At 41.9% G+C, this 116,983-nt stretch overlaps 1 long non-coding RNA gene across 9 annotated transcripts; it reads left to right on the forward strand.

The window, feature by feature from the left end:
* Window positions 1-31,854: 31,854 nt before the first annotated feature.
* Window positions 31,855-114,273, forward strand: LOC109255929 (uncharacterized). Of its 9 annotated transcripts, none has more exons than XR_008424595.1 (7): window positions 31,856-32,970; window positions 33,118-33,175; window positions 47,282-47,441; window positions 49,760-49,900; window positions 51,958-52,019; window positions 85,914-86,005; window positions 109,968-114,273. It is a non-coding gene; the product is annotated as an uncharacterized LOC109255929 (long non-coding RNA). The 9 variants fall into 9 exon arrangements; XR_008424592.1 differs by having other exon boundaries at window positions 31,857-32,970; window positions 49,760-49,925; XR_008424598.1 differs by lacking the exon at window positions 49,760-49,900 and having other exon boundaries at window positions 31,855-32,970.
* Window positions 114,274-116,983: the final 2,710 nt, after the last annotated feature.

A 116,983-nucleotide genomic window follows, 5' to 3' on the forward strand; every position in this document is an offset into this window, starting at 1 on the left:
CCATTGTTGCACTATATGCTAACTAACTCGGGTGTAAATTAAAAAATAAATTATTTAAGTCCAAAAAAAAAAAAAGAAAAATGTTTTATAAAATGTTAGTGTACAGTTTAGGTGTGATAGTGTGTTTTAATTAAGCTTGGAGGGGAAGAGTGGCCACATCTTTTACTTCTTAGAATAGACTAGTGTCATTAATAATTAGACTTCATTATTACAAGGTAATGCATACTCTAGAAAATGTATAAATGTATTATAAAAAGAAGACAGTAAGAACTACTGATAATCCTCCCACCCAGGGATGACCACTATTAACATTTTCGTGAAAATTCTTTCACCTTTTTCCTGGAAACATACCACAAATGATCATATTTTTTTTGTATGGACTGCTTTTCTTATCGAATATATTGCGATCATATTTTCAAGTTGTTAACTAATCTTCTACGGTATTTCAAGCAATTCAGTAGTATCTGTTGTACCTACTTTAAATTGCATTATTTCACTAATATCCCATTCTTGGTGCCGGGGATTCGCAGATGAGTAAGACACAGATATTGTCCATTAGGAGTTTTTGGTCTAGTAGAGGGGACACATATGTAAAAAAGTATAACACGACTTAACTTAGGAATTACTGGAAAGAATGCCTTGTTTTGTTATCTTGGCAAATCCAGATCTGCAGAATGTCCCTTGACTTGGCTTTGTTTCCTCGTGAGTAGATTCAGATCATGCATTTCTGTTGAAAATCTACGCAGGTGAGTTTCCATCCTCTCAGTGCATTTCTTCAGATGAGGTCAGTGCAAGGCCTGATCGCTTGGTTCAGAAGCGTTCCACCAGGTTTCTTTACTGCAAAGGTAGCTGTCCCCTTGGCAATTAACAAGTAATCTGTTGGAGGACACAGAGTTTGTGTGAGTATCCTTTCTTCCAGTGGCCTTTCACCCCCTTGTTTTAGCCGGAATCCATTGTTTCAGTGATGGCTGCAAACTGGTGGTTTTCCAGTAGATCATTATGTCTACATTTACTTGTTAGCAGGCTGTGATTTCATATAGCCAAGTAAAGTTAATTCGGGAATCTTCTGAGCCTGCCAAATATTACCTTACTTGGAAAAAAGATCTTTGCTGATGCAGGTAAGGATCTTGAGATGAGGAGTTTACTCAGGTGGGCCCTAAATTTAATGACAAGTGTCTTTGGCAGAGGGAGACTTAAGACAGGAGAAGACACAGAGAAGGAGGCAATGTGTCCACCGAGGCAGAGACGGGACTGAAGCAGTCATTAGGCGAGAAATGCCAAGAAATGCTGACAGCTGCCAGAGCTGCAAGAGGCAAAAGTTGGATTCTCCCCGAAGCTTCTGTAGAAAGTACTGCCTGCTGACACCTTGATTTTGGACTTCCGGCCTCCAGAGCTACAGTTCTGTTGTTCAAGCCACTTGATTTGTGACATTGTGTTATGGCAGCTACAGGAAACTAATACAAAGATAAAAAGGGTTGTCTTTGCCTCTCTGAAATGGTCTAATTTCATTATCCTGTTCATTTCCTGTATATCAAGTACCCAGCCTGAAATGATCTTGTTTATTACTTGGATCTCCTGCTTAGAACATGTGCTTCCTAAGGGCAGGGATTTGCTTTTTCCCTTCCCTGTTGTATCCTCAGCAGCACTTAGCACAGTCTCTGGCAGACAGTAGATAGTCAAGAAATATTTTGTTGTCTCCCTACTTCCTCATCTACTTGTCTCTTACATTTCCGAAAGTCGGGGTTGTCAAAGTAGCTCAAGGGTCAAATCCGGCTGTCACCTGTCTTTATAGGATTTATGAACGAAGAATGATGTTTATATTTTTAAATGGTTGAAAAGTATGGGGCACCTAGGTGGCTCAGTCAACTCTTGATTTCGGCTCAGGTCATGATCTCGTCGTGGTCTGTGAGTTCGAGCCCTGCATCAGGCCCTGCTTGGGATTCTGTCTGTCTCTCTCTCTCTGCCCCTCTCCTGCTTGCTCTCTCTCTCTCTCTCTCTCTCTCTCAAAATAAATAAAAATAAAAACTCTAACTGGCTGAACAATTAAAAGGGGGCAATTTGTGACATGCAAATTATACATACTTCAGATTTCTGTGTATGAATATTAAGCTTATTGGAACACGGCCACGTCCATTCCTTTACATCTTATCTACGGCTGCTTTCAAACTATACTATGGAGTTGAGTAGTTGCAATAGAGTTTATGTAGATTGAAAAGCCTAACATATTTACTATCTGGCTCTTCACAGGAAGGGTTTGCCCAACCCTGTCCTAAAGGATGAACAGAAATTGTTTGAATACTGATAGCCTCTCTGCCTCTTTACCTTCAATTATTTAAAAAAATTTTTTTTAGTGTTTATTTATTGTTGAGACAGAGAGAGAGAGACAGAACATGAGTTGGGGAGGAGCAGGAAGAGGAGGAGACACAGAATCTGAAGCAGGGTTGAGGCTCTGAGCTGTCAGCACAGAGCCCATCGCGGGACTCAAATTCACAAACCATGAGATCATGACCCGAGCCGAAGTCAGATGCTTAACCGACTGAGCCACCCAGGCGCCCCTCTTTACCCTCAATTATTAATGTGCGTGTTTAACTCTCTTTCACTCAAACCTTTCACTCAAGGCCCCAGTGGTGGTGACTGAATTTGTGTTAATCCATCGGCTCTGTACCTCTCTATCAAGGTGCATATGGTGACTGTCAAACAGGAGGAAACCCCATGCATCTCATGGAGCTTGAACCCAAGCCTCTGACATAATCTGTATGGAAGGCAGTAGGTGTTGAAGTGTAAGCAGGCTCTCATAAATGGATATCTGTTCCTTAGGTCAGTATTTTCTAATCCTTTTCTTGGGACTTGCCTATTACTTTGCTAGGCTCAGAGGCTCTGGTCTCCGCATTTGTATCTCCGTCCTCTCCACCTCATAGTGTAAGTACATCGAAAATATTCACAGGTGCCCTTTTTCCTTTTCTACCATTTCCGCTCCTCTGTCCTAGCTATTACAACTACATAGCTAAGGAGGAGGGTCAGAGGAAGGAGAAATAATAACAGTCAACGTTTATTAAGTGCACAGAACAAGGATTCTTCGTGTTTTTGTATGCATTGTCATTTTTAATCTTTTCGTTAACATCTTTTCTTTAAAAGGTTGGTACTTTTGTTGTTCTTCCATTTTACAGATGAACAACTGAGGCTTGGAGAGGCAAAGCAATTTGCCCAAGGTAGCACTGTTGTAAAACAGTGGAGGCTGAAATTTGAACCCAGGCAGTTTGATCCTCGGTCAAGCTCTTCTCTATTATGGTAATAGCACATGCACACTGGCGTCTAGCAAGAAAGCAGGGCGGGTAGGAAATGTGGGTGCCTTCCTGTTTTGGTAGTGGCATTTTGGTAACTCCCTCAGGTCAAAAACCAGGTCCCCGGCATCGCAGATGGACCCTTTTCTATCAAAGGGACTCGAGAGCCCTAAGGGACCAGAAATGGGATAAAGGACAAAAAGACTGATGAATGTGTTTTGTGCGGGTGTGGGGATAGCATTACTTTGCAAAATTCAAACATCTTGATAAGCCAGGACGTTTCTTGACTCAAACCATGATTGTCCAGAATATCAGGGGCCATAAATTCAGCAGAACTGACCAGACCAGCAGGGCCTGAGGCGTCTGTGGAATGTTAATCATGTTACTGGGAAAACAGGAGTGGTCAAATAAGTAGGGGGAATGTTGAGTTAAACAAAGTGGAGCAGGATTCTTGATAGTAGATTTCTGTGACTCTCCAAGCAGGGGATATCGTACAAAGCAGTGACTGGACTTAGGTTACAGGCAGATGCCCACCTCATGGGACAGGTGTTCTGGAGAACTTGTTCGGGTAATCATGCTTTAGGCCTTGCCTTTTCCCCTGTCCGGTTTAGAAAGCAATCCCGACACTTTGAGAGGCTACAGGAAACTCTGTGTCGTGTGTCCGTTTACTGCTACTTCTCAACTAGGAAAGAGAAAGGAAAACACCATGTTTCCAGCTACTGGAAAAACTTTGTTTGAAGGGATGTTGGAACTAATAATACAAAATTAGATTAAATGGTTTTTGAGAGCCTTTCAGTTATTCAACCGCGATGTCTCTCAGTTACAATTAAAGTAAATCAGAACCTTCCTCAAGGGTTAATGTTTTACATATTTCAGTTTGCCCAAACCTTTATATATTTCTTAACCACTGAGCGAGACTTCAGAATATAAAGCACGCTTAGTTTCAAATGATAAATGCAATTCACATTTATGTGACTAAGATGTAGGAATGGTACCTTTGTGCTCTGGTAAGGTCACCATGGAAATATGTGGAGTTTTCTTGTAGTTTTCAGGAAATAAGGTGTCATTGTTAGGATAGTTTCCTGTCATAAAATATTCTCTAATTTGGTTTAAAAATAGCAGCCTTAGATGTTGTTTTTGACTCAGAAATCCATAGGAAATCTAAAATTGAATGTTGTTTGCGTGTATGTGTGTGTGTGTGTGTGTGTGTGTGTGTGTAAAAGAATTTTCCATAATTTCCACAGACAAGAAATGAGACGTTTCTATTCCTGGTCGTGCACAATTGTAATGACATAAGTATTTACAACATGCACATGTGAGGGTGAACGGACACTGAAAGTAGGGAAACTCTGTGTTGACTTTGGCGATGGGCTACGTGTGCAGAGAACCATTCTTCATTTGCCGCCATTTCCACAATGCCCGGTTCTGAGAGTTGGTCACCCCAGCCAGCTTAAGGCTGTCATCTGTGGCTGTCAAACGTTTGTTTGTTTACTTGAAGCTTCTTTGGCTCCAACCTTGTTACGAGCTTCCACTTAAAAACAGCTAAAACATTTCTGGTTGGATGGAACAAGGACTTGTTTTTATATGCAAAACTAGTTTGTCCCTAGTTCCTTCATGTAACGTATCAGGAAAAGTCTTTCCGGTGTGATTAAAGAAGTTAAATATTGAGGACTAAAAACCTAATTAGAGAGTTCTTGGGGGGAAAAAAGCACAAACACCCAGAGTGCCAGCTGGGGAACCCGTGTCCTCAGGATCTCACAGCCCAGTTGTCTTTTCCTCTCTCTTCCCCCTTCCTTCCTTCCTTCCTTCCTTCCTTCCTTCCTTCCTTCCTTATTTATTTTAAAAATTATTTTTAAGTTTATTTATTTTGGGGGGAGAGGGGCAGAGACACAGGGAGAGAGAGAATCCTAAGCAGGCTCCGGGCTGTCAGCACAGAGCTCAACGTGGGGCTCGATCCCATGAACCAAGATCACGACCAGACTTGAAATCAAAAGTCAGATGCTTAACTGACTGAGCCACCCAAGCACCCACCTCTCTTCTTTTTTTATTTTATTAAAAAAAATTTTTTTTAACGTTTATTTATTTTTGAGAGACAGAGCACCAGCGGGGAGGGAGTAGAGACAGAGGGAGACACGGAATCCAAAACAGACTCCAGGCTCGGAGCTGTCAGCTCAGAGCCTGATGTCTCTCTTCTTTTGTAAATTGTGGTACAGTATCTATGACAAAATTCATCAATTTAACCATTTTAAAGTGTACAATTCGGTGATATTTAGTATATTTGCAATGCTGCGCAATCGCCGCCATTATCTCATCCCAGGTCCTTTTTATCACCCCAGAGGCACCCTGTCTCCCCATTCTCTCCTTCCCACAGCCCCTGCTTCCTGTCTCTACAGATGTGCCTGTTCTGGACACTTCATAAAAATGGAATCATGCAATACGTGGTTTTTGTGTCTGGCTTCTTTCACTCAGCATAATGTTTTGTTTGTCCACATCGTAGCAGAGGTCAACACTTCGTTCCTTTTTATGGATGGATAATATTCTATTGTATGAATGTGCCACATCTTAGCCGTTCATCCACTGATGGGCATTTAAATTGTTTCTGCCCATTGGCTATCGTGTTGCTGCTCCTGCTATCACAGCATGCTGCTGTGAACATTTATGTACAAGTTACTAATTGAAAACTCGTTTTCGATTCTTTTAGGTATATACCTATGAGTAAAGTTGCCGGATCGCATGGCAATTCTATGTTTAACTTATTGAGAAACTGTCAAACTGTTTTTTTCTTGTCTTCTAAATGCTTCTCTAAAAAAACAAAAATTCACCACAAAATTGATATGCCAAACTCAATTCTTGCACCGTTTAAAGAATGACTATGTTTCTAGACTGAATATTAAAAGCCTGAGAATTTTCTTTGAGGATAAAATCGCTTCAGAATAGTTTGCTAAATGAGCAAGCAAGCACAAGCCACTTCGATTTATTTACTTCCTGCCATAGTTGGCGATTTCCTCAAACATTCGGCCTTTTACAAAATTCAGTATCTCTTAAGAGGATGGTTATAAATAGATTATACTGTCATTGTCCACTTTGGTTTTATACTTTTTTTTCTGGGTCAAATGGAAGCTCTCTAATCTCTTTTGTGATTTGGTTAAATGTAGGGTAATCCAAGGGCAAATCCGAGTTAGCTACTCATCTTTTTTTAAATGTTTACTTTCGCTTAAATTTCATGGTTGCCTAGAGCAGGATAAAAAAGAGATAAAATGATTACAGATAATGCTGATAATTTCTCAACATCAAATTGGCTGGTGACTATCCTTGTCCCAGCATCAAGCGAACCTAATGAAGAATGGGGTGTTAGACTGCCACGGACAAAGTGAACTCTAGCCCTTTGCAGAAATCTCCTTGGCCCTCAGCTGCTCCCTAGTGGCCCAGCCTTCCCCAAATATTTAACAATCAGTATGGCACCGGTATCAACCAGTCTGCACAGAGGACATGGACCATAATGTGATGCAGGAGGTTCTGGAAGCCCCCTATGGGTCAAATGCGATGCTGTGGTTGCCGGAACTTGAGATGGTCTCTGGATACAGGTGCTGGGGTTTAGAGGCAGTGGGCCTGGAAAGGAGTTAGGATAGTGACTATTTACTGACTGATATAGAAGCGTTTTACTATTTTAATAACCAGTCTGGGTATACTGCTAATTGAAGATTCTGTTACCAGAAACTGATTATATTCCTTCTTCCCTACCATCGTTTACCAGAAATCTCTGTCTTACCCTACTGTCTGCACAAGAAATGGTTACCACTTTTCCTACTAGAGAAATGGTTACCTAAGCGCTGTTGTGCTTACTTACCTCAGCTACTGATGACGAGGAGACAACCATTCTACCCCAATCAGTCTAGGAAGGTTACTGTCTTGACCAGCAATCCCTTATACTTCAAGGCATTTCTTGTTGGATCTGTTTTACTTAGCATGGCCAATCTTTTTTCCTAAACTTTCAGTTGCCCTCGGCCTTTGTTTTGTTCAATGACGAACCTTTTTTAGGCATTTTTCAATGCCTAAAAATAATCACACACACCCCCGCCCCCACCAAGGGAAAAAACCACACACACACACACACACACACACGCACGCACGCACACAGTCTTAGAGTGGCATTCTAGGCCCCGGTCTCATTTCTAACTTCTTTTTCAATTACAATTTCTTTTACGTAGCCTTCTTGCATCTACAGAAACATGTCTTCTCCCCTCAATGTACCTTTTCCTTCACTGTCTCCAGTGATGCTGTGGAAGGGGTATGTGACCTAAGCTGAGCAGTCAGCGTTTTCTCAGGATCGATATAGGTGCCTTAAGGCTGCCTGAGCCTGGAGCTGTCATGGCCACGGAAAGACCTATCTGAGAAAAACTCAACATGGCAGCAGGGCTGAGAGAGCAAGGCGATGGGAGATTGTGGCCTGACAGGCATTGGTTGAGCCTAGGGCTCACTGCTTGGACTTCCTTGGTGCTGGGACAATACATTCCCTTTTTTGCCTAATCTGTCACTTATGAGAGTGAGACAGCATGTCTTTCAAGGCACAGGTCATACGCCAACTCTTTTATGCTCCTCCTCAGTTCAAATAATCACCTGATTCCCCTGCCTCCTCTCTCCCCTGGCCCTTTATTTGTGCTGTTTGACACTGCCTGGGGGTGTGCTGTTTTTCATTCTTCATCCTGCTAGAAAGTTAGGGCCCTCAGGAGGCCCGGGAGGATCAAGACCAGGCTACGTGGCCTTAATTAGGGGGAGTGGGTGGTGAGGCACTGAGTACTGGTTGCTCTTTTGTGAGACTCGGCAGGGAGAGAGAGGAAAGGCTGGTAGGAAAAGGGGTAGGGTACTAGGCTCTAAAGGTCTTAAGAAAGCTCAGGAAAGCTCAAGAAGAAAAAAACACAGGCCTGGGTATGAGCATTCATGTTTATAAATGACAGGAGCCAGGGAAGAGGGAGGAAGAGCATATCAAAGCAAGAGGGCCAATTGCACAGGACCCGCAGGAGGGCCAGAATGAAGAATGAGAAGGAAGGTATTTATTCAGAGGCACAAGCGGGAGAAAATCGAATGTATTAAGATATGGTGACATTTTAACACAGAGAGTTGAAGGAACACATACTTGATGATTTTAATCTCAGCAAGGCAGCAAATCATCAATTTACTGGACAAATTGCTTACTTACATTTTTTAATTTTAGATTATTTTTCCTTAAAGCTGCCTTGAGGATTAAAGAGCCGTGTCTTTATTTTTCTTCTAAGGGAGGGTCACCTCTCCCTAACTTCCAAAAGGGCCTCCTTGTCATACTTTCTTTCTACACCCATCTGTGCTTTCTCCAGAGTCCAGCACGCAAAGTGCCAATGGTATCTCGTCCCTTCATTTCTTGAAACAGTGCAAATGCTTCCCAGAAACTCTAGAATGAACTTTCTAGTCCTTAGCTTAGCACCAAAGCCCTAATATTCTGTCATAGCCCAGCCCCTGGGGATGTATGTGACACATAGGCTCTGCCTACCTATTCAGACCATCTTCAAACACTTCTTGCCCTCCCAACCCCCTTGTCCCTGACTCCCCCTGCACACTTCCACGTGGCTGAAGGTACTTGGCATTTTCTGCCAAAACTCTTTCAGCCCTCGAGATCTTTCTACATAGTGCTTCAGTGTAACTCAGTTAACATTGATTGAGCACGAAAGAGATGCCTGATGCTGTGGTAAGACTGCAATAAGCTTACTCCAACTGGTTGACCAGGCAAACTCCTCTTCTGAACATCCTCTCAAACCCCTCTTCTCTGGGAGGTTTTTCTGGAACGCTTTAGAGAGGAACTAAGGAGCATTGATTATACAGTACGATCACATCATATGTGAATGTAACTTAATTTACTTATGTAATTCAGCTCTGCACTTTTCTTACAACAAGGACTCAAAATGTGAGCTAATTACCTCATCTGGGAGTCAACTATAAAATATGTTACATACTCTTGTTTGTTTTCCCTTTTTTTTGAAAGTAAACTCCACCTCCAACTTGAGGCTCAAACTCACGACCCTGAGATCAAGAGCCACATGCTCTACCAATTGAGCCAGCCAGGTGCCTGCCAAAGCATACTGTTTTTTGATACTTTGGACATTACTCTATACACTCATATTGTTGTATACGGTTGTATGTATCAACATTGTATGTTATGGGCAATTCAAGGGATTTCCCAGGGAATAATTTTGAGTATACCTGATTTTAGGCCTTCCACCTTCCTAAGACTGAGTTATGGTATGAGGTGAAAATTGCATAAATTATACTTGAAAAGGTTTTAAGAAGGCATTGGGTTAAGGAGTGACTTTCAAATCCAAGAATGATAGCTTTTTCTCCAGTGCTTTAGTTGAACACGAGATGAAGTTCTTGGCTTGTGTTCGGGGCCCAGAGTGTCTTGAAACACTAGACTCTGGCTGGTGTTCACCATTGCAGAGGCATTTATGGAATGAGATGCCCAAGAAAACCACAGAGTAATGTTCACTACAGTCTAGGCCCTCATCTTCTGGAATGGCGTGGGCTATTTATAATGTTTTATTTCTCTCTTAAATATTTTTTAATGTTTTATTTATTTTTGAGAGAGAGAGAGAGAGAGAGAGCACGAGTGAGGAAGGGGCAGAGAGAGACACACACACAGAATAGGAAGCAGGCTCTCCAGACTCTGAGCTGTCAGCACAGACCCTAACGCAGCGCACAAACCCACGAACCATGAGATCATGACCTGAGCTGAAGTCAGATGCTTCACGACTGAACCACCCGGGTGGCCCTATTTCTCTCTTTAAAAAAACTTACTGAATGAGTATACCTGAATTCACTTAAGTCAAATACTGATATGATGTGACCCCACTGTACTGGTCTGAGTTCATGAGAGAATTCTAGTCTGGGAATGTGTTGGGGGAATAATCAGTGTGGTTGAAGCTATGAGTCTGGAACTGTTGACCAAGGGGAGTTTATGTCAGAAGTAAGAGTGGGGTGCCTGGTTGGCTCAGTTGGTTAAGCATCCAACTCTTGATCTCAGCTCAGGTCATGATCCCAGGGTTGTAGGACTGAGACCTGTGTAGGGCTCTGCAATGACAGCCGGGAGCCTATTTGGGATCCTCCTTCCCTCTCTCTCTGCCCCTCCCCAACTCACACTCTCAATCTCTCTCTCTAAGTAAAAAGAAGAAGAAGAAGAAGAAGAAGAAGAAGAAGAAGAAGAAGAAGAAGAAGAAAGAGTGGACAGCCAAGGGTCTAGCCTAGGTGAATGCTGATACTTATGGGGCAGGAGGAGGGGTGTCCAAAAAGGAATCTAGAAAGGTATGAGCCTGAACAATGACTTGGAGGCCAAGGAAAAGAGCTTTAAGAAAAAGATCGTAGTGAGAAATGTCTGATGCTATAGAAGGGGGCATTCCCCTATCTTAATTAAGTCAGATAAGGCTACAGGGTGTAAGTCCTTTGGATGTAACAACTTCTCCAAAGTACTCTTTGCTATTACACAGTTGAGAGGCTCAGTGAGGGTAGACATCAGATGGCAGGGCAGGGAGGTAGGAATGGGACACTCACTTTTTCAGTCATGTTGACTTGAAGGGTTGAGGGCAAGTGTGGAAGGTTACTGGAGAGGAGTGAGGGCTAAGAGAATGCTTTAAAATTAAACAGAATGGACATCCTTGAGCCTGTTTTTATGCTGCAGAGGAGAGGCAGTTGAAAAGGAGATTAGAGATACAAGGGCATGGCAGGGGGATGATTAACAGAACAAGGCCCTGGAGGATTTGGGAGGGGATGCTCTGAAGGCCAGATCCAATATTTGACCTTGGACAAGAGAAGGGGGAGGGAAAAAGAAAGCAAGCTTTCTGCCAGCCAGGAATGGGCCTAATTTGTGTCCATGTCCCGTGCACACGGTGCCTGGCACACAGCAAGGTGCAGGGTGGGGGAGGTAGGAGGATGCAGATAACGCTGGGCTGCAGGGTGGTGGGTTGGAGGGGTGGGACTGAGAGTTGAGAATCCTGGCCCTTACCTGGTTCCCAGGAGAAGAAGACGGCAGGACCATCTGTTGAAGGTGTCAGAAAAAGTGGTGGTATTTGAAAAGAAGCTATGGGTTGGGAGGACCCACTGGAGCAGCTGGAAAAGGAGAAGGAAGAAGCCGCCGTGGTGCAGGAGAGGCTCACGGAGGTCAGGGACCATGAAATTAGAGGCCAAATCTGTGGGATCGTGGAGTCTTCTCCAGCAACGTGCAGCTGCACATAAGTAGGAGCCAAGAAGGCTGGGCTGATCGCAGTAAGTAATCCAGGTGGCAAGAGGGTAAGGGATTCCTCTCCGTTTCTCCTTGCACTGGCTTTCCATTTCTCCACCTAAAACCTCGGCCCCTACCCAGTCCTCGGACACAGAAGGGCAGTCAGTAACCGGGTCGAATCACAGCGAACCCCTGAACAAGCCTCAGGGATCCAAGTTCCTGACCCCTGGGCTTCTGGGCATCTGTAGTGCCTAGCTGAACTTCATCCCTACTCTGCCTGGGCCTTATCTTGGGGGCCCTGAGCCCCTTACAGCTGCACAGGTGGACCTTTGCTCTGATCTTATTTCTAAGTTTCTGTTCCAGCAACCTCAGCCCTTCTGAGATCTGGGGCCCTGCCTTTTATGTATATGTGTGTGATAACATTTACCTTTTCTCTTCTTTCTTTTTCCAGATGATAAAAGTAATACATGCTCATTGTAGAAAACTTGGAAAATGCAGGAGGAACTAAAAAATCACCCATAACCCTGCCTCCCAGGGGTAACAACTATTAACATAGAGAATTGTTCCAGTCTGTGTATTTTTTGTATAAAATAAGATAATATTCTTTAAGTAACTCTGCCTTTAATATTAAATTGTGAATATTTTTACATGCCATTAACCATCTGTTGAAAGCACAGATACGGCATCATTGCATTTTATGGCTGTAGAGTGACGTCTTTAATCATATTTTCTTCTCTGCTTTGCTCTAGTTTGTCCCCTCCCCTTGGGTTCACACCACTCCCTGAAGTGTAGTTTGGGCTTTGGGACCCTCCACGCATGGGCTTCCTGGTGTCAGTCTGGATTCCTTCCTTCTCTAGATTGAGGGGGGACTAGATTTGTCTGGAACACCCTTCCTTCCCCTTCCCCTTCCCCTTCCTGTTCAGGCTCACACCAAGATGTTCCTGAACCTGGGATGGCAACCTTCTCCCCTGTTTACTTCCACAGTTTGTCTTGCCCCCTCCCCATTCGTCCTGCTGAATGTGATAGACAGCACTGTCTGATGTCCTGGGGCAGGACCTCTGAGTACGTAACAGTAGCTTAAATTAGGAGGAGAATAAAGAAACAGCAATCCTACTCCCAAAAGATAATCGATGTTACAACTTTGGTGTATTTCTTTCTTGTTTTTAATACATGTGTATGGGCTTGCATATATGTGTACACATATGAGCTGATATAGTTGGGAGATGAATATATATTTTACGTATATTAATAAATATTATATATAAATAGTAATAAATTAACAAAAGCAATAAATCCTATATGTATTCCAGTTATTTTCTCTTTTATTTTCACCTTCCCGTCCTTCTTGAAAAATTACCTTTGAGATGATATATGTAATAATTCATGTCCATGTAATATCTAGGGTTGCCAGAGAGGAAAGAAGGCTCTCTACTTCAAACGTCTATATTAATAGGCTTTTGTTCACTTCTGGGTATTTATGTAGATTGTATCTGATTGGCCACAATGAGGCTGGTGGTTACACGCTTATTTTTACCTTTAAAAGTTCATCAAACTTAAAAATTCATCAAGTGGATTTATGATTTGTGATATATATATATATATTTATATTTATGTATAGGTATATATAAATATATATAGGTATATATAAATATATATATAGGTATATAGATATACCTATATATAAATTGGAACTCTTATTCCTTAAAATATTGTGTTTTACTGGAACAAGTCAACATGTACTCTAATAATACAGATTACTTTTAATAACATATGAATTGTTATTTAATTAGCTTAAAATTTTATTATGGTATGTCCTTTTCCATTTTCTTTCTTTTCAATTAATCTTATTGAACCATAAAATACTGATTGCAGTCAGTTTTTAAACAATTTTTTTTTAATTTATTTTTGAGAGAGAGAGAGAGAGAGAGAGACAGCATGAGCTGGGGAGGGGCAGAGAGAGAGGGAGACACAGGATTCAAAGCAGGCTCCAGGCTCTAGCTGTCAGCACAGAGCTTGACGTGGGGCTCAAACTCATAAACCATGAGCTCATGACCTGAGCCAAAGTCAGATGTTCAACTGACTGAGCCACCTGGGTGCCCCTGATTGCAATCAGTTTTAACTGCAGACAGTTATTAGATGGCCACTATAATTTTGCTGGGATGAGTGGTTGGAAATCAAAGATTACATTTTTTCCCAGATTTATTGAGATACAGTTGACAATTGAAGATTGTATGTATTTAAGGTAAACATTTGGGTTATTTCCTAACAAGTGTTTTTGGTGATAAAATATAATGGTTAAGTAAATTTATTTTCTAATAACCTACGACACAAATAATTTGCTATTTATGCTCTGTTGAGGGAAACAGCAGACAGAAATATCAAATATTTAGTCATTATTTGTAATCGTGCTGGACATTGTTGTTTTTGTCATCCAACATCCCTTCCCCATTTCTGTGACACAGTGCTCTATTTTTACTTTTGTGGATACATTAGTTATCTATTGCTGCATGACAATATTACCACAAACTTAGTATCTCAGAAAACATGTCTCACAGTTTCTGTGGGTTAAGAGTCCAGGCCCAGCTTAGCTGGATTCTGCAAAAGGCTGCAAAGTGTGGGCTGGGGCTGTGTTCTCATCTGAGACTTGACTGGGAAAGTATCTGCTTTCAAATTAGCATGGTTGTTGGCAGAATGTAGTTCCTTGCAGGTTGTTGATTGTTGTCTGAGGCCAGCCCCAGTTCCTAGGGGCCAAAGTTCTTGCCAGTTGCTGGACCGAGGGTCTGGTTTTCTTGCCAATTATTGTTTGGAAACCAGTCTCAGTTTCTAACAGTTTGTGGGACTGTGATTTATAATAACAAATAAATATTTGGTTTTAATCCCTGTTCTTGGCATAGAGTTCCTACAAACATTGAAATTTCCTAAGTGATGAAAGCCATAAAGATGTCTATTGTTGTGAAGTGACTATTATTATTATTATTTAGAGAGAACACAAGCAGGGGAGAGGCAAAGGGAGAGGGAGAGAGAGAATCTTAAGCAGACTCTGCACCCAGCATGGAGCCCAATGTGGGTCTCAATCTCATGACAGTGAAATCATGACCTGAGCCAAAATCAAGAGTCAGACACTTAACCAACTGTGCCCCTGAGGTGATTTTTAGACTACACCTAAGGATGGGGCTGATTTCCAAGGGACCCAGATGTATGATTAGAGTTTTGAAACCTTTAGTCCCACCCTCTGACCTCCTAGTAAAGGAGAGGGGCTGGAGTTTGAATCCATCAATTGCCAATGGCCAATGATTTAATTAGTCATGACTCTTTAATGAAACCTCCATAAAAACTCAAAAGGATGGGGTTCAGAGAGCTTTCAAGTTGGTGAATATGTGGAGATTCAAGAGAGTAGCATGCTGGGAGAGAGGATGGAGGCTCCACCCCTTTTCCCATAGTCTCTTCCATCTGGCCATTCCTAAATTATATCCTTTTATAATAAATATAGTAAGTAAAATATTCTCTGAGTTCTGTGAGCCACTCTAGCAAATTAATTAAATGCAAAGAGAAGGTTATCAAAACCTCCCATCTATAGCTTGTTAATGACAAGTGACAAGTGACAACCTAGACTTCCAATTGGTATCTCAAGTGGGGGGTAGGGAGCAATTTTGTAGGACGGAGCCCTTAACCTATGGGATCTGACACTATCTCCAGATATGCAGTGTCAGAATTGAGCTGAATTGTAGGACACCCAGCTGGTTGGAGAATTGCTTAGTGTGGGGGAAAAAAACCTACACATTGTAATTGGAGTCAGAATCCTAAGGTCACTATCAATTCCTTGCCAGACAGGCCCTCATCCTGGCTGCTAGCTCTATCAAGCCATCAAGGGAGAGAAAAGACTTCAGCAAGACAGGTGCTTCTATCTTATCAGCCATAATTATGGATGCCCTGTCACCTTTACCATGTTCTGTTGGTTAGAAGCAAGTCACAAGTTGTGCTTTTCTCAAAGGGAAGGTATTATGCATGACACCAGAAGATGGACTCATGGTGACCACCTTCAGAGTCTATCTGATATAGTGGGAATGGTCAGCTACCCTTCCCATGTTGAAGAGACTCTACTCTGAACTTGGCTAAGCCAGTCTTTCACATGCCATTTCCTGGCCACAGTGATTAGATCAAGGTTGAGCACTCAAACTAGGTCAAGCCAGTTGGGGAATATGTGATGCAGGTGTGTGGTAAATGGAATGTTTAACCATCACTGAAGCTGACCCACCCTTCCACTGAACAGGGAGAGGAGGGTTCCTGGAAAGGAGCCAATTCAGAAACAGTAGAGCAGGGCAATAACTGTGCATTCTGGTTTGCCCAGGACAGCCCCAGTTTAGACTGTATAATTATTACTAGCACTCCACTTTTGCTCTCTATAGTGGCAGGTTTGGAGAGTAAATTATGGGATTACCTTAGCTTTGAAGCATCTTTCAGATTCACTTGGAAAGCCTTGGGGAAGACTATCTCTAAGAAATAACCTGTCATCCCCTGAAACTGAAGCTCAGAGGGACAGCTGACTGGGAGAGATGTGTACCATGCATAATTATTAAGATCCTGTGTGTAGAAAAAGCAGGGATTCTGACTTAATATGCACCCAATTTCGTAATAAAAGAATGATAGGCATTGACTTGCAGTTTGGCTCTTCTCACATGGGCACTATACCTTGCGTTCTTGGAACAGAAACAGTAGGGATTCAAGTACTGATGAACTCACTGGTTTAGTTGAGAACTCTAGCTCTGCTAGGTGGTGAGAAAAGGGTTGGGGCAATTCGAATGTAGAGAACCTGTTCAGAAACAACAGACAGAAGAAAGCTATGAATGGCAAGCGGAGAGCAAGCATTAGGTGCAAGCGCCTGGACATGGGATCTGGAGGGAGGTGTGTAAACATCTTGGGTGTCCTTCAGACTCTTCCTTCCTCACCTTTAGAACTTGGACTGAAAATTGCATGAGAAGGGAGGAGAGACGAAGAGTGGTATAGTTTTGGGTCTTGTCAGCACCAGCTCTGGAGACAAATTACCTGGATTTGAATATTGGCTCTGGCCATTGATAGTTGTATGTGCTTGGACAAGTTTCTGTGCCTCAGTTTCACCATCCAAAAGTGCTCAGATTGTACTGAGAATTAAATGACCTATGCATGTGATGTGACTAGCATACTCCCTGAACATTAATACGCTCTTTGTCACTAGCTTCCATTAATAACATTTGTTGGGCTCCTGTCTATCATTACCCCATTCAGGACACTGAGGCTCAGAGGTTATATCATTTGTTTTGTTGGCTAGTGAGAGGTAAAGCACGATTTATGTTCACATAGGCCTGGTGGTAGTTGATGCTGTATTTGATGTATTTTGTCCACTGCACCAGGCTGCTTGGTCTGTACCATTGCTGTATCCCCAGAGCCTAGAACACTGCCTGGCACACAAGTGCCCAGGAAATGTGTGCTGGCTGACTGTGTGAATGCCTTATGTCTCCTCACTGTGACGGTCCCTTTGTTTGGCTTGTTGGGCAGTGGAGTATTTGGCTCGCCTTGTACTACACATCACTCATTAGTATGCTGCTTCTTGTCTTTAAGCCTTTGTTTGTATGTTGCCAATCCCCTGGCCAGACAGGGAATTTTCAGAAGGTCAGGGTTGCCTTGTATTCGCTAATGCAGGAACTAAGCTTCAGCGTGTTAGAGCCCACTAGCACTTCGCAGAAAGATTGTTTTGAACATCCAAGGATGGAGTCTCCTGACTTTTTTTTCCTTTTAAAGATTCATGTATCAAATGCATACTTGGCTAGCTGGTCCGTCTTAAATAAGATCAACTGTATGAAACTCTTCTCACATTGGCGGCTCAGCCAAAAATGAATATTTGGCACGCTTGAACCACTGTTGCTACTTTTGTTTTTGGAGGCCGTGTGGTTCAAAGGAAAGAGCACTGGACTTGGGTTTGTGTCACCTAACTTTTTGGGCCTCTGCTTTCTCACGTATAAAACTGGAATGATAATGCATGCCCCCACCTACCGCAGGGCTTGCTAAATTCGGAAGAGACAACATGTCTTAGAGGCATTATTACTGTAGAGAACCGGTAAAAGAAAAAGGACCATCTATAGAGTTTATTAGTGAAAAACAGGAATTGGTACAGAGCCAGAGTTGCCAATTTTAATATGCAGAGTTTCATAGTTTTATTTTCTTTTTTTTTAAATGTTTATTTATTTTTGAGAGAGAGAGAGAGAGAGAGAGAGAATGCGAGTAGGGAAGGGGTAGAGAGAGGTGGGGACAGAGGATCCAAAGTGGGCTCTGTACTGACAGCAAAGAACCCGATGCGGGGCTTGAACTCATGCACTATGAGATCATGACCTGAGCCAAAGTCGGACGCTTAACTGACTGAGCCACCAAGGTGCCCTAATATACAGAGTTTCAAAAGAACACGTACAATAAAATTATAGTTTTGTTAACTCTGGGTGATGAGACTCTGGATAATTTTGTTTTCTCAGTTTTCCCTATCTGCATTTCCCAGTTTTGCTATTATGAACTTTTTCTATTTTGGGCTTGGATGAGTTCTTTAAAACAAAATCATTAAAGATATCCAATAAAAAGGTTGGAACTTACACTTTGACATTTAGTTGATACTTGAGGATCATAATTGAAAATATCTGATATTGTACAATTGATGTATCTAAGTGACAGTGTAGTTAATAGAAGATAACGTGATTATTATCATTGATTTTTTTAAGGGCTATAGTTTTCCTGTCACAGTCCAATAGGTGGTTTGGTCACTCCTACAGCCTGGCTTCTAAAATGGTTCATGATGCAACATCAAGCCGGCAGGAAACTGAGGTCCCATGAGCTCTACCCTTTCTCCAGACTCCTAAGTTTGTATCAAGAGAGATGATTATAATAAAATAAATTTGTGAGTTCACTTTAAACACATATAAATATGTTACACAGAACGATGACAGATTAAAAAAAACAATGTGATCTGTGACCTCTTGGTCTTAATATCTTCTGAATTTGGCCTTCTCTATTTATGCTTATTATTTAGAAGATGTCACTTCAAAATTACTGAAGAAAAACACACATTCATTCTTATTTCTGCTTCTTTTAAACCAGTGGCTTACAGTCACCACGCTCAAATGTGATATTGACGCTGCCTTTGTGACAGTCCGGTTCCAGGTCTTCAGATTCCGTGGGTCCCAGTCATCCCAGCAGACAAGGTGGAGAGACGAGCCCCAGCTGAGGTTTTATCTGCTTGCACCGCAATTGCCATGAATGCTTTTATTTCTATTTAACTCAATGGCCTTGAAATGTGTTTGCCCATATATACTTCTAAAACCAATTTTGCATGATTTTTAGTGGACACCTAACATTTTCCATCATAAGTTTAAATATTAAATTTTGAAAATGTAGGATAAGTCTCTTATATCCCTTGGGTAAGTGTTCTCCACCAGGAGCAATTTTGCACCCCCAGGAGACACTCGGGCAATGGGCACAACTGTGTGTGTGTGTGTGTGTGTGTGTGTGTGTGTGTGTAGGCTAGGGATACTGCTCAACATCATAACAAAGAATGTGTGTGTGTGTGTGTGTGTGTGTGTGTGTGTGTGTGTGTAGGCTAGGGATACTGCTTAACATCATAACAAAGAATTATCTCGCCCAAAATGTCAACAGTGCTAAGGTTGAGAAACTTTGGTTTAAATGTATCCAAATGAATATGAATATCATACGATGATTTTATACTCACTAGCATCCATTTATTCTTTTCAAATGTTTATTTATTTTTGAGAGAGAGAGAGCACAAACAGGGGAGAGGCAGAGAGAGAGGGAGACATAGAATCCAAAGCAGGCTCCAAGCTCTGAGCTGTCAGCACAGAGCCCAATGCAGGGCTCAAACTCACGCACAGCGAGATCATGACCTGGGCCGAAGTCGGACGCTTGACCAGGTGTCCCAAACTAGCATACATTTAAAATATACATAAACCCCTCTATAAAATTGTTTTTTCCTTCTCGAAAGTGTATTTCTGTCTCTTTCTCCCAAAGAATTTTATCCTGATGGAATACCTTTATGTTTGAAAGCCTTAAAATTGCCATACAATTTTCTGCTATAAAACTGAGCATATGAGGGTGCCTGGATAGCTCAGCTGGGTTAAGCATCCAACTCTTGATTTCAGCTAAGGTCATGATCTCCTGCTTTGTGGGTTTGAGCCCCACATCGGGCTCTGTGCTGACAATGTGGAGCCTGCTTGAGATTCTCTCTCTCTCTCTCTCTCTCTCTCTCTCTTTCTCTCCCTCTCTCTCTCCCTTCCCCCTGCTCACTTTCTCTCTCTCTCTCTCTCAAAATAAATAAAGTTAAAAAGAAAGACTATATATATGAATTGAATTTTTTTTTCAAACATCCTGTGACTATAGGTTTCTAAAGGTTAACATTTTCCTCCCTGAATATGGAGGTAGCATTAGAAATTGATCAGACACCATAAATATGTTATCTTTGGTAGCTGAGTTTTAGACACAGAAACCTTTTGGTAGAAATGCATTTCTTCACCGGGTGATTTGGGGAGAAAACTTCAGGGCCCTGACAGTTTTTGGTTGCTTGGGGATTTCTCCCTGAGGGGGAGGGGGACAGAGTGAGAGTCTAAGGTGGGAGAGAGGTGACCTTTAAGTGAGGTTGGAGAGATGCAGTTGTGAATGGTGGTAGAAACTGAGATTTGACATGATCTGTTCTTGGGCGGATCAATTTTAGGAAGGAAAACATATGCACACTGAGGATTTTGAAATAGATTTCCTTCAAATTATCTATGCTCACATACCCTCTAGAAGGTCTTTATACAAACACAGAGGTATTTGTATATCAGTTGGATTTAACTCACTCTGGCTCTCCAAGTGACTTAGCAACTCTTTTAATGATTCAGGCTGTTTTCACATACAGCTAATGCATGTTAAGGAAAGCCAAGCCGGTGTATATTATAAATACTTTATAAGTGAAGCGAGTACAATTTCTCACAGGAGGCATAATTATAGTGGAGGTAGCTGAGAGTGCCAGTTCTAGAATCAGACCCAACGTTTGTTCCTATTCTCCATCATCACCAGCTGTGTAACCTGGGGGCAAATTGTTACTAGCTGTGGTCCACAGCTTTCTCACCTGTGAAGTGAGGCTAAAATAGATTTCTCATTGGGTTGTTGTGAGATATAAATGAGATCATGCGTGCAAAGGGCTTAGCACAGTGCCCTGGAGATTCGGAGCCCTGGGTAACCACCAGTGTTTGTTATCTTTAGATATTACAGCGTTTGCCTCAAGGAATGAGCTCTACAAAGGCAATGAGGTCATCATTTCGGTCTTACTTCTTAGGTCAGGGTGCTTTTGTGCACAAGTTATTGTACCCAACCATCGTGATTCCGTGGACAGCATCGGATCTCCAAGATCCCAGTGGGCCTTGAGTCCTGGAAGCCCAAGGCTCTGAGGCTGCAGCCAGTCTGCCCACACCCGCAGTGCCCTTGTGTTCTGGTCGGCCTCCCGAAGACAAACACCTACTGGCAGGGTGGCCCTTTGAATGCCTGAAGTTATTTTTAATATTCTCAGAACACTGTCTAGGAGCTGCACGATGTAGATGGATGACATTCAGAGTCCCCTACAGGGTCACTTACCAAAAAAACATATGTAAAGCTACGACTCCAGGTGACAATACCAAAGTACCTTAATCCTGGTATCGACAACTGTTCTATTGGGTTACACAGTTTTAATCCCAGAGGAGTTGTCTCTTGACATTAAACTGTCCAAACAGTATTTATATCTGCGGCTGACCTGCAAGATCACTTAACCCTGTGCAGCCGTTTAAAAGTAGTTAATGACAGAACCGGCATGACGTGCCCCTTATGAATGATCACGTAAGTTCGACCTGGGCTGCCATGGTTTATGGAGGAAGGCAGTTTGTCCATAGCCTGCTTCAACCACAGCAGGTAATTTGAAATGAAATGAGACAGTTTCTACAAGCAGATTGATTTGGGAATCTTGCCTGTTCTTCCCTTTGACCCTTGACAAGTTGACACTACAAAGATTGTGACTTTAAAAAATGATTGGGTGCAAATACATTTAGGTAGATGATTTACCGTGTGCTGCAGCAAGGACAGTGCATTTCGGGTGATGCTGTGAGGAAAGGTAATTGTCAACTTTAACAACTCACGGTTTATGTTTCTGTAGCTTATTAATTATCCTACCAGAAAACCTACTAATAACCCTTAATCAAGTACTTTAGATTCCTGGCGACAGCCTAGGTACCCAATCTCAAGATGAAGAGATACAGTATGCACGATAAACTTATTAAAAGTACTGATTCAGTTTGTTATTTTGGTGGAAAACCACAGCTTGCACGTAAGAGTAAGAAATCGCGTTCTCTTTCGTGTATTTCACTTCTTTCTTTCTTTTTGTAAATACGGTTAATCATATACAGGAGGAAACACTGTGATTAAAGGGCTGATAGGTTTCGTAGCTGATAATGGAAGAGTTATCAGAAACATCGGAAAAGAAAACCCCAGCTAGGCATTAACGAATGCCTTTTCCCCCTAAACCCTTTGTAGCCATATAAGATTTTCACACCAAATATTACGTGATATTTAAACACATATTCTCCTTATTGTTTTGACTCTCTTCTTCTGAAGCGGTTTTTCCTCTCAGATGTGAGGTAGTTAGACACGGAACTGAAAAATCAACTGTGTTTCAAAACAACAGTAAGAGCGACCGTCGGAAAGATTCCTTCTGAAAATAATTTCACATGAGTTCACAATTATGTGCCATTTATGCCTAGATTATTTTAAGTGAACTTGCAATAGAACTGTGGATTTATTAACGTTTGGATTTGCATTGAAGTATCCACGCTTCGTAGCAATTTGCCATAGAACTTGGGCTTTTCTCTGCAGCTTTTGTGTTTTTCTCTATTGTAACCACTTTGTTTGAAATATAATTTTGAAGATGCTAGTAAAAAGTATAACAAATTCCCTACTGGTCTCTGTTTAAATTATTTACTGCCCTTTTGAGCCATATCTTCATTGAACTATGTTAAAAGTATCTTGCTGGAATGTTTCTTTATGTTGTCCATCGGGTTTAATAGACGTGCCATTTAATAAGCTCTCCACCTGTAAGGATAGACTATTTGACCTCTGTGCCCTGCCACTGGTACACATAGTATAAGATTGCTTTGTGAAATAAAGCTGTCGGTAACATCAACAAAATAAAAAATGATCGTATTCCAATACTCTCTGCTGAGTACTATGACAGCGCTGAAATATGGAATAAAATTGAAAGTAGATTAGTTTTGGGTCTTAAGTCATGTTTTGACAAGAAATAAGAGAGGAGAACATATCTTTGAACTTTTAGTTTTAAAGTTTTTTAATGAAAATATTTATCATTTTGTAAGGTTCCTTCTTTCTTGATCACATCCAGGCTGCATAGCCTTAAAACAATCCGTTCTCTTATTGCGAGGGATATAAATACGGTTCTGTCTTTATATTAAATACCATAAAGGGGACTCGCACGGCATGAGATGGTTTGACACTTGTCAGGTAGGGAATGTCATGCTAATAAAAAAGCTTATTGAGGAGGTTGGAAAATCAGTCATTAATAAGCTACATATTTTCAAGGTATGTAAAGCATGTAAATACTGCAGACAAGCCGGCTGCTTTTGCTGTATTTTTTGTTCACCTTTTGGAATGGCTCGAATCTGAAGAGGAAGAATAAATATGTCAGAGTGCCGAAAGCCTGGCTGGTGATTGCTTTTGACCTACAGGAATTTGAAAATTGAGGCGACATGCAGATTGTGAAATTATTTCTTTCACCTCTGTGGTTATGCATGAATTACATGAAATCACAACTAATAAATGGTGTGGATCGGCAGCAGAGGGTGTGGGTTGAGTACAGTAACCCTCCCCTCCCGGAATTTGCAAACATCCTGTGTCGCCAGATGGGAGATTGTGAAGCTCTTAAAAGCGCCGTGCCTACTTGCCCTTCGTTCCAAATCCAGAAGAATTGCAAAGAGGGCAGGTTAACTAGAGCTTCCTGCTCATCTCAGAATGAACTTTTCACTTTTCACGTTCTTGCCCTTTAAAAACACAGGATGCAAACGCGTGACAAGGGGCTGGGGCTGTCTTGCCTCCTCCTCCGGGCAGGCGTGCACAGCAGGACCAAGTCAGGGTGAGGCTCACGTCAGCGAACCTTCTAACCACCGCTTCTTTTAAAAAAGGTCTAAGTGAACTCTTTTCCCCCGACAAATGTGAATTACGTGATAGCATAGGGCTACAACGGGTAGACTCTTGTGGGATTCTGTTTTTAGTCATGAGAAAGGTTGTGTTCCCAGTCTTAGTTTCTACGGTCAGAAATGTCAAAAGCAAATAGAAAAAGTAAAGATTGTATGGGCTAAAAGTTCTGAAGAAGTTTTCACAAGGTTTCAAGCAGTCGCTCCTGAGATATTTTAAAGCTGCAACAAAGAAAAACCTTTTTTTTTAGATGAATATGACATAGAGAGATGTCTGTTAGTAGTTGTGGTATATATACACCAAGTCTTATGGAGGTGCTGTAATATCACCCCTTCATTTGTTCCATTACCTGGTTTTAACCTTGACTTGGCTAAATAATATCTTTAAACAGGACAGTGAATTACCGTGGTCATTACGTTGGTGTCATTTATCATCATCGCTGTGAGCTCAGCTCTGGAGTATGAAGGTTGTTAAGTAATCACTATACAGGTACCAGCAATCCAAACCCAAGTTCTACGTGTGTTTTATCCATGGTTTTTATGTTAAATGTCAAGATCCAAGAGGGGCCCTGAACATCCTGGGAAGGGTCAGAGAGCGTGCCACGGATTTCCAGAGGGCTGGGGTAGCCCCAGCCTGGAAAACGTGTCCTTGGCTGGTGGAGGTCACCAGAAAGAGAACGAGGCTAGGAAAGAAGGTGACTGCGTCAGGTAACAAAAATTAGAAGTGAGATCAATTTAGCATTCTAGAAGATAAGAGAGAAGGGAAGTATGGATAGAAAATGAACAGTAATTACAGCATATGGTAGGTAAGGGATTTGGAAGTCATTCCATTGTGAAGAACTACCTTTTGGAGCAGAGGTGGGGACAGAGTCTCCACAGGGTCATTCTCTATTATGAAGAAATATGCATTTGAATGTCAGCCTGGGGTTCAGATATTAATTCTGCCAGAGAATAGCTGTACCTTTAGTACCTTTAGTAAAAGATGTGGACCTTCTTGGGGCACCTGGGTGGCTCATTCGGTTGAGTGTCCGACTCTTGATTTCGGCTCAGGTCATGATCTTACACTGTGAGACTGATCCCCGCCCCCCTCCCCCCCATGGGGTTCTGTGCTGACAGTGCGGAGCCTGCTTGGGATTCCCTCTCTCCCTCTGTCTCTCTCTCTGTGTCCCGCCCCCACTTCCTCACTCTCTCTTTCAAAATAAATAAAAATAAATTTAAAAAAATATGTGAACCTTCTTAACATCATTTTTAATCTGTCACATGAAGGTAAGACTGAGGTGGCTGAGCTAGTGTGTGAATTAGATGAAATAACCTGCTCGCAAATGTCTAGCATGGCGGCTGGCTGACACCCAGCCGCTGCCCAATAAATACCGGTGGCCTCCTTTTCTGTCTTCCTGATTCTGAAATCAGGATGTCCACCTGTTTTTCCCTTCAGATTTCATGAGCCTGATGAGGTCCATTCCATTTCTGTAAGTGGAAATGTTCTAGAAGTTTATTCACCTTCAGTAAACCAAAATTTTTTTATTGCAATTTCAATTACTCCCATAATTTAGTTTAAAAAGTCTGGACTGGAACCTTAATGTTGTTGACTTTCAGAGACGATCTGTACTGGGGATTTGTAACATTATTAACCATTTCATGACCTAGAAGGGCAGAAACAGCCAGCAAGTTTAAAGTTCTAGTAAGGAAAGGCAGATGATTCTGGAGAAATACATTTTTTAAATGGTGGACAAGGATTTTGTTGGAAAGGAGTTTCCAATCAAAGAATTTAAGTGTTTCCAGTGTGGAGAGGGAGGCATGATTTGAGTTTCACATAATCTTCTTGCTGAGACATGGAAGATGGGTTTGAGATCTTGATGTGGATGTGGGGATCATGGCAGAGCCCCGGGTAAGACGTGACACAGCTCAAACCAGGGTGTGACAGTGGTGTGGGAAGAAGTGAACAGACTCAACGGATACTTAGGAAGCAACATCGGCAAAGCTTGGCATCGGATTAGAAAGGATACAATGAATGACCCCTGGGTCTTGGTTTTTGGAGCTAGATGATGGTGGGGCCATCCCCTGTGATAGGAACATTCACAGAACACCATGGTGGTTTCATTCTGGACAAGTTGAGTTTGGAGTTTTTGTTACTGCCATTTTCAGTGATGCGAAGAATAAAGCCAAAATGTAAATGTCTTTGGATGAAATTTTACAAGAACTGATGCCATGTCCAACGTGACAACTGTTCTCTTATGAAACTGAGTTTTTTATGAATGCGTTCATTTTATTCCTTGTATAGTACCACTTTATGAACAAATGCATTTAAAATCATCTTTTGGAACAAAGCCTATTACTAAAGAGAGGACTACTCTGCTATGAGTATAATTGCTTCTAAAATGTCTACTTGTAGACAGACTTGTATAAGCCATCATTAATTCTTTGTGTAATTAATGTATAAAATACAGAGTTTCTATTAATGGAAAAGAAACTCAAGCATCACACTGATAATACCAATAACATGCATTTGTAATTACATACTGTAGATAACTGTAAAAGCTACATTTTATTACATTAATAAAACGTAAAAACTCCTGAAGCAACCCAGAACTGGGTAGCAGTAACACTATTAGGCTCACTGCTTCATCAGTTAGGAGTCTGTCAAATTGCTGTTAGCTGGTTACTAACACTTGCAGTGCACTGGGGAAACTTTTCCCCCCATAAAATAATGAGCATTTATTCTTCAAGATAAAAAATTGCGTGTTGGTGGAATAATATACTATACGAGAGTAACAATGCAAAGATAAAAATCAAACTCAATGAGAACAAAAAGCTGAATGGGAGAACTTCTTGTTCCTCTAGGTGGACTGAGAGATCAGGTTCTGTCACTAGAGATGTGAAAAATTGCTTACCCCCTAAGTGTGCTGCAGAGGCAAGCGGAACTCATAAAGGGAGTGTTGATTTCATGGAGGGAAAGTGTATAGGGTTCCAAGCGCTCCTGGGTTAATACCTTGGCCACACTGACGGGTAAAAAAGCCAGTGTATTGGACTGACTGACCCAATCAATATCTCTTTAGGTGTCTGCCAATCACCCCATTAGGGAGCAAGACCGAGTGGATTAGTTCAAGCAGCTTCTCAGATGCTCGGCCAGTCTCTCTTCCTTAGGTAGGCAATGGGAGGAATGGCTTCATTTGGAGAAGGACCGGGGAGGCCTCCAGATCTGGAGAGTACTGAGATATGTTCAGAACAACTCAGAGGCAGCTGACTACTCTATGCAACTCGTGCTGCAGAAATATTCGTAGAAACACAGAACACATTTCTAGAAACTAAACAAATAGACAGACTATGCGTACCTGACCACCTATCTGACCCCAAACTCAGCTGGGGGAAGATTTAAGATATCAACTAGGGAGGTGTCCGGATGCTTGGGTGGCTCAGTTGGTTGGTTAAGGGTCGGACTCTTGGTTTCAGCTCAGGTCATGATCTCTAGGTGAGATTGAACCCTGTGTCTGCTCTGCCTGCTTGGGTTTCTCTCTCTCACCCTCTCTCTGCCCTTCCCTCATTCATGCTCTCTCTCTCTCTCTGAAAAGAAATAAAACACACATATACACACACAATGGAGGAGTCAAAAGCATAAGGTTTCTTTTGGATTCCCACCCTCCCCTCCCAGAATTCCCAGAGAGTACTTCCCATTGATTAACTTTTTTTTTTAATGTTTTTATTTATTTATTTATTTATTTATTTATTTATTTATTTATTTTGAAGGAGAGAGAGAGAGAGAGAGAAACAGAGCATGAGTGGGGGAAGAGCAGAGAGAGAGGGAGACACAGAATCTGAAGCAGGCTCCAGACTCTGAGCTGTCAGCACAGAGCCTGACACGGAGCTCGAACTCATGAACTGTGAGATCATGACCTGAGCTGAAGTCGGAGGGTCAACAGACTGAGCCATCCAGGTGCCCCACTACTTACCAATTTTGAACTAAAAATAATTTGATGTCAAAATTTTTCCTCTGAATCTTGCATTCGAATCATCCTCTCAGTGTGCTCACTTTCTCAGAATTTTTGTCATGGCTCAAGAAAATGAGGTTGCTCTCCTGAATCTGTAGTCTAGAAAGGGATACATGGATGGGCCTCACGTTGTCCAGATTTGTCTGCAGAAGTTTTTTGTGTATGGACTTTTTCCAGAGAAAGGGTACAGGGATTCTGTAATATTCTCCGAAGGGTCTGTGAGTTCTTCTCCCCACATTTAAGAAGGATTTACTGACCCTAATGTAAATGCAACATGAAGGCAACAAAGCAACAGTCCTTCCTTCCTCTCCTTGTGATGTATTTCCTCATAAAGCCAAGAGGTGGCAGCATAAACACCACCCTGTAGCTGTCCCATTTTCCTGACCAAAGAACTTTCAAAGGTAAAACGTGAAAGCCCATCAGTAACCTTGCTTTGGTTTGGATAGAGTGTGGGTATGTGTCCCATCAAACCACCTTAAAATACTCCTGGAGGAGTAGACCAAGATGGAATGAGCAGTCCTGGATTCTCAGGTCACATAACACTGAAAGACAACGTTTGGGGGGGGGTGCCTGGTTGGCTCAGTTGGTTAACCCTGCAACTTCAGCTGAAGTCATGATCTCATGGCTGGTGGTTCGTGCCCCGCATCAGGTTCTCCACTCTCAGTGCAGAGCCTGCTTGGGATCCTCTGTCTCCCTCTCTCTATGCCCCTCCTCCTCTTGTTCTCTCTCTCTCTCTGTCTGTCTCTCTGTCTCTCTGTCTCTCTCTCAAATAAATAAACGTTTAAAAAAAAGACCATAGTAAAAAAGAAAGACAACCTTTGGTACACTTTTGTTAGAGAGTACCATGCCAGAAAGGCACACAGCTTGATTATTGATTGAATCAAAAGCACATACTTTAAATCGAATCTAATCTCCCAAACTGTGATTAGTATTTTATTTTATACGTTGTGTCATTGTTTATATACTGTATAAACTACCTTAAGAAATTACTTATTCTGAACAGAAAAATACTTTAGTTTCTTTGAACCAACACCAAAAAGGTCTCTTTCAGTTCTACTCCTTGGGGGATTGAAAATAACAAAAAAAAGGGGAAGTTATTTGACACATGTAGATTCAGAAGATTTTATTTTGATAATTAAGTATCACTTTCATTTTCTGTGTAAGTATGAGAAGCAGGGATCTTTGCTACAAATTCTTAACCAGATGCACACTGGATAGTTTTTCTACTTTAAACATATCTAGTCAACTCAGATATAAGCATTTTAAGTAGCAGATTCTGGGTGTTAATAATTTCTCAGGATAGACCCATGGGTTTAATGGTATATGTTATGCGATCCTCATAATTTTTAGTGATGAGATTAAGCATGGGCTTTTATCTTAAACAAGTCAAGCATCAGACCTGAAAAAGCAATCTTTTGGTGGGCTTAGATGAAATGTGTTTTGCCTATCATTCCTATTCCCTTGAAAAGTCTCCATAAAATTCATAATTATTGGGTAGCAGAGAGCAGATACACCTAGTTTCAGACTGTTCTGTGGGAGAGAGGATGATAGAAAGGGCCTGGTGGCATTTGACAAATATCAACAGACATAATGCAAATTTTGTGGGTGGAATAGAATGTAAGAAATACTTGCCAGTCTGTTTTGGTTCATTTTTCATAGGCCAGTTTAAACTGTGAGGCTCCTTTGAAATAGAAAATAATCTCCTGGGGCAAAACAGGAACAAAGTGTTCAGAGTATAAGTCCAGCTTCTCTTGGATAATAAGAACTTTGCAAGAGTGATTAATTGATCAATTAATTAATCAATTGATTAGTATTTATGGAGCATCTTTTTTTTTTTTCTTTTTTTTTTTTTTTTTTGCCTAGCTTTCTGCTCAGTGTTGTGAGGGCTAAGAGACAAATGTGATGCATATTTTCTTAGTTACATTCCCATTACCTCTTGTGCCTTAATATGTGAATGTGGGGTATTCAGAGTTTACAGGTGGGAGGGGTACATAAGAGCACTCTGTTAAGTTCTTTAATGTAAACGATTCTCTTTCACTTTCTGAAAGACTATCTAATTGGGAAGGACTCCGTGCAACTCATTTCATTTGTTTGCTCCCCACTTCCTATTAGCCCAGGTGCTTGACACACCTGGAGTCCCTTTTATAAAATGTTTTCATTGAATACAAACTGGTCCAGATGGGCCACAGTTTGAGCGGCCTTTAGGCTGCTAGTTTGACTGTCTCGTTCTCCAGGGTGATGTTTGCGCTTGTGTTTTTGTCTGATGGCTCTGCCACAAGGGAAAGAAAGTGCACAAAAGTCTTGTCGACCATGCAGATCTTCTGGTAGCATAGAGCCTATGGGGGTGCGTGGTTACCTTTTGGGGGTAAAGGTGGGGCTCAAGCAGCAGAACAGGTTTGGGCTGGATGACCCTTTCTTCTGGATTCATTCCTAAGAACACTGTAGGAATCTATAACTAGGGGACTATTTTTAAATACTCCCAGTGTGTTGGGACTGATGGAGAGGCTGACTCAACAAATATGGAATCTACCACACGTTGGATTATAGTTCCCATGGGATAAAAGGGATATTTCTGGAACCTTTTTATTCTGTGTAGTTTCAGGGTTCTCACACAGCCTCTAATTACCTATGTATTTAAGGCGTTATTGCTTTTTGTTTTTTTAACGCTGTGGATTTATGAAATTCACAAATAGCAATTAAGGCCAGATTCCTCTTAAAAAAAAAAAATTTCTTATGCCGCAGCTTGACTTATCTCAGTTTTATCTGACCTATAATTATCCCATATATCAGATGGTCTTAATCACTAATTCCCAATGTGTGATCCTCGAAATGAAAGTTCCGCAGCATATTAATAAGTCTTGTTTGGAAAAGGGTTCCACATGCAAATGAATTTGAGACATGCTGGTCTAAACCAAGGTCAGCAGGTTTCTCGACCATCAGACTTTATGTGATTTGTCAACCTTGGAGGCTGGGAATGTGCAGCCCTTCGCAAATGCTCTGGTCAACAACTTCCTTTCCAGAGAGGGTCTTGCAGGACCCACGTTCTAAGAACTGCACTTTGGGAAGTACCTGTTTGTAGATTTGTTCGTGTTTGAAAAGACTTTATCAGAGGAAAAGTGGGCAAGTTTTATGAAAGAAAAGTAGACATAGGGGAGGCAGAAGATCGCAAAGGGGTTTATTTTGAAGATTAAAAAAAATTAATAACCTAAGACCAAAAAGGCAACAGGCAGGTCTTTGGTAGTCTTATAATGTTATAAGAAAATACATTTTGCAATAATTAAAACAAAATCTTTTTTAATGTTTATTTACTTTTGAGAGACAGAGCACGAGCAGGGGAGGGACAGAGAGAGAGACAGAGACAGAGAGAGAGAGACAGAATCCAAAGCAGGCTCCAGGCTTGGAGCTGTCAGCACGGAGCCCTAAGTGGGGTTCAAACTCACAGAACCATGAGATCATGACCTGAGCCGAAGTCCGAGGCTTAACCAACTGAGCCACCCAGGGGCCCCTACAATAATTTTAAAAAAGCGCATTGCAGATTACAAATTGGTGAAAATATAAAGACGCATCTAAAATACTGCCGTTCTCAGGCACAATTTAGTGTAAGAATCTCATTAAGATTCATGTTCTGAAAATGTTTCATTTCTAAAATAGGCTTGGTAAGCTTGGTACAGCTTGGGCCTTTTATGTATAATTTAACAACGGAAACCATAACAACAATAATGTATGGATAGGAAGAGTTTATCCTCTTGAACGAACAAATTAGGTCATCGTCAAGCAGTTTGATTTAATGGGAATCCCCGCGAGGTACTCACATAGTGAGAAACGGCTCTTCTCCTGTTAGAAAAGAATGCTGAAAAGAACGTTCTCCCGTTTCACACAAGAATGGGACTGTGCCACAAGAATTGGTTACGTGTTAATTCCCCCGTAGTGCTGTTGGCATGCATCATCCAAACCAGTTGCCAGCATCTAGCCCTTGCTGCCAGCCAGGCTGGATCTACCTCTCCATTCTGCAGCCTGTTTTGGAAGGAAAGACAGCCACCTCTCACGTGCTCCCGGCTCTGCTGGTCCAGCTGGATGAGTCTGGGAGACCTCCAGCAGGTCTTTGATTTTGGACTTTTTAATAGGCATCCATAATAAGATCATCGATCAAAAAGCATAAACCCTAAGTGTGCCTAAATGTAAGAATTCTTATTGATGAGGGTAATAATACAAAGGAAACTGAAGTTCTAATTTCGACTCCCCATGAATGATGGAGGTCTGGTCTTAAAATATGCCTCCTGCAGAAGGCTAGACTCGGTGCTGGGAACGACCTTGCAGACCCACCTCAAACATGTTTCTCTTTCTCAGCAAGCTTGGGTCTGAAGCAAGGAGTGGGGGCTTTGTTGGTGATGGGTTTCTAGAGCACCAGAGGGAAATCCTGACTTGAACTTCCTTTGGAGAGACCGTAACCTTTCTAACAGGTACCATCATCAGGATAGTGATTCTTTAATGTTCCCTTTATTTTTGAGAGAGAGAGAGAGCACGAGCGGAGAAAGGGACAGAGAGAGAGGGAGACACAGAATCCGAAGCAGGCTCCAGGCTCTGAGCCCAAGGCGGGCTCGAACTCCCGAAACCGCGAGATCATGCCCTGAGCCGAGGTTGGAGGCTTCACCGACTGAGCCACCCAGGCGCCCCTGGATAGTAATTCTTTAAATGTGTAAATACAAGTCGCGCTCAAGCGAGCAGTGCCGGCCGGACAGTGTACCTAATGGATTTCTGCAGCATGACAGCGATTCTTCCGGGCAACAGCGTGTCCGATCGGCATCTGCTCGTTTTCGGTTTTCCTTTTGCAAGAGCTCGCCCCCCAGGGGGAGCCAACCCTCCCAGCGGGGCCGGCGGGGCGCGGCGGCTCCGGTCTCGCTCCGGGGCGGGCGCCGCGGGGACCCTGCAGCCGGGAGAGCGCGTGGCTGCGCGGGCCCCGGAACTGCGCCGCGCAGAGGTTTCATCTAATATTAATTGTTTTAACCTCTAGTGGTTTCAGCGGTTTTATTGGCAGGAAGATGCAGGCGGTAGCGCACTGGGGGCTAAGGCTTCGGATTGCGCTCACGGGGGAAACAATGGGCTGGAATTTGAGAAAACAAACCCAAGATGTTAATTAGCCGCTGAGGCACTCGGGGCACTTTGCAAATGTTAACATAGCCTACTTGTAAACTCCCGAGGGCTGGGACTTCGTTATTTGTTTGGTACGTTTTTTTTATTTATAATGCATCGTGGTGTCATTTTGAGTATTAAATAATTTCTCGAGGAAGTGTTTGGGGAAAAGGGCGATCAATAGAAAGGAAATTCTTTTCCCCTCATCTCACTGTGTTCTTTTCTTCTGCATTTTGCAGTCTTCCGTGGACCTCCAAGAAAGCCATCTATTTTAAAGAGGAACAAGGTTGATCCACTGTAAGTGATAAGAAAAATGGCAGAGACCAACCGAGGGAAGGGTTACCTCTGATAGCTGTCATTGGCTGAATGTTTATTGTGTTGTAGACTCCGCGTTCTTTATTTTCAGTTTAATCCTTTCCACCCCCTGGTGAGGTAGGTGGGCCGAGGACGTGGTTTTCCCTGTTTGCTGACTGCAGAGGGGCGTTTGGACTCCTCTCTCTGGCTGGGGCCTGGCTCTGCTCCCGCCACAGCCTCGGGGGAGCCTGTGGCCGTCGGTGCCCCGAAGCATGGATGCCTTTGAAACCCTGGGCTTGTGCGACTCTGACCAGATTATTTCTCCCGGCTCAGTTTTCAGTTTATACCTGGCTCCTGGGTTTGCTAGAAGACTGAAAGCAGCTCACCCAGAGCCAGGCAAGAGTGGGGGCTCCGGGAGTCTAAGGCATGCATAAAGCATGAGCTTCTTTCTCTCTCAGTGGGTGGTGATTTATGCCCCACGACCTGCTGTAAAAGCTGTGCAGTAAACAGGTAGTTGAATTTAGTCGCTGAGTTTGGATCGGGAAAAGGTTCAAATCCTGGTTCTGCCCTGCTGGTTGTGGGACACTGGGCCAGTTAATTAACTGCAGTGCCCCCTCAGTTTCCTCTTGGGTAAAATGGAGGTAATAGGGTGGTTATGAGAGAGAACAGGGGGTGCTTGGGAAGCACTTTACATGGAGGTGTATACTTAGCACCTGGTGAGGGCAAAATAATTGTCTAGTATTATTATTTCCTGCAGCCCCCAAAATGGAGCACTTGTTCTTCCGGATTCATATGCTAATGGTTCCCCGAAGAGAACCGTTGGATTTCTGTCTTACTATTCTGCTGTTCACACCTCGATTTCTTTTCCCACAGTATTTGCTTTTAGTTAAGCATTGACACTATTTCACATTTTTTTCTTACTGGGTCCCAGATATTGTTCTGTAGTGTCCTTTTGCCTCTTTTTTTGACCGAGGGAGACACTGGGCCACGGACTCCCATTGCATTCACTCACCATTATAGTAGGCTGGGTACTCTGGGGGTGTGTGGGGTGGGGTGGGATGCAGGGATCTAGACACCATAAAGAAGCTGTGCCTGTCCTTAAGGAGCTCCGAAAGAGAGATGGAAAGACAAGGAATAAGTATGAGAAATCCAAGGCAGAATGAGGGGAGTGCTGGTGAGGAGCTGGCCATGTGGGCTGGTCTAGGAGGTGTCAGGAATGTGGTAGGACCTGGGTGGCTAGAATTCCTGGAAGTCTGGATTGGAGACAAAGAGAAGGGAACAGCAGCCTGAGCAAAACCGCGGAGGAGCGGGGAGAGCAAAAGGAGGCTTGAGAAGCATATTATCCTTACAGAGATGGTTGCAAGCGTAATGTTGAGGAACTGTAAAGGACGGGGCCAGGTCCCGCGCTGGGTGAAGGGAACCGGGGGTGGGCGGGGTGACCATGGAGAGGGTGAGATTTCCCGGGGTCTGACAGGGTGAAGAACGATTTTATTAATGTTTTGGTCAAGTGTCAGAGGTGAAAGGTGAGGAGACTGTGGCTGCCCGGGCTCTGGGTGGGGACTAAAGTTCCAAAGCTCCCCCCCAACACCCCCAGCCTGCTGGGGTGCTGCTGCCCCTGGGCTGTGGCCTGTGGGGTGGTGATAAAGGGATGGAGCAGGGAGAAAGTGAAGAGGGACTTGCGTTTGCATTGCTTCTGGGCTTCCTGTGGCCTGGAACCTTCACAGAAACTGTACTAGACAATGTGTCCAGGTTCTAAAGTGAACTCATAAAGCCCATTTAATCCACAATGTTTCACATTGTATCATAGTCCATAAAGCCTATTAATCCACAGTGTGTCATAGCATACCACAGTGCAATTGGTATGAATTACTAAGACCATGTCTCAGAATTTCATGTCTGTGGGAAAATTCACTGCAAATTCCAAGTACCCGGCCAGGAACCTGATGGTCAGCTGGGAACTGTCTGATATGAAATGGTTACACTGTGTGCCTGGGGAATGTTTACCTGGAGAAACATGTGTTCTGTTGCAAACGACCAGATATCGTTTGGGTTGGCAATTGAGAAAAGACATTTCTTTGCAGTAGCTTATGTTTTATGATTCTTAAAATTTTTTTAGCATTTTTATTAATTTTTGAGAGACAGAGAGAGACAGAGCGTGAGTGGAGGAGGGGCAGAGAGAGAGGGAGACACAGAACCTGAAGCAGGCTCCAGGCTCTGCACAGACACCACCCCCCTCCCTCCTGACCTGAGCTGAGTAGGATACTTACCTGACTGAGCCACCCAGGAGCCCCTTATTTATTTATTTTTTTTAAGGTTTAGAGTTTAAAAGACACCACAAATGTTATTCTTCTGTTACATTTGCAGATAATAAATTTTTATCCTTATATCTGAAGAGAGAACATACTTTGTGGACAGCATTTGTTGTCAATGGCAGTTGTTGTTCATCAGCCTTTTAAACTGGTCCTGGGATTGTTTCCTGTCCTGGGATTCTAGAACCAATGACTAGATGGTTAAGAGAGGGCACTCTTCGACATTTGCCTAGATGAAAACTACAGACAGCTCAGTCATGGGGTATTTTATTTTATTTTATTTTATTTTATTTTTTTAACGTTTATTTATTTTTGAGACAGAGAGAGAGACAGAGCATGAACGGGGGAGGGGCAGAGAGAGAGGGAGACACAGAATCGGAAGCAGGCTCCAGGCTCTGGGCCATCAGCCCAGAGCCCGACACGGGGCTCGAACCCACGGACCGCAAGATCGTGACCCGAGCTGAAGTCAGATGCCCAACCGACTGAGCCACCCAGGCGCCCCAGTCATGGGGTATTTTAAAAGCAAATCCTTTTAAATAGATAGGACATATTCTTTCTCTCTCTTTTTTTTTTTTAAGTTTATTTATTTATTTTGAGAGAGGGAGAGCACGTGAGTAGTGGAGGGATAGAAAGGGAGAGAGAGAATCCCAAGCAGACTCTGCACTGTCAGTGCAGAGCCTGATGTGGGGCTCGAACCCACAAACCATGAGGTCATGATCTGAGCCGAAGTCAGCCGCTTAACTGACTGAGCCGTCCAGGTGCCCCAGGACATATTATTTCTTACATTACTGTCATCTTTGTGGTTGTCATTATAATCAGCAGTAACATCACACCTGGCATTTATTGAATAATTACTATGTGCCCATAACACTTTTTGAGGAGCTCTATCTTAGAGCATTTTTTACAGCAAAACCTAGTTTCTGTCTAACGATGCCTGGGAGAACTACATTAGCCATTATCCAAGATTTTTTTTTTTGTCAGTCAACAAACATGGAGCACCCTTCATGTGCCAAATACTGTGCTAGACCCTGGGAATCAGTTCTGATTAAAATGAATCCCTGTTGTCATAGAACTTAAAATGGGAAAGCGAATAATTAGTAAGTCATTCCAGGTACACAGAGTGCTTGCTATGCAGGGCTAATGCAGGGTACAGAAGCATATAGTCGGGGATCTGTTCTTAGGGGAGGGTGGTCGAGGAGAACTTTTACACACAAGATGGACAAGCAAATAAGCCTTGTGAAGGCTGTGTTAGCCAGGTGAAAAGAAAGAGAATGGGCTCACAGAGGGAGTAGAGTGTATGGAGGTTGAGAGGTGGGTGAGAGCCTGGTGTTTGAGGAACTGAGAGGGGTCAGATAACAGTTGGAGGTGAGCAGCTGACTGAGAACCTGCTGAAGAAGAGGCTGGAGAGATGACAGGAGTTAGATCATTCTAAGGCTTGGGCTCCCCTAAGGAGTTGGATCTTTATGTCAAGGACACGAGGAAGTCATTAAAGACTTTGGAGCTGAGAATAATCAGATTTGTATTGTATGATCAGATTTGTATTGTAAAAATTGTCACTTTGGCAGTGGAGAATGCATTGGAGGATTCAAGAGTAAAGGGGACAAGGTAGATGTGTCCAGGTGAGGTAGAGGAGGGTCTGGACTAGGGTGGTGAAATCGGGATCAGAAGGAACTGAGATTCATCATATCCCATGTTACACCGATTCTGAAATGTATACGTGTCATATTTTCCTCTCTGAAATTGTGATAAGGCTTAGATTTAGCAATAGTTTTTGTTTCTTTTTCTTGGAGGTGCACATTACAATGGTGCATCCAGTAATCAATGGCCTCTTTTATTAGGTGAAATATGGCATGCAGGAGGTAAAACCTACAGTGCTTGGTGGTGTCATGGAGCTCAGGGGGCCGGGGCACTGAGCAGTCAGTTGAATGGTGGGGTTGCAGTTCCAGCATGGAAAAGACTTTATGGGGAGAGTTTTATTCTTCAGACTTTTTATTTTCAATTTGGCGAAGTCCAAACTAGAAAAGCCATTGACTACTATATATCAGCAGTTGAGTTGCTCATTTTAAAGATTGTGAAGTAGGGGGGCACCTGGGTGGCTCAGTCGGTTAAGCGTCCGACTTCAGCTCAGGTCACGATCTCACGGTCCGTGAGTTCGAGCCCCGCGTCGGGCTCTGGGCTGATGGCTCGGAGCCTGGAGCCTGCTTCTGATTCTGTGTCTCCCTCTCTCTCTGCCCCTCCCCCGTTCATGCTCTGTCTCTCTCTGTCTCAAAAATAAATACACGTTAAAAAAAAATAATAATTAAAAAAAAAAATAAAGATTGTGAAGTAGGATATCTAGGTTTTAATTGTTGATATTAAATTGTTTTTGTTGGGGCATCGGGGTGGCTCGGCCGGTTAAGCCTCCGACTCTGGGTTTTGGTTCAGGTTATGATCTCACTGTTCATGGGATCAAGCCCCACATGGGGCTCTGTGCTGACGGCACAGAGCCTGCTTGAGATTCTCTTCCACACACACACTCTCTCTCTCTCAAAATAAATAAATAAACTTAAAAAAAATGGTTTTCATTAATTTTATTAAATGGTGTTTTATTAATTGCCGATATTACACGGGTTTCATGTGTAGATGCACCATTTCCCAACTTGATCTCTCTTGATCTCCCTTTAAGGCAGTATATTTACATTTCTTGCTGTATTTAGCTTTCTTGTCTATCAGTTTTACTATCTGTCCCTAGAAGACTGAATAACTGTAATTTGTACATGACAGACCACGTGGTGATACCAAATATTTGTCATGTTGGTGCCTTTATGGCTCAGTTGTTCTGGAATGTCCTTTCACTGCCTCTTAGCAAAGCAACCACATTCAATATAATATACATGAGGTATAAGGAGTCATTGCAGGTAAATATTGAGAAGATTTAGTTGTTTTTCAGTTTATCCAGCTTGGAGGACCTTTTTAGCTGAACAGTAACAGGCCTATAGGTAACAGTTGCTAGTAACCTGACTAGGGGGTTTAGAAATTCTGGAGGTCCCAGGGGTGCCTGGATGGCTCAGTCAGTTAAGCGTCCAAGTTGGGCTCAGGTCATGATCTCATGGTTCATGGGTTTGAGCTGAACCCTGTGTATGGGGCTCTGTGCTGACAGCTCAGAGCCTGGAGCCTGCTTCGGATTCTGTGTCTCCCTCTCTCTCTGCCCCTCCCCCATTTGCACTCTCTCTCTCTCTCTCTCTCTTTCTCTCTATCTCTCAAAAATAAGTAAACATTAAAAAAAAAAAAAAGAAAAGAAAGGAAGAAAATTCTGGAGGTCCTGTCCTAGACTTGCCTATGGGAAAATTAAAACATTGATGGCTAACGTGTTCTCTTCTCTATCATGCACACGAAACTGATGAGGGTTTAGAAGCATTATACTGTACCTCTGACCAAACAATTTTAATTTAATGATTAGATAATAAATTTCTAATACTGCTTTTTTGAAGATGATCTTACATATTTACTTTCTAAATGCATGTGACATTTGAACAGTTTCCAAGTGCTTTCCTTTGCTATGGGATTGGCCTCACAGCTGACCTGGGAGGTTAATTTATAACTATGGTAGGCATCTGCAAAAGTAGATTCTTCTGATCTGCGGCTCCTATTTTGGGAGGATCATTAGATAAGTCCCTTACATTGTCATTTACTTTTGGGGAATGGAACTTTGGAATTGCAGCTGCATGTTCCCTGGTCTTACCCTGCTCAGGGGGCAAAGCGATCCATGGAAGAGGATGGAGTAAGGGGTGCTGTACTTGGGGGGAATGGTCTAGCTGAGTGAACAGGGCTCATTTGTCTCACTTGGCTGGAAATACAGTGACTGGAGTCTGACTTAGCTAATTCAAGTGCACAGTTGAAGCTCCCTGGCTACAGGAGGAGAGAAACCAGGAATGTTAAAAAGTAAAACAGTATGAGTTTCTGATGGTGGTGAAAGCATGGAATATGTCTCCTCTGATATGGCTCTTTTGCCCCTGGCTATCAATAATACTTTAGCAAATCCTGTCTTTGTTTACGTGCACACCGGTGTATGTTCTTTATTTTTAATGTTTATTTATTTATTTTGAGAGAGAGCGAGCATGAGTGGGGGCAGAGAGAGAGAGAGATTGAGAGACGGAGAGAGAGAGAGAATCCCAAGCAGGCTCTGTGCTGTCAGAGAGGAGTCCGACTTGGGGCTCAAGCTCAATGACTGTAAGACCATGACCGGATCCAAAACCGAGAGTCGGATGCTTAACCAACTGAGCCACCAGACACCCCCACCAGTATATATTCTTAAGGGGAACAACCAGGATTAATTTATTTAGTATGCAAAGAGTGATTTTATCAGATGATAATGTTTATCTCATGAAACAAAACAAAGGTCAATCAGGTCCGTTCCTAGATTCACTGGGAAGGATTACAACATTGCATTGCGCCTCACTCTTTTTATCTGTAGCTTTAAGACATAATATTATCGCACTAGGAATTCTTGTGTGCTGTGACAGGCACAGTGCCTAGGGAATAAGCCTTCCCGTGATCTGCTTTGGCACCTACTTTTAGGATCTAGAAGTGTGGGACCTATTGGCCTATGGTACATTATCAAACTTTCTGATTGTGAACATTAATAATAAACATCTTAGATTTTTATTGGATAATTAAAAAATAAATAAGTACTTGAATATTGAATCTTTATCTTGGCTGTTTCTTGAGAATACTTATCTTATTGTTGGTGATTCATGTTTATTATTAACTGAGTGATAAAAAATTAAAAGCATTTATAATAATGAATACATTATTTTTAATGAATGTATAAAAGGGAATGATGTTTTCAGTAGACAGTGAATTATGGCTTGGTGTGGTGTGCAGGTGAGGGAAAATGGTCCCAGGATGAATGAAGTTAGGCTGCCAGGGTGTATTCTATTTCTGTTGGGGGTTTCTTAGTGCCATTATCAAAATGGTCCTCTTCTGGCCTCTGGTCTGTCAATCACAAAACAGTTTTTGAACAACTCTGGTGGATAAATAAAGCATTTGCTAGCTCAGGGAGGCATGTATAAGAAACTTCATGAAAATGGTACTAAGATTCCTCGTTTAAAGCCAAGAAAAGAGTGGGGCGCCTGGGAGGCTCAGTCGGCTAAGTGTCTGACTTTGGCTCAGCTCATGATCTCATGGTTCGTGAGTTCAAGCCCCATGTTTGGCTCTGTGCTGACAGCCCAGAGCCTGGAGCCTGCTTCCGATTCTGTGTCTCCCTCTCTCTCTGCCCCTCCCCCGATCATGCTCTGTCTCTCTCTGTCTCAAAAATAAATACAAATATTGGGCGCCTGGGTGGCGCAGTCGGTTAAGCGTCCGACTTCAGCCAGGTCACGATCTCGCGGTCCGTGAGTTCGAGCCCCGCGTCAGGCTCCGGGCTGATGGCTCGGAGCCTGGAGCCTGTTTCCGATTCTGTGTCTCCCTCTCTCTCTGCCCCTCCCCCGTTCATGCTCTGTCTCTCTCTGTCCCAAAAATAAATAAAAAACGTTGAAAAAAAAAAAATTAAAAAAAAAAAAAAATAAATAAATACAAATATTAAAAAAAAAATTTTAAAGCCAAGAAAAGGGCAAGCAAGCTGGAAGTCTGCCACAAATATGGTGTCTCTGAGTGATGTAGACAAGGAGGTTCTAGGTACACATAGCTCCTCATGCCTAGGTTGGTGGACAGGCTCAGACTTTGTGCTAATTAGGAATAGAAGCCCTTTCCTCTTGACTAGCCCGGCTCCCATCACGTGACACAAGAGCTCACAGAGAGCTCCTGCTGCATTTTAGCTGCCACTCTCCTCCTGCCCACTGTACTTTGCATTTTTAGACACAGTCAAGTTGCTGAACTATTTTACAACCAAGGCTCACTATCCACAGTGAGACCTGGGCAGGGAGTGTTAAAGGTGTGCAAACCTATCATTTTTCCTGGTAAACACACATGGCTGCTACTATAGACCTTAAATGAGAAAGCTTAGAATAATAAGGTGAAATTATGCAAAAGCTTGGACTAATTGCAATTCTTTTTCTAAACAATTAGGTGGTAATCCAAATGTCTACTCAATGCTTGAAATCACTTTTTTTTTTTTTAAGTATAGTTGACACACAATATTACATTAGTTTCAGGTGTACAACTCAGAGATTTGACAAGTTTATACATATGTTCACCACAAGTTTTGCTACCACCTGTCCTGATGCATTGCTATTATAATATCATTGACATTCCTTATGCTCTGCTTTTATTCCCCTGACTTAGTCATTCCATAACTGGAAGCTTCTATCTCCCTCTCCTCTTCTGTTTGGCCTCACTGAAAGCGCCTTCTCGACATTAGTGGTTTATAAAATTGTTTTAAAGCAGACATCCAGCATGGTTTCACGTATACACTTTGCCGTTAATTAAAACCCACATTTCTTAACCTGATATTCAGGTACCTTTTTCCTTTGGTCTTAACTTACCTTCCTAACCTTTTCCTCAGCTACTCCTTCATGCGATGTGTGCCACACTCCCACCAAAAGGCACTTGTTGAAGGTCTCTGCATCCTGTGGTTTATGTTCAAACAGTGCAAAGTGTTTCCTCTCCGTACCTTCCTTCCCAAATGGCCCAGTGCAAGCACTACTTTCTTTCCAAAACCTCTTATGCCTTCAACCCACTGTAATTTCTCCCCATTGATTTCAGGTAGTATTTGGCCTGTATAATATACTCTTAAAGTTATCTATATTATTTCTCTTTTTTAATGCTCAATGAGGACAATAATTTTTTCTTACTCATCTTTCTATTTCCCACAATGCTGTTTCTTTAAATTTGGGAGACAAACAATGTGTGTTGTTTAGATGAATGAGTTCATTGGATTTATCCATGTAGGAAGTAGACTTGCAATATATCTCTAGTTTCCTTCTCTCTTGGAAAAGTAATATGTTTCCAATTCCATGATTACATTAGAAATTTATAGTTTTAAGTGTATGTGGTATATATGATCATATATTTACTTTGTTAAAATAATGTTACATTAAATAATGTATTTAATGTAAAATAAGGGATTGAGAAATGACATGGTATAAAAATACTAGTATTTCTCATTTTAAGTTGACTATTCAATCAATACCTGACTAACCATTCTCTGCTTCAAATTTTCTTAGCTAGAAAATCAGGAACTTGAAAAAGCTTAAAGCTGTGTTTGTCTTATGGATAAAAGATTTGCTATGGAATTTTACTTTTGTATAAAAGTATATAAAAAAGATATGCCCCTTCCCTCCCTAAGCTCCCATGAGTTGTGGCTATATGATTACTCTTTTGCAATGGAATGTAAGCAGAAATCTGTTACAAAAGACACTCTCCTCCCTTTCTTGGTCTCTTCCTTCATTCTTTACTTGAAACAGCCCTTGCTGTCATTGTCGAGCATGAGGATATAGGCCACACCACAGGCATACAGAGTGGGGATTTTGAAGAAGCCTGGGTCATGAGGACTCCATGGAGTCGAGTTGCCTTACCAGCCATGACTACCCATGAAATAGAATTCAACTTGCCTCAAATCACTATTTTGTGATCACTTTTCATTTATTTATCTTTTACTTTCAGTAGGCTCTGAGCTCCTTGAAGGGAGGTACTATACTTTACCCATGTTTCAATTCCTAGCACCTAGCACCTAGCACCGAGTGGAGACACATGCATTTCAGGGATTTCATTGGAGTTTTTAAATAACTTGTTTTAAAAATATTTCACTTTATTGCTATGCTATAAAATTCCAGGTGGGAGGGGGTTTGTCAAATGGCAAGAAATCTATACTGTGAAAATGTTTTTTTATTAGAAATTTTTTTTAATGTTTCTTTACTTTTGAGAGACACAGAGAGACAGAGCACGAGTAGGGGGAGGGCAGAGGGAGAGGGAGGCACAGAATCCAAAGTTGTCTGCACAGAGCCCGACATGGGGCTCGAACCCACGAACTGTGAGATCATTACCTGAGCTGAGGTCTGACACGTAACCGACTGAGCCAGCCGGGCGCCCCTGTTGTAAAAATTTTATAATGAAATTATTCATCAATATCGAGATTGCCTCTTTTTTTTTTTTCAGTCTTTCCCTGATACTGTGCCTGTGAGTCTCTCACACTGCCCGTCTGTAGGCTCTCACGTTAATTTTCCTTTTTCCATTCTACTCTCTACTCTGAGGATTTCTAAGTTCTAGCCACTGAATGTAAGTTTTGATATGTGGTGGGATTTCACAAAAGGAGACGTGCTTACTATGATACTGGGCCAATTCCTTGCCATTCCTTGTCCTAACAGAAATGGTTATGTGGATGCTATACCTATAAACTAGGTTCTACTTATTTGTGAGAATATCATTTCTAACTCTTTTTTTCTACTTCGATGGTCTGTAATTTGTCTGGGCATGCTTTTTCTCTTCCAGTTAGGATCATTTCTGTCTCTTAGCCTATATAAATAAATTGCGTCTGTTACCATTTGTTCAAATGCTAGATTTTATTCTAGGGGCACCTGTCTCTGCTTCTTTACCATCGTGTGCTTCTCATATGGATTGGCTTCTTATATTCTCTCTTTCTCTCTTTTAAATAGACTCTTTTAAATAGCCCCGTGTGGGGCTTGAACTCACAACCCTGAGATCAAGAGTTGCATGCTTTACCAACTGAGTCAGCCAGGTGCTCCTTCTTATATTCTCTTAAATCCAAACATACTCAGTTTAAATAGGGGCAAGCATCTGACTAATTACGTCTTCTAATGTAGGTGTGCTGCTCAGCATTTTAATGTTAAAATATATTTTACTTTGTTATAAACCCTTCATGATACAATTGGAACATTATATTTTTTTCTGAAATGATGTGCCTAGGTTGGTCATTTTATCTGTGAGTTACATTTATAACGGTACGGAGGCCTAAAAATGTTTGTTATCTTAAGAGATTAGGTTTGAAATGGTTGAGGATCACTGGGGAAATAATGAACAGATATCTTTTGATAAGCATATAGCTAGCTTATCCATAGATAAAAAGAAGGAAAGTTATAGCTATCACTTTTCTAGCACTTGCTCTGAACCAGGCACTGTTTTGAGCATTTTATGTATATTAACTCATTTATATATTGTAACAACCCTATGAAGTGGGTACTGTTATCATCCACATTATACAGAGGAGAAAACTGAGGCATAGAGAAATTTAACTTGCCCAGGGTCACAGCTGGTAAGTGGCAGAGATAAGATGTATTGAGGGATCATTATTGATCACAGTATGATCAAGCAACTTGCCCAAAGTTACACAGTTTGGCAGATCCTGGATTCAGACCCAGGCTCTTGGCCCCAGAGTTTATGCTCCCAATTATCACACTGCCTGGTCTCTGGCCAAGCTCTGCTTTATAGTTATTGTCGTCAAGCTACACTAACCCTGCAATAATAATAATAATAACAACAACAAATAATTTTAAAAAATGCTCTGGATAGATAACCAAAGAGGTATCTTTTAGAGATATCATATGATGTCATAAGAAATCTTTAACTTCTTTTTTAAACTATTGTTGCCATTGACCTATTTTTGGAGTTTCTAGACTGAGCACTTACAATCACATAAAAACTGTAGGGTCAGCTTAAAGGATCTTGCAGTAAGTTTTGAAATTTTGCAGCAAAGTTCAGAGAGAGAGAGAGAGAGTAAAGAAGGGATGAGACAAGAGTTCCCATGAGTAACTTGAAGCCGGGGGACCTGGACCACGGTCCCTTTGTCGCTGTACTTCTGTTGGGCTGGCAGTGACACGCAGGTGGCTGGGAGCAATAGTAGAGACGGTGAGAAGCAAGGAGGGAGGGTAAGTTGCCATTTATGCCAGTTCCTCCCCTTCGTTGTCATCAGTGGTACCTAATATTAAGAGGCCCACGACATTGACCTCACTCTCAGACATACGTCCCTGACATGGCAAAAAGGATGCTTTGACATTTTTCCTTCTAATTTTGAACTTAGGAAACTTCATCTTCCCACATTTTCCTTCTCCATCTTTGAAGCCATCTGGAAAGGGACCCTCTACCTCTTGTTCTCATGTGAGCTTGTGCACCTGGGCTCGGTCAAGTGCCCTGTGACTCTGGGCGTTCTCATGCCCCCAGTGTGGCACCCTTCCCACCCTCCACCGCAGCCCTTCCTCACTGGCGCTCCTCTCCTCGAGTCCACAGTGCTGCTCTGCCCTCCCCACATGGCCTCACCTGGGGCTGAGCCGGTAAAAGAGCGTCAGGTGAGAAGTTCCTCAGTTTCCCTTCCTTCCACCCGCAAGTGTGTCCATTTTCATCTGTTCATCCATCTCTGCTTCCCCTCCTGTTGCTGAGAAAGCAGTGGCCCTGGACCCTCCCGAGACACATCACTCCTTTCTGCAGTACGTCTGTTGGCCTTGCTGTCGTAACAAACAGCCTGCAATCCCAGTGCCTACAGTTACAACCTTCGTTTCTCTTTCAAGGTCCTGGGCTTGGCTGGGCTTGGCTGGGCTTGGCTCCAGGCGGCAGGTCTGGTTGGGTCTGTGCCACTGTTTTCTTTGAGGTCCCAGGCTGACGAGGCACCACCTGTCTGGCCCCCTGAGGGCAGAAGTGCAAGAGGGGAGCAGGTCCACCAGGCCTCTTAAGGCCTCTGTTTGGAGCTGGCACATATTGTCTCCACATTCCACCAGTCAGAGCAAATCATGCCCCAGAGTCACTGGGGCAGGAAAATAAAGTCCACCTGTGGGAGTTTTGCTGAACAATAACACGATCTACCAGCTGCCTTCTCTAAAATCTTAACATGCCCTCTCCCCCCATTATATTTATCCTTGTTCATTCATTGTGTTTCTTCTCATTCTGCTTGCCTCCCTTTCTATCTGTTTCTTCATTGGCTTTCCCAGCCTACAAGCAAATAAATCCTTCCTTGTCCCCTAAGAAAGGTTTCTTTCTTTTAATTATGACTTGCCTCCTCCAGCCATTCTTCATTTCCTCCCCTCCACCTCCTCATAGAGTATTTCCTGTCACCTCAGTGTCTCCTACTTGTCCTTAGCAGTTACTATCTGCTGTCCCCAATGCCCATGCTGAGCCCGAGGCAGTCTTGCATCCCCAGGAACCCACGCCCGCCTTGTTAACGTCCACGGACCACCTAATTCCCGCTCGAGTGCCCCTTCCTGTTCCACTTTTGTTGCAGCATTTTATATGGCTCATTCCTCTTCCTTGGAATTTTCTCCTTTGGAATTCCCCCAAACTGCTGATTCTCTTCCTTCTTCTGACACCTCCTTCTCTGTCTTCTTCACGGACTTTTCATTCTTTCATTCATTCGCTTGGCCGATAGTTATACTGTGCCTCGTACGTGCGGCACAGAGGTAATGGACACATCCCTGACCTCATACTCAATAGGATCACACGTCGTTACAGAATTGCAGTGTGTTGTGGCCACAACTGTGCTGAGGGACCTATGGAGAACGTAACTCAGGTTGAGGGTTAGCAAACTGTCCAGGAAGAGGTGTCCTGTGAGCTGGATTTTCAGAGATCCAGGCTGAGAGAACAGGAACAGCATTGTAGGAGGAGCAGACAGTGCTTGCGATGGTCCAGAAGCTGCTCTCCCCTCAGATGGCTTCCCCAGCATTTCAGCCCCCGCTCTTACTCTGCACACCTTTTTCTCCTGGGCGGTCTCAGCCCAGGACACTCTCCTGGGTGGGTTTCTGAGTGCCTACAGGATATCTAGCTGAATGGCCAGAAGTACTTCAAGTTCAATCCTAAATTCATTTTCCTTTCTTTTTCATTTTCTTTTCTTTCTTTCTTTTTCTTTCTTTCTTTCTTTCTTTCTTTCTTTCTTTCTTTCTAGTAATCTCTGCACCTGACATGGGGCTCGAACTCATGACTCTGAGATCAAGAACGGGATGCTCCACCGACTGGACCAGCCAGACGCCCTCCTAAAGTCACTTTCTAAACTTCAGCTTTGTTCTTCCTCACTCTGTGGCTTCCTCATCACATCACAGGCAAAGGTAGAAACCTTAGAGTCCTCTTGGATGCCTCCCTCTTTCCTCCCTGCTGTCTGCTCACCACCAGCCCACTTTGCCAAGCACGTCCTGCCGATTCTACTTCAACTGACGTCTAGCTGGCATACACTATTCTCTTGGTTTAAGGTGTACAATGTAGTGATTTAACACCTACCTAAATTGCACAGTGATCACCATGCTAAATCCAGTGACCATTTTTTCCCACACAAAGTCACTACAGTATTATTGGGTATATTCCCTACGCAGTATTTTACATCTGCCAATTCTACTTTTTTTCTTTTCTTTTTTTAAGTTTATTTATTTTGGGGCAGGAGGGGCAGAGAGAGAGAGAGAGAGATTGAGAGACAGAATCCCAAGCAGGCTCTGTGCTGTCAGTGAGGAGCCCGATGTGGGCCTTGACCTCACGAACCGTGAGATCATGACCTGAGCTGAAATCAAGAGTTTGACACTCAACCAACTGAGCCACCCAGGTGCACCTGCCAATTCTACTTCTAAACTGTTTCTCAAATCCTTCCCCTTGCTCAAGTCTTATTACAAGTCTTATTGTACAAGGGGTGCCTGGGGGCTCAGTCGGTTAAGCATCTGACTTCAGCTCGGGTCCTGATCTCTCGGTCCATGAGTTCGAGCCCCACATCAGGCTCTGTGCTGACAGCTCAGAGCCTGGAGCCTGCCTCCTCTCTTTCCGCCCCTCCCCTGCTCGCACTCTGTCTCTTTCTCTCTCCAAAGTAAATAAACATTGGGGAAAAAAAGGAATTATCACAAAGTCTATATTGCTGGTACTAGATATTGGTGTCCAATTTGATCTCATTCACTCTTCTAATCCTTTCCTGTTTTTCTCAAACACACAGCAGCTTACAAACTGCTATGGCATACACAAGGGTTCATAGACACTCTGTTCCTAATAGTCAAAATGTAGAAACATCCTGATGTCCACTATCAGGTGAATGGATAAATAAATTGTGGTATATCCATACAATGGAATATTATTCAGCCTTAAAGAGGATCGAAGTGTTGATATGAGCTACAACATGAACCTTGAAAACATACTAAGTGAAAGGAGCCAGACACCAGGAGCCAGGCCGTATATTGTATGAGTCTGTGACATGAAATGTCCAGACTTCGGAAATCCATAGAAACACAATGTGGATTGATGGTTGCCAAGGGCTGGGAGTAGGGAGGAAAAGAGAGTGACTGCTCAATAGGTAGGGCATTTTATTTGGGGATGATAGAAACGACTTGGAACTAGATAGGGGTAATGGTCACACAACATTGTGAAGGTACTAACTGCCACTGAACTGTTCACTTCATGAATTTCACCTCAACTGAGAAAAACCACCTTATGAAGACTCTTAAAGAAGAAAGATCACACTTCAGAGCTTGGCTCACATACTCTCTATGCTTGTCTCCTGTCTCTTGTTAACGGGCTTTCTGCTCCCTTCTCTCCCTACATCCCATCCAGGTGCCCTTTCTTCTTCCCCTTCTCTACTGCCCCCTAGTGGCCTTTATAGAAAGTCCAGGCAGCATTTCAAAGTCATTTTCTCTGAGTCCTCTCCCCTCACCCTTTATTTTGTAGGAAATCTGAAGGAGTGTTGGACATAAGGAAATAGAGGGAACCCAGGATTTTTGGACTAAAAAGGACTGGATTCACTTTCCTGTTCTACTACACACTTGTGACTGAGAGTGAGTTGATTAGCCTCTTTGAGCCTCATTTTTTTCATCCATAACACTTATAATATAATAACACCTATAACTGTAAGAGTATTGTGAACAGTAAATGGGACAATACACACTAAGCTGTTAGAACAGCACTGGCCACCTAGTAAGCTCATAATAGATGTTGGCTATTAGGATGACGTCTATGGGTTTCCACTCATCCTTTGAGGCCCAGATTGAACGCCGTCTCTTCTGTGAGGCCTGCCTTGACTTCCCCATGCCCAATCAATCCCGTATTTAGTTTTGTTGTACAGCTTGAAGACATCTCCACACATTGTGCAGTTTGTCATACTTGTGTTTTTCTATGGGGACCTGCGAGCTCTTTAAGACAGTTCTCTAACATGTATCAAATGATTTGAATTTCTTTTTCTTTTTCTTTTTTTGTTTATTTATTTTGAGAGAGAACAAGCTGGGGAGGGCCAGAGAGAGGGCAGCACAAAGTGGGCTATGTGGTGACAGCAGCAAGCCTGATGGAGGGCTCCAACTTACAAACCATGAGATCATGACCTGAGCCAAAGTCAAACGCTTAACTGACTGAGCCACCCAGGTGCCCCAAATGATTTGAATTTCTTGTCCCCTCTCTCCTTTAGGACTCCTCCCCAGGAACTGAAGCTGGTTTGGAGCCCCCATAGTGGTGTGGAAGGGAGCCAGTCATTTCACCTGCTGCTCAATGCAGCTTACGCATGCATCTTGCTAAAGATGATGACCCAGCAACCTGAGCTGATGAGGTGGTGGGTCTCAGTCCACTCTAAACAAGTTAAGTGGTCTCAGAGCCTCTGTTTTGATTTCGGATCCCGTGATAGAGAGTTATGCAAGCAGTCAACATTCTTTGCTTCCCTTTCTGTAATCATTTCATCCTCTCGTTTTGTGCTCCATTGCCCGGGGTGCGTGCCAGTAGAGTTGACCGACTGGATTATGACAATTTCTAGATTTTTTACACACACTGACCGCAGTATGTTTCCAGTTTGGTCCCATGTATTTAGGAAGAGAAAGTTCGGTGTCAGACAAGAAACCCCATGTCAGTCTCAGGATTCAGGGCAGCAATCTGCTCATTCTGGAGCATTCACTTTACATTCCTCCATGCCCTGCAATATCCTGACAGTGTGACCCAGTTTCACACCACTCCCTGATACCTTCTCTTTGGTAAGTTAGGCCTGCCTCTTGCCTGATCCAGGAGAAGTCTGAGTTCAGCCCCAACCATTTCATTCCTAATACCACTAGTACCTTCCCATAAAAGCTCTGTACATGTGTTAGACTTTCAGCGTTTCTTGGAAGATTATTTTTAAAACCATTAATTTTTGTTGGGAAAATGTCAATTTTCAATGTTCTTAGAATCCTTGGATCAAACTGCAGATGGAAAATGTTACGATACTTTACGTGCCTGCTCCCACTGTCCTCCATTCACTATGAGTCTAAAAAGTGAGAAAGGGGGCACCTGGGTGGCTCAGTCGGTTAAGCAGCCAACTTCAGCTCAGGTCACGATCTCGCAGTTTATGAGTTCGAGCCCTGCATTGGGCTCTGTGCTGACAGCTCTGAGCCTGGAGCCTGCCTCAGATTCTGGGTCTCCCCCTCTCTCTGCCCTTGCCCCACTTGTGCTCTGTCTCTCTCTCAAAAAATAAACATTAAAAAAAATTTTTTAAAGCAAACCTCAGAGAAATGAATTTTGAATCCATTTTCATTAAAGTAGATCTCTCTCTCTCTCTTTCTCTCTCAGACACACACACACACACACACACACACACACACACAAACAGATATATGTGTGTCCAGGAGTTTAAGGGTTTGAATGACCCTGGAGAAATGTGTGGGGGATAGACCATGCCCATTTTGTTAGCAGTGATCACCTGCTGGGGGTGCAGGGAGATAAGAAAAAAAAGAAAAAGACTATCAAAGCCTAGAAAAAAAAAAGTCCCATGATAGAAATGTTAAATAAAAAATTAGAACACAAAGAATCTATCTCTGAGATCACTTCAAATGTGTAAACAATGAAAATGCAAATGGACAAAGCCTAGACTATAACGTGAATAAAAGAAAATCTGGGTAAGAGGGTGATGAGCAAAACGGAAAATATATGGACACAAAACAGCAATATCCCGACATCCAAGCAAACAAAATAAACATTAAGCGCCTTAGGCTATCTGCCTGTGGGTTGGAGGACAAGAGGATAGAGGTGAGTAGGGAGATCAAAAGAGAATTTACAAAAATTAAAGACAGGGAACAGGTGTGGACCAGGGAAAATGACGTGCCATAAACTGAGGCATAAGATGAATTCAACACTCTGCACCTAAGGTTAAAAACGCAAATAAGAACTTTCCCCTAGAGTAGCTGACGAAAAGAACAGTTTTAATAGAACCTACAAGATTAGGTTCTAGTCTTAGACCTTAGGGCCAACTTTTCCACGGAGCATAATTCAAAGGTGGCTTCAGTAAGCCAGATCCCCAGAGTAACTGAAGTTCAGGAGGAGTCTGAGAAAAACCTACTAGGTGTCATTACTATTCCAGGCACGGGAAATCCCAGTCCTGTGCTCCAAGGACTCAGTCTGGTGTTACCTGTATTGACCACTGGGGGACGGAACAGTCAGCCCCTCTGTGCACTGGTTCTTGGAAACCTTCTAGGAGATCACTCTGGGGAGAATATTAGCTATTAATTAGTTCCCTTAAATAGTGGCTTTGAACTTTTGGAATTCAAATTAATTGATGGTCTAAAAGAATGCCATGTAATTTTTACGGCATTGAGTCTTTTTTCCTAGGATTAATCTAACTTTGTTCTTTCCCCCTTGCTTTCCCAGGCTTGCATCGTTTTAGCAGCCGACTGCACTTATCTTTTGAGCTTTGAACCATGCCCCAGTGGGTAAGTAATTTCATTTAGGTAAACAGTTTCCAGAAATAGATTCAAACCACGAGCAAACAGCTTGTTTGTGATAACAGGCGCTGCCTGCAGTCCGATGTCTGAGGCTAATGATCTCACGTCTGCTCGTGCTGGTAGCTGGCTTCCCCTCTTTGTCAACTGTCCCCCAGATGTGTTGCCTTCTCTCAAGGTACAAATCAGGCCGTGGAAATAGGTTTTGCTAGGCCCGACTGGGCACCGGGAGGAGTTCCACACAACTGCAGAGTGGTTGGTCCCAACATGAAGTACCTTACTTGCCTGGCATATGAGCTCTTCCGGTTGCTAAAAGACCAGTTAACACAGTTGCCAACCCTGTGCCGGAACGCGTCCTTTGCAATGGCACTCATTATAGTTAATGAGCTGTTAGCATTTCCATTATGGGATTTTTTTTAGGGTTTATAACCTGGGAATAACAATAATTTGCCTCAGCCCGAAACTCCAGTAACAGGCTATAGCCCAACCATTGCGTTTGCTCTTACTAAAGTTGCTGGGGTGGGACAAGGTAGTTCTGCCCCATGTTTGTAGCATATAGAGAGGAACACGCTTAGGGACTGTAAGTGTTTTCCTTTTCCTTTCCTTTTAAAAAAAAAAAATCAAATTAGGGGCGCCTGGCTGGCTCAGTCAGGAGAGCATGCGACTCTCGATCTCAGGGTTGTGAGTTCCAGCCCTATGTAGGGCATAGAGATGACTTCAATAAACTTAAAAAAAATGAAATTGGGTAGTAGGTCAATTTGGTATCAATAAAATGTTAGTGCGCTGGGGTGGCTCAGTTGGTTAAGCATCTGAAATCAGCTCAGCTCAGGTCCTCATCTCACAGTTGGTGAGTTCAAGCCCCGCACTGGGCTCTCTGCTGTCAGCGCAGAGCCCGCTTCAGAGCCTCTGTCCCCCTCTCTGCCCCTCCCCGGCACTCTCTCTGTCTCAAATAAAAATAAAACATTAAAAAAAAAAAGTAAAATGTTGCCAGAGAGGATAAGATCAGCAAGAACCACAGATGGGGTGGGGACAGCTGCAATGGTGAGAATTCTGGGAATATTGGGATTGGCCGTTCTGAGAAGTCAGATGTAGAGGAGACAACTAGGAAGGCCTAGAACTCATATTAACTCTGCCGTCCATTAGCCTAGCTACTGGGGGGCAAAGAGAACTCTAGACCTTGTTAACCACAGAACTCACAAAGGCCAGCTAGCTGGGCAGCTCCACAAGTTTCCAGTGGGGTCCATGAAGGACTGGAGTTCACCCAAATGCATAAGAGGTCTGGGCTCTGAGAAAGGCCATCAGCATCCTACAGGCCCCAGGCAATGTTCTGTTGTCTTCCTGATTCGAAGGACTCAGCCTGAGAGGTCTCCAAACATAGGCCAGTGCTTTCTGCTTTAAACTTTTTTAATTTTAATTTTAATTTTTTTTTTTTTATTTGAGAAAGAGAGCATGAGCAGGGGAGAGGGGCAGAGGAAGAGAGAGAGAGAATATTAAGCAGTCTCCATACTTAGAGTGGAGCCCAACGAGAGGCTCGATCCCACACTTTCTGCTTTAAAAGAATGTTACAGGGGGACTCCTGGGTGGCTCAGTCGGTTAAGCATTCAGCTCAGATCATGATTGCAGGGTTTGTAAGATCGAGCCCTGCACTGGGCTCTGCACTGACAGTGTAGAGCCTGCTTGGGATTCTCTCTCTCTCTCTCTCTCTGCCCCTTCCCTGCTCATGCAAGTGCACCCCCCCGCCCCCACCCCCACACTCTTTCTATGTCTTAAATAAATAGATAGATAGATAGATAGATTACAGGGGCTCCTGGCCGGCTTAGTCGGTACAGCACGTGACTCTTGATCTTGGATTGTGAATTCAACCCCACATTGGCGTAGAGTTTGCTTCAAAGAAAACAAATAAATAAATAAAGGGGTATCTATAAATAAATAAATAAATAAATAAATAAAGGTTACAAAGCATCAGGAGAACCTTTTTGCCTAGGGCTATGAAGAATCCCTAAACTGAGTGGAAGAAGTGGTTTAAGAAGGCAGGGAGGGAGGGAACCAGACTGGGTAAGAGGATGGCAGCATCAGGGATGTGAGGAACTCTATGGAGTTCTTCTCTGAAGTTCTACAGCAGGTGAGTGGCCCGGTGTCCCATGGCGCACAGGACAATACGGGGGTACCAACAGCACTCGCGGGGTGAGGGATCTCGGTGCCAGCCTGGGTAGGAGGGCCTGGCAACGAAGCGGTGACTTCATGTGTATGCTGTGTAGACATCAAGTTACCTGCTGTGCGAGCTTCTGAGACCGTGTTCAGAAACAGAAAGGTGGTGGCGTGAAGACCTGGCAAATCCAGTGGCGCCTCACACCTTCGGCTGGCCCTGGGGTAAGAGCTGCTGGAGCCAAAAAGAAATCGGGAATGTCCGAGGACCCAAATCCCAGCCACAGGTGTGGAAGGACTGGTAGGTTAGACTGTTCTTTTGCCTATTCACCTGTCTTTCTGAGGAAGAGCCGGTCTGCCTCCAGGAAGACTGGCTCCTGGACCCCTGGGCTGACGATGGCATAGAAGTTGTGCTTAGCCGGCGAGTCTCAACCTGAGCAAGGGTTTACATTTTAAATCTGAATGCTGACCAATTTAGTACGGAAGAAGCATTCTAATCTAGAAAGAAGAGGTACACAGTCACTTTCCAGGAGAAAAGGCTGCTATTCAGAGCCATTGTAGAGGAAATGCTTATGTTCTCAGATGTCTATTGTTATCTATGGTCTTGGTCAGTTCAGGGGGCTGTAACAAAATACCACAGACCTGTTAACAGCAAACATTTATTTCTCACAGTTCTGGAGGCTGACAAGTCCCAGATCAAGGTATTGGCAGATTCAGTGTCTGGGGAGACTCTTCTTGGTTTGCAGATGGCTGCCTTCTTACGGGCTCCTCACGTGGGGAAGAGAAGGGGGATTCTGGCCTCTTCAAATAAGGCCATTAATTCCATCATGGGTGCCCCATCCTCATGACTTCAGCTTCCCCAAGGCCTCACTTTGAATACCATTACACTGGGGATTAAGGGCTTCGACATATGGCTTTCGGGAGAACACAAACATTCAGTCCATAACATGTATGTATTAAGTAAATTTTTAAATAGGTTTGACTTCCCAGTTAAAAAATACATGATTCCCTATAGGAAATTTAGGAAAATACAGGTAACAATAAGAAGGAAGCAAAAAGAGCTCATTCTCTCCCCTTTCCTCTCCTTTAGCTGTAACTACTGTTAATCACTTGTTATATTCTTTTCCATATTAGGTGTCTTTTTAAATGACATTTTTTTAAATTTCTTTTTTTTTACATTTATTTATTTTTGAGAAACAGAGTGAGACAAAGTGTGAGTGGGGAAGGGGCAGAGAGAGAAGGAGACACAGAATCTGAAGCAGGTTCCAGGCTCTGAGCAAGTGGTCAGCACGGAGCCTGATGTGGGGCTGGAACCCACGAACTGTGAGATCGTGACCTGAGCCGAAGTCGGTTGCTCAACCGACTGAGCCACCCAGGCGCCCCTTAAATGACATTTGATACCATTTTTTATGGCATTTACTTTAGATAATTAGGAAAGTACAAAGAAAATTATCCTCACTCATAAAGCCAGTGCCACTTTTAACATTGTTTTTCATTTTTTGTTGTGGAAAACTTCAAACACATACAACCTGTTAGCATTTTGGTGTATTTCATTTCTGTCTTGTCTCTCGTATGTGGGTATGTGTGTGTGTGTGTGTGTGTGTGTGCATATATCTACGCATATACAGACACATATAGACACACATACATATCGGCAAAACTGGGATCATATTACATATTGAAGAGTTTTGTTTATTGCTTTTGCTGCTTGATATGACCTTAAGACATATTCCTCTCTCAAAATATTCTTTGAAACATTTGAAGAAGGAAGCAGAACAGCTTCCTAGGTTGCCATCAGCTATTATGTCTCTAGCACATAAGAGACACTCAATACATATTGCTGAGTGAATGAATTATTTGTTCAAGAGAAGTAGACCTAATATGAGGGGTGAGGAATTATAAACCTTATATCTCATGGGACTTGAACTTTTAGGCAATGGGGTTTATAATTTTAAACCTAAAAAGGGGAACAGAGGAAAAAATCCCACTTTTTGGTTGGAATGTAAGTTTCTGGTGGTCAGATGTGTTCTCTTTCTAGTGTGAGAACTTTCCTCAGGGTCTGTCACTCCTATTTGTTTGTCCAAAAGGCCGCCTTTAGTCCACTGCTAAAGCAGATCATTTTGGACTCTTGGAATCCTTGGAGAATCCATTCCAGGAATGCAGGAAGGATTGCTTAGTTATCTTGGGAAGGGTGTTCTGGAGGGAGGAGTATAAAATGTTGGCATAAGGAAATTTTCTTTTGAGCAGATGTGGCCCAATAAGTGTGTTGGTGGGTGGAGTGGAGCCGTCACTTTGTTGTTTCATTTTCTCATCAACATGTATTGAGCACTTACTGTGTTCTAGGGCCAAGGGCTATCAGATGGAAAAACCAAATTTCTTCCTCAAGGGTAAAAAATAAAATAAAGGTGATAGAAGTACAAACCAGTAATTGCAAAACACTACAAGTATGTAAATGTGCATCGGGGCAGAGAGGAGAGAATGGTAAACGCTGCCTGCATCAGGCAAGCAGAGGCGACCTTGAGCTGTTGCAGGGGTTGTGCGGAGGAAGTGTATGTATCGTAGTCGCTGAGGAAATACCAAGGAAACAGCCTAGAGCTCAGTTGGTGTTGGAGATCATGAGTCAATCAGAGGGGGTCAGTATCAGTCTATATCCTGAGGATTCATTTTATATCCAGGCAACCATGTCAGAAATCTGGGCATCATGCTGGATTCCCACTCCTTATCTGTGTCTGCACCCAATGAGGTATCATATCGAGTCCTGTTACTCCGGCCTTTGGAGTCCTGTTGAAGGAGATTCAGCCTCTTCCCTCCACTGCCTTTGTCCTAGTCCAGACCCTTTCTCCTTTAGAACTGGAATACTGCAGTAGACTCTAAATTGGCTGTCCTGCCTCCTCTTATCCCTTTCATTAGTTACCTATTGCTGTGTAACAAATTGCCCCCAAATTTAGCAACTTAAGACAGTAGACATTTATGATCTCACATATTTGCAGAGGGTCAGGCATCTGGCAGTGACTTTGCTAAGTGGAATGCTTTTAGCTGAGCGAGTCTAGCTCAAGGTCTCTGGAGACTGCAGTCAAGCGGTTGGTGGGAACAGTTACCTGAAGGCTTACTGGGCTCAAAGAATCCATTTCCAAGCTTACATGGTAGACAGCAAGAGGCTTTAGTTCCTCACCTTGTGGTCTTTCCACAGAACGATTTGTAAAACAGCAGCTGACTTTCCCTACAATGAGTAATAAAGTTGGAAGCTACAGTCTGTTATAACCTAATCTCAGAGATGAAGGACCATCACTTATGCCATATTCTATTGGTCACACAGACTATCCTGGTAGAATAGGGGGATGGGGTAGGAGCTCACTGGAAACCATCTTGAGGTCTTTATAAATTAATTATTACATTTTATTGTGGTAAAATATACATAGCATGAAATTTACCACTTTGACCATTTTTAAATGTACAGAGGCATTAAGTGCATTTATATTGTTGTGCACCTGTCACCACCATCCATCTCCAGAACTTTTTTCATCTACCTAAACTGAAACTCTATACCCATTAAATAAGAATTCCCTATTCCCTCTCCCCCCAGCCCCTGACAACAGCCCCTTCTACTCTCTGTCTCTGTGAACTGGACTACTCTAGATAATCCATATAGGTGGAATCACATAGTATTTGTCCTTTTGTGACTGGCTTCTTTCACTTAGCATGTCTTCAAGGTTAATCCATGTAGCATGTGTCAGAATACCATTCCTTTTTAGGGTTGAATAATATTCCATTGTATGCATATGCCCCATTTTGTTTATCCACCCATCTGTTGATGGATACTTGGGTTGTTTCTTGGGCTATTGTGAATAATGCTGCTATGAATATAGGTGAACAAATATCTGTTCAAGACCCTGCTTTCACTTCTTTTGGGTATATACCCAGAAGTAGAATTGCTGGATCCTGTGGTAATTCTCTTTCATTTTTTTGAGGAAACACCAGACTCTTTTCCACAGTGGCTGTACCATTTTACGTTCCCACCGGCAGTGCACAAGGATTCTGTTTTTCAACATCCTTGCTAAAACTTACAGTTTTCTGTTTTTGTTTTTGTTTTAATAACAGCCATCCTAATGGGTGTGAGGTGGTATGTTATTTTGGTTTTGATTTACGTTTCCCAAATGACCAGTGACTTTTCATGGGCTTATTGGTCATTTGTATGTCAGCTTTGGGGAAATGACTATTCAAGGCCTTTGCCCAATTTTAAATCAGATTGTTTTTTTGTCATTGTTGAATTGTAGGCAATCTTTGTGTATTCTGGATCTCAATCCATTATCAGAGATATGATTTCCAAATATTTTCTTCTGTGTGCAAATATTTTCTTCTATTTCTCCTATTTTCTTTTCACTGTTGATAGTGTCCTTTGACGCACAAAAGTTTTAAATTTTGATGTAGCCTAACTTATCTGTTTTTTTCCCTTTGCTGTCTTTTTTGTCCAAGGAATCATTGCCAAATCCAATGTCAGGAAACTTTCCCCCTATTGGAGGTTTTTAAATTTATCTTTTTCGTCATTTGCCCTTGCCCTCAGGATCAAGTTTAGACTCATCATGGCACCTAGGGCTCTTCGTGCCTGACTCTTGATGAAAATGTACCCTGTCATTTATTCATTCAGAAACTCAGCACGTATTTATTGAATATGGCCATGTTTTAGACACTGGAAACAAAAGAGATGAAAATCTTTGTTCTTGTAGGTCTTACGATCTAGCAAGAGAACAAAGAAAGCAAAATATGTAAATTAATTATACTTTTATGTAAAGCTATGTAATAGAATAGATATTAACATTCTTGGCCATCAGTAGGTGGTAACTGCCATGTGGGAGAAAACAAGATCAAAGTGAGAATGATCAATGGGCTGGTTTGCAATTTTGAAAAGGTAGTTAGGGTAGGCCTCTGAGTGGGAGACATTTAAAGAAAAACTTGAAGTGGTGAGGGCGTGAGTCACACAGGTGTTTGAGGAAGAGCCTCCGCAAAGGCCCTGAGGTGGAAATGTGCCCAGTGCATAGTCTGGCGGAGAGGCTGGTGTAGCTGGAGTGGAATGAGTGGGTGATGGATGGAGAAGCAGGATGTGAAATCAGAGCAGTCATGGGGAGGGGAGTATCACACCCTGTGGGACCTCAAAGGCCACTTGAAGACAGAGTGAGGTGTGGGGCACAGCAGTGTCACGATCTGACTTGACATTTATAAAGGCTCACTCTGGGCCCGTGTTAGGAATTCTGTGTAGGGGAGCAGGGGTGGGAGCAGAGCAATCTGCGAGGTGATTAGTGCAAGAAGCGAGGACAGAGACCGCAGTGGTTGGGTCAGAAGGCTAACCAAGGAGGTGTGAGAAGGGGAAGGCGGCCTTGGTGCTAAAACCATAACGCTAAAGTCCTATATCTTCTTAAAGTTGTGGTACTAGCTGGTGGCTTAGTGTGGCACACATGTTGTCGAATGTCACAGCCTTAGGAAGAAAATCCATTTCTTTCTCTCTCTCTCTCTCTTTTTTAATGTTTATTTATTTTTGAGAGAGAGAGAGAGAGAGAGAGAGAGAGAGAGACAGTGTGAGCAGGCAAGGGGTAGAGAGAGAGGGAGACAGAATCTGAAGCAGGCCCCAGGCTCCGAGCTATCAGCACAGAGCCCGAAGTGAGGCTGGAACTCACAAACCGTGAGATCACGACCTGAGCCGAAGTCGGACGCTTAACCTACTGAGCCACCCAGGCACCCCAAGAAAATCCATTTCTCTGTCACTAATTGATTAATAAGGTATCTCTTACACCCCAGGGTTAAATGACTTGTTAACAAAAATCTCTGCAGCCACAGGTCCCCTCTAGGAAAAGTGTTAGTTACCTGAGGATGTTAAACTGCACTGTTTTGACCCCTCTTGTCCCTCCAAAACAAGAGGGAAATACAAGTGCAGTTACTTGTGTATGCGGCTATGGTACCAGCTCTTGGAAGATGGGATGGGGGAGGCTGGGAGTGTCGATCATAACTCATTGGCTTTGTAATTAAACTCTCTTGTTATTAAAGCAGAACTTCTTAAAGTCTCCTGCCTGTGTGGGACTGAGAATTATTTATCACAGGAATTCAGTCTGCTTTGCTATAAAAATGTTGCATGGATGGAACTAGAGTATATTATGCTAAGTGAAATAAGTCAGTCAGAGGAAGACAGATATCCTATGATTTCACTCATATGTGGAATTTAAGAAACTTAACAGATGAACATAGGGGAAGGGAAGGAAAAATAAAATACAAACAGGGAGGCAAACCATAAGAGATTCTTAAATACAGAGAACAAACTGAGGGTTGCAGGAGGGGAGGTAGGTCAGGGGGTGGACTAAATGGGTAATGGGCATTAAGGAATGCACTTTTCGGGAGGAGCACTGGGTGTTGTATGTGAGAGATGAATTGCTGATCCTACTCCTGAAGCCAAGACTACTCTGTATGTTAACTACCTTGAATTAAAAAAAAATTAGTAAAGCTGAGAGCCTCAGACCAAAAAAAAAAATAAAATAAGAAAATGTTGCTATATTATTGTGTTCATGAGATCCAGAAACTGATTTTGAAATATCTATAGGCATGGATATGCAGACATCATATCACCTTTCTTCCTAATATCAAATTTATTGAGATTTTTCTGCGCTTGTGTGTGCGACTAACATCTTGACCTTTCTTTATTTAATCTTACTTTTTTGAGGCACCAAGTAGGTGTCTCAGACTCATGAGAGTAGTTAGTATGGGGGACAAAAAGAGTGTACAAGCATAGCGTATCTCTCTGCTATGTTCTGTGCACATGTTTCTAGGTCCCTAGCACCCTGATGAAGGCAGCAGCCATCAGTTAAATAAAACAATCATTTCTCTTGATGGCAGCAGCCCTCATTGTGGGTGCACCTGCCATGTTACTCAAAACTGAGGGATTTCGCTGATGGAGCTGTAGATGAGAGTTATCCAGTGACTTTTCCTTCTATGTGGGCTTGATGATCAAGTAACACATGGGAAACTGAGATAAACACACACTAAAATATATTAACAATGATCTATTTTAAATAAAAATGCATTAGGGGCCCCTGGCTGGCTTAGTCGGAAGAGCACACGACTCTTGATCTTGGGGTCATGGGCTCGAGCCCCACGTTGAGTGGAGGGATTGCTTATGTAAATAAATAAATAAACTTAGAAAAATAAATAGAAACATGTTCATGTGTCATTGTTACTTATACCTTTCTCACAAATTTTCTATCATCACCTTCATTGGAGCTTTTAATATGGTTGGATTCAAGTCTGCTCTCTTTGTTCTGTAATTGTCCCAACTGTTCTTTGTTCCTTTCTTCTCCTTTCTTGCCTTCTTTTGGCTAAGTTGAGTATTGTTTAGTATGCCATTTTATCTCCTCTATTGACTTTTAGCTATACCTAATTGTGTGTGTGTGTGTGTGTGTGTGTGTGTGTGTGTGTGTGTGTGTTTGTGTGTGTTCGTTTTAGTGGTCACTTAAGAAATTATAATATGCAACTTTAACTTATCATGGTCTACCTTTGAATAATATTATGCTACTTTTTACCATCACTTCAGTTAATTTTTCATATGATCATGAGGGAAAAAAATCAATGCAATACCTATTATATTTATGTGAAGATTAGCTGTATTCAGATTTGCATTTGAAAATCAATGTGGGTGCAAAGCTCTCCTCTGCCTAATCACAGAATTGATTGTGCAGTTCACAGATGTGTGTCGTTGTTGGTCGCTGGCTTACCTGGCCATTTCATTTCTTCAGAGACAAATAGCTCTTTGTTTTTCTCTTTTGAAATAACCAATGTAAATTAGGAAAACAAAAGGAAACATTTAGCAGAAACCTTTCTTTAAAGAGAAGATGAAGCAGGGCTTCTGGAATCCAGGTCATGGGGTAATGACCTTCTTTTTACGTTGAAATTATCATTATTTTTTTTGCTCTCAGACTCTGGAACCATTTCATTGGGGTTGAGCTGACTAACTCATAGTTTCAGAATGTGAGTAGACTTGAAAGACTCAGCTTAGGAGACAAAACTCTGTGGCGTTTACCTTCATATCTTTCACAGATGAAACCCTTCCTGCCTCCCTGCATGACATGTGTGCCCCATTCCATTTGGCACTTCTGTGTCACAGAAGTTAGTGTCTTATGGACCCGGGGAATGAGTCAGCTCCTGGCACAGCGATATATGCTTAGTATGCTTAGTATGTATTAGTATGTATTAATAATCAAAGATGGACCTTAATGAGTCCACAATTTCAGCTAGATTGATTGAGATACTCTCTGTGCAGACTAGCCATCTCTGGAAATTAGTTTTCTTGACTACCAAAGGAACATTTTTTTTAATGTCTTATTTATTTTTGAGAGAGGGAGAGAGAAAGAGAGAGAGTGCAGGTATGGGAGCGGGGGAGGGGCAGAGAGAGGGAGACAGAGGATCTGAAGTGGGCTCTCAGCGTAGAGCCCACTTCAGGTCTTGAACTCACGAACTGTGAGATCGTGGCCTGAGCCGAAACCAAGAGTTGGATGCTTAACCAGCTGAGGCACCCAAGTGCGCCCCCAAAGGAACAATTTTAAAAAACATTGGATGCCTCTACAAATAGTATGGTAAAATATTGCCCTTGCTTATAAAATGATTGAACTTCCAATGTTGAATCCTGTAGAATTCCATCTGTTATTATTTTACAATGAACAGGAGCTCATGTTACATGTCAGCATGTGCATTTAATTTTCAAAATTGTGTGTCATACCTTAGAGTAGGTTGTGCATGAGTGGTTATTTTAGCCTGATTAGCCATATTAATAAAAAGAAAGAGGTGCGATTGTGATGGCTAAGAAAGGAAAAGAAGGTGTGCTTTATCACTCAGAATTACTTTCCAAAGTACTTTTACTTGTTTAATATACGCATTCAGATAACCCTCATCTGAAAACTCCTTTGCTTTTAACTGGCTACCTGGAATAGCTGCTTTGCAGGCTCTTATCAGGAAATATAATCTCAGACTCACTGCCATTAATACCTTTCGAAAGCTCTGCAGAGAGAAACAATATTTATGGAGGACTGTCTGAAGTATTGGCTGTCCATCCATTTTTTAGATAAGTCATCACCAACCTGTTGTCTTACAGACCCCTGGGGGAACATGGAGTTATTGCAAGGTTGCCTGCAAATCCTCTATTGAAGGTATTATGATTGCTGTCATTGTTATCTATAAGGACACAACAGTGACATTGAATAGTTTGTTTGAAGGAATAGAGCCTCTTCCAACATCCAGGTCTTTACTTAGAAGAAAATCATGTGATAAATGAAGTCAGTAATGGGATACGGAGCTAGAGTTTCTAGGCTTTGAACTTAACTACTTGTGTTTCACACGCCACTTTAGCTTCCTGGGATCCAGGACATTAGCATCGCAAAGGACCTAACCCAATCCTTGGTTTAGGTCAGTCACGCACTTCTGGGTGGCTAGTCCTAGGCAGCAGGTGACACGGGGAGGGGGTGGCACGTCCACAGCTGCTGGTTCATTTCCTGGGATGCTCTAAGCTGTTCTTTGTGGCTGACAACCTTACAGGCGGCGGAGGCATCCTCTTTCAATACCGGTTTTTTCACTTTGAGTAAAGAAAATGAGTTTTCAAAACGTCTCCCTTTGAAACGGGACAGTAAGAGGAGCGGCATCCCAGGATGGCCAGTGACTGGGGGCGGCCAGGTGAGCCCTTGCTACCTGGGCTGTCACCCACAGAGCTGACCTGCAGTGGTTTCCACGGCCCCTTGCTTGTGGTCCCATATTGCATAGTGGATGCCCCGGTGCGTGTGCACTAAGGGAGGGAAGCGTCAGGAGCACTGAATTCGAAAAAAGGAAGATAACAGGAAGCACAAAAATGATAGCAATGCTGCTGAGTTACCTCTAAATACTCTTCATCGAACCCATAGATTGCGTTAATCTGATCTGAATTCATTAGAATTCACATTAAGATGCCTCTAGCTTTCAAAAGCCAGTGGCAAAAGAGGGAAGACGATGATATCCAGTTCAGCTCTTCATTTATGAGGAATGACGACTACCCCGTGTGGGCAATACTTGCAAATAGTAACGTGAAAACCGCTGTTTTCATCTGGTCATTCAGAAATAAAACAGATGATAAAAAATAACTATTTTTAGTGCAAAATATAAGAATTCCAAACACCCTGCCTTGGAGGCAGTTTTTAATCTATATTAGGTGTGGTCACGTTTTTAGCTATATTTAATGTACATTTTGTCCCCAAACTAAACATAAATTGATAGTTTAAAACTTGTCATCCAATCATGTTTTTGGTTATAAGTTCCTTAAAGTAAGTTAAACATGTTACTCATTAATGGGAAAATGTCAAATTTTATAGTTTTGTAATGCATATCTTTACATATAATGTTTAAATACGCTTTAATAATTCCTAACTAAAATAAAATATTTTTTTCTTACTTAAAAACTCTCCTTAATGGTATTTCTCACAAAAGTGACACAATTAAAAAATTCCAGAGGGGATGTGTGAAACAGGGAAAGGGATTTGACAGTTAAGAGGTTTGGGAAATACTAATGGACATTAAATTTTAAGAAAACAAGAACAAAAGGAAAAGCAGGTAATAGAACAGTATGTATTACTTTATTTTCATTTGGTTTTTTTTTAATGTTTTTTTATTTTTGAGAGAGAGGCAGAGAGAGAGACAGAGAGGGAGACAGAGGGAGACAGAGAATCCCAAGCAGGCTCCCTGTTGTCAGCTCAGAGCCCGATGTGGGGCTCAAACCCACGAACCGTGAGATCATGACCTGAACCAAAATCAAGAGTCAGACACTTAACCGACTGAGCCACCCAGGCACCCCAATATGTATTATTTTATAAAAGGCAAACAAACAAAAGAAATCATCCTTAATATGCAATCTTTCTGTACACATACATTTAAATATACAAAGTATTAAAAAAAGGTGTGAAAGAATACACACCAGACTGTTAATAGTGCCAATTTGTGAGGAAGAAAACAGCTTCAGGCCAGGTGCGGAGAGATAAAGGAGATATGTGTTTATGTGCTGTGTATTACTTTTGTAATAATAATGAGGATAGTAATAGTAATAATGGAAAACAAAAAGCTAAGGGGTTGCGGTGGCCAACAGAATGTGTCTGTTAGATCTCCTATTGCAGAGAGTGTTAACGGATCCATGATCCCAGCTGCTACCCCCTGAATCCATCACTGTGAATTCTGTCTGGGCTGCACTTCCCACAGGCTGCTCCCAGCCAATGATTATGCTGGGGGCATTGGGGGTTGGGAAGGAGATACTAAGGCGGGGCCGTTCCTCTGACAGACAAAACTCTTAAAACTGCAGTTTATGATCTGCCTTCCTTCCCTCCATCCTTCCCACCCTTCCAACATCCTCCCCTCCCTCCCTCCTTTCTGTCTCCCTCCCCAGCCCCCACCCAGTGCTCAGCATCTCAGTTTGACAGCAAACTTTTCCAAGTCTTTTCCTTTTCCGACTCCCTCCCCATCTTCCCTTACTGGTATCCCGGCTCCCAAACCTCTTGCACCTCTAACCCCATCTTTAGGTTTACCTTTCAGAGGACCCAGGCTAACATAAAGCTTCAAAAGAGAAAGTTAATTGTAGACAATGCCTAGCACTGTGCTGTCGGAGCGGTAAACATTGCTGGGGTTCTGGTGGCAGCCACCTTGAGGGATGGGCATAAGCTCTCTCACGGCAGTGTGGAGATTTATGATATTTCTAATTATATCTAATATTTAGTCCCTTGGGGATGATTTACTTATCAATCAAGATTCTTAATATAAATAGAAAATATTAAATGTATAAATGCAATTTAACATTTTCTTTAAAAAAATTTTTTTAACGTTTATTTTTTGAGAGAGAGAGTGAGCACGAGCGGTGGGAGCGAGGAGGGTGGGGAACTGAGAATCTGAAGCAGGCTCTGAGCTGACAGCAAAGAGCCTGACTTGGGGCTCGAACCCGCGAACCATGAGATCATGACCTGAGTCAAAGTCGGACGCTTAACTGACTGAGCCACCCAGGTGCCCCCCAATTTTTTGTAATGTTTATTTATTCTCAAGAGAGAGTGTGTGCATGCATGAGCAGGGGAAGGGCAGAGAGAGACAGAGAGAGAGAGAGAGGGACACAGGGAATCCAAAGCAGGCTCTGTGCTGACAGGAGAGAGCCTGATGTGGGGGTCCAACTTACCAACTACGAGATCATGACCTGAGCTGAATCGGATGCTTAACCGACTGAACCGCCCAGGCACACCCAATTTAAAATTTTCAAAGAAGTTTAACACCCAAAGTTTGTGAAGGGAAAGAAATATTAATCATCACCCTTAAAGGTAATTGTAAATATTTGTAATTTTATAAGTAAAATAATAAGATATGAGGCGGTTCTTAAAACTTAAGGAAAAAAGAGCCTTTTTAATTTGAAAACTTAATCCACATTCTGTACCGATTAGGAAACAAAAAGTCAACTCAGTTGAATGGTATTTAGTTGAATTCACATTTAGGAAAGATTAAAGCAGGGTGTTCACCTGGATGGTGTGCAGTAATGTGTTGGTAGGTATTTAATAACATGTTCTCTTGGTGGGGGCCGGGGGGCAAGGTATGCAAACATATATTTACATCGATTTATTATAAATTTTACTGGTACAAAGGATGTGTAGCACACAACTTGCCACTAATAATATCAATCCTCTTTTTTTGTAAATTCCAGGCAACCAGTTGATTTTCACAGAGTGCTAATCAATTCATTTTTGCGAAATCCCTGTATCGGTAGCCGGCCTATGGTTTAGCAATTGGAATTATATCCCAATCCATTTACTCTTTTCCCAAAAAACTTGTCATTAAATCTGTGTGAGCTACCAGAAAACTATTTCTCACCATTGTGCAGATGATACTCATTAAGCTGAAACGTCTCTGTTTTTGCACTACTTTTGAGTTGAATCTGCATTATTAACATTTTCCTCACTTTCTTAAGTCTGGACGTTCGACACAGCAATCAATAAAGCCCCGAACGGTTTCCATAGTGTGACTGCTCCCGCAATTTCAAGCTGCTACCCTGATGTCACTGAACGCAAGGCAGGAAGACAGGAGCAGAAGCCCGCCATTACATGAGGCTGCCAAGGGGTAGATACCATAGGCCCGGAATAACCTTCAGACCAGAGACAACAGAAGATAACAGCAAAGTGTAGTAAGATAATTAAGGGCTGATGCATTTTGAATTATTCTTACCTTTGTTTTATATATAATCGATTGAACGGTAAGTCTCTGTAATTTTATTTGAGTAAATAGCCAGATCTAACAGCTGGCTTCTGAAATGCTTGAAAATCTATCAGCTGGTCTTCATGAGCTGGAGCAAGCCTGCTCCAACACACCGCTGAAGGTAGGGGACAGTAGGGCTTAAGTTTCAAACAAATACCAGGAGCCAAAGGCTCGCTTTGGTGAATGAGGAGTGTCCCAGAGGTCTCTTGATGAGAGAAGGGGGAGGCAGGGAGGGAGGTGTAGCCAAATGACAGGACTGAAGGAAGCAGGGTTTATCCGGTTGTCACTTCCTCCTTTTCAATATTGCTCACGTTGGCTCCTTTTGATCCTCATTGCCACCAGCCTGACCTAGATCTCAGTACACAAGTCTGGATTCCTGCCCTGCTTCCCAGTTAGTCTTCCTGCCTGCGCATTCTCCCCCGACTGCCTACCCTAGAGTTAGCTTCCAGAATCGTCTTCCCAAACACATCTTTGCATGTTTTGTCCCCATTCAGCACCCCCCCAAGTATAAATTCTAAACTAAGAATGTTTCAAAATTTTTCAAAATCCCGCCCTCGCCTTTCCACTTTACCCCTACACTTCTGCTATTCATTCCCCCAGTAGGAAGAACTGGCCTCTGACCTATCTGACCTTGTTGAATATGCCAGTCACATTTAGGTTTCTGAGGCTTTGTGGACACCACTGTTGTGTTCAAAATGTCTCATTCCACACAACTGTATTTGCAACCAGTTCTTTTTTAAAAAAATTTTTTAAATTTTTTAAATTTATTTTTGAGACAGAGAGAGACAGAGCATGAGCAGGGGAGGGGCAGAGAGAGAGGGAGACACAGAATCTGAAAGCAGGCTCCAGGCCCTGAGCTGTCAGCACAGAGCCGGGTGCGGGGCTCGAACTCACGGACTGTGAGATCATGACCTGAGCTGAAGTCGGACGCTCAACCGACTGAGCCACCCAGGCGCCCCCCTCCTTTTTTTTTAATGAAGCACCTCAAATCCTAAATACTTCAAAAACTGTTGTGTCATGAACCTTCCTCCTCTGAACACGTACAGCACTTAAAGTTTGTACCACTTGTTACGTATATGTTGTTTTGCAGTCTTACGTATTTCTCACACTCCCATTTAGGTAAGTCCATGCCATGGTGTCCTAACTAGACCATAGACTTCTTGGGGGCAGAATTGATAGATACTTGGCAGATACTTCTTGTTGATGTCAAGAAATTGATGTATTCCAGGATAGAGTATTCCCCAATGGAATTCTTTGGTTTGACCCAAGTCGTTTCTGATACTTTTTTTTTTTTTTAACTCTTTATTGCTTAATCCTTTGCTTGTTGGAAATACAGTTGGAAATGTGAAGCTTATTTGCACATGGCTTTTTTTTTAACTAGTCTACTTGAGCATAAGAGGGATTTAAACAACGGATATTTATTTTCTCACAGTTCTGGAGGCTGGAGGCCCAACAGGGACCTGGTGAGGTCTCTCTTCCTAGCTTGTGATAGCTGTCCTCTCACTGTGTCCTCTGAGTGAGCAGAGGGAGAGAGATCTCTGGTGTCACCTCCTCTTCTTTTAAGGACACCAGACTTACCAGATTAAAGCCCCACACTTATGACCTCATCCTTAATTACCTCTTTTTTTTTTAAATGTTTATTGATTTTGTGAGAGAGACAGAGAGAGAGTTGGGGAGGGGCAGAGAGAGAGGCAAACAGAGAATACCAAGCAGACTCTGCACTGTTAGCACAGAGCCCAACACTGGGCTCCAACACACGAACCCGTGAGATCATGACTTGAGCTGAAGTCAAGAGTCAGATGCTCAACTGACTGAGCCACCCAGGTGCCCCAACCTTAATAACCTCCTTAAAGACTCATCTCCAAATAGAGTCACGTTGGGGGTAAGGGCTTTCAACGTATGAATTTTAGGGTGACACAATTCAGTCCGTCACACCTTTTAAATTGAGTTTGTATTTTTCAAAATGGCGTTTTATTTCTCTTTGATTGTACAGTGATACTCCCTTTACACCCTACCCCCATGATTAAGTGAACTTATTATTCAAATCAAGAGCTGAAAAGTCCTGAAATTTGAAGCTGATGCACCATGACAGTAGGAGCACGGAGGGAATGGCACAGTGGTGTAGAGCACAGACTCTAAGCCAGACTGTTATGGTTTCAACCTGATTCTGCCGTTCAGTAGCTGTATAAATTGGGTCACGTTCCTCTACCTCTCTTTGCCTCAGTTTCCTTATGTGCAACATGAGAATGATAGTAATGGTTCTACTTTATAGGAGAGTGATGATTGTGGTAGTGGAGGTTAAATGAATTAATGTGTGAAAAACACCTGGCATATTAACTATTATGTTTATCTTGGAAATCTCATTTTAAATGCCTGTAGCAGTGTATTGTGTCTCCATAGCACCCCCGTGAGGCAGGTAATGGTATGGGAACGTTGTTTAATGCTTATGTCAAGTAGAGAAGACCATATTGCCCCCCAAAAAGAGTTAGCCATAAGTCAATAGAAGCCCTGGCAAAAAGGATTCTGGCAAAAGTCACACATGTATCACTTACCACTTATGTTCAGTTCCCCTGAATTCAACAAATATTTACTGAGAACTTAACATGCAAAATTATGGTCAGTGCTGAGATAAAGGTGTATATAGATACCACTTTGAGCACAAAAGCGGGCTCCAAGGCTTAGCTTGAAGGAGATGGTGACAACTGGGAGGACTTCTTGGAAGTGATGATGTCTGAGCCGAATTTCGAAGAATGAGTAAAGGCTGAAGGCAAAGTGCCCGTTACCAATGATATACTGAGTGATTTTATTTTTAAAAAAGATTCAACAGTATTTCTTCGGCAGTGAAAATTCTCTGGTATTAGAGTCAGCAGTTATTGAGAAGTGGAAGACTATTCCAGCAAAAATAGTGGAAATCGTGACTTCTTAGGATATCTCAAGGAATGGGTCAGGTGGGTGGGCCTTGCCTTCATGTGTGAATGGGAACTCGACGCACACAGAACAACAACCACAAAAGTGTGAAGACTGTTATGACAGTGGAAGTCTAGGGTACTCTGGGAGCACACAGCAGGGGGAAGTCATGGAGGCCTTCCTTGAGGAAGCAGCATTTAAACCTAAGTGATGCTTAGGGATTATTCAGAGAAGAGAAGGGGAAGAATTTCTCAGGAAGAGGAACAACATGTGCAAAGGCCTAGTGATGAAACTGTGACATTTTCTTTAAAAAAACAAGTCTCTAGTGGCTGAGAGTGGCTGAGATGAGGCCGCATAGGTAGGCTGGGGCCAGCTGAGAAGGTTGTAGGAAACCATCTCAACGGAGATTAGATTTTAACCCGAGGGCAACTGGAAGCCTTTGAAAAGTTTTTAGTGGGGTGGGGACATGCTCAGATTTACAAATTCAAATAATCACCACTGTGGCTGCGGGCAGAATTGATAGGATAGTTTCTGTGCAGTCGGGTGAAACTTAAAAAGAAAAAATAACCCAATGCACTAACCTTTGTTATTTGACTTGAGACACCACAAAACCATAATAAGGAAAATTTCAAAACATGATGATGAAAAAAACTACCCATAGTTCTCTTGCTCTGACTATACTTGACTTCTTCTCTGACCCTTCCTTTTTGCACTCTTTTTCCCCTTGCTTATTCATTTCTCACACAGTCCCAGTGTGGTGTGAGACTTCCTTGGCATTTGTTAATCATGGCTAAATAAATCCCAGCTGTCACTCAACCTCCAGGTTGAGGAGTTGCCAGAATGCTAAGGAGTTGCCAGAATGAGAAGCATCTCAACTGTAAATCAATTTTCAGTGGTGGCTCTTACTTGTGACTTTGAATTGGGGGGTCATGTTTGATACCATGGCTGGCTTTCTCTGTTCACAGTAGCTTCCTCATTGCAAGTCTCCTCAAGCTGGGTGGCACTGGCTTCTCACTTTACCTTAGACCCAACTGCTCTAAAGCACGACCATCTGTCATGGTTTAAATTATCGTGCGGTTAGCATCTATTCCCCTCCTCTCCTACCACACGCAGGGCATGCTTCTTGATCTCATTGATACTGGAGTTGGCCATGTGATTTGCTTCGGCCAAAGGGTTGATAGATGTGTCATGAAATGGAGCCTTCCATGCGTTTGCACACTGGACTTGCGTTCAGAGCTCCACTCTGAGAAGTACATATGCCAGGTGACCATGGATCTGGGGAGGATCAGAGACATGTGGAACAGGTATGTGACCAACCAACAGCCCAGTGCAGGTGATCTGTGCCTACAGAAGAGTCACTTGGCTGTGGCCCACCTAGACCCCTCAAACTCAGTTGTCGTAGGGCACTGGGGTTGTTCTATAGCATTATGGTGACAAGAGCTGACTACATTAACTGTGTCTGATGGTCTTCTCCCAGGGCTCCTTGGAGAGAATTTTGTATATGCCACAGACTCTGCGTAAGAAGACTAAATTTCAAGTTAGTCTGGCCACTTTTCACAATGTAGTACTATGCGTTTATATATCACATACCATTAAACCTTCATTAGGGCCGGACAGCATGGAAGTAAGAGTAAGAACACAGCTCCTGAGCTTTTAAACTTTAAAGCCTGATGGACTTAGGTAACCATATAAATAAATGGCATAATTACAAGTGGAGGTAAAATCCCTTGAACACAGTTCTGTGGGCGCATAAACAAGAAAACCTGAGCTAAAGTGAGGAGTCTGAAGGTCTGCTATGAAATCATGGAACTGAGATCTAAAGAATAAGTGATAATAATAATACTTCTGGAAATACCAATAATAAATATTTCAATAGACCTCACTTGTTACTGGATCGGGCTGCGAGGGCTTTAAAAATACGGACTTGTTTATGGGATATCTTGGTAGCTTAGTTGGTTGGGCGTCTGACTTCAGGTCACGTCATGATCTCACTGTTCGTGGGATCCAGCCCCTCATCGGGCTCTGCACTGACAGTGCCGAGTCTGCTTGGGATTCTCTGTCTCCCTCTTTCTCTGACCCTCCTCTACTCATGCACGCATACTCTCTCTCTCTCTCTCAAAAATAAATAAAAATAGGGACTTGTTTAGGGAGCGTCTGGGTGGCTCAGTTGGTTGAGCGTCTGACTCTCGATCTCACCTCAAGTCTTGATCTCAGGGCTGTGAGTTCAAGCCATCGAGCCTACTTAAAATACATACATATATATATATATAGATATATAGATATATAGATAGATATATAATTTGATATATATATATATATATATATATATATAATTTGTTTAGTCCTCACAGTTCCTCTCATTAGCAATTATCCCAGCGAAAAGTGGGGGTGGTGGCTGAGGCCACATCCTCAGTCTGAGGGAACAGCATGAGGAAGGGCCTTGGAATGGGTGCAAGCACAGCACGTCTGGGCAACTGAAAAGTGTCCATGGGGAGAGAGCCCCTGGGATGAGAGGAAATGGTGAGGTGGAAGGGGCAGCTGTGGAGTACAGCTGTGGACCTTACTAAGGATTTGGATCTTACCATTGAGAACAATAAGTCACTGAAGGGTTTTAAGTAGGATGTGGAACAGGTGATATGATCAGGTTAGCCTTAGTATAGAGAGTTCAGGCTGTTGAAAGGAGAATGGACTGACAGGGCCCAAGGTGGAGGGTGGTGAAAGGAAAGCAGTAAGGGGGATCTTGCAATAAACCAGGTGTGAAATAATGGTAACTTAGGCTAGAGTGATGAGCATGGAAATGGAGAGAAGGGGGCATATTTGAGTGATATTCGGAGACAAAATCTGCAGTTTAATGATTTAATGGAGACCTGTGTATTATTTCTTAGCTTCTCTGTTGAATATCAACGTGTCACACATATCTCTGCAATCCCCACGTGGGCTTCCCAGTGGAGCCACAGAGCTTGGAGGAAGGAGTGGTTTTCTGGTTCAGCAACTGCTCTTCGGAAGATGTGAGGGACCTGCCGCCGATTAGTGAAGCATGGCACCAGAGGCATTGAAAGAAATAAATGCCTGGGTGGACCACGTTCTGGGTTTGCACCAGTGGTCACCCCCTGGAAATACGAACTTGACAAATATGAGTGCATAACAATTTACGGTTCGGGTATCGAAAGCTTTAACTGTCCTTGAAATATCATCATTTAAAATTTCCATGAAGGAATCAATGACTAACATGGAGAATACTGAGTAGACCTGAAGCATGTCTTCGGTGCTGGGGCTTCCCACAGTAATTTAAGATGGATTTCCTATTGCTTTTCCAAGGTTTAGGAGGGCACTGGGCCCTTCTCTGGGAACTAAACTTCTGTTCACTTAATGTTTCCTAGTCTCAGAAGCTGATTCTCACCTAAGTGCATGTTCAACCTAGGATGAATGCAAATTTAAGAGAGTTTAACTATATTCTGTTCACCTCCTCCACTTAAAGAAAATCTGATTTGGGTTTTAAATGCCTTTTGGGATATATTAGAATATTTTAGGTGATAAACAGGTTAGGAAGAGTTCGCTTCTGGTAGGTTTTTCCTGAGCATTTCAAATATTGAATTTTCAAGTAGAATCATTTGATTGTAATTCGGGGATACCAATACTATTTAATATAGTACCTTTAAAAAAGATTTCTAAGATAAAAAAAAGGGAATGTGCTTAATGTATAAGGCATTTTGTGTCAAAAATATAGTTTTACTCTTAAAATAGGTTATTAAAATGTGAGGTACAACCTTCCAGGTATAAAGGAAATAAGTCATCGGTAATGTACAGTATGATGACAATAATAATGCTGTGTTGCCAAAAAGACATTTATTATGTAAATATATGGGCATCATACATGTACTAATTTCCTATGGCTATTATAACAAAGTACTACAAAGTTGGTGTTTTAAGAACAATGCTTATTTATTCTCTTACAGTGCTGGAGACCACTGTAAGTCTAAATCAGTTTTACTGGTCCCAAACCAAGGTGCTAACAGAGCTCTGCTTTCTCCAAGACTCCAAGGCAGAGTCCATTTCCCTGCCTTTTCCAACTTCTAGAACTGTGTTCCTTGGCTCGTGTCCCCTCCTCCATCTTCAAAACCAGCAGGATAGCAGCCACTCTCTCTGACTTTGCTTGCTTCTTCTCTAGCCACGTGGCTTTCTTCTCTTCTGTGTCAAATCTCCCCTTACCTCCCTCTTATAAGAATACTTGTTGGTAACACATTTTGAGCCCACACAGGCAATCCAAGACTGTCTCCCCATCTCAACATCTTTAATTTAGTCACATCTGCAAAGTCCATTTTTCCAATATACATTCACATTCACAAGCTCCAAGGATGGGGACCTGGATGTCTATTTCGGGTGACTGTCCAGTATCCAGTACTCTAAAGGCAGTACTGTCTAATTCCACTGAGTAGTACATTTGTGTACTGGGACACACTCAGTAACTACCCTCTCTTTTTTTGTGGTAAAATAGGTCTAAAATAAGATTTACCATTACAAAAAAGAGATTTGCCATTTTTACCATATTTAGGTGTGAGTTCAGTGGCATTACGTACATTCACATTGTTATGCAGTCATCACTGCCATCCATCTCCAGAACTTTTCATCATCGCAAACTGAAGCTCTGTACCCATTAAACATTAACTTCTATTCTCTCTTCCCCCCAGCCCCTGACAACCACCATTCTTCTTTCTGTCTCTTTAATTTGACTCTTCTAGGAATCTCATATGAGTGAAATCATACAATTTTTAAATACTTTTATTTTTATTTTTTTATTTGGAGAGAGTGTGTGTGCATGAGCTGGGGGAGGCACAGGGAGAGGACGAGAGAGAATCTTAAGCAGGCTCCATGATCAGTGCAGAGCCCAATGTGGGACTGTCTCATGACCCTGGCCTCATGACCTGAGCCAAAATTGACTGTTAGATACTCTACAGACTGAGCCACCATGGTGCCCCAAATGCTTTTATAGATACATTTTTAAGTGACTTTTTTAAACTTGCTGATCTTAATACAAATATTTCAGATTGTTTATTTTGTGGCATACACATGGCTGTCAGGGCAGCATCTAATGTGAAAGTTAGATACAATTAAAAACAGGCACTAACCTTCTTGGGATAATTGCTGGAAACTTTCAGAGACCTTGACTTCTATCATTCCAATAAAGAAAAGGAATATTAAAATTTCCTTTAAAAAAAAAAAGGATTGGGGCGCCTGGGTGGCTCAATCGCTAAGGTGTCTGGCTTTGGCTCAGGTCATGATCTCACAGTTCGTGAGTTCGAGCCCCACACCCGGCTCTGTGCTGTCAGTGCGGAGCCTGCTTTGGATCCTCTGTACCCCCTTTCTCTCTGCCCCTTCCCCACTCATTCTCTCTCTCTCTCTCTCTCTCACAAATAAACATTAAAAAAAAAAAAAAAGGATTGATGTGAATGGCAAACATTATTTGTGAGGTATTTCCAGGTTCTTCATACTCTTCTTTTGATTTCTCTGTTAAAAAAATTGGATGGAGATGGAATTGGCCTACAGTACAGGTTAGGAACCGTAGCACTAGAATAACCCCCTAATAAACACAGTATTCTTCACACTCAGTAGAAGAATGGAATACATGTATAAACATACATGTTCACAAAAACCCTGACAACTCTCCTTCTGGTGAGAGTAGGTATGGAAAACTATTTGCCTAAACTATTTTAAACAGTAAAATAGACTTGGGGCACCTGGCTGACTCAGTCAGTAAAGCGTGTGACTCTCAACCTGGGCGTTGTGCGTTCAAGCCCCACATTGGGTGTAGAGACTACTTAAAGATCAGATTGTAAAAAAATAAGATAGACTGAACGTGGTCCTCCCCCCGCCTCCCAATACCCACCCTCCCCTTTTTAAAAAACTCCTTTTAAAAAAATTATTAGTGGTAAGTTATTTGAGATGGAACATCACATTATAGGTTATTTTAAAATAAAAAGTGCATATCTATGTATTAATTGACCAGTTGCTTATTCATTCATTAATTTGTTCATCGCATAGGTATTGAGAACCAAGATTGTGCTAGTTCTGGGGAGGCAGCAGTAAACAAGACAGGCAAGGTTCCTGCCCTCAGGGAGTTTCCATCCTTTACAGGTGGGAGAGATAAATAAACAAGTAGGCAATAATTGAAGGTGTCATTCAGATTGCTTAAGAGGTGGGAAGGAATCAGCATAATACAACAGAGAGGAACCCATGCAGGGGAGAGGGGGGAGGGGCTCCATTTTTAGGCACAGCAGGCCTGAAGTAACCAAAGGAATCAGTCATGCTTGCAGGAGAGGGAGCTCCAGCAGTCATGAAGTGGGAGGAGGTCAGTGAGTTCAAGGGACAAGGTCAGTCTAGCTGGAGCAGTGAGAGAAGAGGAGAGTTAAGACAAGATTGGCTGCGGTCAGGTCTACGCATTCATCTGTCCGTCTGTCTATACCTATCCACCCGTCCATTTATTTATTTTCCCCATCAAAAATCATTTAGGACAGCTTACACAAATACACATCACAGTATGAAACAAACGAAAGAGGGCACAACTAGGAAAATAAAATAAAGCTGGGAGATCAGCATGCAAAATGCGTGTGTCATGACACCCACACACTTGTGAGAAGTAGTTTGCAAATCTAGCTCGGAGCTTCCTAGCAGTCAGAGAGAGAAAAGTGATCACTTAAGTGATTCGTGGTGTGCATGGGATAAAAGCAAACTATTTCCTTAGAAGAAAAATACTTTAGGGGCCCCTGGGTGGCTCAGTCGGTTAAGCGTCCGGCTTCGGCTCAGGTCATGATCTCACAGTCTGTGGGTTCAAGCCCCGCGTCAGGCTCTGTGCTGACAGCACAGAGCCTGGAGCCTGCTTCGGATTCTGTGTCTCCCTCTCGCTCTGCCCCTCCCCTGCTCATGCTCTGCCTCTCTCTGTCTCAAAAATAAAATAAAAACATAAAAAAAAAAAAAAAGAAGAAAAATACTTTGTCTTGAGAGCAGAGAAAAACCTCATGGTGTCTGTGATGATTTTGTGCTGTGTCATCTTGGCTAAGCTGGACCTTGGATTCCCAGAGTCCCCTTCCCTATATGGCTCTGGGGAGAACTGGCTGAAAGAAAGTGGTGCATGTTACAAGGTGAAAATGAACCAACGGCTTTTATGCTCAGGTTGGCAGAGCCGGACGCAGTGAGGGGCAGCAGGAGCTGCCAGCAGGTTCCAGCTCGTGCCTGTCCTCCCCTCCACATCTAGCTCTTATGTCCTCCGGCCGGCTGTGAAGACAAGAGCAGGCCCAGGCCCACCACAGGTGCAACGGCAGTGGTCTTCTGGGATTCTCCACCGATTCCCCTTTACTCCTGACTCTAGCCCCTAGAGGTGTCTGGCTTTCTAGAGTGCCCCGTGAGCCCCGACTGTTCACCAATGCCAGTGCATCAGGAAGGCTGGTTAGTGACACTTCCTCAATCTTTCACTGCTCACCCCAGCTGTGTAATGTTTATGTCCTATAAGAAATCCCTCCATCGATAATACTCATTGTGGTTCTGCTTCCTGCTCAAACCCTGCCTGAGGCAGATACTGCTAAGGGGATGTTGTGTGGCCCATTTGGAAGTACTCCCCATAAATATCCCCACAGTAAACATGATCGCTGGGAGTTTCTTTCAGAGAGTGGAGGACATGAGCAAACCTGGATTGGATGCTAGGCTTGAAGAGCCCTAAGGTGAAGGAGAGGATTGATGTCACTAGCCTGCCAGTCTATCCCATAGTCCCCTGGAACTGCCATGTTCAGTTCAGAACCCGCTACCACATGGGGTCATTCAGTGCTTAAAAAAATAGCTGTTGTGGGGAGTCTGGTGGCTCAGTTGGTTAAGCCTCCGACTTTGGCTCAAGTCACCATCTCCCGGTTTGTGAGTTCAAGTCTCCCTTCGGGCTCTGTGCTGACAGCTCAGAGCCTGGAGCCTGCTTCAGAGTCTGTGTCTCCTCTCTCTGCTCCTCTCCCTCTCTCTCCCTTTCTCTCTCTCACACACACACACACACACACAAATAAATAAACATTGAAAAAAAAAAAATTTAAAGTAGCTGTTGTGACTAGAATACTGAATTTTTAAGTTTTAATTAATTAAAATTAAAGTTAAACTTAAAATCTGGTAACTTGAATGTGTTATTGGAAAACTTTCAAGTATGGTTCAGAACAACTTGAGTATGTGAATCTACATTTTCAACTCTAAATTTTGTGAAACCTGAATACATATTCATTATTTCTGCTGAACGTTTATAGTTCAAAATCAAGCTAGGCTGTGAGTGTAAAACACATAATAGATTTTTCAAGGCCTAGCACAAAAAAATCGTAAAATACTTCTTGAAAAAAATTTTAATAGAAATCCCATGTTGGAGTACTATTTTGGATTAAATAAAATACATTGGTAAAATTTCATCTGTTTCTTTTTAACTTTTTTTTAAATGTGGCTATAAGAAAATATAAAATGATGTATGCAGATTATATATTTCTGTTGGACAGTGCTGCTCTAGAACTCAAGGCACCCCCGTGACTGAGATGACTTATCTGTTTTTTGTATATCGATTTGTTAGGGAAAGGGACTGAATTACTCCCTGGAAATGTGGCTGGAATTCATCTGACATGTTAAAGAGGCCCGGTAACTCTGATTCTCCTGGGCCATCCAGTTTAAATCAGACATTGTCTTTACACTGTGAGAAATTAAAAAAAAAAATTTTTTTTAACATTTATTCATTTTGAGAGAACGAAAGAGTGAGAGCAGGGTTAGGGTCAAAGAGAGAGGGAGACACGGAATCCGAAGCAGGCTCCAGGATCTGAACTTTCAGCACAGAGCCTGACGCAAGGCTTGAACTCATGAGCTACAAGATCATTCAACCTGAGCCGAAGTCAGGCACTTAACTGACTCAGCCACCCAGGGTCCCCTACGCTATGAGGAATTTTTTTGCTGAATCCATGACACGAATGAGAGACAAGAATATAAGCTAAGAAATATATTTCACAATGGAGGCAAAGATGGTTATCAGTCGATCTCACTGTTTCCTAGGAGAAATTTTGTTGGGAGAATTTAGATCTCCATATTCATTGCTATTTAGGACAGTTTGTGTTTTGGGCAGTTTTGTAGTTGGGCCTGAGATTGATCAGGCCTCCAGGGAATCTCAAAATTCTGGGTGTAAAAAGCCTTTCTTTGTTGAAAAGAAAAAGAGGCTCAGGACATTTTTATAAATGCTGACATTAAGTAACCACAAATTATATGCAAATAGAATTCCCCCGGGCATGCAATATTGACTAGAGTTAAAACAACTTTGGTAATATCACTACCTTAATTGGTACTTGCAAGGGTCAAACTGAGGTACTTATGAATAGGAACACAGCTGGGGTGAACTTCTAAAACTTTCTGCAGTAATCAACAAAAATTCTTCTTTTGTCCCATCTGGCACAGAGCCCTACATGAGGTGGGAACTGGAGGGATAAGGGGTAAGGGGTGACTGGCCAGGGGTAGGCTCTACTCTCTGCTTGAGTTTTTAATACTGTCCCTGGCAAATCAGTCATGAATGGGAAAAGCTCTGTTCTTATGGTCTAAGTGGAAGCACAATAAATATAAGCCAGAGGGAAAATTTAGAGGAAAGGAAATTATCACACTTAGGAGTAGGCTAGGTGTTCCCTGACATCACTAATCATCCATTTGGCCTCCTTATTCTTTTCATGAAAAGAAACCGTGAATAAGAGCGAACTAGGACTTGACCATCAGACTGAGGGAAGAGCCACTTATGATGAATGGTAGCTCTCTGCGGAAAGTGCTTTATGTTACAATTTTAAACTTACTTCGCTGAGGATTTCTAGCACACAACATACGTTTTATCCGTGTGCTTCAGCCTTTTTTGCTCCTCAATTCACCTGGCCCTTTGGGGGTAACAGAGGTCACTCTGGGAAATAGATTATTGACTCGTACTAAAATATTACTACCAGAAATGGGCAGACTGGGTCGGTTCCAGTGAGATAAAATTGGTGTGAATCCTCGTCACTAGGAAGAGTTTTCACAAACACAAAATTTAAACCATGTTAATGGGTTCCCCCAACGCTAACAAACAAATGCATTCAGCAAAGCAATTGTTTTCTTCGATCCACCATACTTCTTTGCAAGCTATGACCTTTCTTTCTTCTGGATAATAGGAAAGTCTAGCAACAAAGGCACCGTGTATCCTTCAGGAGTCAGAGGCCTGGAAAGGCTGGCGGGGGCATTGGCATTTAGCTGTAGACAATGCAAAGTTTTGGCAGAGGAAGAAGAACTGGGAACTGATTCTGTGGCCCCATGTCCTGACGCTTAGCTCCTTCCGCGTGGGGTAGTTTTCAACTGTGCACATACCTTTGTAGCCTCACTCAGGAACAGTGAGTCTGCGAACATCTCCTGGTCTCCAAAATGAAGTGTGTGCAACTCTGGGCATACAAGAGGAAAATGTGGGTTTCCTTTCTATTTTTATCTCATCCCTTTTTATCTATTATTTTTTTTTGCATATGTCTTATACCATACCTACCATAGTAGTAAAGATTTACAAGCCCTTCTCCATGCTTATGATGTCCTAAAAGCTCTGAAATCCAGAAGTTATTTTGTAATTCATTTGGTGACTCAGCCTGAACCGACCTGAATTGATATGTGGCTATTTATAGCTTTTATTTAGCACAATGAGTGTGAGTCATCTGAAAAATCAGACATTCTCTGCTGAAGTCTTGATGTGCTCTCTTGCGGGGTGTGCCCTAGACCCTCCATCGGGAGCGTTGCATAACGTATGGTGTGTGTACTTTGTTACCTTGCCAAGATCGCAACAGTTCAGAGTCACCGTTGGTTCTGAGGATTTTGGGTGAGGATTTGGGACCCACAGTTGTGCATAATCTATAGGTGAATAAATATACTTAAGTTGAGGGTTTAGGCTCAAAAGTTTTTTCCACTTGTGATCAAAGGATCTTAGGGTCCACCGCACCAGGCCATAGTCACTCTGACATTGACCTCGTCAGGATGTGGGCCTCCTAACTCCTGGGGCAGGTCAGGACAGGTTCCACATGTGGAGATTTTTTACTGAACTCTCTTGATTGCCACCTTAGGTTAAAGACAGGTAGGGAGAAGGACAGATGTGAGGTGCAAACCAAAGACAAAAAGAGTGAAAGGTTCTATGTACCTTTGTAAGAAAAGTGTCATGGCCTGGAGCCTGATTAGACATTTCTTAGGTTGGGCAACTCATGGTGCAATTCTAGAAATTAATATGTATTTTTTAGCCATGTAAAATGGTTTTTTTGATAATAAAAAATTTTTAAATCGTGTTTTAGGGTGCCTGGCTGGCTCAGTCAGTAGAGTATGTGACTGTTGATCTCAGGGTCCTGAGTTCAAGCCAAGTTGGGGATAGAGCTTACTTAAAGAAATTTTTTTTTAAATTCTTTTTCCTTAAATTTTCTTAATGTTCATTTTTGAGAGAGAGAGAGAGAGAGAGAGAGGGAGAGGGAGAGAGGGGAAGGGCCAGAGAGAGAGGGAGACACAGAATCTGAAGCAGGCTCCAGGCTCCGAGCTGTCAGCACAGAGCCTGATGCGGGGCTCAAACTCACGAACCGCGAGACCATGACCTGAGCCGAAGTCGGAGGCTTAACCAACTGAGCCACCCAGGCGCCCCTAAAGAAATTTTTTTTTATGGAGCACCTGGGTGGCTCAGTCGGTTAAGTGTTGGCTCTTGGTTTCGGCTCAGGTCACGATCTCATGGTTCGTGAGTCTGAGCTCCGCGTGGCTTGGGATTCCCTCTCTTTCTGTCTCTCCCCTGCTTGCATTCTCTCTCTCTCTCTCTCTCTCTCTCTCACAAGTAAATAAACTTAAAACAAATTTTTTTAATAAATAAAAATCATGTTTTAAATAATGATTTTTGGCAATTAATGGAGTTATTCATATATTGGATATGAGAAAGATGGAGACAGAAATGTAGGTCTGAAAATTATGAATTAAGGAAAGACTTCCAGTTTTTTAACTGACGTGATGTAATGATAAGATCACAATAACGAGAAGAATCAAATGATTAGAAACAGTGTGAGCAAGTGGTGCAGCATCTCCCAAACATTCTAGATGAGCTTCCCTCAGCTTTTTCATGAGTCATCACAACATGTCTTTTAGACTCAGCACCCCCAAAATTAACTTGGCACAATTCAGAAGAGTTTTGCCAGGAAACTTTTGCATTTGCCATTATACCAGAGGTGCAAAGGTATAGCGTCGTCTCCGCTACGAGTCTTGGACGCCTGTCTGGGTATTTACTCCATCGTAGCAGAACGGCAAGTGCAGCGTTTGCTCCTTGAGTTTTTCGGTCGCCTCTAGGGACACCAAGTGTCACTCTGACTCCAGTAAGTAATGCCAGTGGCACAGGTAGATGGATCTGACAGGCGCGAGGACTAACAACGTCTCGGCCGCCTTTCTCCAATGAAGGCTATACATCAGTGCTCAGAATCTGCCGGAGCCGAAGAGGGTGACAGGGGAATAACATCCCTTTCTCTTCCATCGACAGGGGTAATAACTCCTCACTCCCTAGGGACAGATTGTAAAAGCCAATAGCCAGGAGCTGTGAAGCAGGGAGGGTGGAAGAATTGAAAATTAAAGAGGGAGTGGAAATTTTGCGTAAGGCTTTAGCGAGATGGAATAAACCATCAAACGTCAGTCTTTTAATTGCCTTGCTGTTGACACGGGGGGTTGTGAATGTTCGTTTGGGTTGCTTAATTATTTTAAGGTGATGATTAAACTCATGTCCGTTACATAAATGTGGGTTTATGCTTTATGTATATATTTTACTAGTGAGGGTTATAATATGCTGATACTTTTTAATACCTGGGTATTTTGAAGTCATTGTGGAAAGCCCGTGATAATATATTTTTAAAAGTCTATTGACGATGTATTTTAAAATATCTCTATGAAGAAGGATGCCCAGTGCATTAGTGCTCAAAATGCTTAATCTGATGTCTTTATTTCCACCTGCATACCTGGGTATTTATTGCAGCGGAACATGAGGGTATTCAGTTTATGGGTATCACATACAATATTTTTCAACAGTTAAGAATTTCTATTTTCGAGTAGCCTTCAAAATGACTTCAATGCCGTGTGGGCATAGTCTTCTAAAGGCAACCAGTGATAAACAGATAGCTGGTAAGGTCTGTAGTTTTGACGAGAGCTTCACATTCACAGCCCCACACAAATAAATGAGTTTTGGGGGGCCCAAATGTTGCTCTGAATGAAATGTAGCACAAGAAAAGATGTAACTTTTTAGAAAATTATGCCACCTGGAAACAGATGCCTTTGAATGCCCCCTGCTTTAGAGGAAACTCCCTTATTTAGTTTTTAAACTAGGACTGGTGTTTAGTTAAATCTCCTGCGGACTCAGTTCACTGAAGGTGACAGAAGTACTCACTCGAGCTCAATGAGAACTAGACGCGACAGTAAATTTTTCAGGCAGCGACAGGAGATCTTGTTATAGGAGTCAGAACGGGGGTCAGGGCAGAGCCTGTTGATGATTGAGGAAAAGAGAAGTAAATTCATTCTGCTTCAGGCACTTTGTCAAGTGCCAGTAGCTTACCATTGAGAACTAGTCACCCGTTCTAGTCTTATGGCCCTAGAGGTCACTCATTTGATATAAATCATAGCACCGCGTAGGCGCAGCAACCTATTGCCACTGGGGATGGAATAAAACAGAGGAACGCTGCTTTCGGAATGAAAATGACTGTGAATATCCCACCACATGTTGCTGTTTAATGCAATATGTGGTTAGATATTGATCTGCCGGATCAAGTCATTAAAATGTGCAGTTTTTGTTTATTGGAATGAAGCAATTAAATGGTTCAGTTATGCCAGACCTTACCTTTTCTGATGAAAACTATTGATTTCTTGCCACAGCTTTATAAGCGACAATGTTTTTGATTACTCTTGACAAACCTCCTTGGAGTGTTAATTAAAATTGTACCAGATGAGCAGGTGTGGGAGATCATTAGATCGCCCGGATCACACGTCTACACTTCATATTCTGCAGCCTTGCATAATGAATAGGGCACAAGAGGGGAAAAACAATATCTTCATCAGCAGAATTAGCATCTTCACTTTTTAAAAAACTAGGTGACATTCCATGTTATCGTACAGATGCTTTGGAATTATTGGCTCCCTCCTACCACTACATTTGATCAAAATTTGCTTTTTATGTTTTGCTTTAATTTTTTCAGTATCTAATGAGTTGCTGTTTTTGTTTCCGAGGTAGCAAATACTTAAACACATATTTATACAGAAAATCGAGGAATCAAATAAGGCTCTTCCACTGCTTATGCAGATGAAGTCATGAATATTAATATGATTCTATTTAACACTTTAAAAATCCCCTCAGTAAGATATCTTCAGCATGATTTTAAGAAATATTTTACTATTTGTTTTGGGGACCTGTATGAAATATGATTATTTAGGAATAGGCTCTCTTGAAGACTACCTTTTATTAATTTATAATCGTGATTTCTCTTGAAGCTATTATAAGATTGTTACCTTTTAAAAATTAAAAATACTCAGTGATGATTTATAAAACGGAGGCAAATGATATGCATGTTTTTTAGAAACGAATGATCTTCACATTAAAGCTATTTGTTATGAAGCTTGATTTAATTATTATTTCATCAATTCTAGGCATTGACGTGGAGTTTTTCATTTTTGTTATAATGCACAGAATTTAAGTCATTGAAATTAGACTTAAAATACTCTGTGATCTGGTGTCTATATATAGCAAGGCAGCTTGTATGTCTCAGATTCATAGGCCCTGAAAAGAACTTTAAGAGGTCATCTAATCCAATCCCCTGCTGCCAAAGTAGCTGTTTAAAAATGCACTATTTTTCATTAGTCTGGAATTTTAAAAAGGATTAATGAATTTATAAATGTATTATTTAAAATGTTCTGATCATGTATATCTAACTGGAGCTAACTGTTAGAATTTGAAATGATGTGGGGTTTTTTTTCCTTTTAAATCTCAACTTCTATTAGTAGAATGTTTCAGGGTTTACAAAGTGCTTTGCTGTTTATATTTTTTTCATTTGATCAACAATGAAGTCTTATATCTCAGGAAAATGTTTTATATTTTTTTCCATAAACCTTTGGCTCAGTTGGCTCAACTAATATAATAATATTTATATGCTCTAATTATTGGAAGCTAGGTTGGTATTTTACAGCCTCTGTTATGGTTAGATTCTGGGAAGAATAAATAAACCCTAAGAATTCTGGGAAGAATAATAAACCCTAAGCTATTCCTTGTATTTTATAGATGGAGGGAAATATGAAGTTCAGATAAGAGCTTCAATACAGTTTGTTAATACTAAAAATTAATCCACTATTTCTAACAAGTCCCACAAATAGTAACTGTATTCTACCAAGCATTTAAGCAAAATATTGTAAATAATAAGCATAGAATAACTTTGAAGAATCTTGGAATTCTAATATTAGAACATATATCTGTTTATCTGCATGATAAACCACCCCCAAACTTAGTGGTCTGAAACAAAGAAATTATTTTGTCCACAGATTTTCAACTTGGGTGGAGTTGGTTCAGCATTTGGGGCAACTGGCCAGAGAGTTAGAGGATCTGCTTTCAAGATGGCTCGCTCAGATGTTTTGTGAGTTGGTACTAGCTGTCATCTAGGAACTCAACTGGGACTGCATGGGCTTCTCCACGTGGGCTTCCCCATAGCCTGTTTAGATTACCTTCCAGCATGGTAGCTGGGTTCCAGGAGCAAGTGTCCTGACAGAATAAGGCAGAAGTACATTGCATTTAACAATTCTGGCCTTAGAAATCACATAGCATCACTTCTGCCGTGCTCTTGGTCATGACCAGTCATGAAGGTCTGCTTAGGTTCCAGCAGTTTGCTTTGGTTCCCTTGAAGGGAGCATCAGGGTCCGAGTGTCAAAAGGGCTTGTGGAATGAGAGATACGGTCGGTCATCTTTGGATGATACAATTTGCCACAGAAATCACTGGCTCAGTCTCTTTGTATAACATATATTGTTTTGAATGTGATTTAATTTGAGAGATAGAAATGAATGGAAAATCAAATAGGATTCTGATAATTCATCTGTAGTTATTCTTTCGAAAAAAATGTTTTTCATTTATTTTATTTTAGAGAGAGGGAGTGTACACAAGTGGGGAAGGGGCAGAGAGAGGGAGAGAGAGACTTTTAAGCAGGCTACATGCTCGGCACAGAGCCTGACACGGAGCTCAATCCCATCACCCTGGAATCATGACGTGAGCTGAAATCAAGGGTCTGATGCTCAACTAACTAAGCCACCCAGGAGCCCCTGTAGTCATTCTTTAAATATGCTTAAAGTTGCATTTTATTTCAGAAGGATATAAACAAAGATCATTTTTAATGAGATAATGAGCACGAAAGCACTTTGAAATCTATAAACCTGTAACGCAAGACACAATGGGAAATAAAAACCATGGATTAAAAAATAATAATAACAAATAATAATTCTTTAGTCAATATCTGACTCACCATTCTTTGAAAGTCAGTTAAGTTCTGATGAAAAGGGGCCTCCTTGTTTCAGAAAATTCTGCCTATTTGGTCGGTTTTCATTGCTGCTGTTGGATATTGTTTCAGTAGAAACAGTGTCATTTGCTGGGTAATCATGTTCGATGTTTGCTGAAAGCTGAGGTTGTTGTGTTGTGGAATTATGTATATGGGAACCTTTAAGTCTTTCCTTCATTCAGTGACTACTTGAAGATTTTTTCTTAGAGTTACTTTCACTGTACACAATTATGCAAGTATACACTTCATTTAACGGAAGTAAGACATTTCTCTGGCATCTTTTCTTTTGAACTATGGAATAGGGTTCCTTTGTTTAATTGGTAATCATGAAAAGAATTAGGAGGTAGAGGCAATTTTTAGAAGCTATTGGAAGGTTTATCTTGCTCTTGGTGCATAATTAACCCATAAGTGGAACTTAGAATGTTTGGTACAAATTGTTCAATAGAACATAGCTATGTCTGTCCAAAAAAGAACATATTTAGCCATTTATTAATGTATTTTTAACAACACTGTTGTGGGTTCTTATTTGCAAATATAACAACCTCACGTAATCAACTTTTCAGAATAAATATTTTTAAAATTTTTCCAGTGTTTATTTATTTTTGAGAGACAGACAGAGTATAAGTGGGGGAGGGGCAGAGAGAGAGACAGACAGACAGACAGACAGAATCCGAAGCAGGCTCCTGTGAGTTGGTACCAGCTCTTCAGCAAAGAGCCTGACTTGGGGCTCGAACTCAGGAACCCAAGATCAAGACCTGAGCCGAAGTCAGACACTTAACCGACTGAGCCACCCAGGTGCCCCAGAATAGGTATTTTAATGATAATTTTCCAACCACCATGTGTTGAAACACATTACATTGTGGTAAGTAACTTTGCATGCATTTTGTCCTTTAATTGTCCTATAATGATGTATTGTATCCCCATTTTACAGATTAGTCTATCTTGCGCCCAGCACCTCTTCTTTTCCTGCAGGCTTTTCCCTACCTATATCACACCACCCAAGATAAAGAAGGAAAGTGCAACCTCTGTGGCACTTGCTGGAACCACATGTTATCTAGATCGTGTGTCCAGGGTTATATAAATCATATACATTTCACTTATGCATAAAGTTTCTGCCCCTCATTTCTACTGTTCCTCGAGATTTGGCAGCACTCCAACATGAGAGGGCATCGTTACGTTTCCAACACGAACAATCAGAGATCAAGTCATTACAGATACATTATCTGGTTTCTATGTCATCTGCAGTGAAGTGAAATTCCACTCATTAAACCAGTTTCAAACGGACGCAGTAAAAACAACAACAAAGACGAAGCAGAGTTTTTATCACTAGCACCCCCAGCTCCATTGCCCCGGCACCCTCTGGTTTCACCCAGGCGGCGGTGACAGCCGTGGGAGCTCTGGGCTCCAGAAGTGCAAATTTAGCATCTCACAGATGTTCCAATAAAGCCAAACTGGCTGGTAAGTGAGCCACGGCAGATTTCTAAGCCCTTTCTTTGCTCTGCAGGGCACCAACTGTGCTTGTGTAAATTTTACACAACGTAGTCATGTTGACTTGGTTAGCTCTCTCTTTTCATAGTGGTGTTTCTCACTCCAGACTATTTCACCTTCCTGCAACATCAGGATGGGCGGGAGGAGGCCGCTTCGTCTGAGAAGGTAATACACGGACCGCACAGTTGCATATCGCACAGTGGAGGAGAATATGCTTTTAAGCGGTAATCTCCCCTTTTCAGAACACCAGCCGCTCTGTGTTTATTGGGGAGCTTTTCTTTGGTGGTGTTTTAATGGCTTGTTTGTCAGACATATTGCATATTAAACAAGCAAAGCCTGCGTTCTCTTAGGATCGCGGTGCTCTTTATTCTCTCCTCCATATTGAAAATCATTCCTGTCAGCCTGTGGTCTCCAAGCTGCCTGGAAGAACTTTGGCATAGTTTTCCTAACCTTTCAAACAGTAAAAGCAAAACTCTCCTTTGATAAAAAAAGCTGGAGGACTTTGGCATGAAGCCATTAAGGATGCAGGCGACCCGGCTGCGATCTGACAGAATATTCCACAAAACACTCAAAAGTTCTCTTTCAGGTCCCCAGAGTGGGCCGAGGCACTTTGCTTGTACTTAACATATATCAACTGTCACCCGGCGGCAGTCAGTGTTGAACCGAACACAATGGAACATCCAGATGGTCTAAACAAAGCGAACAAATGTTCACCGCTATTAAAAGCTGTTTACATCAACTTCCAGGATTTCATGTAGTGAAGTTTATATTGTGTCACTGCAGAGGTGCTCGGCTCTGTCCTCAGCGAAGACCAGCCTTTTATAAACGCCTGTTGCTTGTGCTGTCTGCATCTAGTGGAAAGTGAAGCCGGAGAGTATGATAGGAAATTGAATATTGTCAAATTAGTCATGCAATTTCAGACATTTTCAGTGACTTGCCCCCACGTCTGTTTTATTGATCTGTTGCAGCCTCGGCCCCAGACCCAATAAACACAAAGCAGACCCTCTTCTCTGGTGGGTGTGTGTCATGGGTGGACGGACGGGTGCCTGCTATCTGCCTCTGCAGACAGGGCCTCTGAGCCTTGTTGGCTCCTCAGTGGGGATGTTTATGCAGTGAATGGTTTTGTTTTCTTCCTCTGAGATGCTGTGATATCAGGTCCTGTCTTATTGGGGATTAATATACATGAGTGATAAACCTACGTTTTTCTGTCTTCTTCCTGTGACCTCTTTATGGCATCCCCTTTACAAATTCCTGACACACTGCGCACGTTGTTGACGATTTGTTGTGTTGCCGTTAATAACAGTACTAATGTGAAGCACGTCCAGTTTATTTCTTGTGAAAGAAGAATCTAGAAAAAGTGTCCCCGCATTTAGGTTTGGTAATCACTACCAATTTCTGTCATAGCATACCTAAAAAAATGAGCAAATGCTAAAAAAAACACTGTTTATTAATTTGCCTTAAAACTCAAAGTATAGCAACAACAGAAAAGACCTTCACAAGGGGAAGCTCCATGATTAATTTACATCATTAGTTTTATAGAAGTAGATCATTTTTACCACAATTTTATATCATGTTTGGGTTCAACTTTATACATTTAGAAAATAATTAAACATCATTTGTTGTGTCATCTCTAAATTACCATGCGTCAAGTGTTCTGATGTATTTTCAAAGATGGGTGAGCTCATAAATGATTAAACTCAAGTGGTTAAGAAAATATGACTTGTTGGCCTATTTCCTTCAGAAATGAAGAGCAAGATGGGTATCCACCGATGTCATATGCCATGACACAGAACAGAATTTTACTGATGGCCTGTAACATCCTCAAAGAAGGGTTGATATGGGGCCATTATAAACACAAGAAAGATGGGTTCATCCCTGCTGTACGGCAACACTTTCATCTTCAAAATTGTCCTGGTAAATCGGATCATTTCAATAAATTTGATAAGGAACAGGTTTTGATCTACATTTTTACAGGGTTGTAGACCTCCTTTACACTACCCCATGAAACTCAAAGTTTTTGTTCCCATGTCTAAGTGGAAACAAAATACTGCCCATAAAAAAGTTAATGTGGGGCGCCTGGGTGGCTCAGTCGGTTGAGCGTCGGACATCGGCTCAGGTCACGATCTTGCAGTCTGTGAGTTCGAGCCCCCTGTCGGGCTCTGTGCTGACAGCTCAGAGCCTGGAGCCTGCTTCAGATTCTGTGTCTCCCTCTCTCTCTCTGCCTCTCCCCCGCTCATGCTCTGTCTCTCTCTCTCTCTCTCTCTCTCTCTCTGTCAAAAATAAATAAACATAAAAAAAAACTTTTTAAAAAAGTTACTGTGGAGCAGTATATTTCACATACATGATGACGCAAATACACAAGACACATAAAGGCCCTCCCTAGAGAGCTTGAAGAGTTTGAAACTTCTCAGGGATAACAGTTTCGTTAAATGCTATGTCAAGAAGGCAGCATGAAAACAATGAAAAACGTCATCTGGGCCTCTATAATTTGGATTATGAAGATAATTTTCTTGGCTCTGGGTATGTAATGGTATTTCTCGTAGATGTCTGGGAGGGACTGGATAGGATTTTGAAAAATATGGATCCTACAGACGTGAAAATGAACTAACAAAACAGGCGCTTCAGCTTCGCCAAGGGTCAAGCGCTATGCCCACGTTCAACAGGCCATTCCAGGCCTGCCTGTCCGCGCAAAGGCAAGTGGCTTCGTTTCCTGTTTATGCCTGTGCAGAGTTCCACATCCGGGAGCTCGCCTCCAGCGGCAGGTTTTTCCGCACACCCCAGGAGATCTTTTCCTTAAAATGGCTCATTATTTATCATTTAAGTAAGCCATTGGAATTCTGTTAATTCCTGTTTTACTTAGCACATGCCAAATGCTATCATTATCCAGGAGAAGGTAATGTTAACTTATAACTGTTACCAGAGTACTAATTAAGTGACCTTTGCAAAACAAACCTGGTCAGGGAGTCCATGGAACAGAGAAGATGGATGCCAAGTTTATTACCTTCCAGGCCTTTGGGTATAAAGCCTGAGGTCAACAACACCTAGAACCTGCCTAGTTATTTGAAGAAGTTCTAGCACTTCATCTTGACTAAATTGGTAAAAATTTGGAGATCTATTTAGCTTCAGCCAAATACTGAATTAGCTGAAGCTTAGCTCATATCATCCTCCTTGTTTTTGCTTCCTTCTACCTCCTACATATCCCGATTCTTTACCATCCCCCTCCCCCCCTTATCAGCACTTCTAGTGTTTGGATAAACTAGTTCACACTCTGGTATAAACAACAGTTTGCTTAATCATCATCCTTTCCTAAGGCTATTTGTATTTTAAAATAAGATAAAATTCTAAGCTAAAGAATAAGACTCTGGAATTTTAGGTTTCAGGTAACTTGGTGAGAGAGATCTTTCTGGAGGCACCCAGAAACTTCCCAGTGCCCCTATAATCATATCAGTTAAAACATTGTTTCTCCAAAGCCAGACTTATATTGTATTCACTTGTATTTATTAGATAGTGTGGTATACTTTTTTAAAAAATTCAAATTTAGATACAAAGTTTAGACTCACGTACTAAGAAGTCTATTTTTTTCCTCCATAAATCTGGTGACCTTATTTCCTAATTCTGTCTCAACAAAAAGGACATCTTATTTTCATTTTCTTCTTATTCCTACTAAAATATACTATCCTTTCCAACATTTTTGAATGTCATAAAACCATTTTTATGAATGTTGTATTGTTTTAAATTTTATTGACTTTTGAAAAAGTCCTTGTTATTAAACAAAAACCTTAAATGCCGTCGAGTTTCCAATTTTCCCCTGTTCATTTATGCCTATCAGCAAGCCATAGGTATCCTGAACATCAAATGTCACTCAAGTATTTGGGGAATAAAAGTGATAGCTCTCACTGAAAAGCTGACAAAAATGAACATTCTGGTTGAAGATTGTCACTTATTATCGCTTATTGTTACTTATTTGGATTTTGTAACATTTGCAATATTTATTTGTAGCTTCTGCCTTAATTATTACACTAAGAGGAATAATTTTGCGTTATAGTAATGGATGGAGAAATCTTTCAACACATTGCACTCTGATTTATAAAAGAGCACAAGATTAAAGTTGGGAAGATTGGATTAATCTGACACTAGGTTTCCCTATAACATACCTGATATATGATGTGATAACAGTAAACATGTAATAAAAAGTCAAGGGAGTATATCCAGATGTAATTTCAAAAAAAAAAAAATACCAAAGACTTCGTGACTTTGTAAAGAATTAAAAATACAACACTTACTTATCTGATTTGGATGAAAACATCCAAATCTAAATACAAGATTCTATAGGATTGGGAAGCTTTTAGTTGTAATATTATCGTACTTTATCGTTGATTTTACTGGGCCTTGGGAACATAGTAATCAAAATCTTAAGATCTGTAAGGGGTCTTCTAGTTCTGACATTGTATGATTTGGTTACTTTCTCAAATTTCTTTCATCTTATCTTTACAAATACATCGTCTTTTTTCACGTGTCCTTATTGTACCAAGGTTTCCTCACTATCTGCAGCTTGGAACTTTTTATATTTAGAATACTGAACAATACTGCCTACCTATGCTCCTCTTTTTTTTTTTTTTTTTTTTGTGTCTTAACAAAAATTTTCATGAATTGTTTTAGTTCTGTGTTATATGGCTAATTGATTAAAAGGCAGTAAAAATTCAGTCTCCAAGCAAGTACTTCACAATCAGCCATATTTATAAACATAGCTTCATAAAAATAGGGCATGATATTCTGTTGGCCATAGAATGACTAAACACTTAAATCCTTGGAGAATCGTGTTCATGTTGTGTGACACATCAGCACACATGTTTGATCTATCACTGGAAGAACATCCCATTTAAGACTTTTCCCCATGGTAATCAAGGTTAAAGTCAGAGAAAAATTATATTCCCTTCAGTGGGTACATCAAGATGAGCTGAATAGTTTTAGAAGACTAGCCTACTGGATCAATTCTTTTCTATGATAATATCATTTTAACTAAATTTGACTTTCCTGATTCACTGCCAAGATGTTTGTTGACTCTTTTCTTGAGAAAATCTTGACTTCTAATAACTTTTGCATGGAGCCAGGAGTCTACTATTTCTTTTATTATTATACATTCCCTTTTTTCAAATGCTTGTGATGAAGATTGTTATAAGATTTAGTTGGTTCAGTACTCACAGTTTCAACAGACTTTTAGTAAGTTATTAATGCATTAGAAGCCGTAACATAATTTTAGTATTCAGAGGTCAATTCTTAAGGATGGTCAATTCTCCTATTCTTGCTGATAACATTGGGCACTCTTTGTCCTTGAACAGCTACAAATATAATAAATTCATTCAGTCTACAAATGTTCATTAGACCTACTAAGTGCTATTCACTAGGGATGTGGTGGAGTAAGTCACACTGTAGGAAACTTAGTGTTTAATAGGGGAGGCAACAAACATTCACATTATAGTGTGAAAAGCAAGATGAGCAAGGAAGGGCTGGTTTTTAATATCTGGAAAAGTCGGGGAGAAAGTGAAACTTGGCTGAGTCGTAGGGTATGAATAGGAGTTAGTCATCTGAATGTGCACAATATGGAATGAAAGCTGTGGAGGCAACAGCTTATAAAATGCTATAAAGGTAAGAGGACAATTTAAGGAACTAACCACAGTGCATATGGGAGAGGAGGGAGAAAGGGGTTCAGTCAGCATGGCAGGGGTTGGACTGCGAAGGCTGTTGAGGCAAAATGCATAGTTTCTAAAGGGTTTTAGGTGATCATGTGACATGATTAGAAAGGGCAGTTTGACAGTTAAGGACTACACTGTGTGGGTTTTAATCCTTTCCTCATCCCTTTGAATGCCTCAGTTTTCCTGTCCGGGAGTAACTCTGACTCAAAAGGTTGTCATAAGGATTAAATGAATTAATACATGTAAAGTGCTTTAATAGTTCCTAGCACACATGCTCAATAAATGCTCAGTATTTGTTATTGTGATAACTCTGGATTGGATGGTAACAATCTAGGGCAGGGAAATTAACCACTCTTTGGTGTTAGTCCAGGGAATAAAGGACAAAAGTATGAATTAAGACAGTGACAACAGGGAGGGAAGAGGTATACATTATGGAGGTCTGGAAGGTACAAGCAACAGGATATGGTGACCCACTGGCCAAAGTAGGAATAGGGCAAAAATCTACTGGAAGAGAAGGGTGGGGACAAGGATGGCCTCAGGATTCTGGATAGGTTGTTTGGATTGACAGTGGTGTTAGTCAACTGAGATAGAGAATATAGGAGGAGGAGCTGGTGTTTGCGAGAAGATTGTGAGTTCAATTTATCTTTGAAATGTTGGTGGTATAGCATGAAGTATCCAGAAATATGGGTCTAAACTTAGGAAGAAGTTTCTTGTTAAAGATATCAGTTTGAGCTTATCAGCTTATAGGTAGTAATTGAAGTCACATGCATCAATTGAAATACTTTGGGCTGCAAGTAACTCAGAAATCCAACTCAAAGTGACTCAAAAATCAAAGGAGATTTATTAACTTGGAAAAATGGAAAAGCCCAGAGGAAGGGTGGTGATCAGGCTCATGTGGTGACAGGCTCCAGTCTTATTTCTCAGGCATACTCCAAACTCTGCCTGCTTCCTCATAGTCTTCTCCCCTGACTCATGGCCCATGGCTCCATCAGCTCCACGCCTCATTCATGGGCACATCCAACGATGTCCAAAAAAAAAGACAGAACATACTGGAAGTGTCTCTCTTAAAAGGAGAAGGCACAGAAGCCTTCCCCAGAACTCTGCAGTCCATTCACTTGAAGAGTTTGGGCCCACGCATGGAGCTTGGGGTGGAGCTGTCGCTCTAGAAGCACAGGAGGGAGGGATGGGTACTTGTATGAGAACTGGCATTCTGTTAGAAAACGAACATGACAGGGGCGCCTGGGTGGCTCAGTCGATTGAGCGTCCGAGTTCAGCTCAGGTCACGATCTCACAGTCCGTGAGTTTGAGCCCCGCGTCGGGCTCTGTGCTGACAGCTCAGAGCCTGGAGCCTGCTTTGGATTCTGTGTCTCCCTCTCTCTCTGCCCTTCTCCTGCTCATGCTCTGTCACTCCGTTGCTCTGTCTCTCTCAAAAATAAACATTATAAAAAAAAAAAAAAAGAAAACGAACTTGACAGTCAACAAGGCTCACTATGCTATAGAAATAGATGAGTTTCCTCAAAGAGACTAAGAAGGGCTAGGACAAAATCCTGGGGAATAGCTAGACTTCAGGAGTGTTTAGAGAAAGAAGAATCTTGGATTATTTTGAAATGCATCTTAACTTCCATTTGGCTCTGGTTAAACTGAGCAGAATTGTCTTACATGTGACAGAGTAGGTGGAGAAAATTAATCTAGGAAGTAGATCATTGAGAAAAAAGGAATATCACTGTGTACAGAGAATCATGATAACTGGCAGGAAGTCTTTTTAGGTCATGTGCTGATAATAATTAGCATTTACCAAAAAAAAAAAAAGTGATAATTAGCATTTACTGAGCTCTTACTTTATGCTGGATTCCATGTCAAGTTCTCATGTAGTCTTTCCAGTGACCTCTGGGAGTCACGTACTCTGATGAGTATCACCATTTACAGGTAAGGAGGCTAAGCTCACTGAGATTAAGTATGTAGCAAGGCTTCATACTCAGTAAGTGGCAGAGGGGGGACTTGAACCTAAGTCTGTATGCCATTAATACATGTTCCTAAGCACCACTCCTGAGGTAGGAATGGGCCCATTACTTAGTATCTCTCGCATCATATTAACTCTGAATTCTTCAGAGATTTTGCCTTCAGCCAACTTTAGATCATTTAGTTTGATGACTACCCGTTGGTGGACTTTAGGCATTCTTTTCAGTGCAGCTGTTTCCTCCTCAGAAAGGTTGTGGCCACTCTTAAAATCAAAGGGGAGAGAGAAACCATTGGCAAAAGAAGGATGGTGTGTGAGTTTCAGAGTCTCTTGTCATTTGTTATATTTTCAAATATAACAGAAACCAAACTCAAGTCACCAGATACCAGAATTCTTGAGGGAGACATTTTTGTAAGAGGTCTGTGAATCCATGTTTGACCAGCATTTATTTGGAAAATAAACAAAACCCATGGCCTTGCATATACAGAGTGCTCAAAAAATGGCAGCTGAATAAGGCCATGACTGAAGAGAAGGTTAGAGTCCTGTCATATAGAGTAGCTGGGCCTTATTCTGAAGGTGACTCATGGTGACCCAGAAGGACTTTAGTGGAGAGGACCATGTGGTCAGAGTTTTTTTTAAGGGGAGTGGGAGTAGATCATTATGATGTCAGAGTTTATCATGAATTCCTATGGCCAAGATGGAGGGCTGAGAGAACAGTTAGGAAGCTATTTGTGATGGTCCAGAAGAGAGATTTTGTGGGCTCCTGTGTTGGCTGTAAAGATGGAGCTGAGAGTTGAGGGGTGCAGATGGGGGAGAAGTGATGAATTTAAGAGGTAAGAGGATTCTAGACTGAATCTCGGGTTTTTGGACTGAGTGACTGGGTGACTAGTGGTACACATCACCGAGATAGCTGTAGAGCAAGAGGATGGTAAGGTCAAGTTTGGGCAAACTGAGTTTGAGGACCCATAGGGCAGCCAGATGGAGGTGTCTTGTAGGTGACTGGATATACAGGCCCAGGGCTCAGGGGAGAGGGAAGGAAAAACCACTGTGCATGGTGATTTCTATACAGTGAGTCAGAGTGGGATGAGGAGATCTCTGACACCAGTTCTGACTCAGTTCCTGAACTGGACTTGAGTTTTTCATTTAAACATTTCTGGAACCAGGGCGTCTGGGTGGCTCCGTGGGTTAAGCGTCCAACTCTGGATTTCGGGTGAGGTCACGATCTCACAGTTCGTGAGGTCGAGCCCTGCATTGAGCTTTGCACTGCGAGTGCTTTGGATTCTCTCTCTCCCTCTCTCTCTGCCCCTCCCACGCTCATGCTGTCTCTGTCTCTCACAAAATAAATAAATAAACTTTACCAAAAAAAAAAAAAAAAATCTGGAATCTAATGTGGTGCCGTTTGCAGAGTCAGCAGAGGACAGATTGCATTGCCGGTTGGCAACGTGAGGAAAGACAATCTGGCATTTCTTCAAAACCGTGTATCATGATACCATGGTTATCATGCCCCGTGTAGGAGGTGGTGGCTGAGGACGTTAGGGACATGAGTACCTGAACTCCTAAGCAGGGCATGTCACTGCACCTGGATAGCTTCTATCTCTTCTTGTCTCTTGTCTCTCAAGCTGTTCAGCTGCTTAGTCCTGTTGCCTCCTGGGCTCTCTGTGGTCCAGGGACTGATGCATCATTCTGGGGCAAAGCCAATGAGAACAACAACAAAAAAAGATAAATGATTAAAAACTCACTCTTTTGTGTTCCTTCCAGGCTTGTTTTCAAATGGTTGCAATTCTTAAAATGCCATATTTTGGAAAAATATAAGAATCTCCTATTTATGGCACCTTAGCTTATAAAATGAGAACTTGTAGCTCCAATCTCTCTCATCAGATTTGGGGATAAAGAGACTTCTCCACTCACCACTGACAGCTGTGTGAGGAACAGCCCCATGATATGATGGAGCTCCATTGATTTTTCATAAAAGTTTAATAAGATGATACAGGTCAAAAGCTTTGCAAAGTTTGCTATAAATTTTAGTGAGGAACTGAGCAAGATGTAATTGGATAAGAAAATAGGAATGAAACTTGTATCGTGCAGCAGAGGTAATGGGAGAATAATGAGAATGAGGTCCCTCTTTCCTGTCACTGAGGAGTGAGTATATTCTGTTACCAGTCAGTTATTTAAATGTCATTTAAGTTGATCAGGTACATTTGTAGGAATGCAGGTAAGATAGGACAATCAGTACGCTTTGCATAGGCCTCCGTTTCCAGGTAGCGTTTTGGGTTAGGTTGTTTAATACCAAAATAAAGGAGAGTGTAGATTATCTTTTTTTGAAAACCAGCTGCTCAGTTTCCCGTAATTTATGTGTTATTGATTTACTTTAAATTTTCTAAATGAATGCAAATTTATTTCATTTTTATGTGAGACAGTGTCTTTTTCTTAAAAGATGACTCTGCTTTTCACTTTCATAATATATTTTAATTTAAGATTTTCAAGGTCTATTTTCTTTCGGTAGCATTGGAAATGATACCAAGTCTAACACTGCTTTATTATTATTATTATTATTATTAAGTGATGATCTCTTTAAAGACCTTTGGAGAGTATCTGTCATTGATTTAAATTTTCTTGCTCAACAGTGCACACTCCATGTAATCAATCTGTTTATAATCAATTGAACATCATGGAATATCACACACAAACTAATGATGTTCTTTACAACTGTGTTTCTGAAGAGGTACAGAAACAATAGACTTGAACGTTACAGTTAATTCCATGTGACTTCATTTGCCTTATTAATATCTCAATTGCCAGATGAATTTTCTCTTTCCCTTGTTGATGAAATTTAGGATATAGTTAAATGGATGGCTTTAGAATCTTTTCTCTGATATGCACAAAGCAGCTAGTTCCCATTCTGGTTTAAGAGACCCAAACCTAAATGAGACCGAGAGGGAAAAATGATGTAGGGAAAAATATTTTCAAAAAGCAGCCTTATAATTTAGGATACCAGTAAATTACTAGGAAGTTGTGCAACCGCTATTTAATGGACATGAACTAATTATAGCCCAAGAGTGGTGAGTTTCATCCTGCGGATATACAGTATAATTCCTTTTAGAGAAGCAATGACATGTTGTTAATACCATGCCATATTAGCTTATACACCCAAAATTTCAAAGAGATTTCCTAAAAGGGGGCATTGCAAAGAACCAGCATGTAGCAATCTGAGCCTTGGACTTTGAACTATTCTTTGATAGCTCTTTTGTAAATGAATCCACATAACAAAAAATCCTGAGCCGCAATTCCCTATTCTGTGACATTCGTATCTCTGTAACAACCACTTTTGTTTATTAGTGACAGTAATAATGACAATAGCCAACAATTCTTGAACCTTCACTTATTGCCAAGTGTTTTATCCTTAGTTCATTTAGCCCTGCCAATAATTCTGAGATAACACGTGGAAAAACGGTAGCTCAGAGAGGTTAAGGAACTTGCCCAAGGTCACACAGTTAATAAGTGGAGGAACCTGGTTTCAAGCCTAGGTTGGCCTGTGCAGCATCACTCATCTTAGTCTGGGATGGCTAATTGTGCCATTATTAGTTTGGGGGCTCAGAGCGACGGTGATTTTCCCAGTACCTGGTAGCTCTCAAGGGTGTTGTATGCTTTTGGAAGGATAGAGGCAGCCTGCCTGTTAAGCTCTAAAGGAAATGTGTTTTGTACTTTTGATCAAAGCTTATCCTTAGAGCAGGGGTTTTATACCAAAGAGTCTGCTGAGTGCCGCTCCCGGGGCTTAGAACCTGCAGATGGTCCTAGGGTTCCTCAAGTCTCCCGAGTGGGAGACATATTTATTCAGATGTTGGGTTTCTGCCTCATTAGATCCAGGAAATGCTTGGGGGGGGGGGTGCAGTGTCTGAACTTGCTTGTTGATTCTAGACGTGGTGGTAAGACTAAAATCCCTTCGGGTCTTCTAAGAACTCAGCTTCTTGTCTGTAGCCCTTTGTCTCCAAGACCTTCTTGCCTATTCTAGACACTGGTCCTCTTTAGAAGTTGGAATTTATTTCTGAATGCCAACTGGGGCAGACCGTCAGGTGTTTATGTGCTCAGGTACAAGCATGAGATCCTTTCTATAAGGAGCGCTGCCCCGAGAGTGCTGCCCTGAACTGTCACCTGCACCTGTGCTCAGTATCACTTAGAATTGATTTCCTCCTTTCAGAATGTGACACCCTCGTGTCCTCCACGGTGATTCAGGTGTGTAAGGAATACAAAGTGAAAGATGTTAACACCAGTAAGTAGTATATAAACCTACTGTTTTTTCTGGCTGATTTTGAAGCATTTTCTGAATATGTACATGGTGATTTTTGACTAAAAGATAGAACTTTTAGATCTTTTAAACATTTGTTCATTCACCAATTCATTCATTTAAGCATCTACCATGTGTCATGAAGTTTTAGGCTCTGAGGTTAAGACAGATAAGGTCTCCACTCTCACTGGGCTTATATTCTGATGCTGGTGGGGTGGCAAAATAAACAAATACAGAAATAAAATATCAGGCTAATAATATGAGCCATGCAGAGAAATGTAACAGGTGAAATGATATTAAATGCTAGGTAGTTCATTTAGCCCGGATGACTCGGGGAGGCCACTCTGAAGAGACGACCTTCAGGCCGAGATATGAATGGCAAGTAGCATCTAACCACATGATCTAGGGAGGGAATTTTAGGCAGGAAAGAGCCAACCCTGTTCAAGGAATGGGGAGAGGGCAATGGACTGGAATGTGGTGGACAAGAGGAAGCAAGTTTGTTTGTTTGTTTGTTTGTTTGTTTTAACTTATTTATTTGAGAGAGACAGACACAGTATGAGCAGGAGAAGGGCAGAGAGAGGAAGACAGAGAGAATCCCAAGCCAGCTCTGAGCTGCCATCACAGAGCCCGACATGGGGCTCAAACTCATGAAACTGTGAGATCATGACCTTAGACAAAACAAAGAGCCCAATGCTCAACCGACTGAGCCACCCAGGTGCACCGGCAAAATTTTTTTTTTTTTAATGCTTATTTTATTTTGAGGGAGAGAGAGAGTGTGTGAGAGACGGAGAGCCAGAGAGAGAAGAGGGAGAGAGAATCCCAAGCAGGCTTCCCGCTGTCATCACAGAGCCCAACACGGGGCTCTATCCCACAGACTGTGAGATCATGACCTGAGCTGAAATCAAGCGTCTGACACTTAACCTACTAAGCCACCCAGGTGCCCTGAGAGGAAGCAGGTTTTAATCGACACTTAGTTTTCTGTGCAGGACTATAGCCTCACCACTCTTCCTTGTTAGACACTTAACGTCACTTTCACTTACTCCTTCCACAAGGATATAGTGAGTACGTCTGCTGTGTGCCAAGCACTGTTAGTACTAGGTGTCTAATGATGAAGAAGATGGAGTCCCTGTCCCCTGGGAACCTCGGTCTTGGGAGGGGGCTTGAAGAGGAAGCGGACATTCACAACACAGTGTGAACAGTGATGGGATCAGGAGAAGTGCAGTGGGCTGCGGAGACAGACAGGAAAAGCATCTATCCTAATAAAGGGCTAGGCCATCAGAGGAGCTTCATGGGGTAAATGAAGCCTAGTGTGGGACTCCGGGCACAAGGAGTGACTGGCCAGGCAAAGGGTGGAAAGAGGGTGTTGTAGGTGGAGGGATTCACTAAGTAAGGGTTCGGAGTCGCAGGAGAACGGGGCTCGTCTGGGGATTGCACGGTACAGTCTGGATAGAGCAAATAACGAGGGCGGGGAGTGAGTTTTGCAAGACCTGCCAATTGTACCCGATAAAGCAATGCATGGGTACATCTTTAAAAATTGAGATATAACTGACATATAACGTATTAGCTTCAACGGCTTGACATTTGTATATATCACAAAATGATCAATGCCGAAAGTCTAGTTACCATACATGAATGCACAAATACATTTTTTAATTTCAGAAACACGATAATATAATGAGATGAAAGATCAAAGACATAAAGAAGAAAGAAACAGTATTTGTGGTTTTCAGGGAAGAACTTTATAAAAAAAATTTTTAATGTTTATTTTTGAGAGAGAGAAAGAGAGAGAGAGAGAGCGTGTGAACAGGGGAGGGGCAGAGAGAGAGGGAGACACAGAATCCAAAGCAGACACCAGGCTCTGAGCTGTCAACGCAGAGCCCAACACAGGGCTTGAACCCACAAACTGTGAGATCATGACCTGAGCCGAAGTCAGACGCTCAACCGACTGAGCCACCCAGGCGCCCCAGAGCAAGACTTTTATTCTGCGGGCACTCTTGTATCCAAAAAACAATTTTTAGAAGTTCAAATTCCATTTACAGTAGAACTCAAGATTCAGAAAGGAGGGTCTGCTTTAGTCTCTTGCTTGATCCTGGCATTTACTTTTGCAGACACCCCAGGTAAAGCATGTGTCACTTGTTTTCAGTAACTGATACAAGCACTTTTATAAACAAGTTATCTTGGTAACAAAGGATATAACAGCAGCAGGAAGGAAGGTCAAGAAGAGACTAGCATTACTGGGGGAAACATATAATGCCTGACCACTTTTTTTTTTTCCTGGGGAGAAGTGTTTTGCCTCAGAAAAGTGTCACGTGGCTATTACTTTGTTCTAGCATACGCACTGAAGCTGGGATTTCGGAAGTACAGAGTTCCATTGTTTGTATCTGTCCAACACACGATCATTGGAAAGTGAGAAAGGAAAGGAATCTGTTCCTTGTATGTGAAGCAGAAATGCTACATCCTGACCCTGACGGGAAGCTTAGTTTCTGTGTTGTTCTTGTCAAGCATTTGAATGCATTTGAAAACTCCAGAGCGAGAAGGCATGCGTTCAGTGTGCTTAATAGAATTAGATTCAGGGTTCATTGTGTGTTCCTCCTAGACTGGTAGACCATAACCTTCTAGTAATCTATGAAATATTGTCGTTGAGTAGCAGGCAGAATCTTTTCCAAGATGACATCTCATAAGGACGTGTTTTAAGCATTTGAAAGATGAATGCTTTGAATCGAATGTGCCTTTCCTTATATCACAAAAATTCGGTTGATTCTCAAGAGCTCTCTGGAAGGTTTGGGGAAAGGTTTGAAGAATTAAGGAAGAGTAGTCTTTGGATGAGTGTGAGCAAGTTGTGTATGTATGTGTTAATACATACACAATTATTAATGACAACTTTTGCTTACCTGAGACAATTATTAATTTGTGTATGTATGAAAAGACAAGACTTCTCAGGAGGCTGTATAATAATATCTCTTTCTTTTTTTTTTAATTTTTTGAATGTTTATTTATTTTTGAGAGAAAGAGAGACAGAGTGTGAGTGGGTGAAGGGCAGAGAGGGAGACACAGAATCTGAAGCAGGCTCCAGGTTCTGAATTGTCAGCACAGAGCCCTATGTGAGGCTCAAGCTCACGGATTGTGAGAGAGAGAGAGAAAGAAAGAGAGAGACAGAAAAAGCACAAGCGGGGGGAAGGTCAGTGAGAGAGAGAGAGACACAATCCGAAGCAGGCCCCAGGCTTCAAGCTGTCAGCACAGAGCCTGACGCGGGGCTCGAACTCATGAACTGTGAGATTATGACATGAGCGAAGTCAGACGCTTAACCAACTGAGCCACCCAGGCACCCCAATATCTGTTTCTCAATAAGAATTCTGATAAGGTCATCGATTTCTATATATTTTTTTGAAGAATCCAGACAAAAATTACCAAGTATTTTGTGGCTGTTATTTGTGTGTGTGTTTCAAACTATTCTTTATGGCAGAGAAACTGCATCTCTCTCTCTATATATATATCTTCATATCTCTGACTATATATAAAAATAATACTGTGCCAATTCAACTTAAAATGATTATTGTATAATGGTGAAAGGAGGAGAGACACTAAAGTTTTATTTTGTACCCTGATTAAAGGACTTGCAACAGGGCTTCCTTCCTCTTTGCAAATAACCGACAGATTGTCCCTAAAGTCAGGGAACAGGCAAATATTCATAATGGCATTGAAAATATCTTTACAAAGGATCGCATAATACCTTTTCCACCTTTCTGGAACTTTGTATTAGTGAGCTGCTTTGTGGAAGGTGCTTTGCAAGAGAAGCCCAGAGCATGTGGCAAGGCTGATCCTCTGTCCCAAAAGCTCTGCTCTCACACCCTCCCCACCACTCCCAACCCCCCCTCCCCTCCCCCTCCCCCTCCCCCCACCCCAGCCCTGCCCTGCCCAGAGGAGATTCGCACATCCTCAAAGGGCACTCTTTCTGAAGTTGAAGTTATTTCCTATCTTCGAAAGGGCAAGCGACAATACAAAGTAGCAAATGACAAAAGCTCAAAAGGATAGTCAGTATCAGGAGAAATCACCACAGGCTGGAGGAAGTCAGGAAGGCTTCCTGGAGGAGGTGGGCCGTGGACTTAGCTTTTAAAGGAGCAGCAGGACTTGGGCCAAATGCACAAGATGAAGGGGGACCATTCTGGGCAGAGGAAGACTTCTACCCCTATCTGAGTGCCACAGAATGTAATAACGAAACTCTCCCAAAGTGCCCTGGGAAGTGCGGCACCACTCAGCACTTCATGTGCCTGATTTGTAAAACCGGGGATCAGACTCTAACCTCGGAGGCCTCCAGTGGCTCTGTGGTTAATTGTGGTTTATAAGCATCCAGGCTCCCTTTCTCTAGAACAAACTACAAAAACATTTGTTCTAATATTTGTTCAGCACAATCTTATCACAAATCTCACATTTCTGAGTGGCGGATCTCGGTCATTCTTCCCTTTTCCGGTGTGAATCTTCTTGTCTCTCCTCCGGGCTTTTTCTTTCTCTATCTGCTGATTGAGACTAAACTGATCATTTAGCACATGGCAGGAAGCGGCGGGTGCTGAATCATCATTTCTTGCCTAATCTATTCTCACGCAGCTGGCTCCCTTGCAGTCCTTCAGCCTAGATGAAGAGAGAAAGAGGGAGAGAGAATTCAATTCCCAAGTCAGGCACTTGAAATGAGAAAAGGCCTTCCTGCCCTAAGAGGTGTTCAGAGGGGTCCGGCATGACAGATTTCAGCCAATGCTGTGAAAAAGGCAAGAGCCACCCCTGTGCAGAAATGGGCACCGTGGCAGATGCTTCACTGGATGCTTCTAGATTTCACAACATGCCAAACACTGAGAGTATAGGAGTATATTTGAGAAATTTCAGAAATACGTGGCCACATCTGCCCAGAGCTGTGTTACCCTTCCCTGAATGACATTGATTCTGGAATTTCTTACAAACTGAATTTTAAAAGTTGAATTCAAAGGGCTGTGGTTATTGGAACATCAGGGTCTACTTAGGAAAGTCTGCTTTGGGGTCAGCTCTTTGGTTCCAATGTCTTGTTCTCCCACTGTGTGTGTGTGTGTGTGTGTGTGTGTGTGTGTGTGTGGTGTGTTCACATACTAAGTTCATGTTTACTTTTCAGACCAATCCCAAGTGAGCGGAACTCTTGTTAATAACTGAGATCTGCCATGGGGCTCTGGATTAAAAGATTTTCTTGCCATTGTTGGGATTGTTGTGATTGTTGCAATTGGCACACTTATACGACTGTGGTTTCTTTGCCAATCTCATTGTACTAAAAACAGTGAAGACTGGTGAGGCTGCCAGGTGGAAGATTTGAGATTTAGATTTCAATCCCTCTGACATGTTGTAGCTCTACACCTTATACACACACACACACACACACACACACACACACACACACCGAGAAGGAGAAGGCAGAGATGCGGGCAGATCAGACATCGTGTTAAATAAAGGAGACTTGCCCGTAAGCTTTCTGAGGGACAGCAAAGTGCCCAGGGCCGCTCAGATCCAGTCTAGGATTCTTTCGAAAATTGGGTAGAAAATGCTTGAACGACCATTGGGAAAACAACCACCCTACAAGTGTGCAATTGTAACATTAAACTGGAGCTTCTTGGAAAGCTTACAGAATCATACGTTCTGCAATGATATTATTTTTCATGAGATTTGGATAAGGCGTTTTAAAATTAACTTAGAAGCAAGGCATATAGTAAGTAGGGGAAGAAGGGTGACCCAGGAAACATCTCGAGGTTTATCAGGAGAACCTGCATCCTTGTGTTTCCTTTGAACACTTATTTTATTGTGGAAACTTAAAAAATCGTATTTACTGAGAATAAGTTTAAAAAATACAAAACTTATCTTGATCTTTCTAGCTGTTGCTATGGTTTTGAGTAATACATCATTAAAGCCATGGCACTCCAATGATGTATTAAAGTAATATATCATAACAATGCCACGGCTTTGATGATATATTAATGTAATACATCGTTAAGGCGCCATTGGCCCCATGATGTATTACTCAAAACACTACCAATTGGTTAGATCAACACACAGGGACCTGTGTGTTAGGGACAGGAGAATGGCAAATGATTTTGGACCAAAACACAATTGAACTTCTCAGAGATGTCTCACCTACAAAAGCAGTTCTGTAAGATTGGATAGGCTTCAAAGGCTCACTCAAGAGTGGTGGGGTTGAATTGCAAGTGAAGGGCAACAAAGACATCTGCTCTGACTACATAAGAAACCTGTGCCTGGGGCCAAGTTTTCACGTGGGGCAAGAGGAACATGCCTATGTTTTGCCTAGCAACAAGCCGTGTGCTTTAGTTGCATAATCTCATTTCATCCCCACCGAAATGCTATAAGATATTATTAACTTGATTTTAGAGATCAGGAAACTGAGGTTAGAGAAGTAAAGTGAGGTCACATAGCTGGTGGGTGGTTGAGCCAGGATATCTGCTTAACTCTAGGGCTGAGTTGGGTGGGTTCTTTCTCATTTTGTGCCCTCAGTTTAAGGCAGTTATTTTTTTTTTTCTATTTCTAAAGGTAAATTGGAGAATGAGCTCTCTTCCCTTCTTCCCCTTTCACCATCGTCACCTCCTCACCTCCCTCCCACCCCCCACCAGTCTATACAATTTCAAGAGAAGGCATTTGGAAAGCAGATCTGGAAAGCTTGGGCAATGCTAGATATGCATTTGGCAGCTATCTTTATTGTCAAGGTCCTGCCAAATGTCTGATCCATGGTTGAGGGAGGAATGGCCCCTGGGAGGGCGGTGCCAGTGACCGAAAGCTTGACTGTGCCCCTTCGTTCTTCTCAACAGCTTCCTCCCAGCTTCCAGGCTTCCACTCTTGCTCCCACTACAGATCCGTCCTTTACACAGTAGCCAGAGCGATCATTTAAAAACGCAATCCTATCATGTCACCATTTTCCTTAGCTCTCTTCAGAGTCTCTCCACGACTCCTAGAATAAAATCTGACCTCATGACGCTGGTCCCCAAAGCCCTGACTCTTGTGGGGCTGCACTGATTTCTCCCCTTGAATGGGGTTGGTGCTACCTTAGAGTTTGGCATGAATTGATGACCTTAACTAGCTTCTGGTTGCTGCTTCTTCCTTGTCAGGTGCCACTTTAGATGCTACCTTCTCAGAGACGCTGTCCCAGATCGCTTGGTCACCCTTTACATTTCCCTGCTGTTCATGTCTTATCAAACCCCAATGTTTGATTGTTTACTTATCTGTTTATTGTCTCCCTCCTAGAGACCCCCAGTGGAGAAAGTCTGGACCTTGTCTCTTGTGTTCCTGGCTGTATCCCCAGAGCTTCGGACAGAGCTTGGCACACAAATAGTGTTCCATAACAATGACTAAAACCAAAGACTGTATGATTATTCATTGATTGACCAATAGTGAAAGCAACTATTGGGTGAGAAAGTTCAAAGATGAGTTTGCTTGCAGTGGGCAATTTTGTGAGTAGTAAGGAGTCCAGGGTGGGGATGGCTCAGGGTGTTCTAGATTTTTTCTTTTCTTTGAGATGATAAGGAATTGTTTAAATAATAAGAACATATATGCTCTTCTTGTGTTCTCACCACCTCTGCCCATCATTCTCAGCACATATGTTATCTTTTAAGGAAAATAATGCAATTGAATTTAGGCCTGCCTGATTCTAAGTCCCCTGTATTCAGGTGGGTGATTGCTCAGGTAGAGGTGATGTAAGGAACAACCGACAGCAGAGAGCAAGGGCCACTCTGCCAGTGAGGGAAAGAGCAGTGGGTTCAAGAGAAGGTATGTAGAGATCCCAGGGAAGCATGCCTTTGAACTATTGTAGCACTTTTTCAATAACCTGAATACGAAATCAAGACACAATTGCCAACAGTTCTTCCTTGCAGTCCGCCACAGACAGCATTTCATCATTACCCTTGGTTGCAAAGTTTTTCCAGCAATTATTGGTAATATACGACCAGAGTCCACGGGGTTGCCAACAAGGCCAAGTCTGGCCTTGCATAAATGTCATGGTGCAATAGGAACAGCTGAGTAAAGTAAGCCAGTGGTGTTTTTCTTTCGGGTTTTCCAATTCCTTCCTTGTGCACCTGCCTTTGAATGTATTCAGACCAAAAAGTCTAACACTGAACCACAACGCCTGCAGCTTCTGTGGTCCCCAGGAGCCCTGCAAGTCTTGACAGCCAGACACAGTCAGGGGCGTTGCTATAAGCCGTAGTTGCTACGGGTCACAGCAGCCTGTCACTCTGTGGGTGAAGTGATGGGAGGAGTGTTCAGAACTCACAGATGCCTCTTTGCCATTCTCTTTGATCTGTGCACACTGCCTGCGAGATGCCTTGTCATCACTGTCACTTTCTGTTTCAGGCCTTGTTGATGGGTCTGAGTCTGCGGTAGGTGGGGGCAAAGGAGAGCGGTGTCTCCTTAAGGTGGGCCCCAGGCAGAGCCCCCAAATTTCCCAAGACTTATGAGTGCTTGGAGGATTGGGGCTGGCAGAGGAAGTGCAGAGTGAGAGAGGGAGTAGCTAGCTCAGGGCGCCCTGAGCCACACTGATTCTGGTCTCCATGAACGAATGTGGTGGGCAGCGTGTCACCGAGCTCCTGGCCACAAAGTCAGGCGTATGATCTGACACCTGTAAGGAGACAAATGTGGACCTCTTCCACATTGTGCACCTGCCTTTGAATGGTTAGAAAAGTCTAACCAAAAGTTAGACTGTTTGGTCTGATATTTCCTCCTCCAGCTGCGTTTCTGGCATGGCTATGCTTGCCAATGGGTTAGAAATTCACATTGAGTGATGGATATACTGAATATGCTGTTTCAGATGTGATGGGAGTGATGTGCACCTAGTTACAGAATTTCCATGTCTTGTACAGCAGACCCCTTTCTCGTAAGAGACGGGTTCGTGAGTGGTGACCACCGAAATGTATACCTGGAACCATATTTGCAGCATGTCTAAAAAAAAGATGTTAGGGACACCTGGGTAGCTCAGTTGGTCAAGCATCTAACTTCGGCTCAGGTCATGATCTCGCGGTTCATGAGTTTGAACCCCACATTGGGCTCTGTGCTGACAGCTCAGAGCCTGGAGCTCTGTGTCTCCCTCTCTCTTTGCCCCTCTCTTGCTCATGCTCTGTCTCTGTCTCTCTCTCAAGAATAAATAAAACATTAAAAAAATAAGTAAATAATTAAAAAAAGATGTTGAACAGCTCTTAGAACTAAGGGGGGAAAAAAAGAAACCTTGGGACGACAAGCCATTTTTACCTATTTAAGTTTCTGAAAATTACTGCTGACGCCATTTAAGAATTTCTTAACAATTTTTTAAAATGAAGAACATGAGAAACGAAAGGAAAAAATAAATGGGACTGATCACTTAGAAGATTTCTTTCATCCTTAGAATGGTTGCCCTATTCTAGTAAATATAAAAAAATCAAGTGTTAGAATAACAGATTTTAGTAAGACTAAATTGATAGAGCTCAAATCAGCGCAAGGAAGAATGGAATTTCTTAGCACATGGAAAGTCTAAGATAACAGAAAAGTAATTGAAAACGCTTCTGAATGGTTGGCCCAGGTGCTCGATGCCCACGGGAACTTGTCTCTCATCATGTAAGTTCTGATTTCCTCTGTTTTTGTTTCATTTTCAGGCAAATCTCTACCTGAGTGGTGGCAGCAATGGCCACAGCAGTTATAGACATTTGTTCCAGTATCTCTGCACTCAGACAGGGAAGGGGCACCTCTCCAGGAAATCTAGCAGAAGTTCTGGGAGCTGCTGTCATTGCCCATCCTTGGCCCACTGAAGCAATCATGACAGTTCTGTGTGCTTTCGCCAGGCCAAGGTCAATGCCCACACTTGGAACTGGAGAAGAAGATTCGGTTCCCCAACGTGAAACCTATGAACTGAGGGGTGGAGGAGAGTGGTACCCCCTCTACAAGCTGCCAAATTAAGTCCTGTTACTGAAAGAAGGGGGAAAAGGATACTGGGCAGGCAAAAACAATTGTGCACCAGAGTCCTTGTGTCCATAAAGTCCTGTAATCTCTACACCTGCAGTCAAGGTCCAGATGGGACACTGGGCACCATTCCCCAGCCATCAGGCTACATACTGTCCTGTGACATTCCTTCCCCATAGTTTCTCAAGGCTGTTTCTTATTTTAGGTAGGTTTTTTTTTTTAATTTTTATTTGTTTTGAGAGAGAGAAAAACGGAATACATGCACACAAGTGGGGATGGGGCAGAGGGAGAGGGAGAGAGAGAATTACAAGCAGCCTCTATGCTGTCAGTACAGAGCCTCATGTGGGCCTTGATCTCACAAACCATGAGATCATGATCAGAGCCAGAATCAAGAGTCGGTGGCTTAACCGACTGAGCCACCCCGGCAACCAGGTTTTTTTTTTTTTTTTAATTATAAATGTAAATTATCATGGTAAAAAAAAAATTTTAATAGTAATATTATAAAATGGAAGGAAATATCTGTCCCTCACCCACTAACCACCTATCACTAGTCCCTAAGGTGATCAAAATTGTATAGCATTCTAGAAAATTTCTCTATTATACAAATACCTAATTTTCCTTTTCTTTATCTTTATTTTGTTGTTTATTTATTTATTTTAGGAGGCGAGGGAGGGGCAGAAATAGAGGGAGAGAGAGAATCCCAAGCAGGCTCTGCACTGTCAGGGCAGAGCTCTAAGCAGAGCTCAAACCCATGAACCGTGACATCATGACCTGAGCCAAAATGAAGAGTCAGACGCTTAACCAACCGAGCCACCCAGGCACCCCTTCTTTTCTTTATTTTTAAAGAATTGATATATTATGCATATTGTCCCCCAACTTACTTTTTTATTTAATAATATTCTTAGCATCTTTCCATTTCAGCACAGACTTTTTTTAGCAGCTGCATAATAGCCCATAAAATGGATGCACTATGATTTATTTAACCATTTTCCTGCTAATGGACATTTATGTTACATTCATGGCTGTATTTCGGCTTTGTCATGAACATTCCTGAGCACGTAGTTTAGTATACTTTTGTGAGTATATCTGTAAGCTAAATTCTTAGAAGTGAAATTGTTTGCTCAATGAGTATATGCACGTAACTTTGGATTGATACTGACGAAGTGACCTCTGGGAAGGCTGTACCAATTTACATTCATATCAACAGCACCGAGAATGCCAGTTTCCCGGACACTTGGTCACCAATGGTTATTGAAACATTACATCTTGGCTCATCTGACAAATGAAAATGGTATGCCATTGTTTTTATTTGCATCTTAAAATTAAAATTGACACTGAGCATCTTTTAATATTTAGCCATTTCTATTTAATTTCTGTGAATTTAAAATCTGTTCTTTCTACACACATGAAAATATGAGTGGTTAGATTACTTCATGCCGTATTTTCCCATTTTGCGCAGTTGACGTTGGTCCTGTAATATGATACAAGCAGATTTATTATTCATTGAATCCCAGAATGTTGGAGGTGACAAAACTCTTGAGATCACTCCATGATACGTTCTCATTTACAGATGAAGAAACTGGCTTCTAGGGAAGCAAAATTAATGGTCCAAGATTGGAGAGCGGGTCAGCACCAGAACACATGCTGTCTGAGGTATTACTTAGGGTTTGTATTCTGCTGTGTACTATATCAAGAGGTCGATCATAGAGATTTAAACCACTCATGGTAATCTATTAATATCCTGAAGAGTTTCTTATGACTGTAACCACCAACCCAATGAGCCAGCATCTCCATCCAATTTTTCACTTAATGGTGTATTTTGTCACCATTCAGCAATCCGGAGACTGGCTCTCTGTGCATTGTGCTAAACCTGTTTAAGCGCAGCAGTAAAACTTTCTGCATGTCAGTGGCCAGCTCACGGAATGGGAGCTCCTTATGCTCAGTCAAAGCCAACTCGAGATAAATCGAGTGAGAAAAATCAATAGTCTCACTGCCATTTCTTACAGTTTTCATGAATTGTTTAACATAATGAAATAGTCACAGGAACAAAACATTCTAACACTCCCTGATGTGTTCTTCTCTTTGTAGAGTTATCCCAAATTCTTCATAAAATTATACCCACTTAATTTCCATCTTGGATTTAGAAATTCATTTTTTTTTTTTTGTATCCCTCATGAGACTTTTAAATAATGACCAAAAGCTGAGTTTATCATTAGGAGAATTTTAAGAAGAGATTTGTTCTGTCACAGACTTTAACCCAAGGAACCCTAAGGACATGGGTCCCAGCCTTCACTGTTCCCACTATACCACCGTAGGGTTTTTCCCAGGCTGAAGAAATAAAAATTTTGATTATCCTTATAATTTAGATACATCTTGGTCTTCTCTTCTTAAACTAAATTTAAAAAACGTAAAAAACCTATAATCTATCAGCTATGAAGTTATTGCTATAATTTTCAAATTGATGGAAAAGACATGATCTTGAAGAAAAGAATGGAACAAGACAAAAACAACTGGCAATTTGATACTTAAGCTACATATTACCAAGTCATCCTTATCAGGAAGCAAAAAAAGTGAGGTTTTAATATAGAAAAAAGAAATAAAATATGTGTGCACTTTAAATAGTGTAATTAATAGAAAATGCTTCAGTATGTGGTCTCAATTTTTTTTTTTTCCAGTCAAATGTGTGCAGCTTAACCACAGTTTGTCTGGGAATCTGTGGTGAGGGGCCTACGTGCACTATTTCTGTTTTTGAGAGAGTTGTTTTATTTTTTCTCCCTTTTTCATTTCCAGGTTATGTTCAGTTAATTATTGAAATGCTGAACATTCTGTCCTAATACTTGAGATTTCTTGACTTGTGTGGGGCAAAGGGAAGCATAATGGATACAAGGGAAATTCTCCCAGTCCTGTTTTACTGACCTTCTCTCCAAGTACATTCATAAGAAATTGTGCTAAATAAATTGAAGTGTGCCCTTGGTTTCAGCTAAATGCATTTTGGAGCTAGCTTTTTAAATACTAATAAAAAGAGTCTGGCTTTCAGAAGTTAACTTTCTATGAAAATAATGGCAAATACGGGATATTTTTGAACACATATGCGAGAGAGCTGATTTCTCATGAAAAAGCTAAGGCTGATGCTGGATGAAGCAAGGGGGTCAGGCACCACTATCCAGGGGTTCTTCTTATGGATAGAACAACAAAGATTCAAGAGTTGACCGGGGAGCTGTGGTAATGAAGAGTGGTTCCACCTACTAAAATATTTAAGAAAAAGTTGAAGAAATATTCCTTTTAGTTGCCCCCCCCCCCCCAAACAAACATGGGATGCTGACAACTGAAACCTATCACTGATTGAAGACAATGGGGATACTCAAAATAGTGGTAGCTTTGAACACTAAACCATGAATAGGGGGAAAGCCAGAAGGGAATTATTTACTGTTAGGTAAGTCAAGGCAAGTGAGGGGTCAAGTAGGACTGCTAGGGGAAACTCACTAAGGGAAATGTGTGTTCTTCTTGTTGTTGTAAGCTTTCTTTTCTTTTTTAAAGACAGAGGTACCGGGGAAGAGTACTATTATTTAGGGGAATTGTATACAATTTGTTCTTAAATTTTTTTTTTTGATCAATAATTATCCACTTAAAAAGTATACTGTTGTCAAATTAAAAAACAGTGTGCTAACAGTGTGTTGCACATGGTGATGGTGAAATCAACCAGGCTGAGACCGACTATGGGTTGCATCACAGTGGCCCCAACTGGCAAGGTGTGGACTGGTGGGGACAGTTAAGGATGGATCAAAAGTGACAGTCAAGGGATGCTTGGTGGCTTAGTCGGTTAAGCATCTGACTCTTGATTTTTGGCTCAGGTCATGATTCCATGGTTTGTGAGGTGAATCCCTGCATCAGGCTCTGCACTATCAGTGCAGAGCCTGCTTGGGATTCTGTCTCTCTGTCTACCCCTCCCCTGCTTGTGTTTGCTCACTTTCTTTCTAAAAATAAATAAACTTAAAAAAAGAAGTGACAGCCAAAAGTGATTTTTGCATTGAGAAAGCATTTGACAAAATACAACATCCTTTCTTGATAAAAACACTTAAGAAAGTAAGGATAGAAGGATCATACCTCAAGTTCATAAAAGCCATATATGAACCACCCAACGCTAATATCATCCTCAATGGGGAAAAACTGAGAGCTTTCCCCCTAAGGTCAGGAAAAAGACAGGGATGTCCACTCTCGCCACTGTTATTCAACATAGTATTGGAAGTCTTACCCTCAGCAACCAGACAACACAAAGAAATAAAAGACATCCAAATTGTCCAGGAGGAGGTCAAACTTTCACTCTTCACAGATGACACAATACTCTATATGTAAAACCCAAAAGATTCCACCAAAAAGCTGCTAAAACTGATCCATGAATTCAGCAAAGTTGCAGGATGCGCACAGAAATCGGTTGTATTCCTATACACCAACAATGAAGTGACAGAAAGAGAAATCGAGGAATTGATCCCATTTACAATTGCACCAAAACCCATGAAATACCTAGGAATAAATCTAACCAAAGAGGTGAAAAATCTATACACTGAAAACCATAGAAAGCTTATGAAAGAAACTGAAGAAGACACAAAAAAATGGAAAAAGATTCCATGCTCCTGGATAGGAAGAACAAATATTGTTAAAATGTCAATACTACCCAAAGCAATCTACATATTCATTTCAATCCCTATCAAAATAACACCAGCATTCTTCACAGAGCTAGAAAAAACAATCCTAAAATTTGTATGGAACCAGAAAAGACCCTAAATAGTCAAAGAAATCTTGAAAAAGAAAACCAAAGCAGGAGGCATCACAATCCCAGACTTCAAGCTGTATTACAATGCTGTAATCATCAAGACAGTATGGTATTGGCACAAAAACAGACACTCAGATCAATGGAACAGAACAGAGAACCCAGAAATGGACCCACAAACGTATGACCAACTAATCTTTGACAAAGCAGGAAAGAATATCCACTGGAATAAAGACAGTCTCTTCGGCAAGTGGTGCTGGGAAAACTGGACAGCAACGTGCAGAAGAATGAACCTGGACCACTTTCTCACACCATACACAAAAATAAACTCAAAATGGATGAAAGACCTAAATGTAAGACAGAAAGTCATCAAAATCCTCAAGGAGAAAGCAGGCAAAAACCTCTTTGACCTTGCCCGCAGCAACTTCTTACTCAACACATCTCTGGAGGCAAGGGAAACAAAAGCAAAAATGAACCATTGGGACCTCATCAAAATAAAAACTTTCTGCACAGTGAAGGAAATACTAAGAAAAATTAAAAGGAAAACAATGGAATGGGAGAAGATATTTCCAAATGACATATCAGATAAAGGGTTAGTATCCAAAATCTATAAAGAACTTATCAAATTCAACATCCAAAACCAAATAATCCAGTGAAGAAATAGGCAAAAGACATGAATAGACACTTCTCCAAAGAAGATATCCAGATGGCCAACCAATACATGAAAAAATGCTTAACATCACTCATCATCAAGGAAATACAAATCAAAAACACATTGAGATACCACCTCACATCTGTCAGAATGGCTAACATTAACAACTCAGGCAACAACAGATGTTGACGAGGATGTGGAGAAAGAGGATCTCTTTTACTGCTGGTGAGAATGCAAACTGGTGCAGCCACTGTGGAAAACAGTATGGAGGTTCCTCAAAAAATTAAAAATGGAGCTAACCCCACAACCCAGCAATTGCATTACTAGGTATTTATCCAAAGGATACAGGTATGCTGTTTTGAAGGGACACATGCACCCTAATGCTTATAACAGCACTATAAACAATAGCCAAAGTATGGAAAGAGCCCAGATTTCCATCGATGGATGAATGGATAAAGAAAATGTGGTATATATATACAATGGAGTATTACTCGGCCATCAAAAAGAATGAAATCTTGCCCTTTGCAACTACATGGATGGAACTGGAGGGTATTATGCTAAGTGAAATTAGTCATAGAAAGACAAATATCATATGACTTCATTCATATGAGGACTTTAAGAGACAAAACAGATGAACATAAGGGAAAGGAAGCAAAAATAATATAAAAACAGGGAGGAGGACAAAACACAAGAGACTCTTAAATACAGAGAACAGAGGGTTACTGGAGGGGTTGTGGGAGGGGGGATGGGCTAAGTGAGTAAGGGGCATTAAGGAATCTACTCCTGAAATCATTGTTGTACTGTATGCTAACTAACTTGGATGTAAATTTAAAAAATAAGTAACATCTTTTAAAAAAGTGATTTTGTATTTTTTTTTCTGATTTCAAAGCTTATGCTCTTTCTTAACCATATGACTCTGTGTGTAGGAGTGGGTGGGAGTGGGTGTATGTGTGTATGTGCAAATATATTTAGGAAGTTGAAGCAAGGGAGGTTTATACGCATCTTTTTTTTTTTAACATTTTATTTATTTTTGAGAGACAGAGTGCAAGCAGGGGAGGGGCAGAGAGAGAGGGGAGACACAGAATTCGAAGCAGGCTCCAGGCTCCGAGCTGACAGGACAGAACCCAATCCAGGGCTCAAACCCACCGTGAGATCATGACCTGAGCCAAAGTTGGACACTTAACCGACTGAACCACCCAGGTGCCCCATATACACACCTTTAATCATGAAGGAAAGTTTAGTAAAGAGGTTAGGTGTGAGGAGAGGCTTGAAGTATAGACAGGCTTTTTTTT

The sequence above is a fragment of the Panthera pardus genome, unplaced genomic scaffold, assembly GCF_024362965.1.
Source record: "Panthera pardus isolate Hobbes unplaced genomic scaffold, ASM2436296v1 HiC_scaffold_21, whole genome shotgun sequence".
NCBI classification, from domain to species: Eukaryota; Metazoa; Chordata; class Mammalia; order Carnivora; family Felidae; genus Panthera; species Panthera pardus.